Below are 123,915 nucleotides of genomic sequence, written 5' to 3' on the forward strand. Positions count from 1 at the left end.
ACCGGCCCCAACCGTCCCCCCCACCTCCCGGGGCCTGCCCCGCTAATCCCCCAGGGTACCGGGGACTGTCCGTGACCCTCCCTGCCCCTACCCCCGGTTCCGGTGCCTGCCCGTCCCGCCCCGGGGCAGCGGCCGCCCGTACCGCTGCAGGAAGAGGGAGTAGGTGAGGGAAGCGTCGGCCCGCTCCACGGTGCACCGCTCCTCCTCCGGCACCGAGCCCGCCAGCCTGCAACAGGAGGCTCCGCTCGACACCGGCACCGGGGACCGGCACCGGGGACCGGCACCGGGGACCGGCACCGGGGACCGGCACCGGGGACCGGCACCGGGGACCGGCACCGGCTCCCCCGTCCCCGTCCTTACCATCCGCCGCCCGGCGGGTCGGCGCAGGCAGCGGGCCGGGCCCAGGTCAGCGGCAGCAGCAGGGAGAGCAGCCGCCGCGCGGCCGCCATGGAGGAGCGGGACCGGCGCCGGCACCGGAGCCGCCGGCAGACTATGCTTCCCGTCAGCCACCGCGGCACGCGAGAACGTAGCGCGCTGCCATTGGCTGAGCGCAGCGCTACGGATGGCGGCGGGGGCCACGCTTAAAGGGGCTACGCCTTAGAGCGGCCGCTGGGTGGTGGGGCCCACAGCCTGCCGGGTCGCCGTGGGGTACGGACCGCTGGGCACGGAGGGGGCCAGGAGCGGGCCCCCCCCAGGGGTCCGAGGAGGCAGGTTAAGCAGGTAAAGCAACGACAAGAGGCAGGGCTCAGTTTAGCTGCTCCGTTTTGTTTTAATCCAGTACAAAAGGGCTGGGCAGGGGACTGGGGGGACACGCAGAAGCCCCCTATTTACACAAAAATAAATACAGGGAGGGAGGTGTGGGGAGGGCAGGCAGGCAGGAGGCCCTGCTCGCCCTGCCCGCCCCCACCTGGCTGCCGTCCCGGGGCTCAGGTGTACTCGCAGAGGTGGCCGCAGCCGGCGGGGCAGTGGGAGCTGGTCTCCAGCCACTTCATGATGTGCTGGAGGTGGCCACCGTGGCTACAGCCCTGGCACCAGACGAAGAGCCCCTTCACGACGTGGTGACAGACGGCACACATGCTGGCACACTGCCGACACCTGCGCGGGAGAGAAGGGGGTGAGTACGAGAGCCCTTGGAGGGGGCAACGAGGGGGGATAAGGGGGGCCACCAACCCCCCCCCGCCCTGCCCCTGCAGCCCCTCTGGGGCTCCCCTTGGTGACCAGAACGCGGTCCCCACCCCCACCTCCCTGCCCGCAGCACTGCCCTCACCGGTCGCAGATCCAGCCCCGGTTGCTCATGGGCCGCTTGCAGTTGCTGCAGTTGACGTGGAGGGTGGTGGAAGCCTGGTTGAGGCAGTTGATGGCGCGGCACGTGCTCAGCTTGATCACCTCGTTGGAGATGTTCCAGAGCTGGAAGCGCTGCAGCAGGTCGATGTAGGACGTGTACCAGTGCTCCTGGGGACGGGCACAGACAGCTGAGCCTCCATGCACCACCCCCCAAAATCCCCTCTGGGATCCTAGCCCTGCATCCCAAAGGCGAGATATCCCTGCAGCAAGGGGAATTGCTCTGCGGGGCTGGGGAAGAGGTGTCCTTCCCCAGATCAACAGGCCAGGGCCACTTCCCCACCATGGCACTGCAGACACCACCTCGGTTCCCTGCTGGGACTGGTGGTAGGGCAGCCAGCTGGGTACTGGGGGTCCTGGAGCTGCCCTACCCCCCTGCCCCGGGTTAGAGCGAGCCTGGCAGGGGCTGGAGGAGCGGAGAAGCACCCAGAGCCCAGGTGGGATCTCATCATGTTGGGACACACCACCTCTGGGTCCCACCAAGGTGTCCTCCTGCATCTTCTAGTCTCCTCTGGAGATATTCCAACCCACCTGGATTGGTTCCTGTCCAACCTGCTCGGGGTGACCCTGCTTTGGCAGGGGGTTGGACTGGATGATCTCCAAAGGTTCCTTCCAACCCCTACAATTCTGTGATTCTGTGATCTCATGGGGTTGAGCCCAGCCCCAAAGGGAGGGTTCAGTTCCTACGCAGCCAGGAAGGGGCTTCCCAGGGTCTACCTGGGTCTGCTCGTCGATCTCCTTGCGGATGCGGTCTCCCAGCACGATGAGGACAGACACAGCTGTCTGCACGTCTCCCTGCTCGGCGTAGAAGAGGAGCGTGTCCCGCACAATGGGATTGAAGAAGTCGGAGGGCAGGCGGTTCTCATAGAGCGAGTGGGAGATGGAGATGAGGGAGAAGGACTCCACAGGTGTCAGTGACACCGTCTCGGCCTCGTTGCCGCTGACATGAGGGGAGTCAGCCTTTTCTTGCAGGTGGTCCAAGGCCGATGGGTTGTCCACGATTTCGTGGCGCAGGGGGAAGGCTTCTTGGGGAAGGCTGTATTCCTGCTCCTCAGCTGTGGGGAGAGATCAGGAACGAGTCGGGAAGGCCAGGAGAAAATCCAGCTGCACGTCTGGGACAGCCAACACCTCCCAGCACCGACCGTGCACTCACCGTGCGGGTTCTCGTGATCCATCATGTACAGATCATCTTCATCTGCTTCCACGTCTCCCAGCAGATAGTCCGCAGGGACGTCGCTGCCCTCTGTCTCCTCGTTGTCTGTGTGCGCAGGGAGAGAGAAATCAGCTCATCCCCCTCAGTTGCATCCGCATCCCCCATCCCCTGCCCCCGCATGCCAGGCTGTGTCCAAGTGGCTCAGCTCCCCACTGCAGTCACATTCCTGGCACCCACAGCCACCACTGTGGGGGTCATGGGGGCAAAGTGTCCTTTTGCAACACCGTGAGGCTCAGCGTGCTTCACCAGGGGGGCTGCACCCCAATTTACAGGATAAATTTACCAGTTTATCCCATATCAGGGCCATCTACAGGTGAGGAGGGGAGAGGCACAGGACTGGGACTCTGCTGGCCCCAAAAACGTTACCCTCGTTGTTGATCAGGGTGGAGGAGGAATCCATGAGGATGTTTTCCGTGCGGCTTTCTCCTTTGCTGCGGTCCAGTCTCGACTCGCTGCCCAGCCCAGAGGGGATGTCCTTCAGGTTAAAGCTGGGAAAGAAGCCAAGTTTAATAGTCACAGAAGTTTACAGCTTCCGTTCTAGCCAGCAAACGGTCTCCAGTTGCAATTGGAACGGTGAAACACAAGCCGTGGCCATTTCCCCAAGAAAGTCAGCTGTCCCCACATTGTAACTTAAAAAAGACACGTTGCGATTGTTAACACAGTCCTTTCTCCAAGCCTGGCGTCTCTGCACACACACCGCAAAGGTCTCCCCTAAAGGATTTCAGAGCTGAGCGCGAGGCTGTTGACTCCATCCCTTAATACCTACCTTCACCTCAGAGGCAGGCAAACAGGAGCTGCCCTGCCACAAGGTGCTCTGCTGTTTGTTATGCACCACCGCTCTCAGGCTTCATCGAGACAGAGGAGGAAGGGAAGGGGGTTGAAGCAGAGCCCAGCTCTTCAGCTTGCTGCCTGCGGTTTCAGTCTGCGTCAGACAGTGACCCGCCTGGATGCGGAGCTCGGTCAAGGAGAGCGTTTTGTTTGATGTTAGTCGAGTCTTTGCCGCTCGCCCTGGGAACCTGGCCCTGCGAGGTCTGACAGCTAATTTGGAGTCCTTAGCCCTCACTTTTATATGTCATTGAAAAGAGGAAAAACAAGTTTTCCTGCTTCATCAGCTCACGATGGGGCTGTCTCTGCGGCAAGCTGCTCGCAGAGCTTCGTTGTCCTTTCCTTTTCAAAGGCAGAAGACTTCTCCACACCAGCAGCAAGACAGGGGTTCTCCATCCCCAGCCCTCTGTCACAGTTGCTAATTAAATAACCACAAAGACGGTACCAACCCTGCCACAGCTTCAAACTTCGTTTTGAAGAGGGAAGGGAGCAGCGTACAAGCCTGCGCAGCTCAAGGCCAGGCCGGCCGCTCGCTTCTCGCACCCACATGGAAAATGGCTGCGTTTAAACGATGCCAACCAGCACCCCAGCGTGGAGAGCCATCCCTGCTCCAAGCCCAGCAGAAGAGCTGTCTCCGCACTCCCGCTCACGGAGCCACCCCAGCCATCGCGTCACTGGCTGCGGCTCCGGCATCCCTTACCTGTTCATGAGTGGGAGGGTGGTGCTGCCTTTCCCCATGCTGTGGTTGAGGTTGGTGGAGGACACGGTGCCCAGGCTGGAATAGATAATCCGCAGCATCGTCCACGTTTGAGCTACCTACGCGAGAGACAGCCACGGTCAGACCTCCTCAGGCTAAAAAACCAGGCCCCGTGCAGCCACGTGCCTGACCACAGTCTCCCATCATCTAGAGACCATCTAGAATCCAGAGAGCTGTGCAGGCTCTCAGGGGGGTCAAGTTTCTGGGCAATGATCTGTACTTGTTTTAGGCAACAGTGATATGGGTTTGGTGCCAGGACAAGGTACACCTTAGGGGGACAGCTGGATGGAAAGCTGCCATCCAGCTAGGCTGACGGGCCTCGTCCTGACAGCACCTTTCAACCTCAGCACCTGTACCGAGAATCTCCAGCCTAGGTCTCACCTGGTTGCGGTCCAAGCCCTTGGCTACCTTGGCGTTGTGGTCGCAGAGCTCGGCCAGGGGCCTGCCAGCCAGTGCGTACTGCTTGGCGGTGTGCACGAACCAGTCCATGCTGCCGCTCTCCACGTCCGTCTCGAAGACGCTGAGGGCGCTGGAGGAGGAGATGTACTCAAACTGCTCTGTGGGGTCCAGCTTGCGCTTGAAGAAGATGGGGTGACGCCGGTCCCCGATGTAGGGCTTGCGGTTGGAGTCAGAGGAGATGAGGCTCTCTTTGGCAGCGAAGGCCAGGTCTCCGTAGAGGCTGTAGCACAGTCCCTCGGGGTTGGCCCGGTCGATGGGCTGGCTGGCATCCTTGAAAATGTGCTGGTACAGGGTACTGTCTTTGGAACCCGACAGGAGGAAATAAGGGTCATGGAGGTGACGCCACACGATGCCTGTGGTGACGTCCTTGTGCTCCTCGAACATGGCGGAAGGGATGAAGGGACGCCGAACGTCCCAGACGTAGATGTTGTGGTCCACCATCATGGAGCAGGTGGCGATGTGGTGCTTGCACTCCGGGCGCCACTTCACCCGGGCCACTGAGGCGATGGTCTGCACGCAGTAGATCTCCTTCGCCCGCGTGGTGTTCATGTCCCACACCTTCACCATCTTATCCCGGCCACCTGTTGCCAGCCAGCCCCTGGGAGAAGGATGGAGGAAGACGGTGAGACACCAGTTTGGGCCAGGATCCATGCCCGTTCGCCTCTCCTTTCCCACCCTGGCACAGAAACACTCACAACATGGATGTGACCACATCCATGTCAAGGGGAAGCAGCCGGGCTGTAATCACGTCCTCCCACACACTACCCTAACACCTCCACTCTCCAGTAACCGGGTCAGGCAACACCCCTCCTTCCCACTCTTGTTTAAGGCCCAGCGTCTTTACAGCCACACTCATCCGAAGGGCTCCCAGCCAGACCAGTTGCCCCACCTCCGCTTTCCGCTTGCTGGGGAGAGAGAGGAAAAATGCTGGTTTAAACATATTTCAGTGCCTCTCATGAGGAGTCAGAGCGCTGCCTGGCAGGGAGCGAGGAAGGAGTGTCGGCACAGGGACCCACACAGCACAACAACTGTTTACAGACGCACCCCAGCTGCCCCCAGGGAAAGGCAGGAGGAAAACGTGATCAAACACAAGCAGCCATGTCCCAGAGCAGCCACGCTGCACCCTCCCCGAGAAGAACACTGGAGCGAGAGGCCGCCCTGACACAGTGGGCAAGACAGCAGCTTGCTGTACCCCCCCCCATTAGCAATCCAGTGCCTCAGAAACCCTCAACTGGTCAAAAAACAAAACCAAAACACCCCAACTCACCCCCAAATCCTCAAAGCAATAATTGCTCCCATCTTCCAGCAACAGCCCAGCCCCTGACACAAGGGGCCAGGGTATCACAGACCCTGCTCTCATCCCCCAGAAGGTCCCAACCCCATTTTTAGGGCCTCCCTTGTCTCTACCAAGGCCAGGCAGCTGACAGGGTCCGGCACCACACACACCTGTCCTCCGGGTGCCAGTCACAGCAGAAGACAGGCCCGTTGTGGGCCGTGAACATCCTCTCGTAGCGGTCCGGCCGACGGATGTCCCACAGCTGCACATTCCCATTCTCAAAGGTGGCAGCGAAGGTGAAGTAGTCCCTGATGCTGAACTGGACATCACGCACGCTCTCCGACTGGCCTGAGTGGGGACAGAAGTTGAGATTTGGTAGGAGAGAACTCCAACAAAGATAAAAACCCCACTGGAAGAGCTATGGGGGCCATCAGGCCAGCAAGATGGGGAAACGGAGAGCGATGTGGCCACCTTCCACCTCCCATGCTGAGCCAGCCTGCTGCCGAGTGGCAAAAAAAAGCACCAAAACACCTCTCAGCTCCCTCCCTGCCTGCTCCAGAAATCTTGCCTTGATGAAACCCTCCTCCTGGGCACAAGGAAAGGGCAAAGCCCCCAACCTCTGCCTCTCACTGGGACAGGGGGACAAGAAACAGCCCACATTCCTACCAGAGAAGGTGCTGACAGAGTCCTTCTTGCGCAGGTCAAAGCATTTCATGTAGCCATCCTGGGAGCCACTGAGGAGCATGTAGACCTCGGTGGGGTGGAAGCAGACCTTGTTGACGGTGCGCTTGTGCTCGGTGAAGAGCTGGTCCTGCTTGTTGCGGGACGGCTTGCCCAGGTTCCAGGTGACGACCACGCCGTTGGTGGCGGCGGTGGCCAGCAGGTTCTCATCCATCTGGTGCCACACCACATCTGCGCAGCTGAAGTTCAAGGAGGGTTTGCGGCCAACGCGGAGGTTCAGCTTCTCCACAAACTGGTCCTCCTCGATGGAGTAGATCTTGAAGATGTTGCGGCCAGCCACCACCACCTGGGCGGCATCACGGCACACGCTGATGGCATTGGCGGGGGCATCCAGGTGGCAGAACATGGTCCGTCCCGTGAGGGCGTTACCCCCCAGGGCTGTGGTGACCCTGGCCATTTTCTCCATGGCCGTCCTCGGGGCGCACTCCCCTCTCCAGGAGCAGGCTCGGAGGCTCGCGTCCCCGCAGGCTGCATTCACGCTCGCACGGCCGCCCTGCTCCACCTCAGCCAGAGCTGGGAAGGGACAGGCTCGGCTCCTGCAGCTCCTGGCAGGCCCAGGTGGCTTCAACTGCAGCTTTTTGTGGCCACATCAACAGGCTGCGGGTGTGAGAGGCTACAGCCTGGTTGCTACCTGCGGTCAGAGATACAGCCCCACGCCAGGCTCCTCCTCCTGCTGCCGTCTGTAAATCCCTCTCAGGGAGTTCTTGAAAATCTTTTCTGGGTTTCTTGTTCTCTCCTCAGTTCAACCCTCTGAGATGCTCCACTGATGACAGCGATGGTGATGCTAGGGGAGGTGGACTACAGCGACGTGTACTGAGGCAAGCAGCGTCTCCAGCAAGAGATTGGGTGAAACGAGGCCACAGTCCTCTCTGCGGGGCACTCCCTGTGTCCCAAGCCCTGCAAACACCACAGGCAGGGGTTCACTCTGCTTCTTTAGTGATGGGGGGGGACAGCAGCTCCCCACGCCAGGCATTGCAGCCCATCCCTGTCCCATGCCAGGGGCTTCCAGCCACCCTGGGGCCAGCATGGCTACCTGGGGGCTGCAGGGTCTCTGAGGGCACCCATAGGCCAGCTCCCCCTGAGCCAGGCCCTCCTACTCCTACACCTTTCCCTCACCAGGAGCCCCAGCCCCACTCACACCCCACATTCCCCCCACTCCTCAGGGCCCACTCCTAACCCACAGACCCCCCAGCGCTCCCTCAGAGCCCCTCAGCCCCACAGGGCCCCCTAAGGGGTCCCTGCTGCCCCTCAGTGCCTCCCAGGGCCCCCCTCAGAGCCCCCTCCCACCCCACAGCCCCCTCAAGGCCCCCTCCCACCCTTCAGGATGCCCTCAGCTCCCCAGAGCCCCCTCCCACCCCATACGCAAAGCTCCCTCAGGGCCCTCTCAGCTTCTCATAGCCTCCTGAGATCCCCCTCCCATCCCATAGCCCCCTCGGGGGCCCCTCCTGCACCTCAAGGCCCCGTCAGAGCCCGCTCCCACCCCATAGCCCCCTCAAGGCCTCCTCCTGCCCCCCAAGGCCTCCCAAGGGCCCCTCTCAGAGCCCACTCCCAAGCCATAGCCCCCTCAGAGACCCCTCCCGCCCCTCAGGGCCTCCTCAGAGCCCCTCAGCTCCCCAGGGCACCCTCAGGACCCCCTCCCACCCCACAGCCCCCTCAGGGCCCATTCCCGCCCCTCAGCCCTCCCTGTCGCTGCCGGTCAGGCCGCCCCCCTTCCGCGGTGGTGGTGCCGGTGCCGTACCCAGTGCCACTGCAACCCCGCCGGCAGCTCGGGCCCAGCAGGCCCCGCCGGCCGTCGCCGCCACCACGGAATCGGCCGCCAACCTCCGCCCCCTTACGCCGCGCCACGCCCCCTTACGCCGCGCCACGCCCCCTTACACCGCCCCGCCGCGCACGCCCCGCCCAGGACACGCCCCCGATCTGGCCCCGCCCCCCCATGCAAAGCCCCGTCCCCGGCACGGAGCTGGGGAGGGAAACGGGGGTGTACGGTGGGGTATGGGGTGAATTGGGGGTGGAGATGACGGGGGGACGCGGGGTGCAGTGGGGGGGCGATGGGGAAATGGGGGTGTCGGGGGGGGATATGGGGTGAATTGCGGGTGGGATGCAGGGGGATGTGGGGTGCGGTGGAGGGGGTGCAAAGGGGAAAATGGGGGTGTCAGGGGGGGGATGTGGGGTGAATTGCGGGTGGGGGTGCCGGGGAAATGTGGGGTCCGGGGGGGCATGGGGGTGCAGGGGGAAAATGGGGATGTTGAAGGGAAATATGGGGTGAATTGGGGTGGAGATGACGGGGAGACGTGGGGTGCAGTGGGTGGGGTGCGATGAGGAAATAGGGGTGTCGGGGGTGATATGGGGTGAATTGCGGGTGGGGGTGCCGGGGGAACATGGGGTCCGGGGGGGATGGGGGTGCCCAGGGAACATGGGGATGTCGGGGGGGCATATGGGGTGAATTGGGGTGGGATGGAGGATGCCTGGGGGACTTGGGGTGCCAGGGGGACATGAGGTGCATGGGCGGGGTGCGATGGGGAAATGGGGGTGTCAGTGGGGGATATGGGGTGAATTGGGAGTGGGGGTGCTGGGGAAATGCGGGGTCCGGGGGGGAGGGGGTTCAGGGGGAAAATGGGGGTGTCAGGAGGGATATGGAGTCAATTGCATTTTGGGGTGCCGGGGGGACGTGGGGTGCAGTGGGGGTGTGTGATGGGGAAATGGGGGTGTCGGGGGGAGACATGGGGTGAATTGCGGGTGGGGGTGCTGGGGAAATGTGGGGTCCGGGGGGGTGTGAGATGGGGATATGGGGTGAATTGGGGTGGGGGTTCTTGGGGGACGTGGGGTGCATGGGCAGGGTGCGACGGGGAAATGGAGGTGTCAGGGGGGGACATGGGGTGCAGTAGGGGGGGTGCGGTGGGGAAAATGGGGGGGTCAGGGGGGATATGGGGTGCATTGGGAGGGGATGCCAGGGAAATGTGGGGTGCAGTATAGGGGGCATGTGATGGGGAAAATGGGGGTGTCAGGGGGATATGGGGTGCGTTGGGGGAGTAAGGATGCACTGGGGGGAAAAGGGGGTGCACTGGGGTGTAGGGATGCACCGGGGGGATATGAGGGTGCACTGAAGTGTGGGGCTGCCTGGGGGGTTTGGGGGTACCCTGGGGTTTAGGGGTACACAGAGGGGGGGGTGGCTACACAGGGCTACACTGGGGGATGGGTGTGCAGGGGGTGGGGGTGCACTGGGGGACATCGGGGGGACACTGCCATGGGACAGTGCAGAGGAGGGTATGGGCACACCCCAGCCCCGGGACTGGGGCTGTGCTGGGGCTGCCCGTGTGTCGTGGGACCGTGGGGGTGTGCAGGCCTGATGGCACCCCCCCAAATGCTGCTGTCACCTGCAGGGGTCGGGGACCCTCATGTGCCACTGCCCTGCTTGTCCCCAGCCCCTGGCACCCTCCCAAATGCTGCTGTCACCTGCAGGGGTCGGGGACCCTCATGTGCCACTGCCCTGCTTGTCCCCAGCCCCTGGCACCCGCATACCACGGGTACTGGTGCGTTTGGGGGTGCAGGCAGCCCCCCACCCTCGCTGTTGCCATGCCGGGGTGCTCCGTGCCCCAGTGGTGCCACCCTGTCCCATGGCCCCAGCGGCTCCCGGCGCATCCCAAACCCCCTTCCACGGCCAGGAGGGTCCTCGTGCCATTTTGGGGCCAGAAAGGGAGGTTTTGGACAAAGGAGGGCACGGAGGCGGCGGGTGGTGCAGCAGTTCCTTCCCGGCCGGTACAAAGGCAAAACAAACCGAAAGCGTGTCCGTGTCTGTGTCCATGTCCATGTCCGTGTCCATGTCCGTGTCCGTGTCCGTATCCGTGCCCACGCTCCTCCCGGGGACGTGCGGGCAGCCGGTGTGGCAGCGGGCGATGCCCCGGGGACGGCCACCGAGCCCCCACCCACACCAGGTCCCCACGGGCACCCCAGCCCCATGCCCAGCTCGGTTCAGCCCGGGGTGTCCCCCCCTGCTTGCCGCTGGCATCGGGACGATGGCTTTCCAGCTGGAAGAGTGGTGGCAGCGTGTCCTGACTTGCCACCTCCCGCCGTTGCTCTGTGCCCCCGGTGTCCCTGCAGCAGCTCGGACCTGGCCCCGGTCCCCCGGGATGTCCCATCCCAGCCGGATGGGTCGCTCCTCGGCGTTGGCATCCCGCGGGGAGCAGCATCGCCCTACCGAGCCCACGTAAACCAGGGTGCAGCGGGGTCCCCGGGGTCAGAGGGGATGCTTTGCCGGGAGAGCCTGGCTCCCGGGGTGGGATCCAGATGGGGTGAAGCCATATGGAGAGGCCAAGTGGGGTCTGTCACTTGTCACCGTCCCCCCCTCCCCGGGAACCCCAGGGCCTGCCGTACCACGAGACTGAAGCAAGCGAGCATGCGAGGGCGGCGGGCGGGCAGGCGGAGAAAAACATCCTATTCACCAGGAGAAAGCGCCGGGCACCCCAGGGACAGGGCTGGAGGCTCGGGGGGAGACACGCAGCACAAGGGGGATGGCTCGGTGACCCTCTCCGGGGGTGCGAGGGGACCCATCCAACCTCTGCCGCCACCCACGGGTGCCAAAAATAAGCATCCTCCTCTCGCCCATCCCTGGAAGCATCCTTTGGTCCCTTGGTGGTGGGGCCATGTGCCATCTTGGCACTGGGGTGGGGGCAGGATGCGGCCAGGGGGGGTCACGCCGGCATCGCCTTCCCACTTTGGGTTTCCATGATGTCCGTTCGTCTGTCTGGAAGGGACTGTCAGGACACTGGGAGGAGGATGGGTGATGGCGGCAGCGTGGGGGAATTTACAGGGTACCCGGAGGGGCTCCGGCGAGGGGCAACGCTGTCCCCCGTCTCCCCCTGGTGCCCCACGTCCCTTGGGGGCGTCAATGCGGGGGGTGTCTCCGGGGTCGGTCGTAATCGACGGCGTCTTTTGCATCCCCCAGCAGACAGAAAGAAATGGGGTGGGCGATGTCAGACGGGGCGGCGGCGGGGTGGGCGCGGGAGCGGGGCGGCCGGCTCGGGCGCTACTCGATGACCATGCAGCACGGGAGGTGCTGGGAGAAGTACTTGAAGAGCTCCGGGGTGGCCCCGGGGCAGTTGGTGAGCTCCAGCTCCTCCAGCTCCTGCAGCTGCACCAGCCCCGACAGCCCCGTGGTGGTCAGCAAGGGGCAACCTGCAAGGCGGGAAGGGAACACCGTCACCCCAAAACCCCAGCACGGCAAAAAGCAGCACCCCAAAACCACCAGCACCCCAAAACCACCAGCATCCCAAAACACCAGCACCCAAACCCACCAGTATCGGCCCCAAAAAAAACAGCATCCCCCCCCAAAAAGCATCCCAAAAACCAGCACTGCAAACACACCAGCACCCCAAAACACCAGCATCCTCCAAAAAGCACCCCAAAAACCCAACACCCAAGTCACCAGTACCCAAAACCACCAACACCCCAAAACGCCAGCAACCAAACACACCAGCATCCAAAAAAAAGAGCATCCCCAAAAAACCTGCACCCCAAAAACCAGCACTGCAAACACACCAGCACCCCAAAACACCAGCATCCTCCAGAAAGCACCCCAAAAACCCAGGACCCCAAAACACCAGCACCCAAACTCACCAGCATCCCAAAAAAACTGCACCCCAAAAACCAGCACTGCAAACATACCAGCACCCCAAAACCCCAGCACCCCAAACACCCCAAAAAACCCAGCGTCCCAAACACTCTAGCACCCCCAAAAAACCAGCACCCTAGACTACCAGCATCCCCAAAAAAAGCACCCCAAAACACCAGCATCCCAAAACATCAGCACCCCAAACACACCAGCACCCCTGAAATGCAGCACCCCAAACCCCAGCGCCCAAGAAACCAGCACCCCAAAACACCCATACCACAAAATACCATCAGCATTCCACAAAATAGCACCCCAAAACGCCAGCATCCCACAAAACCAGCACCCTAAACACATCAGCACCCCAAAACACCAGCATCTCCCCAAAAAAGCACCCCAAAACCCCAGCACCGCCAAAAAACCCAACACCCCAAGAGCCCAGCCGTGGACCCATCCCCGGGGAGCTGGGCTGGGTGTGGGTGCCCGGGGGGGCTCAGGGGGACGTGGGAGCTGGGGAAGGGGGATTCTGGCTGTCCCCAGGGCTGTCCCTGTCCCCACGCCCGGTCTCTCCCCAGCCCCATGGGGACCTGGCAACCCCATCCCGGGGGATGGAGGCGGGGGGCTCACCGGCCAGCGAGAGGAGGCGCAGGCTGCCCATGCTCAAGAGATGCTTCAGGCCAAAATCCTGCACCTGGAAAAGAAAATGGAGTGGGAATGGTGGAGGGGGGACAAGGAGGCGCTCCATGGCGGGGTGGCTTCTGTGGCACCGGGGGTTTGGCATCACCCGGGCAGGGTGCTGGGGTGGGAGCAGGGTGTCAGGGCTTGCAGGAGCATCCCCGTCCTTTCCCTGCTTCCCAGCACCAAGTCGTGGAAGCTCCAGCCTGTCCCCGTCCCCAGGGAGGTGCCAGCCCCCCCTGCCCTTCCCGCCATGCCAGCCAGGACGGGCACGGTGATGTTCCCCCACCTACCTGGCAGCACCAGCGCAGGTAGAGGCTCCGCAGGGATGACATGGTGGACAGGTAGCTGAGGCCAGTGTCGGTGATCCGCACGCACCTGCCGGGGACACGGGATGTCGGGGATGGCCGGGAGAGGGGCACCCATGGGTGGCCCCAGACCATGGACCCCACGCTGTGCCCACTGCCTCCAGCATGGCTCAGCATGGCTCGGCATGGTGTGGCATGGTGTGGCATGGCGTGGCACAGCATGGCATAGCATGGCATGGCTCAGCACAGCCCGGCATGGCACAGCTTGGCATCGTGCAACATGGCATGGCATGGGTTGGCACGGCATGGCATGGCTCAGCATGTTTGGCATGGCATGGCACAGCTCAACCTGGCCTGGCACAGCTTGGCATGGCTTAGCATGGCATGGCACAGCTCGGTATGGCATGGCATGGCTCAGCATGGCATAGCATGTCTTGGTTCAGCACAGCCTGGCATGGCACAGCTTGGCATCGTGCAGCATGGCATGGCATGGCATGGCTCAGCATGGTTTGGCATGGCATGGCATGGCATGGCATGGCTCAGCATGGTTTGGCATGGCATGGCACAGCTCAGCATGGCATGGCATGGATAAGCATGCTTAACATAGCGTGGCACATCTTGGCATGGTGGAGCGTGGCATGGCACAGCTCAGCATGGCTTGGCTTGGCATGGCATAGTATGGCTTGGCATGGCACAGCATACCTTGGCACTTCTCGGCATGGCTTGGTATAACACAGCATGACACAGCATGACACAGCTTGATATGGCATGGCATGGCATGGCTCAGCATGGTTCAGCATGGCCCAGCATGGCATGGCACAGCTTGGCATGGTGCAGCATGGCATGGCACTGCTCAGCATGGCATAACAAGGCTTGGCATGGTATGGCATGGCTTGGCACAGCTCAGCATGGCATGGCACAGCTTGGCATGGTGCAGCATGGCATGGCACTGCTCGGCATGGTATTGCTTGGCATGGCACAGCATACCTTGTCGCTGCTCAGCATGTGTCAGCATGGCTTGGCATGGCAAAGCATAACACAGCTTGGTATGGCATGGCATGGCATGGCATTGGCTCAGAATGGCATGGCACATCTTGGCATGGTGCAGTAGGGCATGGCACTGCTCAGCATGGCATGGCATGGCTCAGCATGGTGCAGCATGGCATGGCATAGCAATAGCATGGCTCAGCATGGCATGGCATGGCACAGCTTGACATGGTGCAGCATGGTATGGCACAGCTCAGCGTGGCATAGCATGGCATGGTATGTCTCAGCGTGGCATAGTGTGGCATGGTATGTCTCAGCATGGCTTGGCATGGAATGGCTCGGCATGGTACAGCACGCCTTGGCACTGCTTGGCATGCCTCAGCATGGCTAGGCATGGCACAGCATGACACAGCGCGGCGCGGCATGGCATGGCTCGGCATGGCATGGCTCAGCATGGCACGGTGCAGCAATGGCATGGCACTGCTCAGCATGGCATGGCATGGCTCACCATGGCTTGGCATGGCATGGCTTGGCATGGCATGGCTTGACATGGCATGGCTCAACATGGCCCAGCATGGCATGGCATAGCTTGGCATGGTGCAGCATGGCATGGCACTGCTCAGCATGGCTTGGCATGGCAAGGCATGGCTCGGCATGGCATGGCATGGCTCACCATGGCCCAGCATGGCATGGCACAGCTTGGCATGGTGCAGCATAGCATGGTATAGCTCAGCATGGCTCAGCATGGCTTGGCATGGCATGGCATGGCATGACATGGCATGGTTCAGCATGTCTTGGCATGGGTCAGCATGTCAAGGCATGGCTCGGCGTGGTTTGGCATGACATGGCATGCCTTGGCATGGCTCGGCATAGCATGGCACAGCTTGGCATGGTGCAGCCTGGCATGGCACTGCTCAGCTTGGCATAGCATGGCTTGGCATGGCTTGGCGTGGCACAGCATGGCTTGGCATGGCCCCATACCTGTCGAGCACCAGCTCCTCCAGCTTGTGCAGGTCGCAGGCGATGTACTCCAGGGCCATGTCGGTGATGCGAGGGCACCAGGAGAGGTCAAGGCTGCGCAGCTTCCGCAGGTTCTCGGCCACCAACTCCACGCCGTCATCCGTCACCTTGGAGCAGCCCGAGAGGCTGAGGATGCTCAGGTTGGGCAGGCTGTGGACCATGTTGACCACGCCGTGGTTGGTGATCTCCCAGCAGGAGTTGAGGCGGAGGGTGTGGGTGGTGTAACCTTGCTTGGCGGTGAAGTAGGCGAGCGCCGTGTCCGTCACGTGGTAGGCTTGAAGGTTGAGCTCGGTGAGGTTGGGCAGGAGCTGCGAGATGGCGGCGATGGCGTCATCGGCCACGTTGATGCAGTCGCTGACACTCAGCGCCGTGATGCGGGCGTTGAGGCTGGACCACAGCCCGGCCTCTGTGAAGTCGTTGCAGCCCGACAGCTCCAGCCGCACCACCCCCTGCATCTGCTCCAGCATCACCTGCCGAAGGCCAAGGGGTCAGGGCATGCTGGACACCGCTGCCCACCCCACACAGCCCCACAGACACATCCCAGCTCCCTCTGACCCTCCCAGGGCTTTTCCTGCTGCCCCCAGCCCTCTGTGGGTCCAGCCTTCTCCCTGAGTTCACGGTGTTGGAGCAGTGCCCTGCTCTAGGACATGCCAGCACCGCTGGGGAATGGGAGGGGACAAGCAGGGACAGGCCATGGCCTGTACCCAGTGCTGTTGGCAGGGGCAGGATCAATGCCCACTCCCAGCCTGGGCACTGCTCGGGTAGGGTGTGTTTGGCCATGGCACAGGGCAGGGGACCTCAGTGGGGACCTTGCAGGACCATGAGTTGCCCCATCTCCATCTGACCCACAGCTCCCTGCCCAGGAGACCCCTCCTTGCTGGGCAGCACCCAACCAAGCGGGGATGTCCCCATCCCCTGAGCCCTGCTCACCGCCCACCGCCACATCCACCGCCTAGGGCCATGGCCACCTCGCCTGGCTTTGCCTTCCCGGCAGGGATGGGTGAGGGCAGCATCTGCAGGCAGCAGGGATGAACCCCCCCATCGACAGCATCCTCACCCTCACCCCCCAAGGCTGCATCCCATCCCACTGTCCAGACCATGGGCAGGGGCTCCCGATGTTGCCCGCACCCATGAGATGTCCATGCTGCCTGACTGCTCCTTGCCTATAGCTGGTGAAACCTCTGGCCATGGATGTGTCCCCAGGGCCACCAGGAAGGACCCACCATTGCCATGTCTCAGCCGCCTTGCCGGGGTCACCTACCTCCAACCCCGCATCCGTGATGGTCGACCTCTTAAGGCTCATGGACTTGACCCCCTTCTTGGAGAGGGGGTAGTTGTCAATGAACTCACAAATGTCCAGGTCGGAGACCCCCACAAGGCAGAAGCCGTCGAAGCCGCGGACGGCGAAGCCCTGCAGGCTGACAAACTCCTTCTCGCCGCTGGGCAAGATGTTGTAGAGCTCTTTGGTGTGCAGGACGGGTGTCAAGCCCACCCAGAACTTGGGTTGGTAGAGCACCCGCCGCCACGCCTTGCACACCTGTGCCAGCACGCACTTCTCGCACGCTGAAAAGTACCAGAACAAGCGATTGAGGATCTTCTCGTCCACCGCCAGCTGCCTTTCTGAGGGCGAGCCGGGCAGCCGCTCCGGTGAGGGCTGCTCCGAGCCTTCGCTCGTGTTCAGTCCCACCAAGGAAGCGCCGGGAGGGGAGGAGACGCCGGCCAGAGCGGCCAAGGAGAGCGGGGAGGCCAGGCTGGGGATGGGCAGGTCGCTGCGGTGGGCTAAGGCCGGGCTGAGGATGGCAGGCACGGAGGAAGGCTGGCACAGGCGGTTCTTGACGGCGGGGGTGCCTTTGGTGATGCTGGCGGAGCCGAGGCCGTTGGGTTGCGTGGGGATCTTCACCAGTCCATTGCGGGGTAAACATGGGGGCTTGGTGTCGCCGTTTCTCGGGTTCGACATCTTCTACAGGTCTCTCTGCAACACAGGGGTGTGAGGTGAGGGGCTGCCGGGCCGGCAGGGAGGGTGGGCAGGGCTGGGGGTGTGTCATGGCACCAGTGGGGAGGGACACCCTGGGGGTCCCTGTGCAAGGAGCAGGATGGCATGGGGAACCAGGTGGTGCAGGTTGGCTGGGTACAGCTGCAGAGGGGACAGAGCAGGGTCCTCCAAGGGGCTGTGTGACCCCGGTGTCCTTCGTGATGGGGGACAGATGGGGATTTGTCCCTGGATACTCACATCCCTCTCTGAGCCTGGGATCCAGCCACTGATGGGAGCAGGATCACAGACTCATAGAATGGTTTGAGTTGGAAGGGACCTTGAAGACCACCCAGTGCCACCCCCTGCCCTGGGCAGGGACACCTCCCACCACACCAGGTTGCTCCAAGCCCCCTCCAACCTGCCCTTGAACACCTCCAGGGATGGGGCAGCCACAGCTTCTCTGGGCAACCTGGGACAGGGGCTCACCACCCTCACAGCAAAAAATTCCTGCCTGAGATCTCATCTCAATCTCCCCTCTTGCAGTGTAAAACCGTTCCCCCTCATCCCATGGCTGCCCTCCCTGATCCAGAGTCCCTCCCCAGCTTTCCTGGAGCCCCTTTAGGGACTGGAAGGGGCTCCAAGGTCTCCCTGGAGCCTTCTCTTCTCCAGGCTGAACCCCCCCAACTCTCTCAGCCTGTCCTCACAGCAGAGGTGTTCCAACCTCCGATCTTTTTTGTGGAGGGCAGTGGCAGCAGAGCAGAGCTGCCCACGCTCACTGTGCCAGCCCTGCGCTCGGCGGTGAGCCCGTGCCAGTCGGGAGCGTCGCCGACCCTTGCCGAGTCTCGCGGCAGCCGGGCGGCACCCCAGCAAACCAGGCCAATAAATATTTCAGCAGCAGCGAGGCCGGCTTTCCAACGGCCCCGCCGCACCCCGCCATCCATTATTCAATACATTTCCCTCTATAAATACGGAGGTGAATAATTAATGGGGGCTTGGACCTCTCCTTCTGCTCCAGCCCGTGCGTGGCATGGGGCCCTGCCGGTGCGTTGCCCATCCTGCCCGCTCTCTGTTTGCCTGGCCTGTGCCAAACCCTGCCTGGTCTAAGGCTGGAGGGCACTGGGCTCCTGGCAGCCCCCTAGGGACACAGCAAGGAGCTGGAGCCGGGGAAAGTGGCTTCCAGCCCAGGGATCAGGGGACAAGGACACGGTCCCTGAGCCCTGAGGGATGGCTGGCACATCCAGCTGTCAGTGTCTTATGGGACGCGAGGACCGTCTCCATTGCCAGCTCCCCCAAGATAAAAGTGAGGGAATTATTTTAGCCGCTTGATTTGGGATGGAGATGGACAGACCCTGATGGAGGGGCACCGAGGGAGCAGCATCCTGGCTGGTGATGCTCGTGGACCAACTCCGTGGGCTCTGAGGATGCTCCATGCATTCCTGGGGGAGGGCAGGCAAGTGGGGCACAGTCTAGATCCCCAGTGCCCCCAGTCCATTACTTTCACCATCACAGCACCTCCAGGCCTCATCCAGCCCTCCTGGAGCAGCTGGGGAGGGGAGCGGCCACCCAAAAGGTGCCGTGGAAGAGCCCAGGAGAGCAGGCAGCTGACAGCGGCACAACCGTCAAGCCCCATGGGGTGCATGGCATGCCACATCTCCTAAGGACGCCCTTCCCGGCACAACGGGACTGCAGGACAGGGCTGGTAGAAGCTGCTGAAGCCTCTCCCGTGGTGTAAGTGGCAGTGGCATGGAGGTGCCTGCAGACGGTCTGGCCCGGTGGCAGCATCACTGGCGAGAGTCCGGCCTCCGGGGATGAGCCCGGCCCTGTGCAGACAGTCTGGCACCGCTCCCTGCTTGGAGGCAGCCTCTGCTGCCTCCGCTCCCGCTGCCCGCCAGAGGAGCTGGGTCTCTGATGCTTGGACATGTGTTAAATTCACTTGAAAGCAGGAGAAGAGGAGGGGAAAGAAGGAAGAAACTTAAAACCAGTGGCTCAGCGCTTGGCAGCAGTTAGGGAAGCAAACAGAACATGCATCAGGGTGTCTAACAGCCATACAGCACAAATCCAAACAGATAGTTACCAGGCGGCACAGAAAGGCTCTTGCTCCAGCATGGAGCCCACAGCCAGAGTCGTTCGGCATGCTGGCTGCCCCTGGGGAGAGGGCAGGTGGTGGCAGAGGACAGCCTGGGGCCTCGGGAGCCCAAGGGGACAGTCATGGGAGGAAACAGATGCTGACAAGTCGCCGGACTGAAATGCAGCCAGCGGGAGGTGTTGGCAATGGTTACAACCAGCTCTGATCTCGGCTGGTCCCTGAGGCCAGGCTCAAGGAGGGGTGCTGAGTGGATTCAGCAGCTTGCCCAGTCCTGCCTTGGAAAGCCGAGCCAGGTCCCCCCTGCCCCAGGCGCTGAGGCTGCCTGTCTGGCTGACAGAAGTCCCAAACCATGAATGGGCTTGGAAGTCACTTCAAATAGAAAGACGGATGAGATTCAGGCCTTCTGGGCACAGGCAGGCTCCAGGCAGTGGCAGTGGGAGGCCGGGCAGGCAGGTAGGCTGTACACGGCCACATCTCTCTGGGGAAATGGGCAGGCAAAGAACTGGGGGGGTTCCTACCGCCCCTAAAGGAGCAAGACTGTGCCTGAGGGGAGGATCCCAGCCTGGAGAAGGTGGTCTGGGGGCACAGACTGGGGAGGGGAGTGAGTCCAATAGCTGCTTCCTCCCCTGCCTCTGGCACTGTGGGACAGCACTGGGATCTGCCCTCCACAGCTGCAGGAAAGGCCCTGCCTGCAGCCAAGCAGCCCCCAGGCTCCCACGGCCCAGGGCTGAGGCCACATCACTCCAGTGTACAAAGTTTAAGTACTGCATCCCAAGGAGATCAGAGCTGCTGTGTGCTGGGACACAAGGTGCACACCCTGCCCTACCCCAGGCCCTGCCTCCAACCCACCAAGACTGCGGAGGGATAGGGAGATACGAAGCCGTCTGCCTTGGAGGTGTCAGTACAGAACCCCTAGAACCCCTCAGATGTTCCAGCAGCTCCATGAACCCCTCCATATGCTTTCTGGTTACCGTAAAGTAGTAGAAGAGCAGAGATCCGGCTTTCCCTTCTCTCCTCATCATGTCACTGTTTACAGATTGCATGACTGAGCCAACAAGGCTGTCAGAAGGAGAGCTCAGTGCTTGGAACCACCATCCTCACTCTGGGATCCCACAGGAAGGGCCCAGCTTTGCAACCCCCCTCTGCTTTCACAGGCCACACCTCACGGGGGAAGCATCTGCCAGCAGTGGAGTGCCAGCTCCCAATCCACAGTGGGAGGAAATCTGACAAAAGCAAAGGGTAAAGTCTTTTAGTCTCCCAAATTCACTCCAGGGCGCACATTTCACAGGAAATGTCATTGCCGGAGAAGTCACTCCATTCATGAGGGTTTTGTCATCCACAATGAGCGATGATGCAGTGGTGGGGGGCGGATTTGACGCAGGAAGAGAGAAGAAAGAAGGGGGTCTAAGGGCCTGTCACTACAAACAGTACACAGATGATGAAGATGCTGGGAAGAATAGGACGAAAGCTGCCAGGAAGACACAGCTTGTGCAAGCCATTGCAGAGTTTACAGTCTCCATGTGGTAGTGAAGAGGGATGAGAGCCTCAAGAGATGGGCAGGGTGATCAGCCACCGTCAGTACCACTCCTGTATGTGCGTTCACCGGAAGACCCCAGGCTGTGGCAGATGAGATGTGCTGGATCAGATCGTTATCCAGTTGTGGCTCGGCTCCAGGATGAGCAATTGGAGCCTACCGAGGACACTGGGTCAGCCGGACTCGAATGCCACTGGACACCCCAGACTGGCCAGGCATGGGAGCCAGCGTGGCTCCGTCCCTGCTCGCCGAGCAGGCCCGGTCAGCACCGCGGACAGATGGCCTGTTCAGCACCGCGGACAGCGTCTCTGTTCAGCACCGCGGACAGCGTCCCGTACCCTCCTCGGGGCCGCAGCACCCGACAAGGGCACCCCGCAAAGGTGCCCCTGCCGGACCCCCCTGCCTCAGCGACCCCCGTGAGGATACACTGTTGTCCCACCAGGTCCCTTTGAGGATCCACCATTGCCCCAACAGGTCCCTGTGAGTATTTTCTATTTCTTTGCCAGCCCCCTATGAAGATCCACTATTGCCCCACCCCCACCTCCCTGTGAGGATTTGCGATTGCCCCTCTAGGTTTCTGTGAGGATCCTTGCCTGCCCCAGCAGGTCCCTGAAGGATCCAGTATTGCCCTGCCAGGTCCCTGTGAGATCCTACTATTGCTCCCCCCCAGGTCCCTGCCGTGAAGCGCTGTTATTGCCCTGCCACAATCCAAGGCTGCTGCAAAATTATTTCTGTAGAGCCACTGCTTCAGTGACAGAGCTGCTCAGCAGCAAGCAGCCATCGCTCACGGCTTCCTGCACACACACACACACACACGCACATGCACATACATCTATATGCACACCCAGACACACGCATGGACACACACACAACCACCCTGACAGAGCCCCAGGAGCTGGTGGATGCACCTTGCACGAGCCTTGGCATTCAGCTGCACATATACACGCACCCCTACACACACAAACAGAGATAAGCGCATGCACGCACACACACACAGAGGGTTGCATCAGCTGAATTCATTAGCCCATCTATTTTTACTAATGCAGCAAATCAAGTTGCTCTACAGGCGGAGAAAACACACCCGAGACACAGTGCTGTGGCAGAGCACACAGCCAAGGCTTTTGTCCAGCACTCCAGAGGGTAACGGCTCCCTGGGACTCCCTCAGCTCTACATGACATCCCCAACCAGCAGCAATGCCAGGCTGGCTCTTGTTTTGGGGGGGCTGATCTTGCTGACCGAAGCACATGGTAGCCATAAAGACATCCCACTGCACGGATCGCCTTCCCCAGCAGCACTCGGTGGCGTGTGAGCTGCCTCCTGCTCTGATCCCATCAGGTCAGACCACTGCCCATGCCGTGAGCAGTCAGAGGGGTGTTTATGACTGCTGGCTTCCAAGGCTGGGTCCCCTCGGAAGGCTTGGTTCACCCCAGCAATGCAAAGGAGCCACAGGAGGCCCTGGAAGAGCTGCTGGATTCACCAGAGATGGAGAGGCAGCGGCTGTGTTTGGGTAGAAGCTGCCTGTACATGTGCATGTGTGTGTGTGCACATCGATCTGTGCTCCCGGGCTCTGCACTCACACAAGTCAGCTGGGAGAAAGGCTCAGAGCACAGCCCCAAACTCAGCGCTACCCATTCCCCCGCTGCACAAGCCAGGAATTCAGGGTGGGGAAGGGCCTCACCCCTCCGCCTGGCCCCAGAGACCTGCTGTTTGTGTGATGGAGCTGGGAAACTCCTTCCTGAGATTACCCCAAGAGCTTCTTGGGAGGCCAGAGGGCTGAGAACAGCTCTCCTGCTTCCTTGTTGGCTCCCAACGATGCCAAAGAGCTCGTCCCACCTTACAGCGGACAAAGAGGCTCAGGAGGGGCTGGGAAAACAATTGACTTGAGTCCCATTCATGCCGGCTACTGCTCTCAGTGCCAGGCTGGCTGGTGAAACCATTGCTGGGTCTCAGGCAGCTTATGGCCGAGCAGCAGTGCCATCGTGATAGGCATCCCCCAGCACTGCTCTCCCTCAGGTCCCACAGCCTTTCCGAACAGCAGGAGCTGGATATGGGCTATGTGGGGTCATCCCCATGCCCAGGGAGCGGGGGAGATGCTGGCTGAGGTGCCAAAGCTAATCTCTGCTCAGGTCCCCACCACTTTCTGCTTAGCTGAGAGAACAGTTCGTGCCCAGGGGCACCAGGAGACAGAGCTGCTGTGCCCCCCAGCCTGGGGGGGTTGTAGGCAGGAGGCAGAGCTCCAGACCCCCAGGCCCAGCCAGGCAAAACTTCCTTGCAACGGGCAGTGGGGTCCCCTCCGTCTGCAACAGCCCCTTCCCACAGCAGCATTTATCTTCTCTGCTCAGACACAAATCTCCCAAGACATCAAGACCTCCCTACCTTTCCCAGGCAGCCCCATGTCCCCTGGGGGGGACATCCCCCCCAAGAAGAGGACAGGATGCACAGAGCAGGGCAGAGCTGGACCTCTGGGCCCACCTCCTCCAGACTTCTTCGGAGGTCCCAGCCCTCACTGCCATGGGAGGATGCTCATGCTTCAGCCAAGCTTTGCCCTGCTCCCCACCGACCGAGGCGACTGGAAGAGGGAGCAGTTCCTCTTGTGGCAGCTCCTGCCCAGCCTGGTCCCCTGCTGCAAGCCCAGCCAGAGCCCAACTGACAGCACCCAGACATTACAGCCCTTCTTTTTGCCCCCCTTGGGCCCAGGAAGGGCTGAACAAACATGCAAGATCCCACCAGGAGAGAGGAAGCAGGAGAGCATGGCCCATGGCTGCCCCCTTGCCCCCTGCCCACTGATGTTCTCCCCGGGTACCACTGGGATTTGAGCCTCTTCCTCAAACCCCTTCATCCCTCCAGACGTGGCAATGGCAATGGCAATGCAAGCAGCGATGTCCCTTTGCCCCCGGGCTTGGGGGTCCAGCTGGGAGACGGGGTTGGGGTGAGGTGGGCAAATGCCTGCCCAGCACGGGGGCCATCGGCACCAGGCTGGTGGGACGCTGGGGAGGGGATGTTCCGCCACGGGACTCTTTGCTGCAGGGCATCGTGAGTGATAAATGCCAACACAGGCTCCAAAAAGCCCTTAGATGCATCCTAGAAGCAAAGGCACTGGCCTCATCCTGCTCCCGGGGCCACCCGCTTCCCCTGGCCAGGAGCTGGGCACGCGTCACACCTCCAGCGGGGAGAAACCCCGAAGAAATGGCTTCTGCCTACCTGCCCCCTCCCCAAATGCTCTCCCCTTCAGCCCCAGTCCCCACCTCTGCGCCACTGGCCCTGGGGTACCCAGAAAACATGGCCGGTCCCCGTGGCGGGTGGGCAGAGGTTTGGTGGGGGCGGGATGCTGCTGAAGGAGCCCCGCTCGCCCGCGCGCCCCGTCCCGCTCCCTCCCACACCATCGGCACCCACTTGCCACCCAAATCCCCTTTCTCCTCTCCAGGAGCTGCTCCATCTGCACAGACCCTGTGAGGAGCAATAGGACATGACCCACAGCTGGGGGCACCTGCCCTGGCTTGTGGATGGGGAAACTGAGGCACAGGGAGGGTTGTTGCCAGACTCTAGCCAGGCAGAGCTTAAACCCACAAAGTGTGAAGGCAGGATCCAGCCCCCAAATCCAAAATGCTCCTGCTCCGGCCTCCCTTCTCCAGGCTGGAGCATGACCACATCCTCACAGGATGATCAACACGGAGGTGACCACACCGGAGAGGACAAGGGGACCCTTTCTCCCCTCCAGCCTTCCCTCATGTGCCACCAGGGCCTGAAAGAGGGTCCCTCCATCCCTGGGAGCAGGATTTGGGGAGGCAGGATGATATTCCCAGTGCCGGGGATGCTCATCCCACTGCTCCCCACCGCCATGGAGCTGCTGGCACCAGGAGGAAAGCAGGCCCGGTGGATGGCAAAGGGATCGATGTGGGGGAAGCCAGCTCGGGGAAAAATAGATATCTAGCTCATTAAAAATGGATGCTCGAGCGAGTCCTCCCCACTCCGAAGCCACCTCCCTCCCTCTTCCTGGTAGCCGGAGTGAAATCAGCACCCAGCTTTCAGAGGAAGGGAGATGCCAGCACAGCACGGAGATCGCTCTGCGCCCACTGCTCCCACCCTGCTGCATGCCGAGCCCCCCTGGGTGCTGCAAATAGGGCCCGAGCCCCCCTGTACCCATGGCAGGGGTTGGTCGTGGAGCAGGACCTCTGGCAGGAGCATCCCTGCTGCAGGGACTGTCACGCTCCAGCCTTCGCTGCCCTGGCATTGCCACGTCCCACCAGTGCTAGTGGATGCTCAAGAGCCAGAGCCGCCCCAGCACCTCATCCCAGTGCCCCATGGCACCCTCGGACCCCCACCCAGGTGAGGTCGTTGGGGTCTCTGCCTGGGTCCTGCCACAACACGTGCCTCAGTTTCCCCCAGCCAGCCCCAGCCCTTCCATGGGGCTCAGCCTGCCTGGCCAGCCCCCAGCCCCAGCTGGCCTCATACACGGACCCCTCTGTCTGTCCCTGTCCCCTGCCCCACCAAAACAACCTGCTCCCTGCCCCTCACCCCCATCTTGGGCTGCTGGGGGGTCCCTGGCCCTGTGCTGGGCCCTGTGGGACCCTGCTGTGGGGCTCAACCCCCTCGGCCCCATCCCAGCCAGGGCCTTCCCCCTCCTCCATGCCCTGGGATGGGGGGGGGGGGGTGGCTGCCCCTGTTGTCCCTTCCCCTGGCCTGTGTCACCCCACAGTGGAGGAAAGCCTCACCAAGGTATTGAGGTGTTGGGATATTGGGGTGCAGGCTTAGGGGAAGCCAACGGTCCCACGGTGCCACCAGCGAGGACAAGGGACAGTCTGGGAGCCGGCAGCGGGGGGGGTGCAGCCAGCAGCCCCACAGCTGGTTGACCCCATCCCCACGGCAACGTCCCCCTAAACCCCCATCCCAAAACATTCCCGGGTACCCACCCGACACCCCCCCCCCCCCCCGCCACCTTCCCCAGTGATGCTCAGCCATGGCGGGAGGGGGGGGGGGTGTGCTACCACCTTACCCCCCCCCAGCATCCCCAAACCTGGAGCGGGCCAGCATCACTGTGTGTGTGTGTTGAGGGGGGGGGGCGAGGTGTGTGTTCACCCTCGACCACCATCCTCGGTTGAGCTACCGGGAGAGGGATGGAGAGGGATGGGGCGGGGGGGGGTTGGGGGGGTGGGGGGTGACGGGGGGACGGACAGACGGATGGACGCCACCGGACCGGGAGCCCCGGGGCCGGGCCGGCTCCACCGCCGTTATATAACGCGGCTCCATGATGCGGGATGCGGCGAGGGGCGGTTGCGGTGCCGGTGCCGGTAAAACCGGCACCGGCGCCGGCACCGGCACCGGCACCGGCATCGGCATCGACACCGGCATCGGCACCGACACCGGCTTTGTGTTGTAAAGGCTTTTCCCGAGCGGCTCTTACCTCCCGCACCGTCTCCCGAAGCTCATGCCATTCCTTGTGCCCGTCCTCTCTTGGTTGCAGGAGAAAAAAAAAAACAAAAAACCCACCGGGAAGAAAAACCGGAAAAAATACCCCCTCCAAAAAAAAAAAAACAAAAAACACCACAAAAAATCCTCCTTGGAAAAGGGGCCGGATCCTGCCCGGCCCCCGCCCCAACCCGGCTAAACAACAGGAAAAATAAGCGGGGAGTAAGAAGGGAGAGGTGGCGGGGGGGTAAATGGGGCCGGATCCGGATCCGGGGTTGGGGGGGGTGGGATGGAAAAAGGGGGGGGGTCCCTCCTGCCAGCCAGCCCGGGGAGCCGGGAGCTGCTCGCACCCGCACACGCGCGTTTGCACACACGCACACGCGTGTCAGCGGCGGAGGCTGTTAAAGGGACACGGTCGCCGGTGGCGATAATGGCTGGCGGCGCGGGATGGCAATCGCCACCGGCGGCGGGACCGTGAGGGAGCGGCGAGGTGAGGGTGCGGGACACGGAGGCGGAGGGAGGGATATGGGGTGGGGGGGGGGGGTTGGGGGGTGTGCGGGAAGGGCTGGGCTGGCAGCTGGGTGTGCAGGCAGGGGGGGAGAGGGGTGGTGGGTGGGTGAATGCAGGGGTGGAAGGATGGGGGGATGGAGGGAGGGAGGGAGGCAGGGATGGAGGGAGGGATGAATGGGGAGATGGAGGGATGGAAGGATGGAGGGAGAGATGGGGAGGTGGAGGGATGAATGGAGAGATGGAGGGAAGGAGGGATGAATGGAGGGATGGAGGGAAGGAGGGATGGAGGGAGGGATGGGGGGATGGAGGGATGGAAGGGCGGAGGGAGAGATGGGAAGACAGAGGGATGGAAGGATGGAGGGATGAACAGAGAGATGGAGGGATGAATGGAGAGATGGAGGCGTGGACGGAGAGATGGAGGGATGGAGAGACAAAGGGATGAACGGAGAGATGGAGGGAGGGATAGAGAGAGGGATGGAGGCACGTATGGATGGAGACACGGAGGGATGAATGGAGGGATGAAGAGATGGAGGGGTGGAAGGAGGGATGAAGAGATGGGGGGTGGAAGGAGGGATGGATGGAAGGCTGGATGGACAGAAAGATGTTTGCTGTGGCTTTCTCCCCACCAGGGTGCTGGCAGGATGGAGATCCCGGTGCAGACCCCTCTCGCCCCGGTAGCCGGCTCCGGCCCTGCCGACAGCTCCCGGGGCACAGCGGGGACAGTTGCCCCAGCTTCAGCACCCCGGGGTGCTGCAGGCACCCAGGGAAGGGTGCTGCGCCCAGGTGCCGGTGGGCTTCACTTGCCCAGTCCACGGCTGGTGGTGGGACCTGCAGCCGGGGGATGCCCCATTGCTTCCCCCCCATTTCCCAGCTCCCCCAGCCCAGCGCCCACTCAGCGTCCCCAGTCCAGGACCCAGCTTCACCACTGCTCCCCAAACTGGAGGGAGCTGGTTGGGTGCCGTGTTTAATCCCATCCCCTCTGCCTTCTCCCAGCACAGCCCCCTGCGAGCAGGGGGCCCAGCTCGGCCCGCTGCCCCGGCCAGGCCCTGGGGAGGCGGATGGAGCTGCCTGGATCCGGCCGCCTGGCTCCTGCCTCCATTATTTATAAGGCAGGTCGGATTTCGCATTGGCAGTCGGGAGGGATCTGGGGGGAGGAGACTGTGCACACACACACTCACACACACACACTCACACCCTCATCCCACCCTGTCCAGCGGGTGACAACCGCAGGAAAAGGGGTCCGAGGGGCCAGTGACCACGGTGATGTGTGGGTCAGTGGCATCATTCAGGTGACACGTCATTTTCCCACTGCCTGAGGAACTGGGGGTCCTTCCCCCTGTGATCCCTTGACCCCCCAGCAATGCCCTGTCCCTCCCTGATGCCCTGTCCCCACGGGGATGTCCCAGGGGAATTGCCAGCCAGCAGCAGCCCAGGGTGGTGGTCCAGCCCTTGGGGGACACACAGTGCCCCCAGAGCCAACCCAGTGCCAGCAGGGCTGGCAGGCACAGGGAGGCAGTTTGGCCCTGCGGGGTCCCTGTTGTCCCTTTGGTCCTGGCACAGCCCCATTGTCACTAACGCCTGCCAGCTCTGGGCCCTGGAGGGGACATATTGGGGTGGCCCCATGTCCCGGCGACATTTTCATGCCAAGAAGGGTCACAACTACTGGAGGAGTCTCCGGGCAGGGGGAGTCTCCGGGCAGGGGGAGTCTCCGTGCACATGCCCCCAGGGGAGGGGACACAGCTGGGGTAGACCCCCCCCCATGCCACCAGCTCAGGGGGTACCCACACCCTGGGGTGTCCGATGTGGGGTGCCCAGCATACCCAGCTCACCCCACAGCCGTGGGCAACCCCGGCTCGCCGGGCCAGGCCCCCTGAGCCTCCTTGGAGCATGGGGACCATCCCTCCCGGGTGCCAGGAGGGTGGTGGCCGGTGTCCCCACGCTCGGGCCAGGGCAGCAGCCAACACCACTCCTCCACAACTCATCTTTATGCAAACCGCCAGCACCCCATTGGCCTCCGCTGCCCTCCCATCCCCACCGCCCGGGGGATGCTGAAGGGTCTTGCCCCACGCCCCCAGCATGTCCCCACGGCGATGGGACCCTGGCCCCAGAGCATCACCCTGGGCCCCGAGCATCACCGGTCCAGCCGGACCACCGGTGCCAAAACTGGACCGCAGTGCGCCGGGTGCCGTCGCCGCGGCAACCGCCGTCGCCTAGCGCCGGCTGTCTCCCGGTAACCCGTCGCCTAGCAATGGGGGATTTTTCACAGCTCGGGATGAAGAGTTGAAAGTTATTTTTAGCCCGGGCTGCGAATCAATAGGCAGCTCCATTCGCCGCCCCGCAGGATGCACGCGCGGGGGCTTTGCTGGGGCTGGTGTGGCGGGGGGGAGGCTGCTGAGGGGAGCAGGGTGGCCTGGCTGGCCTGGGGTCACCACCCCAGCACAGACCACCCCACACACACCCCAAGCTCAGCCCCCCTGAGACCCCCAACCCAGTCCCAGTGTTTATCCCCCACCTCCCAACAAGCTCAGCCCCCTTTGTGCTGACCCCAGGGCTTGGACCCTCTGGGCCCCCCCAGTGCCCTCCATAGGGCTCGGACCCTCTTGGCCCACCCCGAGGCTCAGACACCCCCCTGGAGATTCCCCACCCCAGGCCACATGCAGGTGAGGGTGGGCGAGGGCAGGGAGTTGCCATGGGGACCCTCAGGCTTCTGTGGGGACCCTCACATGGCCATGGGGATGGTCACACTGCTGTGGGGACCCTCACTGTGGGGACCCTCATCTCACTGTGGGGATTCTCATCCAGCTGTGAGGACCCTCATGCAGCTGCTGGGAGCCTCATCCTGCTGTGTAGACCTTCTCCCCCTATTGTGGACCCCCACATTGCCATGGGAAACCCCACTTTGCCATGAGGAACCCCACCTTGCTGTGGGGACCTCTGCCTTGCCATGGGAACCCCTGCCTTGCCATGGAGACCCCCACCTTGCCATGGTGACTTTTACCCTGCCATGGGGACCCCCACTTTGCCATTGAGACCCCTGCCTTGCTATGGGGACCTCCACATTGTCATGGGGACCCTTCCCTTGACATGGGGACCCCCACCTTGCCATGGGGACACCTGGCCTGCAGTGGGGACCCCCACCTTGTCATGGCAACCCTTTCCTGGTCATAGGGACCCTCACCCTGTGGTTCCCCTCCTGACAGCCTCCCTCAGCCCCTCCAGCCTCTCCAGGGCTCGTGCCTGCCCTCGGGGCCACCAGCGTGGGGGTCCAGATGCTCGGGGGCACCGGGAGGGGACAGAGCCCGTTTGGCACCTGGGTTCCACAGGGCTAGGGGTATCCCTTCACAGTCCCGGGGCTGGGCCAGGAGTTGAGGTGAGGACCCTCAGCCTTTTTTTAGAGATGAAGTGGGTGCCTATCACAGCTGCAACTCCTGTGGATGCTCATCTGGGTGGGAGAGCTCCCAACGCAGCCGGGGGAGAGCAGGCAGCAGGATGGAGAGAGGCTGGAGGGACCCACATCCTCTGAGCCACCCTCCGAGGTCTCAGCCCCCCCTGAGTCCCCCTTTTGCCTTTCCAGGAGGGTTTCTGCCTTCAGGCACAGCCCAGCCTGGAGCATCCCTGCCCTCACCATCACCCACCCACAGCGCAGGGCAGAGGGTGCCCATACCCCCCACCATGGGGACCCTTTTGTGGATATAGGGGACTTCCCAGGTCAGCCGAGAAGTTCAGGGACGTGCTTGGTGGCAGGGGGGACTGCCCAGGAAAGGAGAAAGCTCTGCTGAAGATGGGTGACCCAGCAGGGAGGTGCAGGGTCACCGAAAAGCACGGAGGAAGGAACCAGGGTCCCTCCTGCTGTGGGGGGACATGGACCCCCAAAGCCCTGGGTGCCCCGTAGGTGGCAGATGGGTCCAGGGCCTCTTGGTCCCCACCTGCGATGGCACAGTGTGGGACCCCCCTGGAGCACATGTCCAGCTCTGTGGTCCCAGCACAAGGCAGACCTGGAATTGTCAGAGTGGGGTGCAGAGGGGGCCATGGAAATGGTCTGGGGGCTGGAAGAACATTTCCTGTGGAGAAAGGCTGGGGGAGTTGGGGTTCTTGAGCCTGGAGAAGACATTTTTTTGTAGCCTGGCAATATATAAGGGGGCTTATAAAGAAAAACAAGAGGTTTTACATCAGGATCTGCAAAGATAGGAGAAGGGGTGACAGCTTTACACTGGAAGCGGGTGGATTTCAGTTGGGTACAAGGCAGAAATGTGTTGTGGAGCAGGTTGCCCACGTGGAGCTGTGGTTGCCCCATCGCTGGCCCGGCCGGCCGGGGCTGGAGCAGCCTGGTCCAGTGGGAAATGTCCCTTCCCAGGGCAGGGCTGGGACCGGGTAGTCTTTGACGGTCCCATTCCGTGACTCGATGCTCAGTCCCGCTGCGGGACGTGTCCCCCTCTCCCCGGAGCCCCCCGGCGTCCCCCAGCTCGGGGCAGGGGGCGGCGGGTCCCAGCCGTGCCCGCGGTCACAAGAGGGCACTGCGAGCCCGAGCATCCCGGGGCCCCGGTGGCCGGAGCGGGGCCGGGGAAGCACCGGGGACAAGCCGGGAGCACGGAGCGGCCGGGGACCCGCTGCCGGGACTGGCGGCTTCCCCTGGGCTCCTGCTCGGGCAGCTCCCGGCCCCTAGCCCCATGGGGGACAACCTCCGGGGACAAGGGGGGGCACGGCTAGGGGACACGGCCACCACCCAGAGCTTCCGGGCACGGGTGGCAGCCCGGGGACACGGCATTTGGGCCGGTGGCAACTCCGATAAAAGCCCCGGAACTCTCTGCCCCATCGGCTGGTCCAGAGGGATGAGCGAACTGGGGGGTGCTGGGGGGGGGGCCTTGCCCGGTCCCAGGTCACCCCCAGCTCCGGTGGCTGGTCCAGAGGGGCTCCTGCTCCCCCGAAAGGCACTGGCCCAGTGGCCATGTGGAGGGAAGCCAGGGCTGGCCATGGTGGCTTTGTCCAGCTGGTGCCGAGGTTTCCTTTGTAACGCCCGGTTAAGGTGGATCGGGTGCTGCACACCCGGCCGGGGCGGGGGGGACCAGGGTGCTGGGGTGGGTTAGGGTGGGCTCACCACCCTGTGCCCACGGGGACGGGGACACCAGGCTCCGGCCTGCAAACAGCCACGTCCCACCTCCCCACACCCTGGGGTGGCCCGAGGGAAAGTGCCCCGAGAGTGCTGAGCACCCCCCGGGCAGAGGATCAGTCTCGGTGGGGCGAGGTCCCTGCATGGGGACACCTGGTGGCACCTGTGCCACCCCACCTCTGGTGGCACCCCACCTCTGGTGCCACCTCTTCTCAGGTGCCACCCCACCTCTGGTGCCACCCCACCTCTCGTGCCACCCCATTTCTGGTCACACCTCTTCTCTGGTGTCACACCACCTCTAGTGCCACCTCACCTCTTGGTGCCACCTTGTCTCTGGGGACTCTCGTGGGCTCCCTGGCTGCATCCTGAGCCAAGCTCTGAGCCCAGCTGATCCCGCTTCCCTGTGGCTGTGCAGGATCGGGCTCCGGGACCGTGTCCCCCGTGCAGGGGGTCACCTACGAGCCAGGGCCTCCAACCGAGCAACCCCGCACAGCAGCTGGTGGCCACAGCAAGAGGGCCAGCAGGCACAGAGACACCCCCCCGCGCCCCGCAACACTCCGACACCCCCACCCCAACCCGCTCCACCTTAACCCGCAGCCCCTCCGGCCCCTCATTTTCCACGGATTCCAGCAGCTTGACTTCTTTCAGCATCATTTCATGGCCGGAGGGCTTCGAATCCCCTTCTCCCCCGCCTGTCCCCCCCCCACTCCCCCGCTTCTCCAGCCCCCCCTTCTCCTTCCCCCCTTCCCCTCTTTCTTTCCACCATCCAAATTTACAATCCCTCATTTCCATTCCGCTCCACCCTCTCTCCGGGGACTTTGTTCCCGGCCTGTATCATCCCATCCCAATTGTTCCGTGTTTATTTCAAACATTTTGGCGGGCTGTCACTGGATGGAAACTTAATTAATTGTGGGGTTTGTGGTGCTGGCACAATAGGGGCTGAAGGGGGGGCGGGGGGTGTGTGTGAAATCCCGAGGGGTGGGTTTGAAGGGGGGGGAAGTGGGGGTTCGGGGGTGCGTGACCCCCGCTCCAGGCCCACCGCCACGCGCCTCTGCTTCCCCGGGCTGCAAAAACACCCCCGTGGGGAGGGGGGTGCTGCTGGGGGGTGGGGGTTTAGTTTAGGTGGAGGTTGGGGTGTGTGTAACTCTTGGGGAGCACAGTTCCGAGGGAGGGGAGGTAAACCGGGGGGGAATGTGGCCTGGGGTGTGCATAGGTTGGGGGGGGGTGCGTATCTTGGGGTGTATATAGACTGGGGCGTGCATAGGTTGGGGTGCGCATAGGTTGGGGTGCGCATAGGTTGGGTGTACGTAGACTGGGGTGTGTATAGACTAGGGTGTGCATAGGTTGGGGTGTAGGGTGTGCATTGCTTGGGGGGGTATATAGCCTGGGGTGTGCATAGGTTGGGGGGTATATAGACTGGGGTGTGTATAGCCTGGGGTGTGCATAGGTTGGGGTGTGCATAGCCTGGGGTGTATACAGCCTGGGGTGTGTATAGGTTGGGGTGTGCATATCTTGGGGTGTATGCAGCCTCGGGTGTGCATAAATTGGGGTGTGTATAGCCTGGGGTGTGCATAGGTTGGGCTGTATATAGCCTGGGGTGCCTGTAGCCTGGGGTGTGTATAAGTTGGGGTGTGCATATCTTGGGGTGTATGCAGCCTCGGGTGTGCATAAATTGGGGTGTGTATAGCCTGGGGTGTGCATAGGTTGGGCTGTATATAGCCTGGGGTGCCTGTAGCCTGGGGTGTGTATAGCCTGGGGTGTGCATAGGTTGGGGTGTGCATATCTCTGAGTGTATGTAGCCTGGGGTGTGCATAGGTCAGGATGTATATAGCCTGAGGTGTGCATAGGTTGGGGTATATATAGCCTGGGGTGTGTATAGGTTGGGGTGTGCATATCTCAGGGTGTACGTAGCCTGGGGTGCCTGTAGCCTGGGGTGTGCATAAATTGGGGTGTGTATAGCCTGGGGTGTGCATAGGTTGGGGTGTGTATAGCCTGGGGTGTATATAGCCTGGGGTGTATATAGCCTGAGGTGCCTGTAGCCTGGCGTGTGTATACACTGGGGTGTGCATATCTTGGGGTGTATATAGCCTGGAGTGTGCATAGGTTGGGGTGTATGTAGCCTGGGGTGTATATAGCCTGAGGTGCCTGTAGCCTGGGGTGTGCATAGGTTGGGCTGTATATAGCCTGGGGTGTATATAGCCTGGGGTGTGCATAGCCTGGGGTGCCTGTAGCTTGGAGTGTATGTAGCCTGGGGTGTACACAACCATGGCTGTGCATGGCCTGGGGTGTACACAGCTTGGGGGTGGGTGGGTGTGTGTGTGTGTGCGCACAGTTGGGGTGTGCCCACCCCGGCGTGCCTGTAGCCCCGGGGGTGCCCAGCCATGGCTGTAGGCAATTCCGGGCACACACAACCCGTGTGTGGGTGTGGGGGTGTGTGTGTGGGGGGGTGTGTGTGTCTGTCCCCCCCCGGGGGGCACCCGCCGTCCCCCAGCCCTGATCCCCGGGCTCAGTCCCGGCCCCCCCCCGCCGCCTCCGAGTCCGAGAGGCGAACGTCCTCCCGGAGCCCCAGGGGGGTCTGGGGATGCCCGGGGCGGGCGTTACCGGTGCCGCCGGCGGGGAAGGGGGGGTGAGGGCAGGCGGGGGGGGGGGGGGGCGGTCCCGCCCCGCCGCCGCCATTGGCGGAAAGTTTGGGGCGCGGCGCGGGGTGGCGGCCCCTCTATACCACCACTACCCCCCCCCCGCCCCCGGTGCGGGCAGCGGTGCGGGCAGGGCCGGGCCGGGCCGGGCCGCCCCGGGGCCGCCGCGGAGGCGGCCATGTGGGCGCTGCGGGCGCTGTGCCTGGCCGGGCTGGGCGCGGCGCTCGGCGGAGCCTCGGCGGATCAGTGCAGCTGGAGGGGCAGGTAGGCACCGGCATCGGCACGGGGGACGGGGGGGGGAGGTCCCCGGCTCAGCATCCCCCCCCCCCACCAACCGCTGGGCAGCCCCTCGGGAAACTCCCGCCGCGCATCTTCCCCCTCCCCCACCCCCGGCATCCGTGGGGCAGGGTCATGGGTGGGATGCTGGGAACTGCCTCAGTTTCCCCACTCCTTGGTGCGGCTCCCCCCACCCCACCCCCACAAGGGATGCTGGCCCCCCGGGTGCCACCAGCCTCACCGGGAGCACTCTTCCCTGACCCCCCCCCCATCACCCGTGAAAGGCAGCTCCGAGGCCGGCGGGGCCCCCAGCCCCTCTCCGGGGGCCGAAGGGAAGGCGCCGAACTGCGGAACAAAGAGCCGGGGCCCGCCGGGAGGGGCCGGGGCGTGGGGGGGCCACGGGGGGGGCCACGAGTAGCGTGGCCGGGACAAAGCCACCCCCCCGGCTGCGTCCGTTCCCCCCCCCGCTCCCTCCAGCCCGGCTTTCCCGCGTGTGCCCCCCCAACCCCGCCCCCGCTAAAAATGCAGCGGGCAAGACGTGGCATGGAATCCCGCGAAAGCAGGGGTGGGTGGGGTGGGGGGTCGGGTACCCCCCCCCCCCAGCACCCATTGGGGATCCCCCAAGGCGGGGGGATGCAGGGGAACAGGCGACCCCGGGGGTCACGGGCACTCTGGGTCGATTTGGGAGCTGACCCCCCAAGGTTCGGGGAGGGGGGGGGAATCGTGCTGCCGCGACCCCCCGCCTGAGCGTCCCCGGGAGGGTGCATGGAAACGTGACCACCCCCCAGATGATGTGCTTGCACCCCAAATCCGAGGACACTGAGGGTGCTATTCCTCCCCGCGTCCATCCCGCACGCCTCCACGGAGGGGGTGCTCAGCAGTGCTGCCGTGCCAGGGGGACAGCGGTTGGGGGGGGGGGGTCCCCCTCACCCCGGGGCGTCCCGGCTGACAGGGGGCTGCTGTGCCTGGCAGCGGGCTGTCGCAGGAGGCAGGCAGCGTGGAACAGCTCTCCCTGCACTGCGCCGAGGGCTCGCTGGAGTGGCTGTACCCCACGGGGGCCCTTCGCCTCCGCCTGGACCCCCGTCTGCCCCCCACCACCGCCGCCATCAAGGGCCAGAGCCCCTGGCACGTCACCGCTTGCGTCAAACCTTCCGGTACCTTCCGGGGAGCTCAGCTCTACCTGGAGAGGGAGGGGGTGCTGGAGCTGCTGTTGCCAGAGGCCCCCCGGCCCCGCGTCCGTTGCTTCAGCTGGCTGCCCCGGGAGAAGGTGGCTCTGTTCCTGCAGGCCACCCCGCACCGTGACATCAGTCGCCGCATCGCCGCCTTCCGCTACGAGCTGCGGGGGGACTGGCTCGCCCGCCCGGCGCTGCCCGCCGCCAGCCTCACCGGAGAAGGTGAGCCCCAAGCATCCCGGGTCAGCCTGCCTCAGTTTCCCGGGGGATGTCACCGCATCCCTTCCCGGCGTGTCTGCGCGGAGGCGAGGGGATGGAGGGGCTGGATCTGGGGTGGGTCACCGGGAGCCCCCGAGGTGGCAGGTGGTGACAGGCTGTGCTTGGGCATTGCAGGAGCGTGCCGGCCGTGCAACGACACCGAGATCCTGATGGCCATTTGCACTAGTGACTTTGGTGAGTGCGGCACCCCCCTGGGGGCTCGGGGGGTTCTGGGGCCTCAGAGGAGGGAAGGAAAGTAAAACTGGGGGGGCAACAGCCCCTCAGACAGCCCTGGCCTCTCCTTCTTGGACCGGCCTGGCTTGGGCTGCCGCCATCAGTGTCACAGAGGCCACTGTGGGATGGGGACAGGGATGGGGATGAGAACGAGGATGGGGACACAGATAGGAACAGGGATGAGTACAGGGATGGGGACAGGAATGGGGATGGGGGTGGAAAAGGGGATGGGGAAGGGAACGTGGATGGGGATGAAGACAGGAACACAGATGGGTTTGGGGACAGGGATGGGAATGGGCACGAGGATGGAGATGAGGATGTGGATGGGAGTGTGGATGGAGACAGGTTTAGTGATGGGGATGAGGATAGGAATAGGGATGGGTTCGGGGACAGGGACAGGAACAGGGATGGAGACAAGGATGGGGATGAGGACTTGGATGGGAACACGGATGGGGAAGGGGATGGGGACAGGGATGGGGACGGGGATGGGGATGAGGACAGGAATATGGATGGGGAAGTGGATGGGAACGGGGACAGGAATGGTGATAGGGACGAGGATGGGGAAAAGGATGGGGATGAGGAGTGGGACAAGGATGGGAACGGGGATGGCGATGGGGACAGGGATGGAGACAGGGACAAGGAGGTGCACAGGGACAAGCTGACACCCTTTCCTGCCTTCCCCCTTGCAGTGATCCGCGGCAGCATCCGGAGCGTCTCCAACGATGCAGAGCTGCAGGAATCCGTCATCGGGGTGAGCGCCACTCGCATCCACCGCCAAAAGTTCCCCCTCTTCCAGGTGGGGGGGCGGGGGGGGCGGGCGGCGGGCAGCATCCGCACCCCGCTGCGCTGCGGCGTCAAGCCGGGCCCCGGCACCTTCCTCTTCACCGGGTGGCTGCATTTCGGCGAAGCTTGGCTGAGCTGCGCGCCCCGCTATAGGGACTTCCAGCGCATCTACGAGGGGGCACGGCGTACGCGCCAGAACCCCTGCGAGTTCCCCGTGGACTGAGGGGCTCGGGGTGGGGTGGGGGCGGCCCGGCCCCACAGGTGCTGGGGGGCTGGGGTCCCCTGCAAGCAGTGAGAGCATCCCCGGGGGGATGCAGGGGCGACGTGCCAGTAGGGATGATGCCCGGAGGGAGGGTGGCACTTCGGTCCTTGCCACGCAGCCGGGCTCCAGCAGCCCCCGCCACCGGGATGGGGCTGGGGGGTCCCGGGAAAATCCTGCTGGAATGGAAGGGATTTTCCCAGGGCGCGCTTGCCCGTGGTCCCCAGGGACCTGCCTGGGTGAAGGGTGCAGCTCGGTGGGGCAATGGGTTGGGGCGCCCTGGGGACCAGGGCGCGTCGGGCTCGGGGTGCTGCATGCTCAGGGGATGCTGCGGGCTCGGGGACGCTGTGGGGCACGGTGGGTGCAGCACAGTGGGGCAGCCATAACAGCCCCCCGCCTCCCCGGGAGGGCTCGGTGATGGGTGGCCGTGGTGGCAGGGCCAGGGGCACGGTGGGGTGCGGAAGGGCCAGGAGGTGGATTTGCAATGTCGGGGGTGGAAGGGGGAGCGGGATGGCGGCGAGCCTTGCCCTGGCCCTGCCTGCGATGCGGGGCACAGGCAGGAGCCGCGGGGTGGATGCCGAGGAAGAGGAGTGAGGCCGAAGGGAGCGAGGGGAATGGCGAGGTGGGAGGAAGGCTGGCGTGGCGAGCAGAGATGTCCCCGGCACGGCCGGGATGGGACCAAAGCGCCGACGCAGGAAGGTGCCGTGGGACTGGGGAGGGGTTGGGCTGTGTCACCCATCACCGCCAGCCTGGGGACGTGTCACCCGGGGACGTGTCACCGTCACCACCAGCCCGGCACCGTGGCCTCACGGTGGCTGCTGGGTCCCACCGTGCTGGCGGTGGGACACGCCGGGGGGGGGATTTTTGACTGTGGGGGTGGGGGGCATTGTATGTGCACTAAAGTTATAACGATACCAAATTTGTGACTTTTAATTGTTGGGTTTTTTTTATAAACTAAGCTGTATTTGTAGCCTCTGCATCTCCCTCTTTCATAAAAAGCCGAGCAGGACGTTCACCAAGGGTGGGTGCCGGTACCGATGCCGCTGTTGGTTGTGTGCCCCCCCCGCCAGGCACCAGCACCAACTGGGGGGCTGGGAACCACCCTGCTATTTATATATCTATCTCTATCTATAGATATATTGGCGTTTCTAAATGCTCCATCCCCAGTGCTCCCCGCGGTGGGTCACTTTGGGGTTCCTCTCCCCCAGCAGCACCGAGCAAGGGGGGGGCTGGGGCTGGGGACGGCGTGGCCCCGTGCCGGGTGGGTGACCCCGCCGGCGGAGCCGCTGTCAGGGACGATTCTCATCAGAGCCGCCGGCCACAAGGCTTCATTGTGCCGGGCTGTGCCACGCCGCCTTCCCAGCTCCCGCCCCACCGCTGCCCCCCGCCACAGGGGCTCCAGCCCCCCGGCCTCTGGCTCCCACTCCTCTGGGATGCACAGGGATCCCTGGGTGGTGGTGAGCGGGGGAGAGGACCCCAGCCAGGGGTGGGACATGGGACCCCCAAACAGGGATGGGACACAGAACACCCGAGACAGGGATGGGACATGGGACCCCAAACAAGGATGGGGCATGGGACACCCCAGACAGGGATGGGACACGGGACCCCGAAACAGGGATGGGACACAGGACACCCGAGACAGGGATGAGACATGGGACCCCAAACAAGGATGGGGCATGGGACACCCCAGACAGGGATGGGACATGGGACCCCCAAACAGGGATTGGGCACAGGACACCCGAGACAGGAATGGGACATGGGACCCCCAGCCATGGATGGGGCATGGGACACACCAGACAGGGATGGGACATGGGACCCCCAGCCATGGATGGGGCACGGGACACTCCAGACAGGGGTGGGACATGGGACCCCCAAACCAGGATGGGACATGGGACCCCCAAACAGGGATGGGGCACAGGACACCCCATCCAGGGATGGGACATGGGATCCCCAGCCATGGATGGGATACAGGACACCCAGCCAGGGACTTTTCCTCCCCATCAATGGTCCCCACAGAGTCCCAGCGCTGGAAAAGCTCAGTCCCCCTGAATCCCCTCAGGTCCCTGAGTCACCCCCCCACCCCCACCCCGAGCCAGCGTCACGGCATGCCTCACCTTGTGCGTTAATACCTTTTCAGCATTATTTCCATAACACCTTTTCCAATACCACGAGCCAGGCTGAACCGCCGGGTATTTGGTGCCTTTGCTGACCATAACGTGCTGTTTCTCGCCAAGAAACTGTTTCGGAGTTAAATTAAATATATATATATATGTATATATATATATACACACACATAAAACATGATGATCTGGTTGTGATAAGACCCTGCCTGCGAGCCTGCCCCGTGGGTTTGATGTTCAACACGTGTTTTCCCTTGAGAATAGTCTCCGACGCCTATTTTATGCTCAGTTTGGGGCTGGGCTGGGAGGATCGGGATGCTCCACGCTCGGCTCTCGAGGATTCCAGCATCCCCCCGCCTTTTGGCATCGAGCGAGGTAGGAGGAAGGGGGAAGGAGTGGGAAACCCAGCGGAGGAGGAAAAACGAGGCTGGAAAAAAGCAAGAAACGAGGTGCAAAGGGAATTTGCGCTGCCCACGGCATCCTCCGTACGCCCCGGGGATAGAGGGCGGCTGCTCCGACCCCGCTGCAATCCAACGCATTCCTCGCCGCTAAATTACGGCATTTAATGCGCCCAGCATCCGGCGCCTTTCTGGCCAGCAGCAAAACCTCTTGTTTTCCTTCAAATCTGTTTATTTGGCCAAATCAGCTCATTCCGCTGGGGCGGAAAGGGCTGTTATCCTGCTCGTTCTCCGCTGGAGAGGTTTTTTGTGCTGGTTTTGGTGCCCTCTGCCCCATGTCAGGTTGGGTCGGCCGCCCTCGCTTCCCGACGCTGCCGGCTCCCGCGGCGGCTGGGCCCCGGCCAGGGCGCAAACGCTTCCTACGGGACCATCCCACAGGGAATCCAGGCAGCCGGTGCCTCAGTTTCCCCACCGTAGCATGGGGATAACAGCCCTTCCCCGTTGCTCGGGGCTGCCGTGGCACCAGGCATCATCCCATGGCCTCAGCATCCCCATCTCCCCAGGGCCGGTCATCCGAGCATCATGCCGAAAGCAAAGTCCGGCTCTGGCCAAGCCAAATTCCTGCCCGGCTTCTTGGCACGGAGCACAGCCCCAGAGGGTAAAAACACAATGAGACAAACCCCATCCCGCTTAATATTTCCTCCGCAGGATGGAAAAATGTGGTGGGAGGCAGCGCGGCGGAGGGGGAGAGGGGGCTGGGGGCTGCTCTGGGAGCTGGGGCGGGGGGGTCTCTGGGGGGGCAGCTGGAGCCCAGCCGGGCTCAGAGAGAGCGGTGGCGATGGGGACAGGCTCTGACAGCACCCTGGGAGGCTGGGGAAGGGTCCCCCCCTGCGGGCATGGCGGTGCCCACATGGCACGGCGCTCTGCAGCATCCCCAGGGATGGTCCCGCCAGACCTGCTCCAACAGCCCCCCCCGGGAGGGTGAGTTTGGGGACACCATGGAGACCAGCGCCCCCAAACCAGCTCCCTCGGGGGAAACGTGCCCAGGAAGGTGTCCAGGGCTCCTCATCCCATGGGATCAGCCCCACTGTGGACCAGGCATCGGGGGAGGGGGGACAGACACATCCCAGCCCAGGGAACCCTCTGGGGATCGTGGAGCCCTTCAGTCACGCTGCCCATGGGTGTCCACACTGGGATGGCAAAACACAGAGCGGGGGCACTGGTGTCCCCGGGTCCCTGTCCCCGTCCCGGTCACACAAAGGCAGCCGCCGTTTCCCGCCATTCCCCCCTTCCCAGCCCTTCTCCCCCTTCTCCTGCCCCTTTCACCCTCCTCCTTCCCGGCCACCGGATAAAAGCCCGAATGCGTGAATCGCGGGGCACAAAGGGGAGGCACAAAGGCGGCTGGTCCTGCTCAGCCCTCCCTGTGGCCCCCGGCCCCGAGCAGAGACCCGGCGATGGCTGCCCTGCCTGCCCTGCCTGCACTGCCCATGGGGCCCCAGAGCTGGTGTGGGGCAGGGGGATGCCCCTGGGACCAAGGGGTCCCCAGTAGGGTCAGGATGATGCCCTCGGGGCCAAGGGATGCCCCACAGCGTCAGAATGATGTCCCTGGGGTTAGGGGATGCCCCATACAGTCAGCATGACGTCCCTGGGGTTAGGATGATGCTCCTTGGGCCAGGGGATGCTCTATAGGGTGGGGATGCTCTATAGGGTGAGGATCATGCACCTGGGGTTAGGGGATGCCTCACAGAGTCAGGATGAGGCCCCTGGGGTCTGAGGACACCCTATAGGGTTGGATGATGCCCCAGGGGCCAGGGGATGCCCCATAAGATCAGGATGAGACCTCCAGGGTTCAGGATGCCCCATAGAGTTGAATGATGCTCCTGGGACCGGGGGATGCCCCATAAGGTCAGGATGAGGCCCCTGAGGTTGAGGGATATCCCATGGGGGTGGATGGTGCCCCAGGAGATGCCCCATAGGGTCAGGATGAGGCCGCTGAAGTTCGGAGATGCCCCATGGGGTTGGATGATGCCCCCATAGGGGCCAGGGGATGCCCGGCAGCAGGTAGGGATGGGGCAGTTTGTGCATCCACATGGGGCAGCAGAGGAGGAGCCAGGGGGCACAGCCCAAGCCCCGGGCAGGACGGAGCCAGCTTTGCCCCACGGCCGTCGGCGAGGGGCAATGCAAGAGCTTGGTGTCCCCGAGGACACCGAGTTCCCCCAACCCTGCAACCCCTTGGGGAGCCCCAAAGTCTTGGGGTAAGGTGGGGGGGGGCTGCTCCGAACCCCCTTTCTTTGGCTGGGCCGAGTCCGATCCAGCATCATCCCTGTGCCGGGCAGGGACGCTGGGGGTCGGGGCAGGACCCCTGACCCACAGCGGGGGCCGCCTTGCCCCTCTCCCCGCTCCAAGGCGCCTGCGCCCGGCCGGCCGAGCTGCCGACAGCTGGCGGGAAGGAGCTTTCCCAGCACATAGCGACAAATTCCTGGGGGTCAGGGCTGCTTTGCAGCCGCCGGGGCCCCGGGAAGGGGGCGGGGGGGGGGGGGGGGGAAACCCGCCCTAGAAAGAGGCAGATTAAAAATTCTTTGGCTCCGGCGGCGCATCCCAACTGGTGTGTCGTCCCCCCCCCGCCCTCGCACGGCCACCTGCTCGGCACGGCACCCCCCGGGATGCTGCCGGACACCGCGGGGCTGGGGCAGACGGGGATGCTGCCACCGACGTCGTCGTCGTCCCCCCCCCCGCCCACCAACGCCAGCCCCGGCCAAGTCTCGGGGGGCCCAGCGAGAAGGGCTCAGCCCTGCCTGGGAATCGCTTCGTTAATTAATTTGCTCTGCGGCATCACAGGGGGCCTTGGGCTGCCCTCAAGGAGCAGCGCGTCCCCATGGCCCATCCTCCTCCTCCTTCTCCCTCTCCGTCTCCTCCTCCTCCTCCTGCTCTCCTCCTTCTTCTCCTTCTCCTTCTCCTTCTCCCTCTCCGTCTCCTTCTCCTTCTTCTCCTCCTCCTCCTCCTCTCCTCCTTCTTCTCCTTCTCCCTCTCCCTCTCCTTCTTCTTCTTCTCCTCCTCCTCCTCCTCTCCTTCTTCTCCTTCTCCTCCTTCTCCTTCTTCTTCTCCTCCTCCTTCTCCTCCTCCTCCTCTCCTTCTCCTTCTCCTTCTCCTCCTCCTCCTCCTTCTCCTTCTCCTTCTTCTTCTCCTCCTCCTCCTCCTCCTTCTCCTTCTCCTTCTTCTTCTCCTCCTCCTCCTCTCCTTCTCCTCCTTCTTCTCCTCACCCTCCTCCTCCTCCTCCTCCTCCTTCTCCTCCTCCTTCTCCTTCTCCTCCTCCACAACAGTCCCCCCCCGGGCCCCCCCTTTCTCCCCTCCCAGCTCCTATTTCCCCCGATTTTCTGCCGGCTCTCAGCGTTAACCCTCCCCACCTGCCAGCGAGCAGCAGAAAATCGGCGGAATCCCCGTGGCCGCCGCCGCGCCGCGCCGGGCGGGGAGGGGAACAGCCCCCGCCGGGACGGAGGGGCCGCGGCGGGATGCGGGGCTGCTCCTCCTCCTCCCCGGGGAGCCCCGCCGCCGCTCGGGGGGGGCGGGTGTGCCCGACGGGGTGCGGTTGTCTGCACGCCTTGGGCTGAGAGTAGAGCACGCGTGTGCGTGTGTGCGTGAGTGCATGCGTGTGTGCATGCGTGCGCATGTGTGCGCGTCTGTGCGTGCGTGTGCACCTGCGTGTGTGCATGCGTGTGTGTGTATGTGCGTGCGCATCTGCGTGTGCGTGTGCGTGCATGTCTGTGTGTGCGCGTCTGCACCTGGGTGGGCGTGCGTGCATGTGTGCGTGTCGGTGTGTGCATCAGCGTGTGTGTGCGTGCATCAGCGTGTGTGCGTGCATCTGCGTCTGTGTGTGCATGTGCATGCGCATCCACGTGTGTGTGCGTGTGCGTGCATGTCTGTGTGTGCGCATCCGCACCTGCGTGTGCATGTGTGCGTGTCTGTGCGTGCATCCGCATGTACGTGTGTGTGTGCATCAGCGTGTGTGTGCATGCATCTGCGTGTTTGTGTGCATGCGTGTGTGTGTGCATGTGCGTGCGCATCTGCGTGTGTGTGTGCATGTCTGTGTGCGCACATCTGCACCTGTGTGTGCGTGCGTGCATGTGTGCGTGTCTGTGTGTGCATCCACATGTACGTGTGTGTGTGCATCAGCGTGTGTGTGCATGCATCTGCGTGTGTGTGTGCATGTGTGTGCACATCTGCGTGTGTGTGTGCGGTGCGTGCTGCATCTGCATGTGTGCGTGTGCATGTCTGTGTGTGCATGTCTGCACCTGGGTGTGTGTGCATGTGTGCATGTCTGTGTGTGCATGTCTGTATGTGTGCATGCGTGTGTGTGCATGTGTGCATGTGTGTGTGTGCATGCATGTGCATGTGTGCATGTGCGTATCTGCGTGTGTGCATGTGTGTGCATGCATGTGTGTGCATGCATGTGTGTGCATGTATGTGTGTGCACGTCTGCACGTGTGTGTGCATCTGCGTGTCTGTGCGTGCCCATGTGTGTGCATCTGTGTGTGCATGTGTGTGTACATCTGCATGTGTGTGCATGCGTGTGTGTGTACGTCTGCATGTGTGTGCACGCATGTGCATGTGTATGTGCATCTGAATGTGTGCATATCTGCATGGGTGTGTTTGTGCATGCACCTGTGTGTGTGTGCTTGTGTGTGCATATCTGCATGTGTGTGCGTGTGTCTGTGTGTGTGCATCTGTGTCCATGTGTGTGCATGTCTGTGCATGCATTTGCATGTGTATGTATGTGCATGCGTGTGCACGCATGTACGTGTGCATGTGCATCCTCTTTCTGAGGGCGGAATACTTGTTTCCCCACAAATAAGCGCGAGATCGGAGCAGAAACACGTGCTCGCCTTTGGCAGCTCCTGACTTGGCTGCTGCCCGCTTTGGTAAAGGGGGTCTCCGGGCGGGACGGTGCTGGGGGCCGCCCCCCCAGGGCCAGGGATGTGGGACCCCCCCCACCTCCCCGCTCCCCTGCACCCGCAGCCAGTCCCAGGTGGGGGCTGCCCAGAGGGTTTCCTCCTCAGCCCATCACACAGGGGTGACGTCCCCATGGCGCGGGTGCTACTGGCCATCGCAGGGACCCCCCAGGGCTGTCCCCACGCTCTCAGGGGACCCCCGATACGGCGCTGGGGGGGGGGGGGGGGGACAGACGGACCCCACAAATATTGACCCAAGGCAGGGGACCAGGGGAGGGGGGGCGATGGCCATGAAATGCCGCGTGGCCCTTTGTGCGCCCGCTGCCCTCATTGAGCCCGGATTGTTCCCCAGGCCGGGGTTGTTTGGTGTTTCGGGGGGGGGGTGTTATTAATTGCGGGTGGGCAGGGGCTGTGGGGGCCTCTTTGCCCCCCCCTTCCGTCCCGTTCCCCCCTGCTCCCGCTTCCCACAGCCTGGAATTTTCCCACAACCTCCGCTCCCTCGCAGCAGGAAACCCCCAGCCCGAACGGCCGCGGCACGTACAGCCCCCAACAACAGCCGCACACAGCCCTGCACAGCCCCCAACAACCACACACAGCCCCCCAACAACCGCACACAGCCCTGCACAGCCCCCAACAACCGCACACAGCCCCCCAACAACCGCACACAGCCCTGCACAGCCCCCAACAACTGCACACAGCCCCCCAACAACCGCACACAGCCCTGCACAGCCCCCAACAACCGCACACAGCCCTGCACAGTCCCCAACAACTGCAAACAACCGCACCCAAGTGTGAACAACTGTGCACAGCCCTGCACAAGCGCACACAACCCTGCACAGCTGCGCACAACTGCACACCAGTGCAAACAACCGTGCACAGCCCCACACAGCTGCACACAACCACACACAGCCCCGCACAACCGCATACAACCCCCCACAACCGCATACAACCCCCCACAACCATACACAGCCGCACACAGCCCCCCAACAACCTCACACAGCCCAGCACAACCATACACAGCCCCACACAACCGCACAGCCCCACACAACCCCACACAGCCCCACGTAGCCCCACACAACCATACACAACTGCACACACAGCCTCACACAACCATACACAATCCCACACAGCCAACAACTTCACACAGCCCGGCACAACCATACACAGCCCCACACAACCGCACAGCCCCACACAACCATACACAACCACACACAGCCCCACACAACCGCACACAGCCACACACCCAGCCCCACACAACCGCACACAGCCCCACACAACCATACACCACCCCACACAGCCCCACACAACCATACACAGCCCCACACAACCGCATACAGCCACACACCCAGCCCCACACAACCGCACACAGCCCCACACAACCATACACAACTGCACACAGCCCCACACAACCACACACAGCCCCACACAACCGCACAGCCCCACACAACCACACACAGCCCCACACAACCGCACAGCCCCACACAACATATACAACCGCACACAACCACACACACAGCCCCACACAACCATACACAATCCCACACCGCCCCCAACAACCTCACACAGCCCAGCACAACCATACACAGCCCCACACAACCATACACAACCGCACACAACTGCACCCAGCCCCACACAATACACAGCCCCACATAACCATACACCACCCCACACAGCCCACACAACCACACACAGCCCCACACAACCGCACAGCCCCACACAGCCCCACACAACGGCACACAGCCCCATACAACCGCACACAGCTGCACACAACTATACACAATCCCACGCAGCCCCACACAACCATACACAACCGCACACAGCCCCACACAACCGCACAGCCCCGCACAACCACACACAGCCCCACACACAGCCCCGCACAACCACACACAGCCCCGCACAACCCCACACAGCCCCGCACAACCACACACAACCCCCCACAACCCCACACAGCCCCGCACAACCACACACAACCCCCCACACAGCCCCGCACAACCGCACACAGCCCCGCACAGCCCCGCTCACAGCCCCGCACAACCCCCAGCAGCCCGTCCCACACCCCCCGGCCCCGTACACCCAGCCCCGGGGAGGGGGGGAGCAGCCCCGACCCCCCCGTTCCCCACGGCCCCCCCGCCCCGCCGCGGTCCCCCCCGAGCCCCGCCCCCTCCGCCGTTGCCCGCAGCCCCGGGGCCGGTCCCGGCGCTGGGCGGGGCGGAGGGCGGGCGATGGGGCCACCCCTTCCGGCAGCCATGGAGCCGGAGGAAGCGGGCTGGGGGCGGCTAGGAGGGGGGCAGCTGGGTGGCCGGGGGCTGCTGGAGCTGGCGGTGGCCAGCGGGGTGGCCGCTTGGGCCACCTGGGCCGTCCTGCTGGCGCCCGGCTTCCGACGGGTCCCCCTGCGGCTCCAGGTACAGCCGCTGCCCCCAGACCCCCCAACACCGCGGGGACCTCCACCCCCTCGTTCCCTGACCGCCCCCCCCCCCCCACTGTCCCCCAGGTACCCTACCAGCCTTCCGGCCCCCAGCAAGTGGCGAACGCCCTGGCCCTGCTGCGGGGACGCGCGGGGAAGACGGTGGACCTGGGATCGGGAGATGGACGGCTTGTAAGGGCGGGCAAGGGGGGGGTGGGGTGCTGGGGGGGCTCGGGGCTGCCCCTGGGGTGCAAAGGGCAGGGAGGGGGGCTACGCTCACCAGGAGGGCAGCTGGGAGCTCCCCAGCCTGGCTTCTGGCTGTGGTTCTGGGTGGTCCTCCTGGCTCTGGTCTTGGACCATCCTAGGTGGTCCTAGGCAGCCCTAGATGGCCCTGCACAGCCCTAGATAGCCCTATAGATACCCCTAGATGGTCCTAGACAGGCCTAGGTGGCCCTATAGACAGCCCTAGGTGGTCCTATAGACGGGCCTAGATTGTTCTAGGAGGCCCTAGACGGCCCTATAGACTGTCTTAGACAGTCTTCGAGAACCCTAGATGGTCCTACAGAGCGCTAGATGTCTTTATAGACAGTCCTAGAGAGCCCTAGATGGTCCTACACAGCCCTAGATATCCCTATAGACAGCCCTAGATGGCCCTAGACAGCCCTAGATGGCCCTATAGACAACTTCAGGTGGCCCTAGGTAGCCCTAGATGGCCCTATAGACGAGCCTAGATGGTCCTAGACAGCCCTAGATGGTCTTAGAAGGCATCGCATGCAGTGAGCAGGGTGGGAACGACAACTCTAGGAGAAAAGAGCCTTTGCAGCTGGAAGGTGCCAAGGACTGGGGTTACCCTGCCCATGAGCCAGCAGGCGGGAGCGAGTGGAGCAGGGCAACAGCCCCTGCCCCCCAAGATTGCCCCCCAGACGCGATGCTGAGGTTCATTTTAGCTGCAACTCTTCTCTCTCTCTCCAGGTGGTAGAGGCTTATAAGCAAGGTCTCAGACCAGCCGTTGGCTATGAGCTCAATCCCTGGCTGCTGTGTCTCTCCAACTACCGGGCCTGGAAGGCTGGGTACCACGGGAAGGTTTCCTTCCTGAAGAAAGATCTGTGGAAGGTAACAGCATCCCAAGGGTCTGGCTGTGCTCAGTACTGGCCATAGCTAGGGCAGGACAAGGGTTTGGTCCACACCTCCGGACAGGCTTTGCCGAGGGTTGCTTGCTCCTTCCCCAAGCCACGCTGCTCCCAGGAAGCGGAAAAACCATCCTCTTTTCCAGGGGAACACCATCTTGGGCAGCCCGTGGCTGGCTGCTGGTTGTGTACGCATCAGCGCTCCTTCTTAGAGTGGCTTTGAGAAGAGGTCTGAGGTGCTGGTGACACATGGTGACCTTCAGAGACGTGCTGCTAAAGCTGGCATCAGGTACCCGCAGCCTGACTGGAGAAATACCAGCAGGGAACGTGGTTCTGGGACGATGCTGGAGGCAGATGTTTTCCAAGAGGCGCTGCGTTCACCCCCAGCTCCCCGGTCACACCAGCACATCCCCGTCCCACACGTTGTGGGGCATCTTTGCTTCTTCCGAGGTTGAGAAGATCGCCCGCAAGCCGTTGGGCCACCCGAACAGTCCCCTCTGTGCCCACCCCCCCCCGGGCCTGGTGCTTCTTTCATCCGCCTTTTCCTTCTCTTTTAAGGTGAATCTTTCCGATTGCTACAATGTGATCGTGTTCCTGGCCCCCAGCGTGGTAAGTGGGTCCCTCCTGCCCCGACTTCTTCTGAGCGAGCTCGAGGGAGGGCTTTTGTAGAAAAGACAGAGGATTTGGGACAGCGGCAAAGACTCTTTAAAAAAATAAGGCCAAGCAGACATTGCTGTGAGGTGGTGCTCAGCACCACTCAAATTTAGCAAGTCGTTTAGGTTGGAAAAGATGCTTAAAACCGAGCCCAGCCGTAAAACTAACACTGCCAAGCCCACCACTGACCCACGTCCCTCAGCGCCACGTCTGCCCATCTTTTAAACCCCTCCAGGGATGGTGACTCCACCACGTCCCTGGGCAGCCGGTTGTGATGCGTGACAACCCTTTCGGGGATGAAATTTTTTCCTAATATCCATCCTAAACCTCCCCTGGCGCAACTTGAGGCCGTTTCCTCTTGTCCTGTCGCTGGTTATTTGGCCCTAATCCTGACCACGCACAGGGCTGGTAGCAGCCCTGCGTTTCGGAAGGGTCTTGGGGACCCCCGCAGCCGTGCTGGGAAGCTGCCCCGCGGTCCCTGGTGGCACTGCCGTGCTACGTGACTTTCCTACGGCCACCTGGCCGTGGCTGCCTCTCTCTCTCTCTCCCTCCCCAGAAACCTCCCCTAGCCGCTAAGCTCCTCGCAGAACTCCCCGACGAAGCCCGGGTGGTGGCTGGACGCTTCCCTTTCCCCTCCTGGACCCCCAGCAGCACCCTCGGGCAGGGGCTGGAGCAGGTCTGGGCCTATGACATGAAGGAGGTGCGGCGAGCGGCGCAGAGCGGCGTGGGGGGAAGCCCTGTCTAACGGCAGCCTGGTTAAAGCCGGCATTAAGGGTGGGCGTTGGTAGGGCTCAGAGCCTCTCCAGCCCTTGAGAAGGCTGCGCGGCCAGGCTTTTTCCCTGGAGACTCGCAGGGTGGTGGCCCCTCCTTGTCTTCCAAAGACAAGGGGACAAGACAAGTTTTGGGGGATGCAAAGGAGGGGAAAATCAGACCTAGAAATCCTAGAATTCTCACGGGGTCGAAGGGCTCAATCGCCAGTGCCTCTTTCTGTACGTTTGCTACTTTATTTCTAGTTAATTTTTCAAAATAAACATTTGGATGGTTCTGCCCTTGAGACTTTTGCTTTGCCTTGGAGCCGCAGGGGGCTCCTGGAGCCAGAGCAGCCGCCGTTCCCGGCCTCAGGCTTTGCTCCGCCATCCCTTTGAAGGCGGCTCAGGAGGACATTTGTCCAGCTCTCCCGCTGAAGGATCCAGGTTGGCCCTGCTCACCGTATGAAACATTATAAAACACTCAAACACAGAGGAAAAAAAGGTTTTCGCACCTTAAATTGCAGCTCATCCCCTTGGACCAAAGTCTAGCTTGAGCCAGCCCTGGCCTTATCTCTTGGAAGCTGAGAGGGGAGCGAAGGCAGGAGCAGATTTCGCCCTTGGACTGCAGTCTAGGTGTGAGCCAGGAGAAGCGGTGTCGCAGGAATGATACCGGCTCCGCAGGAAAAAGCTGCCTGGGAACCTGACCCCGTGTCCCGAGGCAGGACGTGCTCGGGGACCAGCAGAATTCCTACAGCTGAGGGGTCAGAGGATAGACAAGACGCAGTTGTCTCGTCCCATTTTAGTGCTGTTAATTTGAGCCTGAGAACACCCGCGTGGTTTCCCTTGCTGCGCCTCCCGGCTCTCAGCCGGGGAAGGATTCTCATCCCGGCCAGCCCACACAACAGAAAGCTCCCTCCTTTTAAATCCTGCTCTTTCCCGTGGTTGTGCGGCGTCTCAGAGCTGTGGTGGAGAGCTACGGTTGGTGGCTGAGGGTCCTCCTGGCTCTGGGCAGCGAGGGAGTATCGGCTGCCCTGGCGCTGAGCGTGCGTGGCATCTCGCTGTCGGCGAGTTTCCTCAACTGGAGGATCTCCTGCTTGTACCTGTAAGGAAGAAACAGCACCATCGTTGCCCGCATGGGTCACAATCCCACTGAGAGCTCACACACGGTGGGCTGTGGGTGTAAAGTTACACTTTGCTTTGTGTTTGCTGCACGCGAAGGACAGGCGGTGCCAGTTCACGCAGAGCAGCCGGCCCAGGCGCTGAGCCACGCTGGGATCTGAGCCCCGGCAGATAGAAAACCGCAGACGTTTCCCAAGGAATTGCGGAATCACAGAATTGTAGGGGTTGGAAGGGACCTCTGGAGATCACCCAGTCCAACCCCATTGGCCAAAGCAGGGTCACCCAGAGCAGGTGGCACAGGAACGCGTCCAGGCAGGTTTGGAATGTCTCCAGAGACGGAGACTCCACCACCTCTCTGGGCAGCCTGTGCCAGGGCTCTGCCACCCTCACAGGAAAGAAGTTCCTCCTCATGTTTAGGTGGAACTTCCTATGCTCAAGTTTGTGCCCGTTACCCCTTGTCGTGTCACTGGGCACCACTGAGAAGAGTCTGGCCCCATCCTCCTGACACCTACCCTTTAGATATCGATCAGCATTGATAAAATCCCCTCTCAGTCTTCTCTTCTCCAGGCTAAAAGGTGTTTTGTCAGCTCTGCCAGGTAACGGTACCAGCAACAAGCCTGCAAGTCTGACCCGAGATCACAGCTGAGCTGGCTGGGGCGTTACGGCAGGCACGGAGTTGGACCCTTGCTCCGACAGACATGCCGGGCTTGTTCTCGCCCTTCCTTACCCCAGGAGTGGTTCTCCCTGCTTCGGGGCGTGATGAGCCAAGGAGAGAGGACCATAGATCAGGCCATGCTGGAAGGCTTTAGATTTTAGGCAATCCCTCAGGAAGGAGACGTGCGGCAGAGCGGGCCAGAGGCTGCCCCTCCTGCCCTGCGGAGCGAGGGACGGCGGCAGCTGCCCCGCACAGCTGGACATGCCGTGGGACATCAGCCCTGCTGGCAGAGCTGTGGGAAGGCAGCGGCGAGGTGAGGGGCTGACAGCGCGGCCGGCCTGGCGGTGTCACCGGCAATTAGCCCAGGAGATAAACAGGGAGCACAAAGCAGAGAAGACGTGAAGGGGGATGCTGCCATCTCTCACCTTGCGAGATGCTTATCTATGTATTCCTGCAGCTCCGACACCTGCTCTTCTGCCACAACCGCCCGAGTCAGCAGCTGACTCCTCTCCTGCTCCAAATCCTCCTGGAGGGGCAAGGAAACATGGAGAAAACAGGGAGCTCTGTGAGACAGGAGTGAAATTGCTCAATCCCTCTCTACCAGGTGAGACTGACAGCGTCCCCATCACTCAGCTCCGTCACCGCTTGGCGTTAGGCTACAGAAGCAACCAAGGAGGGATGCGCTTGGGGAAAGGAGCCTGGTGACACTAGGACAGCGTTCTACGGGCATGGGCAGAGCAGGCACGGGGGTCAGGGCCACCCCAGGACAGGCAGCAAGCCCGGTCTGCCAGGCCATCGTTAACTGTCACACAGGCTTCACAGACAACGGGTGGAACAGTCACTAGATTTGGCACTGGGACCCAGAGAGCTTTCACACCGGTAGTTAGTTGCAAAGGGAAATGACTTTGCCTTTTAGAAAAAAAAAACCCATCTGTTTTTTTGCACAGTGTCTCTGGAGAGTAGATCGTCATCTTACCCAAAGTGGCCCTGTGTCACCAGGAGGATCCGAAGTGTTTGACCGAGCCCACCCCTGAGATGCACAGCAGAGCCAGGAGCGGGACCTGCTCCCGGTGCCGCGCTCCAGCCTCTCAGCCATGGCATCTCCCTTCTTCTGGCTGCAGAAGATTTAGGTGTTTAGCTTTACATGACCAGAGAAAGGTGGAGCACTTGCTCAGGTCGCCGTGGACAGAGGAGGGCACAACACGGACGCGGGCTGGTAGCACATCCATAGCCTTGTCTACCACAGAAAGCTGAATTCTGCTCTGTTTGCAAAGCCCTTTTCCCCGCGGGTGCCAGTCAGCATGGCAGGGATCCCAGCGCCAACCCTTCTCCCCACTCCTGCCACCACTGGGACAGCAAAACCCACAGCCAAGCCCGCTCCCAGCGAGCATCACCACGGTTTCACGGGTGCTCCAGAGCAGCGTTGCGGATGGAGAGAGCTTTTCTCTCCACTCTGGGCCATCCCATTGCCCAGCGCAGCACAAATAGCCTTGCACTCTGGGGGGACCAGACTGGGAAGCTGATTCAGATTCAAACTAGACCTGAGGCAGGTCGAATATAGTCCCAGTTTGTAATACACACGCCTAAATGCTTGTGCTGAAACAAGAGAGGGAGCAATACGGTCCAGCGATGAGCTGGGAAGGGCTGCTCTCCTTTTACCAGGAGGGAATTACAGCCTTGATATGTCACTGGTCAGGGACCTGCTGGTGTCACTTGGTGGGTTGAGGCCAAAGCCGCCACAGCAAGGCTTCGAGGAAAGCTTCCCTGCTCCAGCCTGGAGCAGCGTGTTGGCCCCGGGGCAGCACCTACCTTGACATGCGGATGACATGTCAAGCATGTCCTTGCACATCCTCAAGCGTGTTGAGCACATCCTTGACAGGTGGGTAAGGGATAAACTTTTTTTCAGCTGGGCTGTTCCAGACCTTTACCTGGGTGGTGCGTGCAAACTCCCGGAGCTGCTTCCTAACCTCTGCCCAGCCCTCCTCATCCAGCTGCCTAGGGGAGAAAAGCAGATTTTGATCATGCCCAGACATTCAAATCCAGCCCATCCGCAGATCACAGAGCTCCGTTCAAGGGCTGGACGTAACTCGTGTCCATCAGAGCGTAAATCCCAGCGCTCTGAACCTTTCTTCTCCCGATGCTCTAGACTTCTTCAGGGCACGCAGTGCCATCCCTGTACCCAGGCACGAGAGTCACAGCCCTTCTGCCAACCTGGGATTCCCCACTGCGACGGCTGGGTTTGTTCCAAGTTCACATCGACACCCAACACAGCAGAGGACTCCGTGCAGAAAGAGCCCTTAACCTGACACTGCGGGACTGAATTTGACGGAAACAGAGAGCGATCAACGCCAAACGCTGGCGCTTTTCATGTTTGGGAGCACAAACCCACCCGTTCTGGTCGCCGAGCGCGATAGGTGAGCTGTCTGTGCAGCCCAGCCGTGGGAAAGTGCTTCCTATTCTATCCCAGTCTGAATAAGCAAAATACAGGTCACATCTGATGCTGGGGGAATTGGGGTTGTATGAAGGCAGGAATGCATTGTGCTCCAGAGCGGCTCGGCTGGGACTGCCAGAGTTCCCTCTGGTGGCTGCAACCCCCACCCCGCTCCCGCCAGCCCAGGCACACGGGAAATCACGGCTGAGATTTCATGGGAGCAGAAGCAAAGGGAACAATAAACGGCTGATAATGACGAGAAGCAGCAGTAATGATGGCTGAAGTGCTGCGGTAACGCCAGGCTTCATGTCCCCAGCTAGAGGAACGTGGGCATGGCGTGGGTAAGACCCATCGGCACAAAGAAAAAAAGTGGAAAGTGTGGAGTCTTTCGGCAGCTATAAAAACCTTAACAAGACGCATCACTAAAATGCAGGTTCTGGTACTTTTCTGTCTTGTTCATGGGATGAGTCTGCCAAAATTAATGCATCTCTTCAAGGATTGCCAATATTTTTCAGCATGGCAGAGCTCAAGCTCTTGTCGAAGATGATCCTCCAGAGCCCAGTGGCTCAGGCACTGACCTACTCCTCAGTGCTGCCATCCCATTAATGAAATACCTGACGTGTTTTCTAGACTCCCACATCTTAAAAGGCTGAAAAATCCCAGCTCAGATTCCTCCTACACTTTGTTCCACCTCTCCACAGCTCTAATTGATAGAATTTCAACAGAATAACAGAGCAAGGGGAAGAGGCCCATCAAAAATGAGCAAATAAAGGGCATTTTAGGAAGCTGGGGAGGTATCGGTACAGGGTCAGCCAAGGTGTCCAGCCCAACTTCTGCATTGGGAGGGAGGAGGAGAAACAAGACCATGCCAAACTGGTGGTGTTTCACTTGCCTTTCTCAGGTTGCAATCCACCAAAGCACTGGGGGCGTACGCTTAACATGGGCTTCTAAAGAGATCAGCGGGACTAAAAACATGATTAAATCAAACATGTGCTTAAGAGCTTTCTTGGATCAAGGCCCAAATGACCAACTCATTTCACCGCAGGAAACGCTGCGCCGAGACGACAGCTGGCTTTTCTCCTCAGCCGAGTCCCTAGCAGCTCCCTTTCTCCCTATTTATTACCAGCTCCGAGTAAAGCAGAAAAGACTCCTCAGTCCACTCAGCAAGGAGAATTCGGAATTACAAATACCCCGAGAAACAAACAGCACTTACTGCTCAGGAGACAGCGGAAAGGCAGAGGTTTCTTTCGGTGTTTTCTGAAGGCAAAGGAAGAAGAATATTCCCGTAAGCGTTACACCATCGCCGTCTCACCCCAGTCCCTGCTACTTGGAAGCTCCGTGACCCCAATCTGTGGGGCTGCTCAGCCTCCTGGGTCTAACTGTAACTCACCCCTACGCAACAGGGTTGAAGTAACAAGGGGATTGCTCGGACACCCCGTCTCTTCCCAAAATGAGGAAGCGAGCGAGCAGACACGGCAAACCCCCAGGGAATGCCTATGGAAGGGTCTGAATCTGTCGCTTGTGAGACCCTCCCCACTGCCCCCCAGTTCCACCCCCACAGAAAGCCAGCAGTCTGGCCACCACCTTCTGCAGTTCATGTAGCTGCATCTCCAGTTTGGCTTTATCCTCCCGCAGCCGGTTTAGCTCCCGGGTTGTGTTTGTCAGCAGTTCAGGGTCTGTGATGGAAAAGTGGAGCTCGGCAGGGCCACAATCCGTAGCGCTGCTGCCCAAGGACCGGATCTGCTCTCGCTGGAGCCTGTAACGTGCCAGAGGGGTTAGTCCCTGGTAGCTTTGGTTAGGTGACAACACCAAGCCCTTCTGCTGCTGATGGAGGAACCGTTCGCTTGGGATCTGCTGGCTTCTGGCCACCGAGAACCAGTCCACCTGCAAAGGATAAGTGGGAGAGCCCAGCAGCATGCACGATATTCCTGGGAGTGTTTCTGAGAGGAGCTTGTCCTAGAGCTATTTGTGGCTTTTATGCCACAAGAATTTCTGCTGCTTCCCACAGCCCAAGCTGCTGAGAGAGCTGTGGAGCAGAGCTGAGAACACCGTGGAGACGGGCTGGGAGGCAGGAGTTATTTGTGGTACCTCTGCATTTCCACACCATCCAACGGGGAATCCATCTCTTGCCCTAAGTTTTACATGGGAGAAACGTATGTGGCCGAGAAGCTCCAGGGTGTCCAGAGCACCCTGATGTGTAGCTGGAGACACCTTGCTCCTGGCTTGTCGGAGATAAACATGCCCTCCAGATCCTCTGCTCCACCTGGGAGCCCCCTTTTTCCTCCCTGTCAGCAAAGGGACTGGATGCTCTGGGGCATTTCCAGTTGGTCCTTAGCGATGAGCTGAGGAGACAGAGGTAGCCCAGCCCCTGGCTTAACCCTACCCGTAAGCAATCAGCAGGTTCTCATGCTTCTTGACCAAGTTCTTTATGCGTTTCTTGTAGCCACGTGCCGCTCCGGCTAGCTGCTCTTCCCGAGACTTGTAGGAAGCCCTGATATCCTTCAGCATGCTGTCCACAAAGCGTTTCATGTGAGCGTGATCAGCGGGGGATTTGCTAGGCCCCGCCACGTTGCTGGATTTGCTATCCATGTAGTCCTTTAAAACATACAGAGAAAGAAATGGAGGTGATCAAGTCGTTCCCTCGGGCACAATAACCCATTTCCCACAACGATCCAGGCAGGTTTGTGCTACCAGCACAGGGAATAGGGCATATCTTCTGTTTTCTAAGAGGGGGAAAGAATAATTAACTTTCATCATGGTCCTTCAAGACAGAGAAGACATCTGTACCGCATCAGTGAGCCGCCTAGGGAAAAAGGAGTTGGTGTCGGGAGTTACCATCTCTAGTCCCATATTCTTTCCACCCTGCCCCACTCTCTCTGCTGGCTAGGAGATGCTTCAACATCGCTCTGTTAGAAATTAAACTATTCTTAAAAGTGAAAATTGCTTTGCTTAGTCTCCTGATCCATCACCACACCGTGTTCTTTGGTACCAGCCTTCTCCCGGCGCAGAAGGTTTTGCCAAAACCTGCTTGCTGCTACCTAGGGGTGGGGGGAAGAGATTTCTTCCCAGCCTCACTGCTCAACACAGTCATGTATCCGTGCCTGAACCTGCCTGAAACGCCTGCCTTGTGCCGAGTCCTCACCATGCTCTGGGTCCCCGCTCTATGTCAAAGGTGCTTGATCCCAGAACAGGTCCCGGGCCCTGGTGTTACAGGGCTCTAACCGACCATGGAGGCTGGCAGAGCTCCCCGCGGGGACAGCAGCAGAGTCACCATGGAGGCGGTGACAAAGCCAGAAGTGGCATGGTCTGGCCTGCTGAGGGACGTTGTCAGGGCAATGGGGATTAGAAGCCAACTGGAAGGCAGCCATTGTAAATAAGAGGATCTTTCAATCCAAGTAATCTGACCAAGAAAAGTCCCCCAGCAGAAACTCACAGACTGTTTTGTGTGGCCATAGGGGAAATCTGGGTGAGGAGAGGGGGGGGAGTGGCATCTCCTCCCCCAGGCCAAGCCGAGGGCAGGGAGCCCCCTTCCAGCTGCGAGCATGGGGTTCCCCAAGCCCCATTGCCTTCTCTGCTCGGCAGCCCAGCGAGGAGGGGAAACAGCAGCAGCCTGCAAGATGTAGACAGCCAGCATGGAGAGACCCCCCCAGCTTGGGAGAGCCCCTGGGGCTGGGGGTACCCACCGCCACGTCCTTGATGTACTGCGCGAGCCGGGAGCGATATTCCTCATTCAGCTGCTTCAGCCGGAGCTGCAGCCGGGAGTTCTCCGCTTCCACCTCTTGGAGCTGGCTCTGGGAGGTGAGCAGCACCTGGGCACAACGAACACACACGCGGCCGCCCTCATCCTCTGGCTAAGCCAGGGGCACTAAGAAGTTCCATAAGAGATGGGAGGCTTCATTTCTAGCTTCACTAGAGCTGGGAAGGTCCTGGGCTTTCACAGGAGCCCACTGGAAATGTTTATAGTCTCTTTTCTCCTGCTGCCTTCCGTCATTTGCAATTCCCCCCGCCCGGTGATTTCACCAACTCTCTAAATATCGGGGAACAAAATTCCTCCCACCACCTGTGGCAAACAGCACCTTCCACCACGTGCATCAAACCCCTGGAGAAGGAAACTGCGCAAGGAGGAGCACACCTTGGTATGACGAACTCCCTGGAGAGGGAGACATGTCAGAGTAGCTCAGTACAAGACATCCATCCCCTGCTAGCTCCAGGAGAAGCGCATTGCACCCAGCAGGAACGGATGAGCAGGGGTGGTCCTGGGTGCTGGAAGGGAGCCTGCTCTTACCGCCGACTGCTCCACCAGCTTGCACTGGGTGTCCCCAATCGCTGCCTTTGCCTCCTGTAGTTCCTTCCCCATCGCAATCCTGGGCACACGGGAAGAAGGTGTGTTTATTTTACCCCCCCCAGGACTGCTCTGTAGGTCCAATACAGACAACTTTGAGAAGGGAATCCCTACGGGATGCTGGCCCACATCAGCTGTGCGCCAACCAGCGGCCACAGAGCTCTCGCAGCCAAAGGTGAACACGCTCCCCAGTCAGAAGGACTAGTTGTCCACCGTCCCCGCTGTGGCAGCCCTTGCCAGGACACCGACCCCATCCCAGCCTGTCAATGGAAGAACCACTGTGGGGGTAAGGGCTGGGGCTGGATTCCTCTCTGGGCTGTCACACGTTGGCCGTGTGTGTGTCACTGAAGGTGGATTTTCAGAGGTGCACAGGGCAGTCAGGTACCTAAAGACCGCTTTTAAGCTGCCAGCTAACCCTCTTAAGCACCTTGAAAACATCAAGTTTTGCTTCCAGGCCTCACTTCTTCCAAGGGTGAACCGTCATTTCCCACCCGGTGCGCCACCAAAGTCAGGCTGCCTCCTCTCCTCTGCCCAAGCATCAAATTCAGCTGCTCCATAAAATGCCCAGCCAAACAGAAGGACGTGCCCTCCAACACTCACACTCTCTCTTCCAGCTTCTGCTGCTGCAAGTCGTAGGTTTGCTTCAGTTTTTCAAGCTCCGCTTTGATGTGATCCTGGTTTCCAAGCAACTGAGGGACAGACGAAGAGGAAGATGAGACAGAGGGCTGAGGTAAGTAGAGGGACTCATAAGGAGAGCCTCCAGCTAAGCACAAGTCCAGCTGACCAGTGACATACTGGGGAAAGGACAGGCTTAAACTGGGAGTGAGCACTGCCCCATAGCGCACCAGGAGCGTGCTCTGGAGACAGGGCACATGGAAGCGCACGTGTGTTGCTCCCCCAAGGGAGACTCTTGCTCCGAGAGGCAGATTCCCAGCGGGAGCTTGGTGGTGGAGCCCAAGCTGGTGTGGCACAGGCTGCAGGTGGGAAGGAGGCAGGGAGCATCTCCGTGCCCTGGCTTTTGGGTGCTTTATCACCCCCATCTTTCTCAATTATCGGCAAGAAGAAAATAAGCACGTGTCCTCTGCACTTGTTGGCTTTTAAACTCCTGCCTCTGTTCACCCAGGGCCACCGACCGAGGGAACCAGAGCCGCCCCCTCTCAGCTTTTGCCTGCACAAGGAGCTAGAGTTATTCTAGTCTCATTTTTTCAACGGCACAGCTTAAAGACAACTTAAAATAAATCAAGGCAACAGCTCATCCACAAAATTCAAGTTAGCACCAGGAGCTGGCAGCCATACTCGGAATAAATTCCCCCCTCTCCTTCCCCGAGGATCCAGGAGCAGACCCCCACACACTCACATTTCTCTCCAGCCTTTGCTGCTCCTGTTCGGAGGCGACTACATCTTCTGGCTGGTTTTAGCAAGAGACAGAAGAAGGTGCCTGTTAGATTCTTGTTCCCCAAGGAGCAAGCGACAGGGCAGAGAGGTCCTTACCTTCAATTTCCGAGCCGAGAGACGACGCACCGTTGCTCGCGCTCTTTCCAGCTCAGCGGAGGGTTCATGGGCCATGGCAGGGACGTGGTTGCTCTCTCTGTGGGGAAGGGTGCTCCTGGCATTGGCCAGGGTGAGCAGCTCTAGGCTGAGCTCTTCATTCTTCATGACCTGCCAGATCAAGCAAGAAGGAAAGAGCTTCTGAAATTGTGCCTCTCTGGCTCCACGCGCCGTCTGTTCAGCACATACCCGCTGCTCTTGGTGTGTACACGAAGCAGGCACTCACGTCCCCTCCTGAAAGCAAGCTTTATTTTTAGTTGTCTCTCATATGTCCAAAGATATCAGTGATTTTCTAATTCTCATGGAAATGTGGGATACGGATCATCGCCAGGCATCAGGATTATTCACACATAACCTTACTCCCTCTGCCTATCTCGCTCTCGCATTCAGACAGAGATCCCGGTGCCAGCCCAGCCCTGGGCACAGCTCTGCCACCACCTCTGCGTCCTGACCCCCAGCCTCCCCCTTCTCTCTAACCCTGTACCCTCCCCACGACTTCCCACCACTTCAGGCATGTCTTTCCCCATGCAACGGCTTTGAACAGTGTGGGGCTCCATAATGTAGGGCCAAATGTCCATCCATCCCTCCATCCTTCCATCCCTCCGTCCTTCCATCCATCCCTCTGTCCTTCCATCCATCCCTCTGTCCTTCCATCCATCCCTCCATCCCTCCATCCATCCACCCATCCAGGCTGGCGCCACCCAGCTAATTCCAGTTTTGTTTGAATGCATCCCTCCAGCAGCAGCCAGCCCCCAGCACCGTGTAGGCAGCAGAGATTCAAAGCGGGCGCTGGTGTGAAGTGACACATTTCCAAAAGATAAAGAGGATCTGAATGAGAAAGGCTCTGTTACAGGTGATCTGGAAGGAACACTGGGGGAATTCATGTCTCACGGGAGGGTTTCTATGTCGGTAACAAAGCTTTGATGGGGTTTATGACTGGGGACAAGCTTGAGTAATTGTTACCATGGCAGTGAATCGGGAGGATGGGAGGCAGAGGTCATCTGAGTCATTCGTGGAGAGAATAGCTTATCAAAAGATAGCACAGGGTGGGCTGAGGGAGAGAGGAGAGGAGAAAAGAGGCTGACAAAGAGGTGAGATATACAGCTGTGAAAACTGACAGCTATGCAGAGACAGGCTGCTTGTTCTCCAACTGAAAACCATCCATCTGCAGCTGTCAGCCCTGACAATTTGATCAGAGGGGGTCACACAAGCGCAGAAGTACCAGTTTAGGGAAAGAAGGAGGCAGTCCCAGGTCGGCCGCGGGCTTCCCTGCCTCCCCTGTGCTCCCAAGCCTGGCCGGGCTCCTGGGAAAACCCCGGCGTGGAACCGGTTCACAGCCATTTGGGTTCCCTCCCGACAGCCTCACTTTGTACCGCCGCCGCAGCCGGTCCGAGCCCGCCGAACAAAAAGGGAGGAGGAAACGGAGAGTTGAGAAAAGGTCAGCGTCTTGAAAAGGAAGAATTTACAGCGAGTTAGAAAACAGGCACAAAGTGCCTGACTGGCATCTTCTGGAAGGCACTTCCCCAGGGACAGGCAAGGGCCAGCTCCGCCGCGCTCCCTCGCCTGGGACAGACATGGGGCGATGTGTGAATCGAGCCGTACAATGGGGGCCGCGACAATTCAGAGGCTCGAACCCTTCCCGTACAAGGCACCCTGAATGAGCTCGCCGAGCTGCTTCTGCGCCAAGCAGCCATGACAACATATTGGCAAGGTCACAAGTAGCACTTGTAATTGGGAATGTGTAAAAGGTTCATTGTCTCCCCAGAAGAGCGCCGGGGAAGGGGAGGGGGCAGAACCGCAGGCTGCTTTTCCCATTTCCTTTGGGAAAGTCCGCACTGGGAAAATAATGAGCAAGAGGCCCATGCCGTGACAAGTCCCAGCCTGCCAAGTTGGAGCCTCTTTTGCTTCAGGCAGGGATATTTGGTAGTCGGAGCCAAGAAACTGGGGTAAAATCCTCAGCCTACGAATCACAACCAAGGAGTTCACCTTTGGCTTCTGGACCCTGCTCCACCACTTCTTCGGGATGCTATCCAGGCACATAACTGAATCCATGTGCTTTCCTTCTGAAAGCACAGGAAACCAGGAAACCAGGAACCACGTGCAAACAGGGTGTTATTACCACCACAACCTGTTAAAGCCATCCCTTAGAGATGTCAGCCACCTAAAAAATCCCATTTTTGACTAACATATTGCACCCCCTTGGGGACAAGAAGCAACCAAGGCTGCCGAACGCCGAGATATTCCTCGGCAGCCCGGCGGTGCCGTGTCTCAGCAGCGTGCCGCCTTGCTGCCACTCAGCCACACGCGCTCTGCCTCGTGCTCCGGCAGGACGACGGGGTGGGTTCGCACCCCTGCAAGCAGCTGAGCTTGCCTCCTCCTAAGAAATTTCCATTTCTCAGCTTACGGGAGACAAACGATAGCTTCACAAGAGTCACTAACTCATTTATTTGCAACGGGATGATCCTGACCTCGTATGCTCCTCTACCGGAGCTCTGCGGAGGGATGCTCACCATAAAGAGAGACTGGACACTGCCCAAACCAGCGTGCCTGGTTCCAGCCCCACATCTCTCCATCACAGCCCTGCACGGTAAACCGAGTCATTTGGCTGCACCAGCTAAACTCCCTGCCAGGGGAGGGAGGCAGGAGGGTGTCAGTCATCCGATTCAACTCAAAAAGAAGGAGAAGTGGGAGGGGGGGGAGGGAGGGAAGAGAGGAAGGTTTATTGAAGTAGCTATTCTTGCCAAAGAAACACACAAACCTGGGTCCAAAAGGCTTTAGTTAATAATCGCTAAACTAACAGCCACCAGGAAATTCGCTATATTTGAAGGAACAATCAGAAACTTGCTTACATTCAGGGTTTTTATAAACTCGCCGACCTCAAAAACTTCCAGGCCCCTTCCCACCGCCGTACGAAATGAGAGCAACTACAATCGGTTCACGTGCAGCCTGCGCAAGCCATGCAGAAACAACAGGGAAACAAAGCGTGCTGGCAGTCAGGAGGGACCTGCGACGCACGCTCCGGCCAGCCCCGTGGTGACCTCCTCGTCACTGCTAGTGACGGGGATCCGGGGTGGCGTGAAAAGAAGAGGACTCTGACAGCGGGGTGCCCAGCGCAGCACGGCACATGGGTCAGCGTGGGCTCAGCGCTGTCCCTGCCGAGCAGAGCAGGTGCTGCAAGGCCTGCTAGAAGGCGACCACGTTACAAGAAATCCTTTGGCCCTGAAAACAAAACCGTGCCCAAGCTACGCTGTCTCACAGCTGACAAACCTCACTGGACCTCAGCCGTGACATGTATACGCAACCCAAAGCCACCCAAGCTGGCTGAAGATCAGGTAATTGCGAGACGGAGCCAAGAACATCAGGGCGAACACTGCAGCCCGTCTCACCTCCTGGTCCAGTTCTTTGCCCAGGGCCAGGTAATTGCTTTTCAAAATGATGTACTCATCCGCCAGCTCCTTTCGACTGGTCTCCAGAGCGTGCAGGCGTTCCTCTAAGGCATCCCGCTCCCCAGTGACTTTCTGACTGCAGAGCTCCAGCTCCTGCACGCGGTTCTCCAGGGCCAGGATCTGCAGAGGGGAGGCAGCGGAATTAGACTGTGGCAGAGACCAGCAGCCATCACAGGGCTTTTATTTGGCCAAAGAGGTTCTGGTACGCTATAACTCAAGAGAGGGATGAGTTTCACATGAGTTTCATGGTATCTGGGGTGTCGGGGGGGGGATTCATGGCGCTAGCTAAAGCCAGCAGAACGCAGCAAGCAAAGAAAAGATGGACATGTAACGAACTACAGTTCTGGATAAAGGTATGGGCAGAGCTCAATCAACTCTACTTCAAACTTTTGGATACCATGTTTTTCAGTTCAAAGTTCTCCGTCTCATACTGCTCCTTCATTTTGTTTGTCTCGATCTGGAGATCAACGAGCTCTTTGGAAATCTATGAGAGAGAAAGGACATTATAAAAGGCCACGGACTGATTCTGAGGCCAAGATACTGTTTCAATGGGTCACACCGGGGAATGTGAGCACAGAACATGCACCCCTGGAAAGAGGCCCCAACATTTCCCACCAGATTTCATAGAATCACAGAATGGTTTGGGTTGGAAGAGACCTTAAAGTCCACCCCATGCCACCCCCTGCCCTGGGCAGGGACACCTCCCACCACACCAGGTTGCTCCAAGCCCCGTCCAACCTGCCCTTGAACACCTCCAGGGATGGGGCAGCCACAGCTTCTCTGGGCAACCCGGGCCAGGGGCTCACCACCCTCACAGCCAAGAATTTCTTCCTAAGAAGAAATTTCCACTCCAGAACTACTGGCCCCGTACGGCTTCACAGCTCAGTTCTCTCCAGCTTCTAATGTATTTCTTTTACCTTCAATTTTTCCTCTTCGTTGAAGCCCGTTCTGGCTGACAAATCTGGTTTGGAGCCAGCCAGCTTCCCCGTCCTCTCCTGCGGGTCTCTGCACCCGTACGGCCTCTCATTCCTATCCTGCAGCCGCACCTAGAGACACACAAGAGCTCCGACAGCTGGTGCCAGCCAGCAGAGCCCTCCTCTCCCCCGTGCTGGTGGAAGAGCAGAGCATATACAGTTTTTTCAGAACTTCAATAGATTATAGATGGGATTTTCAGCTGCTGTTTTCCTCCCGCAACTAGGATTTATAGAATCATAGAATGGTTTGGGTTGGAAGGGACCTTAAAGATCACCCAGTGCCACCCTGGGCAGGGACACCTCCCACCACACCAGGTTGCTCCAAGCCCTGTCCAACCTGCCCTTGAACCCCTCCAGGGATGGGGCAGCCACAGCTTCTCTGGGCAACCTGGGACAGGGGTTAACCACCCTCACAGCCAAGAATTTCTTCCTCAGATCTCATCTCAATCTCCCCTCTTGCAGTGTAAAACCATTCCCCTTTGTCCTATCGCTCCAGTCCCTGATAATGTAATTTGTAGAGTGTTGGTTCCACGACCCCGGAGGTGGCTGCAGACCTTCATACTTACAGTTTTCCCACCAAGATGCAAAACTATGATGATACTCTGTCAGGGTACTTACATTCTCATTCTCTGCAATATCCATGTGCCCGGAGTCCAGGATCGTTGCACAGTATCAGGCAGGCAGTGGCTGATGGCAAAAGGAAGGATCTAAGGATCTCTATAGTGGCAACTTTTCCCTCTGGTTGGGCACAAGCGACGTTGCTAACAACTTTGGTTACTAGCGGGTGGGGCATCCACCTTCATCCACCATAAGGTGGAGCCAATTCTTACGGTCACCTCGGGAAATCACACTTGTCAGGAGGTTTCTGTATTCTTAAGATGGCGCACAGCAGATACCGAACCAAGAAGCTGAGCAGATACCCCCAGTGAAGCCATAGTGCAGCTAGGAGGTACCACTCCATTTATATTACAGACTGTTCCCAAAACCCAGTTGTAGGGTCTCCATCCCTACACAGGGATCGTTAGAGAATTTAAGATCTGATTAACCCCTGAATTAATCCATGAATCCAACCATCTGCTCCAAGACCATCCCAGTAGCATCTAACATCAACTTACTTCCAGGCAATTTTCTCTTGATCTCTACGGTCCTTGTACCTCCTGTGTCAAAGAGCCTTCCAAAGGGGTACCAGGATCTTTGAGCTCTGCCCAAGCTACAGCTGGTGACAGGAAAGACCTTCCCCAATTTCTCCCTTTGCAACAGAGATGCTATGTGAAAAAAGACAAGTTTTAAAGCAAAAAAAGCCTCAGATTAGCCCAGACAGTGCTAAATCTGGTCTACGCGCTGCCGCTGACTCCAGACTGCGACAATCCGGGCCTCAATGGGACAACTCCCAGGTGTGCAAAGCTAAAAGTACTTGAACAGAGTCTCCGACATAAGCGTGTGGGTAACGGAGAGCGTAAGATGTGGTGGATAAACGCTGGGAGACCTCGGTGAACAACAGCCAGGGGTTAAAACACATGCCCGTTCTTAATCTCCTCATTTCGGGCTTATTATCACTGCTATTTCTGTAGAGTGGGTGAGTTTAGGTAAGAACTTGTCTCTTAACAGAAGAAAAGCTTTGAAAAAGTCTTTTTCAAAAAGGCCACAGCTCTGAATAACTTCTTATTATCTGACAAAGCTGAGGATGAAAGAGGGAGAGAGGCCATTCTGACAGAAGCTCTGTGCCGAGCAGAGTTCACCAGCTCCTCACCTGGCCCAGGCTGTTGGAGAAGATCCCACAGTCGACGTGGATTTCATGAACGGCCATGGAAGCCAGACCCAGGGGATGAGCTCTTCTGGGGCTCGGGGGAAGGAGAAGCTAACGAAACGTGCAATTATGTCTTATTTTTCTGCAGTAGAACTTAACAGACCTGAAGTAATTTTATTAAGGTAATGAAAGCGCTGATGAGAATTCACACTCTCTTCACACCCACTGCCGAGCAGAAAGCCACATTCACACACCGCCCACAGCACCGGGGGGCTCGGAAGTCTCCGGTGGGTGCTCCGGCACCGAGCTGCAACTCCGCTCCCCGGGTGCACATCGTCTCCCACCGGCTCTCAGCCCCATACGAGTCCCCGAGGACAGGCACCCGCAGCCGCTGCTGGCCCAGGAACGGGCGCAGGCTGGCTCACACCGCTGCCCTGGACCCAGCAGCGGCATGGCCAGACCCCAAAACGCCCGATGCAGGAGGGCTAACAGCCCACCCAAGCACACCGGCAAAGCTGGGTGCTCCCCGAGCCGTAGGGGTGTCCTTTTCACCTGGTCAGACAGCAATACAAAGCTAATTAACACACACATATACAGTGCTAATTATGCTCCTGCAGTGCCTGGGAGACCCTGGCGAAGCCCCCCTTTGTGACAGGCGCTGTACCAGCAACTAGAAATGCCACCGACTGCTTTTCCGGTGGTTTGGAAATACGAAGCAAATTTTGGCCTGGATGACTCCACGAATAGCAAAGTTGGGCAGAGGAAATGAGGTTTTAGGGTGACACTGCAACCCAAAATCTCCATCACTGCCCCAGAGCAAAACCAAACAAAAAGTATATGCATTGTTAACCCCGCGAAGAGCTGAAATGCCGACTCTGTACTGAGTTTTTCTTCCCCTCTTCTTCTCCAGGACACTTTAACGCGTGGTGGTCGCCACCAAGCTCTGAGGTATGAAACTCACACCCAGGACGCAGCTCTAAGACGTGAAAACGCTCCCTAAATCCACAGCAGCTGAGGACGAAAACCGGTTGGAGATTTGGAGCCTGCAGCCTGATGCCCGCTGCTTATTTTCCCCTCTCCTCCAGCACCTGCCAGCCCTCGGCAGGGACAGACACACACCTGGCTCTGCCAGTGCCCGGCCCCTCATGGCGAGCCCCGAAGGGAGCGGAGGGAGTGGCCACCGCCTTCACGCCTTTCCCGGGAGGCTTCGGCGGGGCCCGGCACAGCGTTCGCGCAGTGACTGGCTCCATCTGGCTTCCAGCGCCGGCCAAGTGAATGCACACCCTCTCCTGGGCCCAGCAGACACCCCCTGGGCGCCCACCGGAGCACCCTGCTGCCGGGGTGGCCCAGTGTTGCCGGGGGTGGGGGGGGCCGGCGCCGCCGCAGCATTCCCCACTGGAGGCCGCAGCGGGTGCGGGGAGCTGCCGCGGGCCCAGGCCTGCACGGCCCCTCCCGGGGCGGCACCGGGCGTCGGGGGGACACTCCTGGGGCGAAGCGGGCTGGGGCAGAGCGGGGACGGCGAGGCCTCCCAGCTCCTCACACAAGCTGCGGCGGAGGCGACCGGGCCCGGTCAGGAACCGCCGCGTCCCGTTTCCAGGGCAACGGGCGCTTCCGGGGGAGGGCGGCGGGGCGGCAGCGCCCCCTGGCGGCGGGAGGGCGGGAAGCTCCAGGGATGGGGCAACCCCTCGCCGCCGGGCGACCGGCCCCGGGGAGGGGGGGAAACTGGGGGGTTCGGGGAGGGGGGACACGTCCCGCAGAGGGACTGAGCATCGAATGGGACCGTCAAAGACCACCCGGTCCCAGCCCTGTCCTGGAGCTGCTCCAACGGGCCACCAACAGCAGAAGGACACGGAGCTGTTGGAGCGGGGCCAGAGGAGGCCCCGGAGATGCTGGGAGGGCTGGAGCCCCTCTGCTGTGAGGACAGGCTGAGAGAGCTGGGGGGGTTCAGCCTGGAGAAGAGAAGGCTCCAGGGAGACCTTGGAGCCCCTTCCAGTCCCTAAAGGGGCTCCAGGAAAGCTGGGGAGGGACTCTGGATCAGGGAGGGCAGCCATGGGACGAGGGGGAATGGCTTCAAACTGGAAGAGGGGAGATTTAGATTAGGTATTTGGAAGAAATTTTTCATTCTAAGGGTGGTGAGCCCCTGTCCCAGGTTGCCCAGAGAAGCTGTGGCTGCCCCATCCCTGGAGGTGTTTAAGGGCAGGTTGGACGGGGCTTGGAGCAACCTGGTGTGGTGGGAGGTGTCCCTGCCCAGGGCAGGGGGTGGCACTGGGTGGGCTTTAAGGTCTCTTCCAACCCAAAACATTCGATGATTCTATTATCTCCCATTGGGACAGGCTGCTCCAACACTGTCCAGCTGGGCCTTGAGTGCTCCAGGGATGGGGCATCCACAGCTCTGCTAGGAAACCTCCAGACACTCACCGCAACAAATTTCTGCCTTCTACGCAACCAAAATCCACCTGCTTCCAGCTTAAAACTATCACTCCTTCTGTCTCTGCAGATCCTGGTGAAAAGCCTCTTTCCATCATTCTTATAAGGCCCCTTATATATTGACAGGCTGCGATAAAGTCTTCTCCAGGATGAAAAACCCCAACTCCCCCAGCCTTTCTCCACAGGAGAGGTTCTTCCGGCCCCCAGACCATTTCCATGGCCCCCTCTGGACCCACTCTGACAGTTCCAGGTCTGCCTTGTGCTGGGACCACAGAGCTGGACGTGTGCTCCAGCGGTGGTCTCACAGGAGTCGAGGGGGAGAATCAGCTCCCTTGACCTGCTGAACACGCTGCTTCTGATTCAGCCCAGGAGATGATGGGTTTGCTGGGCTGCAAGTGCCCATTGCCCGGTCCTGTCGCCCCCGAGCATCTCCAGGTGCTTCCCTGCAGGGCTGAAAAGGAGGGCTGGGATGGGACAGGCAGGGACGGGATAGGCAGGGACATCCTGACAGCAGGCAGCATGAGGGGTCATGGCCATGCAACCTCTGTCAGGAGCAAGGTGTGTGGCCCCTCCACCACACTCCCACCCCGTCCCACCAGCCGGGCACCCCAAGGACCAGGCCGCTCCCTCCGTCACCATCAGCTTCGGAGCAGCCACTGGGGGGGAACCCACCAGCAGGACGCCCATGTCCAGGTCTGGAGAGCTTACACGGGACACGGAAGATACCCTCACCCCCTTCCTACCCACCCTGGCACACCGGCATTGTCATCGCGATGAGTTAGGCGAGGTGGCTGCCTCCCATCTCTCTGTTCATCTCCCAAATCCAACTTTGTTCTGCATGACGGCCACCGCTGGGACAGGATGTCCTGCCATTCCCTGTCACCGTGTGCCTCTGACCCCCGCTCCTGGAGACTCCCCTTTTCCCCCAAAACTCAGAGTTTGTGAAATTTCCCGTCTGTGCCTCCAGCGATGGCCCTGGCATCCCTGAGTCATGGCTCGGGGATGTCCCCACCTTCCCCAGTGCAACCAGCCCGGCCAGGCTGGTGGAGGTGACACGGTTTCACGTGGCCACATGGGCCACCAGCGTGGTAATTAGCATCCCCAAGAGCCGCCGGCGTCTCAGCCACCTTTCCCAACTCCTTGACTCCCGGCACAAGCCTCCTGCAGCCGCGGCAGGGCATGAGCCGACACTCGGTTATTCCGATGGGGACTTTGCCAGCAGCTGCCAAAAGCTTTTGCCACTGCTGCCAGGTCCCCTCTCCAGGAACATGGGACTTTCCAAGTGAAAAACGAGGTAGCGCAATAGGTGAGGGCCAGGATGACTAGAAATGGGGGTGGCCAGTGAGCACTGGGCAAAGCCCATCTCCGACGGGATGGTGTCTCCAGGAGGGAGTTTGGTCCTTGTGGATGTCCCCAGGAGCGTGACACAAGCTCTGGGATGCCGGTGTCACCTGTCCCGGCTCTCTTAGGTGGCGGCATCAGGGCTCAAACATTTTTGGTTTGGGATGAGGAAGCAGCAGCGCCGGTTGCCCTGGCAATGTGAGAGGCTCTCCTCCAGATGGAGACAGTATTTGGCAAGATTTGCTAAAAATACTTCTGAACTCAGCTGTGACAACACCACCTGTGTCACATCCCTGCTCCCCCCAGGGCTCAGGCTGGGTCAGTGCTGGCCCTGCTGGTACCCAGAGCCGGCCCTGGGCCACTCGCCCTGGGTGGGGGGGAAGGACCAGGGAGCTCCCCATTGTCCCACCAGCCTCCCCGGCTCCGGCAGGGCCACCAGCAGGTCCCTCCATGGCTCGGCCAGCCCACATGGCTGGGGACAGAACAGAGAGCCAGGGACAGCTGGTGGCATTTCCCCACGCGAAGGGACCTGGGGGGAGCTCCCTGGGGAGGGACCTGCGGGCACGGGAGGACTGCTGGGGAAGGTAATGATTCCTGAGAGTTTAAATAGGTTTAAAAGCTTCTTTTTTTTTTTTAAATTATTTCACTGCTTTTCCTAATACTATTACAACCTTCTCCATGGCAACCAGGTGGGGCAGCTCAGACTTTGGTCCCAGCCGGGAAGATTAGCTGCCAGAGCCGAAACGATGGGGGGATCGGCTTGGGGAGGCGCCCGCGCTGGCTGAGGCCATGGAAATCCACGCTAGGGACCCAAACCGGGGTCCCTGTGGTGGCTGCGGTGCCCCGGGTGGGCAGGACGTCCCGGTGATGTGGGAGGGACCAACTGCCTGAGCATCCCCTGCCGCGGGCGGTGGGACACGGCCAGGGGATAGGACCTCAAGGAGGTTTAAAGGTGGAGATGGGTCTAGCTCTTCCCTGCACATCAGTGGGAACGGATTTGCTTATTTACCCTCCTTATTATCCCTTTGCAGCTCATTTGGTATTTTTCCTGAAAGAGGGGCTGGTGGAGGCAGGGATAAACCCCCTCCCAGCCGCAGGTAGGGCATAATTAAACTTTCCCAAGAGGTTTTGTGGGTTTTGGCTGGCTGGCTCCTGCTGGATCAGCTCTTTTTAGCTTCCAGATTGATTACACCTTGTGTCAATATGTGCTTAGCGCCTATTAGTGGGTGCGTGCCTCTCCATCTCTCATTTCTCCCTTCGGATCTATAAATTCTCAGAAGAGAGGATTAAAAATAGAGTGGGGGTGGGGCAGGGGGAGAGGAGAGGAGCACACGGGGCCAAAACAAAAAAGAAGAAAACAGTGCTTGTGGGAAAGTTGGGTTGCAAGGCTGGAGCCTGGCCATCTCGCTCCGACACCTCTTCCCACGGGCACGGTCCTGCTTTGGCCGGGGAGAAGGTTATTTAAAACCACCTGAGTTAATTGATGAAGAGCTGAGATGTTCCCCGGGGAGCTGAAGGAGATACCAGGCTCCCATGGGTGAGGCTGGAGCATGACAGGGATGCCCACGGCATGGGGCTGTTGGTGGAGAGCATCCCTGCTCCATCTCCACCTCAGGGATGAGCGTGGGGGAAACCGGGGCTGGGAAGAGCCTCAGCGCCGGTGGGAGACACCCGTTCCTGGAGCTGTGGATGTGAACGGAAGGGTTATCCATGGCTTTTCCATCCAGCAGCTGCTGGCCCACGGTGCTCCTTTCATTGGGGCAGAAGTGGCTTTTTAATATTTTTTTTTTTCCTGGAAACTGGTAAAAAATTCTGCAAAAGTTGTGTTGGACGCTGGTGGGGAAATGACCTGGGACACAGAAAGTGAGGTCACCAGCCTCCCCCGGGGTGGTTTTGATGAGCTGCCAGGTATAGAGGGAGATGTGCCAGCCCCAGAGCATCACCCACCATCATCCCACCGTACGTGGGGCTGGCGGAGGAGCCCAGAGCCAGGGGACCCTCAGGGATGTCACCTTGCCAGTGGGCCCTGGGCTCTCTGCTTCCCCTGTGGCCCAAAAGCACCAAGCCGAGCAGCACGCGATGCTCCCAGCACCATCTCCACCCGCGAGGCAGAAATACCCACAGGAGGGTATAAAAAAAAACGCCCTGAGGCTTTTAATGCCACATAGAGAGGAGCTTTTTCCCCATTTTCCATCTCATCTCCCACCATAAAACATCGGGCATTTCAGCCCATCTCCCAGTAAAGGTAACCCCCACCCCTCTAACCCCCTGGGTGACAAGGATGCCGCAAGTCCCAGCATGTGGTTTTTGGGTCCCCGATAGCGGGGCTCACCCCAAGGCACCCCCAGCAGGGCAGGCACCCAGGGAAGGGCCAGTGCTGCTGCTCGGAACCCTCCAAGGAGCCCAGGGCAAGGCCGTGGGACATCCCACGAGGCTGCCCCATCCATCCATCCATCCATCCATCCATCCCTCCCTCCCTCCCTCCCTCCCCTCCACGCTCAAACCCCATCTCCAGCCAGACCACCGTCCCCCACCATCCCCTGTCCTGCCGGGCATCTCCCCAACCTGCACTAAAGGCAGTTCCAGACCTGGGGGGGAGAAGCCAGGAGCCTGTCCCGGGTGACGCTCGCCCCAGGGGGCTGAGGCCACGTCCCGTCCCAGCAGCAGTGGGGTTAAGCCTGGCCGGGCGGGCGGCTGGCCGGGCGTCAAGGTGGTTGCTCCATCCCTGCGCAGGGGCCGGAGAGCAGAGAGGGAGCACTGCCCTGCCCGCCACCATGAGCGCAGGCAAAGGTAAGGCAGGGAGAACCTGCCCGGCCTGGGGGCAGGGTGAGGGGGGGGACAGGGGGTATGGGGGGGAGACGCTAAAACTCTTGCTGGGGCTTCACACTTAAGTCACCCTTTGCTTTTCTCCCCCCCCTCCTTCACTGTTAATAAGACATTTTGGGAGCCCCCGTGGTGGCTGGGGTGCTTGAAGGCAGCCACGAACCTGGAGGGGGGCGGCAGGGATGGGTGGGGGCCGCGGCATCGACACCCCTGTGCTCGGAGGAGAGCAAATTAATGGGGGGCAGAGGGGGAGGAAGGAGGAGAGGGGAGCATGGGCCTTGCTGCTGGCCTCTCCCCACGGGATGGGAATACAGAGGGATGAATTTTGGGGGTCCATGCACCCGAGGGGTCCGAGCTGTGGCAGGGGACGATCCCACACACAGGGCAGATCCAGCCTCCCAAACCTCCTGCAGCCGCACAGCGTGTGTGATGGGCTGGGACTGACCCCTCCAACCTCCCCCCCCCACCCCAGGGGGGGTCCCATAGGGCAGCCATCACCCCACCCCCCCACCCCCCGCTGACAGTGTCCCCTTCCCTCTGCGCCCCACAGCAGGTGTCACCCTCCTGCTCCCCCTGGCCCTGCTGTTGGCCACCGCCGCCCAGCCCCTCGGGGGGGACACCCCAAAGGAGCAGGGGGACACGGACCCCCCACACTGCCCCAGCCCTTGCGCCTGCAGCTTGGATGACTACAGCGAGGAGCTCAACGTCTTCTGCAGCGCCCGCAACCTGACGCGCCTGCCCGAGGACGTCCCCCCCAACGCCAAAGCCCTTTGGCTGGATGGCAATAACTTCACCCTGCTGCCGGCCGCTGCCTTCAGGAACCTCTCGGCCTTGGATTTTCTGGACCTACAGAGCAGCCAGCTGGCCGCCGTGGAGCAGCACGCCTTCCACGGGCTGCGGAGCCTCTACCACCTCCACCTGGAACGCAACCGCCTCAAGTACTTGGCTCCCCACACCTTCTTGCACACCCAGAACCTCGTCTCCCTCAGCCTCAACAACAACTACTTCAGTAAGGTGGAGGAAGGGCTGTTTGCTGGGCTCTCCAACCTCTGGTATCTGAATCTAGGCTGGAACTCACTTGTGGTCCTGCCCGACAAGGTCTTCCATGACTTGCCCAACTTGAGGGAGCTGATCCTGGCTGGGAACAAGCTCCCCTACCTCCAGCACCAGCTCTTCTGCAGCCTTACCGAGCTGAAGGAGCTGGACCTGAGTGGTAACGCGCTCAAGGGCATCAAGATCAACATCTTCGTCAAGCTGCAGAAGCTACAGAAGCTGTACCTGAACCACAACCAGATCAACACCATCACACCTCGCGCCTTCATGGGCATGAAGTCCCTCCGGTGGCTGGATCTCTCTCACAACCGGCTGGTCTCGCTGTTTGAGGACACCTTTCTGGGGCTCCTGAGCCTGCACGTCCTACGCTTGTCCACCAACTCCATCACCAGCCTGAGGCCCAGGACTTTCAAAGACCTCCAGTTCCTCGAGGAGCTGCAGCTGGGGCACAACAGGATCCGGAGCCTGGCAGAAAGGACCTTTGAAGGGCTGGGCCAGCTGGAGGTCCTCAGCCTCAACAACAACCAGCTACAAGACATCAGGGTTGGGGCATTCCTAGGGCTGTACAACGTGGCAGTGATGCACTTGTCTGCGAACTGCATCAAGGTCCTCCCCGACTATGTCTTCAAGGGGGTCACCAAACTGCACAGCCTCCACCTAGAGCACAGCTGCCTCGGCAGGATCCGGGCAAACACCTTCTCCAGCCTCTCCAGCCTGCGGCGGCTCTTCTTACAGCACAACGCCATCTCTGTCATCGAAGACCAAAGCTTCAGAGAACTGCACGAGCTCCTAGAGCTCGACCTGAAGCACAACAGGCTGAGCCACCTCTCGCCCCAGCTCTTCATGGGTCTGAGCAACCTGGAGTACCTTTTCCTTTCCTCCAACCAGCTCCTGGAGATCTCCCAGGATACCTTCAGCCCGCTCCAGAGACTCTTCTGGCTTGACCTCTCCCATAACCAGCTGGAGACCCTGGACAACAGCGTCATCTCCCCCCTGGCCAACCTGCGGTACCTCAGCCTGAAGAACAACTCACTGGAGACCTTCTCAGTGGGCTTCCTGTGCGCCTCCTTCGCCCTGGAGCAGCTGTGGCTGGGGGGCAACAACTGGCATTGCAACTGCTCCCTGAAGGGCCTGCGGGACTTCTCCCTGCAGCACCCTGTGGTGGTCCCCCGCTTTGTGCAGTCCGTGGCCGAGGGGGACGACGCCCACATCCCCATCTACACCTACAACAACCTCACCTGCCTCCACCCCCCGGCCGTGGCGGGCCTGGACCTCCGCGACACCACCGAGGACAGCTTTGCTCACTGCTGATGCATGCCAGCCCTTCCTGGGGGTGGTGGGGGGGTTGGGGGGGGAGATACACCAGGGATCCTTTGCCCACCTCCTCCCCAGCCCCATCCTGGGCTCCCTGGGGCAGCAGCAGGAGCTGCAGCTCCGCAGCCGCCCCAGTTTAGCCCAAGTTTCACCGCTGCCGGTCCCCGGGGCAGCAGCAAGGAGCCATGCCCGCACCATGCTGGACCGTGACCCCGGCCATCGGCAGGGGGAGATGGACACCTGCTCCCCAGCTGGGCTTTGCTGGCTTCAAACTGAAATATTTCAGTCCTTTGATATTTAAATAGCAGCCCCTGGGTTAGCGTGCGGTGCGGTCACTCCTGGCGGGGGGAACTCGAGCATCTCCAAGCCTCCAGGATGGGGGAAAGCTGCACCCCCAGCCCGGAGCCCTCCCCACGGTGAGGTACATCCCTGCCGGGGCCAGGACTCACTGGGACAGAGCAAAGCATCTTCCTGCCATGGAGCAGCCGAGAAATCCTAAAAGCACCCCCCCCGAGCTCCCCATTAGGTTTAGGGAAGTGGGGGGGTGTGTGTGTGCAGACGACCTGCTTTAATCATTCCTTGCACTAGCAGGTGTAGGCAGGGTGCAGAAAACCGCACACGTCACTTACCTGATAAATCGTAGCAGACAAATAAACCTTTGGAGCTATCGCAACCCATCTTGTAAGTATGTTTTTTCCAAAGCACGTGCCGCAGACGGACAGGAATTCTTATCAGAGCCCCTCGGGGCTTTGCAGACGGAGGGCAAGGAGCGCAGGCTCCCCAGGGTGCCAGAGGAGTTTGCAGCAAGTTAGTTTTCAGCGAGCCCCGGGTGGGTGGCACATACCCAGAGAGGGAGTGAGAGGTGACCGGCCATCCCACAGAAGCCAACAGCCCGGTCAGACTCCAGTCTCGCTCTCCAAATCCCAGCTAAGTGACCAAAGGTCAGACAAAATTTTCCAGGAAAGCCACACGTGGGGAAACCTGGTCAGGTGTGAGTCCTCGCCGCGGGCGCAGCGTGAGCGGGGCCAGATGTTCCTCCTGCTCTCCTCCAAAACAGCTGCCTGCCATAATGCAGTTTGGTTAGTGGAAATCTGAGATTTCCCCCTGCCTCCCCCAAAAAAAAAGCACTGCAGAGATGAGTCCCAAGAGCGGAAGAGGACACCCAGAGTCCAGGAGGGAGGGAGAAAAGATGCAAGGACGCCACCTGCGTTCGCTTCCCCAGCTTAACTCCAGCCTGCAGGTCCTACGGGAGCAGCTCTGGGGCCACGGGAGGAGACCCAAGGGAACAGGACTCTGAGCAACGAGGCAGCAACCATCTGGGGACACGGAGGAGCCCCACGCAGGGCAGGGGTGCAGAGAACAGCCACGGCAAAACATCCCGCAAAGGACTGCCAGGGCCAGCTCTCAGCAAGACAAGGGGCTGACTGGATCTTGAAGGTGGTATGAAAGCAGAGATTTAGCCGAACCCCAGCAAGGGAACTGTTGAAAAGCAGGAAATCCCTAGATGTACACGGAGAGCTCATAATACCAAGACTCACAGCTACAACGAGGCCTGAAGCCATGGCAAAAATGCAAGTCACAGACTTGGATTTTAAGAAAAGTGTTTACTGCCTGGAACTTTAAAAAAAAAAAAAAAAAGAAATTCCTGAGTCACAATAACTCCCAGCAGAGCAAAAAAAAGGCCTTGTTCCCAGCACGGCAGGACGCAGACCTCAGACGGGCAGCAGATCTCCTAAAAGACATTTTCTCATGCGAAGCGCATGCCGTGTCCTCAGCGGCTCATCAGGAACCAGGGAGCTGGGATGTCGGAGCGAGGCGGCCCGTCTGAGGTCCACATCGGAGCATCCAGCTCGAACTCTCCGGCCACTGAACCAAGTACCATAGGATCCATCCCGGAAGGAAAGTGTCAGGAGAAGGCAGCAGCACACGGAGCCACGCTCCCGATGATGGGTGCCGTTTGGGTTCAGTGAGGGAAGAACAACTGATGGCGTTTGCCACTGTCACCGCGCTGGGTGATGGCCAGAAGCGCCGCAGCATACCAGACGCCGTGGACACAAGCTAGAACTCCTAAAGTACCTGCACAAGGGCTGGCCGCGGAGGAAGGTGCTGCGGGCGCGGGGGTAAGGACAACTGTACCATCTGGGCAGAGCACTGCCACGTCGGGAAGGCACAGAGCAGGCTGCCGCTGCGCCTGCAGGAGCATCCGCGCAGCAGCTCTTCGCATCCAGGGGGGAATGAAGCAGCACTTCCCTTTTTGAATTGCTGTGAGCAGCACAAACGCTGTGCTCCCCTCTCCCTCCATCAGCCCCCCATTGAGACAGTTTTATAGTTAAGCAGCTTCTGCAACCCCCCCTTTCCCGCCGGCACGGGCCGCTGGTGGTGCTGCCAGGCCAGGGGCTCTGCCAGCAAGAGTCCAGCTCCGTACCCTCCTCAGGAACTCCGCTGCGATGTACCATCCAAGATCTGCTGGGCGATGTGAGCCAAGGCAGGGAAGGCAGAGCTCTTGGGAAACTCTTGGATGAAGTCTCGGCCTTCCTCCAAGCTCTGGCTGAGTTGGGGGTCCAGGGGAACACAGCCTGTGGGATAGGAGGAAGGAATGGGGAGAGTGACTGCTTGCTGTCTTTGTAGGGCAATCCTGGAGTCAGGATTAAAGAAATACCCTGCTGGAGTCATCTCCAGGAGAGACGTAGTAGGAAAGAGGGCAACCACTACCCCCGCTGAGCTCTCCAAGAGATACTTCTCACCAGCAACTGCTGCCTCTGAGTCCAAGACCCCACCCGACACCACAGTGCTTCATGAGAGACACTCTCCCACCCGATCCCGCCCCTGTCCAGAGGGCAGGGTTCAGCCCTCAGCCCCCGTTTCTCAGGAAGGCTCCAGGGCATTTCAGGATGGCTCTCGTGCAGCTTCAGCCTCGCTTACTCCATCACCGCGATGCCAGCAGTCAGAGCAGGCTGCTGAACACCACCTCCTCTGCCCCGACGGGGCCAGACGCCCAACTCCGCGCAGTTTGGATGGCAGAGAGGCAACGCAAGAACCACACCCTGCCTCTGACCAGGTACCAGGGGCCCACAGGGACCAGAGTCCAGCCCGCCTGCCCCCGTGACACTGCATCTCCCTGTTCAAACGCCACGCGGACATCGCCTCCAACCACAGGGAGCTCTGCTTCAAGAGGCCACTCACCTAAGAAGGGGACCCCGGCGTGCTTGGCCAGCTCCTCACCTCCCCCTTTGGAAAAGATGTTTGTGCACTCCTGAAGGAGGAAGAGCAAAAGAGGTGAGTCACAAACGCAAGAGCCCCGTGCAACAGGGCAGGCGCTGCCGGCACGTGAGCAGAGCCGGTTCCCCTCCGCCTTCCAGCCTCGGGGCCCTGCCTTCGCCCCTGCCCTGCCCCGGCTCTCTTTAGGAAAGCAGAGCCAGTGGCTTCTCCCAAAGCTGACAAGCAGCAGCTTCTCGTTTCCACAGCTCACAGCATCGCCCCTGCGGCATTTGCTGATTTTTCCCATCCAAGGCACCACATCCTACAATGCCCTGTCACAAACGAGACCCCGCAATAGCCCAGCAGTCCCAATAAACTCACGGAACAGTGTGGGCAGACAAAGCCGCTCATGTTCTCCACGATGCCGAGAACTCGTAAGCCCGTCTTCTTACAGAACGTCAGCTCTCGCCTCACATCTCCTACAGACACGGCCTGCGGGGGAGAGCGGCGGAGGTTAGGAGTGTCCGTCTGTCCAAATGGACCGTGGCTGAGCAGGCATGCACCAAAGGAGAAGCAGATGCGCAGAACAAGCAGCCACGGACAGGTCTGTGCAAACACCCACCCTAGGGTGCACATTTGCCTCCAAACCATGCCCGAAGGCAGGAGCCTGCCCAAGAACGCCAGTCCAGCCCCAGCTGGCTGCCCTACCTGAGGCGTTGTGACCAGGATTGCTCCAAGGGGCTTGTAGGGCCGCAAGGCCTCCACCGTGGAGATGTGCTCGTCAGATGTGCCCGGTGGCGTGTCCACGATGAGAAAGTCCAGGTCCCCCCAGGCCACGTCAGCAACAAACTGTTTGATCAAAGCTAGGGAAATAAAAGGGGCAGAAAAAAACCCGAACAGGTTTCAGCAGGTGCCCTGAGAGCCATGGGCCAGGGGTTGGGAGGCACCGTAGGTGACAAGGGCCCGCAGAGAGATGGCAGGGCTAGCTGTCAGCACAACAGGGACTGCACTCTCCCCATCCAAGTGATCTGAACCCACTCCCACAGCACAGGAGCCTTGCCTTGCTCCAAGGAACAACCTGCCCAGAAAAGCCTGGCCCCCAGCAGGAGCAAACACAACCTCCAGGAGGGTTTGCAGAAGGCTCCTAGCACTGGAAGGTGGCTACCAACAGCAAAACAGTTGGACTTGATGATCTTATGGTTAGACTCAATGATCTTAAAGGTCTTAATGGCTTTAAGCTGAAAGAGGGGAGATTTAGATGAGATATCGGGAAGAAATTCTTGGCTGTGAGGGTGCTGAGCCCCTGGCCCAGGTTGCCCAGGGAAGCTGTGGCTGCCCCATCCCTGGAGGTGTTCAAGGGCAGGTTGGAGGGGGCTTGGAGCAACCTGGTGCGGTGGGAGGTGTCCCTGCCCAGGGCAGGGAGGTGGAATTGGGTGATCTTTAAGGTCCCTTCCAACCCAAACTGTTCTGTGATTCTTTTCCAACCTAAATGATTCTATGATTCTAAAACCCCACTGTACCATTTTTCTTGGGTCCTCTCCACACCACAGCATCATCCGGCTTCTCCAGCAGGAAGCCGATGGACATGAGTGAGATGCTTTTGTCTTGATCCACGAAGACGGGGACCCAGCCACTGTCACACTGGTGCACATCATTGTCTTGCACCCTGAACATGCGGGGAATGCTGGGGCCGCACAGGTCCACGTCCAGGATCCCCACCTGCGGGTGACGAGGCAGAGACCTTCAGACAGGGCTGAGCACAGCAGCAGCAACTGGCCACGCTCCTTCCCTGGGCGGGGGGAAGCAGCATCCAAATTTAGGCTGCTCACAGCATTTTACAGAACAGACTCTAAGCTCAGCAGCCAGATTTGAAACACAAAGACCTGCTCTAAAGTTTGACTGGTCTCCTTCTCCCTGAGGAGCATCTCCTGGGTATTTTCAGGCACTCTGGGGAGATCTTTATGCCAGACGCCTGTCAGGACCCAGGCGGCATTGGCTCCACAGAGCCTTTAAAAAAAATACTCAAGGAATTCAGCCTCTCGTGCCCACACCATTCCTCTTTGTCCCCATCATAATGCCGTCCTTCAGGTCACTCACTTCACTCCACAAAGGGAGCGTGTCACTCCACAAACCAGGAAAGTCACTTCTCAGTGCCTTGCCTTCGAAAACAACAACGAATCTCAGATAATTTTAGTCTCTTGGCTGAAGGGGAAGCGAACCACGGTTACCTGTGCTAGACCAAGCAAGCACAGAAAAAAGAAACACTTGAGCTTTTATCACAAGCAGCAATTTTGCACAGAGGATCTACACGTTACGCGCACGGGACATGCGTATGTAAAGGAATAGCAAAACCCAGCGCAGTTGGAGGTCGGGAAGGAGAAGACTGAGCTCAGCGTCCCACAGACTCTCCCTCACCTTCTTCCCGGAGTGCCGCAGTGACAGAGCCAGCTCGGTGGAGATGGTGCTCTTCCCCACGCCTCCCTTCCCAGAGAGCACCAGCAGGATGTGCCGCACCCCGGCCAGGTTGCTTCTCTCTGGGAGGAACGATAACAAGGCATCAGAGTCTCTAATAAGAGCAGTAATGAGGCATCAGAGTCTCTCCTGATGCAAGACAGTGGCACTCAACCGGCCAGAGCAGACATGGGCCTCCGCTGAGGGTGATGACGGCTGTCTACTCCAATAAATCCGATTTAAGTGTGAGGGAAAGGGAAAGAAGAGGTGGATGTGCCACATCCCTTTCGCATCAGAAAAGGGACAATAAGAACAACAGCAGTAAACAGCCTGTGGGGAGTAAAGACTTTGTCCAGATGACCTAAGCTGCAATTAGGCAGCAAAGCAATAAACACCCACAGTGCTTTGTCACACTGCGCGTATGCCAGGTTGAGCCCGAGCCCTCCCAGGGAATGGCTCGGAGGCTGTCGGTGAGGTCAGGTCCTTGGCGTTTCCTTCCTCCACGCCACACCGGTTGCCTCCCTGCGGCCCCACGCTCCTCTCCAGCCGCCCCGCCGTTTCTGGCTGGGCTGTCGGTGCCGCTCGGGCCCCGCTTCGGGCTCAGACGCCACATTCCACCAACGCGGAGCCGAGAGCAGGGAAGGCTCTGGGGACGGTTCCCCGGCCCGGGGCTCCGCGGACGGCGGAGGGTCAGAGCGGGCGCTTCGGCCGCAGCCGAGCTAACGCCACCCACCGGGGCCCGCGTTCCCGGGCGGCCCGTCACCGCCGGACACTGACTCACCGCACCAGGCCCGACCCTGCCCCGCGCCGCTCCGGCGGCACACCAGCACCGGCGGCATGGAGCCCACACGCACCATGGCGGACCTCATCCGCACCTCCACCGACGGTAACGGCGCCCGGCACCGATAACGGGGAGGGGGGGAAGAAGAGGGAGCTGGGAGGAGGGAGACGAAGACCGGCCCGGTGACACCGGCAGCCCCGCGCCAGACCCGGTTACTGGGCGCTTCCCGCAGCAGGAGTCAGGCCCAGGCCCCCGGCAAGGCCCAGCGCCAACCCTCCGGTAACCGGGCCCCGACGCGGTCCGAGCGCCGCGGAGCTCCCCTCGCCAGGAGCCGGGCCCCACCACCACCGTCCAGCCCGGAGCTCTCCCCACAGGAGCTGGGCCCAGTCAACCCGGGGTCCCGCCGCCCCACGAGAGGCCGGTTCGGGCCCACCGCCGCTCACCCCCTGCCGCCTCCTCCATGCTGCTGCCAGGAGCCTCCCACTTCCGCCTTCCGCCGGGTTAAAGCCCCGCCCCCGCGGACTGGCAGGCACTGACCCCAATCGCCAGCCGAGCACTCACCGGGATCCCGCCCTCCCAGGCCTCGCAGCCAATCCAGCTCTTTGACTCCCGCGCCGCCAGCCAATGGGCTTGGTGCTTTCCCTCCGCGCCTCTCCCCTGCCCTCCGTAGTATCAGCCCAATGGCGCGGCTCCCCGGGGATTGACGCACGGCGCAGCCAGTGGCGAAGGGCGTCCCTCAGGCACCCCCTCTTCGTCTGTGAGCGACGGGGCGCTCAGCCAATGGTAGAGGGGTCCGGAGCGGATGTAGCCAATGGGCGTTGGGGAGGGGCGGCGCCGAGAGAGGATTGTTTATGTCCCGGGAGGGGAAAGTAGGTCAGAGCGCGGCGGCGGGGCCGGACCGTGGGGTCGCGCCAGGCCGGGCCGGGCAGGTGTGACGGGGACCGACCGGGAACCGACCGAGGGGCGGGTTGATGGGTGGGTGGGGAGGAGGGAGGGAGGGAGCTGAGGACCGAGGCCTGGGCCCGGGCCCGGCCGGGCCGTGCGGCCCGAGCGCGGCGGTCTGGCCTGGCCCGGCCCGGCCGCGCCTCAGCCTCTGGGCCTGGCTGAGGCCGGGGTGTGTGTATGTGTGTGTGGGCTACGTCTAGGGCCCGGCCCGCCGGCTCCCAGCCCCGTCACGGCCCTGCGGCAGCGCCCTTCGGGCCGATGGGCGGAGGAGCGGGTGGGAGCCGGCTGGCGGGGGGCTGCGGCCGCGGCGAAGGGTGCTGAGCCGCTGTGGGTGCTTGTCCGGGCCGGGAAGGGGGAGCTGCGGCCTGGGTTTAGAGTGCCGGAATCCCCGGTTGGAAGGGAACTCGGGGATCATCTGGTCCAGCCTTTCTTGGATGAAGTGCGCTCAAGCCGAGGTGGCCCAGCACCCTCTCCAGCTATATCTTAACGATGTCCAATGGTAGGGAATCCGTTGCCTCCCTGGGGAGATTATTCCAGTGGCTGATTGATCTCACTGTGAAATGTTTTCTTCTTGTTTGCAACTGGAATCTCCACAGGAGCAACTTGTACCCATTACCCCTCATCTTTTCCACCTTACTCTTGTAAAAAGGGAGTCTCCATCTTTGTAGCTACCCTTTAAATACTGGAATGTGGTGGTAAGGTCTCCCCTAAACTGCCTTTTCTCAAGGCTGAACAAACCTTGAGGTGCTTTCCCAACATGGCAGAGGTGAGACCTCCTGGTCTTGGTGGGTGGGATGCCCAGAGATCTTCAGAGCATCCGTGGTCACCTGCACAACCGGCGGTGGCTCGGCCTGTTCTGCTTTTCCAGGAGCTGCCAGCCCCTCAGGGACTGAGGCGCAGGAGGAGCGGGGACGGGTGCCTTACGGCTTACGGTGGGCACTAGGATGGGGCTGAGCCCCCGCATGTTTTGCAGGATTTGTGTGTGTCAGGGAAGCACCGGAGCGGGTGTGCAGAGCATCTGCCTGCAGCGGGGAGGCTGAGCAGGGGGAGCGGGTTCAAGGGAGGGGAGGGGGGATTACGGCCCTGCAGGTTCCTCTTGGTGGGGAGATGTTTTTTCTGCAAAGATAAGCTTTGGGAGAAATGAGACTGTGGGTGTCGAGGTTCACCTGTCGCATGTAATGCTCCTGCGTGGTGGCTGGGAGCTGGCAGGGTCTGTCAGGCTGTACGAAGAAGCCTACGGAAGTCTGTCTCTGAATAACATCCCTGCCCGAGTCGGGAGACAGAAGCAGCTGCTTTGCTTCTCTCTTGAGGCAAGTCGGGACAGGTCCGTGAAAAGGACGGTTTCCCTTCAGCGAGCAGGGAAGTGGTCTCTCCCCCACTCCAAACGCTGAGAGCAAAGTCTTCTCTCAGCGGCAGTTGCTCGGAGGTGAGCAAACAGCCTTCCCCGCACACACAGGCAGCTCAGCCACACAGGGCCGTGGAGGTGGCCAGGACGGTGCAGGTGGCCGAGCAGCGCGGCCAGAGCCCAGGCAGCTGCTGGAGGGTGACCAGGCGCCGGGGGTGCCGTGTTTTGGTGGCTGACAATCCTGACACTCCCCAGGCCAGAGGTCAGAGGCAGATGCTGGATCTGTGCACTGTGGAGGGGGCAGCTGCTGCTGCCGTTGTGTCTTGGGAGTGTTTTTTGGGGCCAGTTTGGCACCTGGGCTTGGAGAGAAGTTGACCCTGCTTGGAGAAAGAAAGACAATTCTGAAGTTTGCAGAAGCTTGCAATGCAAGAGGAACTTATTTTGTATCATTTTATCCACGTGCAGAACATGGTTCATGCTCATCTGTTCCTTGGGGGGCTGTGGAGACTTGGGGTAGGTTGCTTCAGAGGACAGAGCTCAGTGAGCGGTGGGTGGAAGCGGGACATGGCTGCTGTGTGTAACCTCCTCTCCCTTGCCTCCCCTACAGCTTATCTCTCTCAGAACAGCATGGCGCGACGCACGCGGAGCAGCAGGGCCTGGCACTTCGTCCTGAGTGGGGTGCGGCGCGAGGCAGACACCCGGGCGGTCGCCTTGGCCACTGGTGCGCGTGGCTGGGGCTACGACTCCGATGGGCAGGTAGGGCTGGCTGGCACTCGGGTGGCTCTGAAGCGACACGAGAGGAAAGCTGTCCTCTCCCCTGACAGCGGGCACTTTCTTAAGGTCTGTGAGACTGAGCAGCTAGTACTTCAGCACGCACAACTGGCCAGCATTTAATAAAATACACAGGCCACGTTAATGAGCTTTGTGCAAGGTCTAACGTGGGGCTCCTGGCACATCTTCCCACGGGAGGGAATGCTAAGCTGCTCATGGTCTGCTCCCTAGTTGTGCACGGCAGCTCTGTCATTAGCTGAGCCGGGGAGCTGATCGATACTGAGCTAACTACTTTTTTAAGCATAGGGTGTGTGTGTGTCCTATCTAAAGTACATACAATATTTTTTAAATATTCTTTTTCAACTAGTGATCTAAATACGTGTTTAAACCGGATCAGTTCTCCGGTCTGGCTCGCTGTGCCAGCTTCTGGTCTTTGCGCGCCTGGTAGATGGTGTTGGAAGGAGTGGAGCTGCTTCAGTCTGTGAAGTTACAGCCTCAGATATCTTCCAACTCAAATTCTCTCCTCCGTTTCCTGCACGTCGCTTCTGAACCCGGCCTGGGCATGCGGGTGTGCTGGAAGACGGGAACGCAGCAGGAAGAGCAGTCAGTAAAACAGTGCAAGGAGTGACTTAGATTCACCTCCACCATCCTTCAGCTCTTTTCTCCAGTTCTTAAGTGTGTGAGTTCAGTTCCCTGTGCAGCAGCAGGGGACACCAGGAAGGGCTCCTGGAGGTTCAGAGCTAGGGTAAAAGCCTTACGAGGCCGCTGCCAGAGCACGGTGTCCAAACCCAGGCTGCTGTGCTGCCAGAAAATGAGCCTTTTCTCTGCAGCTAGGGTAACTTTGTGTTTCTGCAGTGATGGGAATGGCTGGATTTCTAGATAGCAGGAGTTACGAAGGGCCAATGAAAGCCAGAAATCAAACTGTTTAATATGCAGGCTGGAGAAGGAGGGGTGGGCAGTGAGTAAGCCCGAGCCATTTCAAATCCCGCTGTCTTACACAGCTACAAGAACATGAATTTAAGGGTTTTCGTCTTTAAATACTGTTTACAAAGTCTGCCGTGGGGGTGAATAACGAGCAGGTACACCTGACCAGTGTGTAAACCCAGAGTAACTCGCTGCGACCCGTGGTAAGAGGCTCCATTAGGTGACACCAAACCTCCCATAACACAGGGATCGAGACGGGGCTTTGACTTAACAGCGTCCAGCACAGGGACACTTTGGTCTCTTGGCACTGGGGGATCGTAAATCAAGTTTTTGTCTTCCTGCATGAAAGTAAACAAAAGCCTTTTAATCCTTCCGTAGGTTCCCTGTGGGCCTGTCTGCAGCGCTGGCGTGAGGAGCTGCAGCCGTACTGCTTAACTGGTTCCCCTTTGTTCTGCCCTCTCCCCTGCCTGGCCTCCTCCTCTCCCTTTTCCTCCTCGGCTTATTTCCCTCCCTCGCTCCTCCGTCAGCTCCCAGCCTCTCCAGACCAGTGGTTTGCTGCAGCGTGCCCTGGTTTTGTGATGCCTTGGCTGGGGTCTCCAGTTGGCTGTAACCTGCCCGTTGAAAACTGTAGCTTTAGCCCAGAGTTTGCTTAAAAATACGTGTGTTAAAGACTTAGACTGTCACGCTGCTTGTCTGCTGTGACAGCTCCTCGCCCCTGGAAGGCACAAAGAACGTACCCACGTCATACAGTGCCCCGTGCTGAGAGGTCTCTGCAGCTCAGAGAGATGCTAGCCAGGTCCCAAAACAAGGTAGTTCGACTGGCACAGCCCCTTGCCTCTCTGCGTGGCAATTTAGGCCAGGGTACGATGCAGCCTTGCTGCCACCGGCTCTGTCACAAGCCTGGGGACCTCCCCGCGCAGCTCTGTGGCACGCCAGACCTCGGTGACCTCTGCCGGCCCAGCTCCCTCAGCCTCGGGGCATTCAGTAGTGACCATTCCTCTGCTTTTCCCCGACAGCACAGCGACTCGGATTCGGAGCCGGAGTTTTCCTCCCTCTCGCCTTCCATCCCGAGTGCCATCCCTGTGACCGGAGAGTCCTACTGCAACTGCGAGAACCAGAGCGAAGCGCCCTACTGCTCCAGCCTGCACGCCCTCCACCGCGTCAAGGACTGCCAGTGCGGCGAGGAGGACGAGTGTAAGGAAGGGGGTCCCCAGGGGCCCGCCGTAGTCCTTTGGGGTTTGAAGGGGTGCAGTCCCAGCCTGGTGGCACAGACTGTGCCCCTGCACAGGTCCTTTGCTTTGCGTGGGGGCCCTTATCTCCGCGCGGCGCTCCTTTGTTTACATCTCAAAGCCACGTAGGCTGTAGGAAGATTACAAGCACGTGGCCCCTGTGATGTTTGAAGGGCTGAGTGCTGAACTTGTTAACGCATCAGAGTTCACCTCTGGGGACCCGCTCTCAAATCCGGCTGAGGCCACCAGTGAAACCGGCCCTTGTGGTTACAGCCTCTTGCCGTTGATCCCTGGTAGGGCTGGCAGGCCACCCGGCTGCAGGGTGTGCTCAGAACAGAGCGGGGAGGTAGGCAGAGGGTGGGCTCGGGCTGGCCGAGAAAGCCTGTGGCATAGCGGGGCTCCCCCTTGAGCCTAGGAGAAGGGTAGGAAGAAAGGAGGCTCTTCCTGGTAGCCTTGGGTTAGCCAAAATGGGAACTGGTTAATGCTGACAGCTTCGAGTTGAGAGCACTGAACCATCCCCAGTGGGACACAGCAGAATAGGTCAGGCCTCAAACAACTCTCTGAGGAGCCCAGCCCTCTTAAACTAACAACAAAAAAAAAAAGAAAAAGAAAACTCCGACAGGCCTTCAGAATAAATGTCTGCCTGTCCTTTGGCTTGGGGATGGCTCCCTGAGGGCCTTTGCCCATCCTTGTCCCCTCTCTGCTTCCCAAACAGATTTCGACTGGGTGTGGGACGACCTGAATAAGTCGACGGCCACCCTGCTGACCTGTGACAACCGCAAGGTGAACTTCCACATGGAGTACAGCTGCGGCACCGCCGCCATCCGGGGGAACAAAGAGCTGGCGGACGGGCAGCACTTCTGGGAGATCAAGATGACCTCCCCGGTCTACGGCACAGACATGGTACGTGGGGCAGAGTCGCTTACAGGCAGGCAGAAATGTCCAGTGCTCTTTGAACAGGGACGGGGAGAATGCAGTACAGCCCACTGTAGAAGGTCAGGTTTGAGGCCATCTAAGGAACCCAAAGGTGCATGAGTCCATGGGATGTGGGTCTGACACCCATGCATCCGTGGGTCTGAGGGAACTGGCAGATGAAGTTGCTAAGCCACTATGCATCATATTTGAAAAATTGTGGCAGACTGGTGAAGTTCCCACTGACTGGAAAAGGGGAAACATAACCCCCATTTTTAAACAGGAGAAAAAGGAATACCCGTGGAACTGCAGGCCAGTCAGGCTTACCTCTGTGCCTGGCAAGATCACGGAGCAGATCCTCCTGGAAACTCTGCTAAGACACATGGAAAATAAGGAGGTGATTGGTGACAGCCAGCATGACTTCACTAAGGGCAAATCGTGCCTGACAAATTTGGTGGCCTGCTACAATGGGGTTGCAGCGTTGGTAGATAAGGGAAGAGCAACTGACATCATCTACCTGGACTTGCGCAGACTGTCCCTCATGACATCCTTGTCTCTAAATTGGAGACACAAAAATTTGGCAGATGGACCACTCGGCAGATAAGGAATTGGCTGGATGGCCGCGCTCAAATTGTTGCAGTCAACAGCCTGATGTCTGGTTGGTGACCAATGACAAGTGGCGTTCCTCAGGGGTCTGCATTGGAACCAGTATTTAGGTCTTTGCTGGGGACATGGACAGTGGGATTGAGTGCACCCTTGGCAAGTTTGCAGATGACACCAAGCTGAGTTGACACTCTAGAGGGACAGGATGTCATCCAGAGGGACCTGGATAGGATGGAGAGGTGTGCCCATACAAACTTCATGAGGTTCAGCAAGGACAAGTGCAGAGTCCTGCAGGTGGGTCGAGGCAGCCCCTGGTCCCAGCACAGGCTGGAGATGGAGAGCGGCCCTGAAGAGAAGGGCTTGGGAGTATTGGCAGATGAGAAGCTCAACGTTCACCGGCAACGTGAGCCGACAGCCCAGAAACCCCCCCACAGCCTGAGCTGCATCCCCAGCAGCGTGGGCAGCAGGGCGAGGGCGGGATTCTGCCCCCCTGCTCCGCTCTGTGACACCCCCCTGCAGTGCTGCCTCCAGCTCTGGGGCACCAACAGCAGAAGGACACGGGGGGGGGGCGTTGGAGTGGGGCCAGAGGAGGCCCCGGAGATGCTGGGAGGGCTGGAGCCCCTCTGCTGTGAGGACAGGCTGAGAGAGCTGGGGGGGTTCAGCCTGGAGAAGAGAAGGCTCCGGGGAGACCTTAGAGCCCCTTCCAGTCCCTAAAGGGGCTCCAGGAAAGCTGGGGAGGGACTCTGGACCAGGGAGGGGGAGCCATAGGACGAGGGGGAATGGTTTTAAAGTGGAAGAGGGGAGATTTAGATTAGGTATTTGGAAGAAATTTTTCATTCTGAGGGTGGTGAGCCCCTGTCCCAGGTTGCCCAGAGAAGCTGTGGCTGCCCCATCCCTGGAGGTGTTCAAGGGCAGGTTGGAGGGGGCTTGGAGCAACCTGGTGTGGTGGGAGGTGTCCCTGCCCAGGGCAGGGGGTGGCACTGGGTGATCTTTAAGGTCCCTTGCAACCCAAACCATTCTGTGATCAAGACAGAAACCTTCTCCAGCAGTTCATCTGGGCCTCCTTACTTTAGGAAGGGAAATTGGAGCCGAGAGCCTTCAACTCCGGCCTGAAACCTTTGACTTTGCTTCACCAAAACCTCTGGGTGTTTTGGACTGTGCCAAGAAAAGGAGGGGAGTCTCAGTTGTGTTTGCTAAGCTTGTGTTCTTTTTCCTCCTCGCCTTGCCTCCCAGATGGTGGGAATTGGGACGTCAGATGTGAATCTGGACAAGTACCGCCACACCTTCTGCAGCCTGTTGGGCAAGGACGAAGACAGCTGGGGACTGTCCTACACAGGTAACACAGGCAGGGCAGTGGCAGGATGGCTGGAAGGGCAGCAGCGAGCATAAGCGTTGTCCTAAGGTGTTGAGAATTAAACAGTCTGAAGGGGATGGAGGCCAAAAAGGCCATCAGAGCTGTGAGTCCCTTTGTTAATGACAGCCGGAGCGGCTGCCTGCAGCGCGCAGCTCTCGGAGCAGCTCCCCTTGCCTGCCTTTCACAGACCCCTTAGAACCGGTGTGTGACCCTCCAGGGTACCCGGCTGCTGGTTGCACATCATTGACTGGGGGTTTCCATGCCACTACCTGCGCTCTGGCATTGCAAAACCTCAGCTTTTCCCTTTTCTTTGCCCACTCTGGGGTGGGAGGGCCGGGATCAGGCACCAGAGGGATTTTTTAGGCACCGAGCAGGGCTGTACCAGTGGGAACTCGCAGTGCGGGAGGTGGGATGAATTCATGGAACGCAGGCTTTCCACTCAATGCTGTTTGTTGTGGTTTAAGGACTACTGCATCACAAGGGAGACAAAACAAACTTCTCTTCGAGGTTTGGCCAAGGCTCCATCATCGGGGTGCATTTGGACACATGGCACGGGACGCTCACGTTCTTCAAGAACCGCAAGTGCATAGGTAAGAGCAAGGGCAGCCACAGGCAGAGGGACTGGGAGAGAGGAGAAAACACTGGCAAAGGAGAAGACCAAGGTGTGAAGCGGGTGGGAGGAAGGTTACATTTGTTGTTTAATAGATTGGGATTTCAAGAGGCTGTTTTCCAACAGCTCTGTAGTTAATAGGTTCAGGGTAGCTGGGAGGAGTGAGATCACCTCCTCTAAACTAATGTGAACCCCCTCGATGCTGTCCCCCGGCAGGTGTTGCAGCTACGAAGCTGCAGAACAAGAAGTTCTACCCCATGGTGTGCTCGACGGCGGCCAAGAGCAGCATGAAGGTGATCCGCTCCTGCGCCAGCTGCACATCCCTCCAGTATCTCTGCTGTTACCGCCTGCGCCAGCTCCTGCCCGACTACGTGGACACGCTGGAGGTGCTGCCACTGCCACCAGGACTCAAGCAGGTGCTGCACAACAAACTGGGGTGGGTCTTGAGCATGAACTATAGCACGTCGAAGCCTTCCTCCTCCTCCTCCTCGGGAAGCGACTCAGATAGCTCCTGTGGCTCAGACGCAGAGGCCTGCCAAAGGAAGAGGTGCAGGAGGACATAATGTCTCTGCAGATGAACTGCGGTGAGGGAGTCGGGTGGGGTTTTGTTCCGCCGTCTGCGAGGGCTGGCCAGGCCTGATGCACCTCTCTCTTCACGGGGACTTCCATTTCTACTCGTTTGCAAAGATTTCCCTTAGGCTGTTGGAAATCTTTAGCCTAAACATCCGTCACATGCATTGAAAAGACCTGTCGACTCCAAGAGGTCCCAGCTCTGTGAAACAGGTAAACTGCAGCCACGCATGGGAGCTTCATCTCCTAACTTGCTCCCAAAGCCATCGCCTCATCCTCAAGGACCCCTCTTCTCTGCAGCCTGTCAGCAGAGACAAGATTTAAGGTGGCCTCCGTGGGTTCAAAGCGTACCAGACTCCAGTCACATAATGGACTTGACTCATCGAAAGACAAAATCAAAGAGCAGTCCCCAACTCCTGACTGTTGTGTGTTGGTTTGGTGTCTGCCATGGACTCCCCGCGCCGTGGGGCACGATCGAGCAGCAGCACGTAGGGAGACAGGGTTCCTGGAGATGCATCTGCGTCGCTGCTGTGAAAGAGCAGTTATTTGCACCAGTTGAGCTGCTGGTGATGTTTCTCGAGCCCCCGATGACTTTAGTTGCTTTGCATGTTGGCTCCTGCTGCTTCTCCTGTATCAAAGACTGTATTAAACTGTAATGATGAAAGTAGAAACTGTCTTTCATTCCTTTTACAGCCCCTGAAGGCAGGATTCTGAAGGCGCTTGTCAAAAATGGCCACGCTGGCACAGCTCCCAGCCTGGAGGGGCGTTTTAAAGGCAACATTTGTGTGTCGGATCTGGAGGAGGTAAAGGCGGTAGGGATCACCTCCGCCTCTGCCCTGGGGAGGGTTCTTGTGCTTCCCGCTGAAACACCAGTCTGGCTGGGATGGGTCAGCAGCAGAGCCAGACCTACACCCGCGGCTGCGCCTGGGAAGGGAGGCTGCAGGGGTTTATAACGCGTGTCCTTGGGCAGGTTACACAGGGACAAACAGCCCCAGAGCCCATCCCAGTGCCTGAGAATCAGCGCAGCCTCTGTGCCCGGAGCAGCCCCTCGCTCGGACTTCGCAGTCGGGCAGAGGGAAATGCTGGATGAGAGCCCGGGTGAGCGACTAATCCAGCAGGCAGCAGGGCCCCCCTGCTCTTCTGCGTTGGAGCTACCCTCGGATTTTAGACAGGCAAGAGGAGGGGAAAGCGCTTGTTACGGTTTGAGAAACCCAGAACAATTTATTGTCCTTTAGATGATTATTCTCTCACCTGATTGACCCCTCCCCACCAGGAAGGGGAATCGGGGGAAAAAACAAGGAAATCCGAGGGTTGAAATATAAACAGATTTAATAGAATAAGACTAAATAATTAAAAACACTAAAGAGCCAATATAAAATACACAAGGATTACCCTCAGCCCATTCCATCACAGGAAGCTGCGCACTCCCCGCAGGGGACAGCAAATGTGGGACACTGCAAGCGTTGCGGCTTCAGGAGGAAGGGAAGGGCTCAGGGCTCCAGCACTGGGGCAAGGAGTGCTCAGGATGGCAGCCAGCAAGGAAGAGAGAGAGAACTCCTCAGCAAACTTTCTGATTTATATTGACTGTGCCGTTCATGGTATGAAATAGTCCTGTTGGCAGCTCGGGTCGAGAGCCTGGGTCTCGCTCCTCCTCATCCCTGCACCTGGCGAGGCTTGAAAACAGAGACCTTGAAACCCGCACCCCAGAGCTGCCTATAAAGTAAATATTTTCACAAATTCAGATACTAGGGTTTTATAAAAATGCAGTTTTCCCATGCATTAGAACTCAGTCCCGCGTCGCTCAACCCAGGACAGCGCTTTAGCTGCTCCCCGTAGATGAGGACAAGCTGCCTTTTCCCCTGCTCCTCTTACAGACCTGCAAAGGCTCCGGTAGAGCTTTTTGCACCACATGCATTTATTCCCTGCTGAGCCCCACAACTCCCTGCCTTTCCTTCCCCCACGACGGATCTTTCAGCGAAGATGGCTCTCGCTTCTCTGGTGACAGGCTTTGAATGAGAACCTTGATCAACCAGGATGGGCTCGCTCTCGATCCATCCGTATTGGTGCTGCAGCCAGAAAAACCAGCCTTTGCTGGATTGCTCCTCCCCAGGAATTAACTGAAGCATCAGCAGCTGGAGGCAGAAGAGCCCCTGGCAAAGGAGGAACTTTGTTCGGAGGGTGAGCTCCCACTTCCACAGCACCGGGGGGGTGTTGCTTGGAGCCAGCGAGCTGCGGTTGACGGGAGGAAGTTCGGGGGTTTCTGTGTCACTGTGGAAGGCCCCAGTTAGCAATACCAAACCCGCAGGCACTGGGAAGTCCCTGACCCCTGCGGTCCTTCCTGCGGCTATTCCTGAGTAAAAGACCACAATGTTTGCTTTGGGAAAAGAGAAGCCCATCCTAACCCGCCATTTCACATGGAGTTTTCTGGAGCTCATCTGGGGTTTCCTCCTGTTGGGAGTTCAGCCAACGAACGCACCCCTCCCCTGCCCTGAGCTCCGGGTTACCCCAGGGATGTGGTTCCTCCCTGGCCACCAGCTGGTTCCGACGGCTGGTCAGTGTTTTCTGAAGTAACTCCAGCAGGAGCCAGCTGCCTGAGAAAGCCACCAGCAGGACCTAGAGTAAGAGGTCCAGTCTCACCAAAGAGCCAGTGGGGAGCAGAACGTTAAAAGTCAGGACATGCTGCAGAAAATACATGGCTCACTTGACAACTCACCTGAAAGGCAGCGCAGGCCAGACTTACAGAGGAGCTGATCCTGCGCTGCTCGGGGACAGCTCACTAACACTGTCACATCCAGCCCCTCTTCCAGCCATTCCCCAGCTCTCTTAGGAGACAGCCAGCTTTCCAGCCAGGGGGATAGAAAGCTGGGGCAGCTGAAAAAGGAAAGGGAAGCCAAGAGGCCGAAGAAAGCATCTGTAACAAGACATTTATTGATGTGCAGGTTTCTGTTCTGCAACGGAATCAGCTGCTTCCCCTGGCCGGGCTCCCAGCAGCGCTGGACATGCCAGCAGCAGCTCCCATTGCCCGGTCTTGGCAGATAAAAGGAGGCGGCTGACGGGCACGGCCCACGGTCCCTCTGTGTGCCCAGGTCCAGGACAAGGTCAGGGGCAGTGGATACCATGAAGAGGTAGATGCAGCGGGATAAGTCTGGCCCAACTTTCCTGCTGACGTCTGATTTCACTGGGATGTCACTGATCAGGAGACATTTTTCATCTTCTGTGCTGCAGTTTTCGTAGGCCTTTGAGCACGCAAGAGAAGGAAGCACGCAGTTAGCACAGATGCTCTAAGAGGAGACTCCAGTCTCCCCTGCAAGGCTCAATCCCGTCGTTACAGTGAGGATCCGTGACTGAGCCTTCATCCAAACGTACCAGGATCAGGGGATAAAACCCAGAAGAAACAAGATCTACCACTTGCAAACCAGACCTCACACACACTCAGAATTGTGCATTGCCCCTCCAGTGTACAAGGAGAGAACAGTAAAGCCACTTCTTCTGAAGCATCTGTGCCAGGGACAGAGATCAAAGCTCCAGAGAGGAGAGTACTGATTACATGACACTCTTTCTAAAAAGTTCTGTCACAGTTCCTGATCTAATGGAAAGAGTTTATGTGATTCACGCTCACAAAAACAAGCACTTGCTGATAAAAAAGTGTCTTCATGAATTGGGTAAGCTGCTGTCAGAGGGTTAGACAGCATATTCGTCTAATCCGGCTCCCCCGCCACCTCGCTGAGCCAGTTTAGCTCACGAACCAGCAGAAAGCTAAGGGGAGCAGGGAGAGGGAGCGGTTAGTGAGCTGAATCGGCTCCCTGAAGGGGCAGACAACAGAAGAGCAAGGAAAGAGCGGGGTATGCCGCTGGTGTCAGCAAGCGGTAAGAGAGCTGAGGAAATCCCTCACAGGCTGTAGGGATGACACGGATTTTCTGCTCGAGGGTGATGTAGAGCTGCCGGCCGGTAGCAGCAGCCACCTGCGACATCACCCATTTCCAATAAAAACAAGCAAAGCTGACAGACGGACCACGTTGGACACTGGCAATGGGATGCCTCCAACAAACCCTCAGCTGTGCTGGCTGGGGTGGGCAACCAAACATATGGCCAAGCAAAAATGCAAAGACACTTTGAGGGGGTGCTGTGAGGTGAGACCAAGGCCAGGAGAGGTCTGGAAGGGCCAACAGGAGGGGTAAGAAGCTACTGCTCAAACAAAGCTACGGTTCAAGTCACACACCCATCTGGAGACAAGCCTTGCCTTTCTGGAGAGCTGATTTCACACTCGGGGCTTGTTTGCTGCATCAACAAAGATCTTTATGCAAGGAAGCACGTGGCACCCCTCCCTGCCTTCATCCTCCAGGCTTTTCACAGGACATGGAGGGGTTTGAGCGCTTACCTGTAACAGGAGGCTTGGGGAGGGATATGCTTCTGCTACAGCCGCTGCTGTCACAGGGCTGACTCTGTTGAACCGCTGGAGTTGTCTCTTCCACACCTGCCGGAGTCCTGTGCTGTCCTTCTCCACTCACACCCCGCTGGCCCAGGCCCCGGCAGTGCAAAAAGGCACCTCCTGCGACCCCAGCTGCCTCCTGCAGAAAGACAGACTGCTGAGAGCCAGACCTGGGGCCGGTGCGTGCACTGAGCACAGGCCTGCAGACCCCAGATGCTGCAGCCTTCCCAAAGCATTCCTTCTAAAACCTTTTTCTGCCCAGGCCTAATATTTTTTCCCCCCCTCATAATTTTCTTTCCTTCCCTGGAAAGCTCTGGAACATCTTGGTGAAAAGATTTTCCTAAGGCTATCATTTTTGCTTCTTTCCTAGTGCGGAATGAGTACTACATTCACCATGAGAACAGAGGATTTTCGTCAGCACAGGGACTGAAAATGATCTTGAGACATATCTAGTCCAGGCTCTTACACTGATGGCATCACGGACAGGCTGGTAGCCACAGACAGATAGAATCACAGAATGGTTTGGGCTGAAAGAGACCTTAAGGCCATCCAGTGCCACCCCCTGCCCTGGGCAGGGACACCTCCCACCACACCAGGTTGCTCCAAGCCCCCTCCAACCTGCCCTTGAACACCTCCAGGGATGGGGCAGCCACAGCTTCTCTGGGCAACCTGGGCCAGGGGCTCACCACCCTCACAGCCAACAATTTCTTCCCAATATCTCATCTCAATCTCCCCTCTTCCAGTTTAAAACCATTCCCCCTCGTCCCATGGCTCCCCTCCCTGCTCCAGAGTCCCTCCCCAGCTTTCCTGGAGCCCCTTTAGGGACTGGAAGGGGCTCCAAGGTCTCCCCGGAGCCTTCTCTTCTCCAGGCTGAACCCCCCCAGCTCTCTCAGCCTGTCCTCACAGCAGAGGGGCTCCAGCCCTCCCAGCATCTCTGGGGCCTCCTCTGGCCCCGCTCCAACAGCTCCGTGTCCTTCTGCTGTTGGTGCCCCAGGGCTGGAGGCAGCACTGCAGGGGGGTCTCCCCAGAGCGGAGCAGAGGGGCAGAATCCCCCCCTCGCCCTGCTGCCCACGCTGCTGGGGATGCAGCCCAGAATCCTGTTCCCAGCACGTTCCTGTAAGTTCCACTGAGGTTTCCCAAAGCTCTGGGCTTGGGAGGTGACCAAGTCCAGTGACACAACTCACTTGTACAGGTGTTTTGCTATTGCCTTCCTCAGTGCAGAGACATACTGGACGAATTCCTGCCACGTGTCTAGGAACAGTACTTCGATTTTAGCCCACCAGCACCACCAGCGCCTGGAGGAGAAGCGACAGAGGTGAAACATGCAACTCGCCGACCAATGGGACAAAGACAGGCTCGGGTGGGCCAGCCGTGAGCCTGAGGCCCTCACCCTCCTCAACCCTCAGCCAGGAGCGCTGGTGTCAGCCCTGGCCACCAAAGGCACCCAGTGAGAGGAGCAAGGAAAGCATATGGGTAGGACACTTCCCTTGGCAGGATGAAGCTGGGCTGGGGGTGGAAGGGGAGGGAGGCTGGGCTGCATTAGCTCTGTTTACATGGGGCCACAGTAAAGCCTGCTCATCCTTCTTAGCTCCCAGTAAGCCAGCGAGTCATAACCCCCTTTGGGGCATACTCAGGCAGGGCAGGAATTTAGTTCAAGGGATATCAAGCAAGGGTTTAAACGGTATTTGACCTAGTTTGTGACTACTGTGGCACCAAAAGGAACATTGCTGCTCTGCTGTGGGACACAGGCTCTGCAAGGCAGAGACCCGAGAGAGAATCAAATGCTCCTTTCACAGCTAAATGGGCAGTTCTTGGTGGGGCTGGGGAGGGGAGGCTGGATCAGATCTTAAGCCTTGAAGCAAGGTCTTAAGAACAAGAGGGTCCAAACCATGCCTTGAAGTCTGCAGTCCCTCTTCAATTCCGTTGCCAGCCATGGAGAAGGAGGAGGCATGAGGATGCAGCCTGATCCGAGCCAGCCACCGCCTCCCCTGGCAAAGCATTCCTTACACACAAGAGCTCACCAGTGGGAGGCTTTTCCGCACAGCTCAACCCTAAGGAATATAAAACTTGAAAGAGAGTAAGAAGTTTTACCTCCAGTAATCTCCTCCTGAGTCACAGCCAGCTCTGGGCCAGGCTGGGAGCTGGGACGTTGCCTTCCAGGGCTCAGTGCCTGCTGCCTGCCTGCTCGCCTGGCAGAGTGACTCTGTTGTAGAGCACTTGGCATAGGTCTTGCTCTGAGGCCTGTATCACCTGCATTAGGGAAAGGAGGCGCTTAAGAAAATCTTCTGGCTCTACCAACACCTCTTTCTCCTCTTCAGTCTTCACCTTGGGGCCATCCTAAAGAAGATGAAATCATTCCCAACAGAAGCAGGGGTCCAGCATGAAAGCAGACAGCAAGTCTCCACCTGTGCAGGGCCCACACTGTAAGAGGCACTAACACTCGCAAGGCTACGTCAATACTACACTGGTGAAAGACGACGGCTGAACTGAAAGGTAAAAATCCTCCCCCAAAAAGCAGATCACTGAAGGTGCAAAAGGTACGGAAGGCAGTGACAACTGCAGAAGTTGCTAACTATGATGAAAGGACACAAAATGGCTTTGCATTGCACACTGTTAGACGACCACGTTATCTGCACCTACGTTATCTGTAGTCTATTATATGACCACAGTATCTGCAATGTTTTGTCCAGCAACAGCAGAAACAGAGTTCTGCCTCCGCCTGAAATTCCTGTAGTGGGGCTGAGTGGGGGTGAGCACGAGAACAGCCTTCACTGCCACGCGGATATCGTTTTACACAGAAGCTGCCGAAACCAAACTGAAATGGGAACTGTGTTTGGTGCCAGAAGGTACATGCCCTTTCAGGTTCCCAGTAAGGGGGCTCAAGAAGCGACCACTGAGCTTCCCACACGAGGGGCCCTGCAGCAAATTTGCCCAGCCTCTCCCAGACGCGCAGCTGTTGCCTGTGGCAGCACGCCATGCACAGCTGGGCTGGAAATGCTGCTACGTACCCAAGAAAAACCTCTGCATCAGTGACTTGTGGTCTCATTCTGGCTTACTGCAGGCTCCTTGGGCTCACCCTAGATGCACACCTGCCTAAAACAATGAGATGTAGATGTTTAAAAGACATTGGATTTGGAATAATCTGGGTGAGAGCTAACTGGTCACCAGTAATCAGCGTTTCTGAGGCTGATGCCCAGCCTGGAGAGGCAGGTCAAAGCTTTCTCCCCACAGCACAGCAGTTGCTGGTTACCACGTACAGAGAAGATGAGAAGGACTCACTGGAGTGGACGGAGCGTTTGGCATGTTTCTCCTCCAGGTTATGCTGCAGGGAATTGCCTGAGGCTCAAAAGAGTATTTACAGTCCAAGGAACTTAAAACATTCACCCAAGCGTCTGAGCCAGGATCTTTGAGGAGGCCTGTGGAGAAGGACAGAAAAATCCTGACATAAAAAAAAGAGGTATTTTATCAGCATTAATAAACAACAACAAAAATGCAAGTGGAAAATGAGGAATTCTGCAAGCGTGGGAAGTCTGGTTGCCTACAGCGTATGCACTTGCTGGCTGGATTGCTGAGTTATTGACTTCATCGTTGACCACCTCTGCAGGCACCTCTAAAATTGTCCTTTGTCACTCCAGCCAAGTACCTGGACAGTGATGGGCGGTTTCCCACAATGACTGTAAAAACCAGCTCACACATTCTAGGTCACTAAGGGAAACTTTCAAAGCCTTCTCTTCTGTTCCCTCAAGATCTAATTTTACAAAATTTGTAGAGACTTAATTATTTTTGAAATCTATCTCTCTCTGTGAAAGAAGACTGTGCACGCTACTACTCCAGCAGCCAGGCTGGCCACCCCCTGGACATCACCGGGGAGCCCACGGAGAACAGGCTCTTTATCACTGGTTCTGCAAGCGCTGTCAATTGTAGCTACCGTGAGTTGACACCATCCGTCAGGCACCTTCCTCACCTCCTCAAACCAGGCGTTTGGACGGTTTTCTTTGACAGATACCCGCTCTAGACTGAATTTATTTGAGATGTTTCAACAAAATAGCACAACTATTTCTAAGAATGCAAAGGGAGGGCTTAAGAACATGCTGCTTGTCCACGTTAAAAATACCAACACCTTGTTTTACGAGGGAGCTTTGCCAGTTGGACTGCCCAGCCCAGCCCCAAGCTGCTCCCCGGGTCAGGAGGGACCTCAGGGTGCAGGGCAGGGTGCTGCAGGCATGGAGCAGGCAGAGTGCTCCTCCGTGCTGCCTGCGCTCCCTCTGCCGGCACCCGGGAAGAGGAGGGGAAAAGCTGGTGCAGTGAGGGATGGAGAAGAGGGTTGGGAAGGCAGAAGAGGGGTTGGGACCTCTGCAGGAATGAGGGTAGAATAAAGAGATGAGCAAGAACTAAACCAATTATCACTGAGGCAGAGGGGAATGTGAAACCCAGGGACAGAGAGAAACTCTGAGGACTCGGCGGGTGCTGATATAATCGCCACAGTGGAGTTTTTAAAGTGCAAATCACGCGCATTTTCCCTGGTGGGCTGTGCATGACACCTGGCCAGCCTGCTTCCCCAGGCTGACCCCGCTCAAATGGGATCGCTCACCTGGAGAAAGGCTGTGAAAATACACTTCTGGGACCTCCACCACCTCCCAAGCACCAGCTGTACCCACGACTTCACACCAAATTCCACAACACAACAGATGACAATATTTATCCCCCACAGTTTTTTTCTACTGGAGGAGAGTGAGCAGACCAAGTCTCTAAACAGAACATTTAAAGATACAAACCACATGTGTCCTTAAAAAACATGTTTAGTTAAACAAATCTTGCTGCTAGCAATTGGCAGTGGAGCAAATGCTTACCATAAAGATAATGTAATCAGCAAAAAGTAGTGCATGACAGATGCTAACGAATAGAGTAATTCAAGATATAACGCTTACGGCTCTAATTACACGTGTGCGGTGATGAGCTTGGATTCAAGTTGTTGGGGACCGGGACACAGCATCACACTTACCACACCGGCCACTCTGTCCCTGACAAAATAAGCCACCTCATTTTCTGCCAGCGAAGCTCTGCACCGTAACCTGTGGGGTCCTGATGCCCTGAACATCCTCCCCAATGAGGCAGAGCAGTTCTGGAAGCAGACCCAGCCCTCTGTGAGGCACCTGCAGAACCTATTTCAGGCGCTGGTATTTCCAGAGGCTTATTTTGGAGCTGAACCAAGAGGCGAGTTCCAGACGGCAGGTAACATCGCCCAGCCCAAGCAAGCGGTGGAGATTGGGACTACAGGTCTTCTTATCTCTTCATATCGACCCTGGAGGACGTGAGCAAATTAACAGCTGGGAGCTCGCTGACCCAGAACTAGATCAGAAACATGGGCTTTATAAGGACATGCTCCCAGAGCCCTCTGGGGCTGAAGGGCTGCCCTTTTGCTTTGGCAACAAGGCCCGGAGAAGTTAAGAGCCCATGTTCAAGAGGTGACAACCTGGGTCAGTCAGCCCCGGAGCTGGAGGGGTTGGTCCTTCTGGGAAAGTAACAGAAGATTGGGAGAAGGACTGTAAATACGCTCCCGTGACTTGCACCTGGGGTGTTGGAAAACACATATATCACACTAATCGTTGTTTAGTCTTATGTGCTTGACAAGCAGAACATCCACACTTAGATAACGCAGGCCTGTGATGGACTCAGGAGCGCCTTATCGAACATGCCTGAGATTCCTGCCCTGCTGTCCGAGAAGATCAAAGCACAATATGCCTGCTTCAACCCCTGAAATACAGGCAAGAACAGCAGGTTCAAACTCTCTCGCTAGCAAGGGCTCTCGCCAGCAAGGACTGAGCCCCGCGGTGCCTGCATTCCCGCTTGCTGCTTCAGATATCCCCCAGTTCACAAGGTATCGAGATTAAATTTACTCTTTGCATTTCATCTGTGTTTTTGTGGTTGTTCCTGCGTCCTGCCCGTCTCGGCTCACACAGTCCTCTCTCCATGATGCTCAGGAACGAGGTGGGGACCACAGCAGCTGCCCACGCAGTTTAACTGCTGCGGTCACAACGGAGATACGGAACCAAAAGAGCCTAATAAACACCCAGGGGCTGCGTGGGCCCCAGGCCCCGGGTGTCCCACCCCGCACAGGCCTCCCCGGAGGCCCCCCGGGCCGCCCCAGCGGGCTCGGCCTCCCCGGCTCCGCCCCGAAACCCCCATGCCCGGGTGGGCGCACACCTCCGTCAGCCGCCGGCACCGCTCCGGCCGCTGCTGCCGCTTCTCCAGCGCCTCCTGCTCCTCCCGGCTGCAGCCTCCCCGGGGGCCCTCCGCCGCCTCGGCCGGCCGGGCCCGGGCCGGCTCTCGGGCTCCGACTCGGAGTCCGGCCAGGCGCCGGCCGTTACCGAGAGCCGGCGGGAGGCGCCAGGCCCAGCCCGTTGCCATGGGAACGGGGACAGCACCACCCTCTAACGGGCCCCGCCGGCTCCTGGGCCCCGGCACGATCGTTCCGCGGGGGGCGGGTGTCGGGGCGGGGGCTCGGCCCCTTTAAGAGCGGCGCCGCCATGATCTGCCTGGTGCTGGGGCTCTTCGCCGGCCTCTTCCAGAGCGGTGCGGGATGGGACTGGATCTCGATCTCCCCTCTATCGCTGGGTCCCTTCTACCGCCGGGACTAGCCCCCCTCCCCGCCCCGTGCCGGCGCGGGCCCTCCGCCCCCCTTCTACCCCCGGGGCTGGGTCCCCCCGTCCCCGGCACCAGGCCGGCTTCTCCCCACCTCTGTGCCCCCCACTCCGGGACTGGGCCGGTTCCCCCACACCGTTCCCGACCGGGCCGGGACCCGGTTCCCCCTTGTGTCCCACCCCCGGGGCCGGGCCGGACCCCCCACCCTGCATTCCCCCCGGCGGGACCGGGCTGGGACCCCCCCTATGCCCCCGGGGTTGGGACCCCGCTCTCCCTCTGTGCCCACCCCGGGGCCGGGCCCCCCTCTGTGTCCCTACCCGGGGCCGGGCCGGGCCCCCGCTTCTCCTCTGCCCCCAGGCCGGGTCCCCCCTGTGCCCCCGCGGCTGAGGGGCCCGGGCTGGTCTCCTTCCCCCCCGCCCCCTCACACCTCCGCCCTCTCCCTTCAGCCTTCGGCGGGGCCAGCGAGCGCACCTTCGTGGCCATCAAACCGGACGGGGTCCAGCGGCACCTGGTCGGGGAGATCATCCGGCGGTTCGAGAGGAAGGGGCTGCAGCTGGTGGGGATGAAGCTCCTGCAGGTGGGTGAATGGCCCGGCCTGGCAGGGGGCGTCCCTGGTGCCGAGGGGCCCAGGCCGGAGCAAGGCCTTGGCTCCGCCGTGAATCCTGGGCAGTTCCTGCTGGGGAACAGCCTGCTGTTGTCCTTTGGGCAGCACATCCTCGCAGGTTGCAGAGAGGGTGGCTCCCAGGTGCCGAAACTGCTGCTGGAGGGGTGATGGCTGCTATGGGGAGTGTGGTAGCCCTTTGCTCTGTCCGTGCTCTCGTACGTGGCTGTTGTAAATGGGCCGGTGTTGCTCCTCTGACCTAGAAGCTTCCCCCCTCCATGGGGGCTTCTATAAAGAGATGCCCCCAGAGCCCTCTGGGGCTGAAGCGCTGCCCTTCTGCTTTGGCAACAAGGCCTGGAGAAGTTTGGAGCCCGTTTTCCCGAGATGCCAGCCTGGGCCTGTCAACCCCGGAGCTGGAGGAGTTGGTCCATGATGCTCAGGCTTCAGCAAAGTAAAACCATTTTACCCCTGGAAGCGAGCGTCCGTGCGGGAGCTTAGTTACAACACACACTGTGCAGCTTCAGCTCCACCTCTGAGTTGCAGACCTTGCCCGTTTCCCCCCTGTTCGCAGCAGACTAAGCTTTGTGCTCTTTGTGCTCAGGCCTCGGAGGAGCTGCTGAAGGAGCACTACATCGCCCTCCGCGACCGTCCCTTCTACAGCCGGCTGGTGAAGTACATGAGCTCCGGGCCCGTGGTGGCCATGGTGAGTGCTGGCCGGGTTCTCCTGAACCAAGGAACAGAAAGTAAGCGCAAAGTATAAGCAGCAGTGGCGTGTGGTACGATGGAAACAAGGCAGCCTCTCTCTTCAGAGGGCCTCTCGAAGCTGTACTGAACTGCAGGGGCATTTTGTGTGGTAAATCAAATCCACAGACAATTCTGATTATTTTCCAAAATGAACTTTTGAAGACTGTTTACAGAGAGACCCTTTCTTGTCTCTCTCCCAGGTGGATCAGGTGGGGAATTTAGAGGACAGCCAAGATGAGCTGTGGAAGGTGATTCTTGTTTTGCTGCCCTGTAGGTCTGGCAGGGCCTGGATGTGGTCAAGACAGTTCGCACAATGATTGGGGAGACTAACCCAGCCGAATCCAGGCCTGGCACCATCCGAGGAGACTTCTGCGTTGAAGTCAGCAAGTGAGAGCTTTGGCTTTTTGTTCCCTCAGTATTTCTGTGCATCCTGTGCCAGCATCCCTGTGAAAGGCCTGTCTAAGCCATGGGAATCTGCGTCTGCAGAGCAGAGCTGCTCCCTTCTGTGCTCCGATCAGAGCTGTTTCCCTCCAACAGCTTGCAGAGCAGCCCAGGCAGGAGGTGCCGACCTCTGCCTCCTGGGGCTGGCTTTGCCAGAAGGGAAGAGCCCAGCTTTGTGCCTTTCCTGCCTCCTAAGGGCTTCTCTGTTGAAAGGAGGTGGGGTTTGCTTGTCTTTTGCTCTGGGGAATCAAGACTCAGGCTGGGAAGAGGAAGAGAGAAGCCCTCTCAGCCCTTTCCGTGGGGAGCAGGGCACCTGGAGAGCTGCTGTAGCTCCACCAGGCATCTGAGTCTGTAACGAAGGCCAAGCAGGAGCTCTCCACGTGTTAGGGCTCTTCACCAGTGAAGATCCACCAGCTGTGACCTCAGGTGGCTACAGCCTGGCTTGTGTCAGACACAGCTTTTATTGGACCCTCCTGGATAAGGTTTCTGTTCTGTGGGGTCTGATACCAAACCTGCTTCAATGGACCCATTTTGACAGAAGGAAGGGGGGAAATCTGGAGGCAAAACTTGAATTATTAACGTAAAAACAAGGTGCCCTGGTTTGAGGCAAAACAGAACCAACTTTCTGTTCAGTAATTTTATTTCTTAGCTAGGCCTCTTCTAACTCTCTGAAATTACCAGTATGTTGTGTCTGGAGGGGTTTGCTCAGAGTGGTAAGACAGTTTGTGCCAAGGAATGGTACGCAGAGAGGCTCTTGCTTCTACTTATTGCTATAACAACCAAGGTCAGCTAATTTCGTTATTTGCCCCGTTAGAGGGTTGGAAGCGGAAAAACGTAGAGGGGTCCCACCTGCGGGGAGGAGTGGACAGGACAGGGGACCAAAAACTGACCAGCAGGGGTATTCCATCCCATCTGCCCCATGCTCAGTATAAAAGCTGAGGGGTCAAAGGGTCAGCTCTCTTCCTTCAATGGCTGATGTCCGAGGAGGACCCTGTCTGTTCATCTGCCTTTGATCCCGATCTGTGTGTTCCTGACTCCAACTCTGGAACCCAGTTCCCACCTGTGGCTGAGTCCAGCCTGGGACTTCCCCAGTACCTGTGGGTTACGTCAGCCTGGGAGCTTAATAACGGGTTTGTATATACTGTACCTATTTCATTATTTTACTTTTTATCTTATTCTTAATATCTTATTAAAGTAGTTTAGTTTCTTCTAAACTCGTAAATCTCTCTTTATCTCTCCCTGTCCACGAGAGGCTGGGGGGGAGCATCTGTTGCCAGCCATTGGACAATTTGGCCAAAACCATGACACAAGGCAAGCCCCAGGTAAACAGCCACTTGGAGCTCCTCTGGTACCAAACAAATGTTCCTCATCGTAGGAGGGAGTGCTGGGAACTGGCAGCTCCTGCATGTCCATGACCTAAGCCATGATCAGTGTAACCACGCATGAGCTGGAAGGAGCAGGGCTGCGGGGCAGGAAAGAATGTTGTAGGAAGTCACTGGCTCAATTGGTTTAATTAAATTGGTCAAGGTGAAACTTTCCAAACTGCAGCATCCCTTTCCAACCTTTCCCTACTTAGTGCCGGCTGATCCTTTTTGTTTTCTGCACAGGAATGTGATCCACGGCAGCGACTCGGTTGAGAGTGCCCGTCAGGAGATCTCCCTCTGGTTCCGCCCGGAGGAGCTGACTTGCTGGGAGGACACGGCCGAACACTGGATCTACGCGTGAGAAGAGCAGCCCAAGGGGAAGTACACCTTCCTGACCAGGCACGGGACGTTTTTGGACAAACTGATTCATACCGGATTAGTGGCTAGAAGGGTAGTCAAACGTTTAACCAAGGCTAATGACATCGAGCAATTTCACCAAAAAAGGAAAGAAATAAACAAGTCAGATAAGCCCTCTAGGTGGAGCATAAAGAGAATTAAACAGACGCAGGACATCCAAGAAGGATTTTAGGCGGTCCGGATAAGCTGTGAACCCTGGAGTACCTAATCAACGGGAAACAGGGGAGGGAAAATTCGACTGGGATTAGGAAATAAAAAGGTGTGCTTCAAGAACCAAAACTGGGCCTACTTGCTAGGTCACACGCTCTTGCAAGAACTTGAATAAAAATGTGCTTCACAGAGGATTCTGCCTTCTCTTCTCCCAGCTGAACCCCCCCAACTCTCTCAGCCTGTCCTCACAGCAGAGGGGCTCCAGCATCTCCGGGGCCTCCTCTGACCCCGCTCCAACAGCTCCATGTCCTTCTGCTGTTGGTGCCCCAGAGCTGGAGGCAGCACTGCAGTGGGGTCTCCCCAGAGCAGAGGGGCAGAATCCCCCCCCCTTGCCCTGCTGCCCACGCTGCTGGGGATGCAGCCCAGGCTGCGGGGGGGTTCTGGGCTGTTGGCTCACATTGCTGGTGAATGTTGAGCTTCTCATCAACCACCAGCATCAGATCTTGGTGGCATCACCACTGGTCTGACGCACACACCACCGTGTTTGGGAAGCCTGCTCCCGGTGCACGCCAGGGTCCCACGTACGGCTGCAGTCCTGCTCAGGCATCCTGCAGAGCCTCTGGATGCGCACAGCAGCGGTCTCCGATTGTCGGGACGCCCACACGCAGCCCCTCTGCCATCCACACCCCACAGCTCAACGCCAGTTGGCATCTCCAGGTTTTGCCATTTCAAGGGTCACACGGCAACACAGGCGGCCAGCAACGATGCAGCCATCTCTAGACTGACACTGTACACCCAAAAAGAAGGGTACAGCATTTCAGCTGGGCATAGAGGGGCAAAGCACCATGTGCCTGCCAAGCACAGGACTTACAGAGCTCCCAGAGCTGTGATGGAGAGACCACTCACGATGCATTTCATTGCCACCTGAATCTGGTCTTGCTGCACCACGTGCCCCATGCCGGAAAGGGACCGTCCACGCTGGAAGCATCAGGATGGCCACGAACACTGGTTTTACCTTTCGGTGTGCCGTTTCCAGCAATAACAACGAATCTCCAGGGACCTGACCTACAACACATTGCTGTGTGCACTGAGCAGTCTCTCCTGGCCCGTGAAGGACCTGCCAGCAGAGCAGGCACCCCTCTACCCACCCGTACAAAGCCTGTCGCCTCGCAGTGGCTACGCAGCAGCTCTCAACAGCCCAAAATCATATTTTCAAACCTTCCGTTCTCAGCCCACGTTGGAACCTCCCAAGTCCTCTCCTCCTCCTCATCTACAGCTGTTGCAGGACAAAGATCTCTCCCCAGCTACTCTGGCAGCAACTCCGAAGCACAACTTTTGCTGCTACCAGGAGAAAGCCAGCATTTTGCCTTTTTAAAATAGAAGAAAAGCCTTGAATTTTAACATTGTAAGACAGATGACACCTACAAAAACATGAGCGCGCCTCAACCTGAGGCATTTCACAGCACTGTGTCCCGTATGGATTTTACCATCAAGTTTCTTAAGCAGTTTGGCAATGTAAGAAAAATAACAGCTCTTGGGACAAGAGATGATTTCAGGTTAAGTAAACAGGACAGGCAAATAGTGGACTTTTTTGGTTTTGTTTCTTTGGGTTTTGTTTCATTGTTTCATTGGTTTTTGTTTTGTTTTGGTTTTTTTTAATCTAGTTAGGTCTCCTGTCCACTTGGCCCCCAGCCTGCTGCTGTTAAAACTGGTACAGAAGGAAACAGAAGACGGGGTGATTTCTGGGTACATGACCGGGAGGGTGTGCACGGAGCAATCATTTGCAAGGACAGGAAAGTGGTACGACAAAACCCCCAAACGGGCCTGGGAACTCAGAAGCTGGGCTGTAAAATAAGATAAAAGGCACCTCTAAAAAGAAATTTAAAAAAAAGAATGCATTTTCTTTAGAAGGAGATTATTCCAGAGATGCACAGCACCCTTATTAAACTGCCAGTTAGGTACAGCCTTTCACTGTCCCCTTCTGCATGTCTCCTCCTTAACCACTGACTGTTTAATTAGCAAATATTTTGAATCGCATGAGGAGTTTTGTCCCAATTCAGCGCCTGATATTGAAATGGCTGCAGCACTGCACAGCACATACAGGCCACTAATCACTTCAGGGTTACATTTATAGGAGAGCAGGTGTCAAAGTTTTAAAATGATATAATATTGTCTGGTTTCCCAATGGGGTGATGGAAATGAGATACAGAGGAGGTAGAAAAGAGGAAGAAAATCTAAAAAGCTATGGCTACGTAAAAAAGCTCTCAGCAAACAGAAGCCCTGTAGGAACAAACAATCTCTGAGCTGATGTTGCAACCGTACTACTACTACAACTTTTGCAGAAACAACCAGAGAGCTCTTCAATGGGGGGCCCTGAGCCACGATTGTCTCCGCCCCAGGGAAATTTCCCTTTCAGGTGAGTCCCAAGTCACAGCAAAGTGTTTAGCAAAACAGAGCCGAACGTTTTCACATCGGAGCTTCCTTCCTCCTCCTCTGCCTGCAATCAAATAGAAACCGGTGTGACATAATGCTGTTGTATCACCGCTCCTTTCGGCTGAGCCTGGGCTGCCAGAGGAAGGCGAGGGGTAAAGGGGAAGAAAATGTGATTTTAGAAAGCAAGGTTATAAAACCTCAGCTCCGAAAGCTAAGCTCGCAGCGTAGCTATTTTCAAGTGTGAGGGAAAAATGCTCTGCTATTCCGAGAGAGGGAGGCTGCCGGAGGAAAACATGCCAGGGAACAGCTGGAAAGCAGACATTTTCCATGGGCTTTCCTATGCAGGTTATGTACTGAAACAACCAAACAAAAACACCCTGCACACCAACAGAAGTGGACATCACGGGATCTGGAGAGTGCAAAAAATACAGAGAAACTTTTAATCCCAGTTATTAGAAGAACATTCCACCCTTTTCAGATTTACACTGCTCAGTTCGCATCACCTTTGTGCACTTGAAGGCTCAGAAACGTATTCACAGCCGTGTAAAAGCAAAGCTTTTATTTATCTAGGGGATTACAGGCGGCGAGAACTCCCCAGCTTTAGAAAAACACAACAAAACCACAGTCCTCCTGAAACAACCCTCCTACGGTGCTGTGCATCCTTAACCCTGAAAGACGGCTGAAGATCATCAAAACCTGCCAGGCAGTGATGGAGGAAAGGGCATTCCAGGGAAAGACAGGATTTTCGGTTCCTGGGTGAGGTCCTCCAGGCGTTAGGAGTAGTGATGGGGGTCTGAGAATGGCACCCTGCCTCCACCAGTGCAGATCTGGGGAGTGGGGTGGGTGAAAGCTGGGAAGGAGGACAACACGGAAAGCCCAGAAGAACGAACCATAATGTTCTCCCCAAAGCCCAGTTTTTCACCCAAATACTAGTAAGATGGCTTAATTTAGGACCTTTTGCAGCTGGCCAAGAGAAAGCAAAATGTAAGTCCAACTCAGTTACAAACCCTCCTGGTGTGGGAGGTGACAATATCCAGCCACAGGACATAAACAAACCCGTTCATTGCACAGGGAGTGCTTCGCCTGATGTTCCTGGAGACTGATACACTCCGGAACTTCAGCATGAACCTACTAAGAAACACACAGGTGACAACTGGACCTCATATTCCCCCTCAAAATGCCATTTGTATGTCACCAGAAGTTCTGTATCCGGGGCTCTTGCAGCTGGGGTGCAGCAATGGTCAGGGGCACCACTCATGACTCTTACTGCAAAGGCCAACAGCATCCAGGGAATAACGAAGTAACAGCCACCCGATTAATTTCTAATGGCGATTTAAATAAAGGACGTTGCTAAGGTCTTGCTACACACAATAGGAACCACGGTGTCTAATTTTAAGACGTGCCTGATGCAGTATGAGGTGCCAAGTTATAAGGCTGTGTCGAGAAGTGATGCTTCTGGTCAGGGACCCTGAACGAGGATGGGAAGAAACAACTATGACGCTTTAAGACAGACACAGCTCATGCTGCACCCAGAGCTGACAGACACTGGACGCAAGCAAACAGAGGCCGCCTGCGGCTTACAGCTCACAATAGCGATGCTGATAGAAAGAGGGCTTGCTCGTCTCTTGGTTGCCCGCTGTGCCAACGGAGAAGAGAGGGATCCCTCAAACCCTTTTCTAGAGGTCGGGCATATGGCAGAAGAGCAGCAGCAAAGATAGAGAGCTTCGCTTTTAAAGGTATGCCTTCCCAGAGCTGAAAGGACAACCCGTTTCACAGCACGTTTCAAAAAATCCGTGTCAGAACAGTTGTAATTGGCCAACACAGTAAAAGCAGCAGATCCAAGCGAGACAGAGAAGGCACAACGGCTTTACTAACGGCTTTACCCCTTTCCACCAGAGGTTAGGGATCTGAGCTGGAGATGAGATGTCCCACTCACAAGATCAACCTAAAGCATACTCCGTTTCAGCCTGATAAGAGGCAAGTTCTGTTTTCTGGGCAGCTCAAACAAGCAGTAGATGATACAACACTAGTTTCAAATTGGGATGTGGGGTCTGGGAGGGGAGGATGAGGAGAAGGCCAACACACTTAGAAATAAAAGATTTACAAAAAGGGCCTCCAGATAACACTCCACCCTTGCAGTTTCAGGACAGCACCAGGCACGTGTCCCAGAGGAGGCCAGGCAGTAGCTGTTCACAAAATCTATGTGCCCTCATGGCAGGGACAGTCTCCGTCAGGGCAGAGCGAAAGCCGCTGGCGAAGAAACGAGCCCTGTCAGTACACACATCCCACCCATGCCAGAGACAGAGTGAGTTTGATGGCCAAGGCCGTCAGGAACATCAGCAGTATCAACTTCACTCACATTTCAAAGTTACTCCAACTGATCATCCAAAAGACGCGTAGCTTCACAGAAGCAACAGAGGCAAAGACTATCAGAGCATACATTACGGTGAAAAAGGAGTGTGTGACCTAACTCTGTAATTAGGAATGAGTTCGATTACCCACAGAAGATGAGGAAAGGTTCTGAAAATATTAGTTCACTGAGATTTCTTTTTCCAGAAAAAAAACGGTGGTATTTTTTTGTTCTAGAATAGCAGGTACAGAGACAAAGCTTTTATGGTGACAGCCAAAGTCACCATTCTTTGTAATTTATGTATGTATCAATGACCTCACCACACACTCACTTTGCAATCATTACTTCAATACGGCGCTCAAAACCATTTCTATCAGAAGACAATTCCAACTTCAACGCCTCACTTAAAACAACAACCCTGTTAACAGCCCTCATCCCTTTCTGCTCACTAAACGCTAACCCCAAGGAGCAGCTCTGCAGCTCCCAGGGGAGCCAGGTTCTTTGCAGACACAAACTCTCTTCAGGGAGGCTTAAAGGCGCCAAGCACCTCCTTGAGGGCAAACCGCACCAGCTCAGACAGACACCCAAGGAGATGAATGATAGCACAACCTTCTAGTTCCAGAATTTGCTGCTTTCATTTCACAAGCAGCCTGACTTCAGAGTCACCACCTCCCCGTAAATCTCTGCCGAGCAGGTGCCCGCTTGCATCAGCCCCTACCAAACTGGTAGTAGCTCCGAGGAGCAAGGACACAGTCAGGAACTGAGCCACGCCGCTCTTTTACGCTATAAACTCAGCCAGCATCAACACGGAGCACCAAGAAGCACCCAGACTCCTGCTTACAGGTGAAACCGAGCACCACCTGGCTCCAGCCCTGGCTGCAGTGATGATGCAGGGGCTGAACTGGATGGCTTCTGCCAAGCCCTTGGGGATGTTATTTTGCATGGAGGCTGGGGGGAAAAGAACGACAGGTTGAAAACCACCCCTGGACCTGCAGCCCGCCAGGCCATGTTAGGCTTTAACTGCAGTGAGGGGACGCAGGGAATACCACCGCACTGCTCCTTGGCTCTTAATTACAGTCTCGTGATGCTGTAGTTAATGGTCTGTCACGGGCTACATTAGAAACCTTAACGTTTGCAGGAGGCAGACCAACCACGGTAGCCAGCTACCGAGCAAGAGCAGCTCTAGCCTGGAAACTGGGCTCCTGTTCTGTTGTGACGGCCCCCGCTTCCTCTGGGCCACGGGAAACAGTTACCAAAGACAGGCCTCTGCTTTGTTTCTAAAATAGTTGTTTCTTACTAACCTTCTTACTGTGTGAGAAAATAGCTAATTACTGACTTTCTTACTGTGTAAAAATAGTTGGTCCCTGAGCTGACGTTACAGGTAGTGATAATGAGGAGACAACCAGAAGTAGTTAATCACTTCAAGGTTCTTCTATACGTCAAGTATGTACTCCTATACCAATTAGGATGGAGTTATGGCTACTTCAAAGCACATCCTTATCATCTTCAAGAAGTTGGCAAACTTACAGCAAACTTTTACTGTCCCGAGATGACTCAATACCTTAAAAGGGTGATGTAAGGAAGGGTCTCCTTACCCAAATGACCACCAAGACACTCACGCTTGTGCAGAAGTGTTTTGCCGACGTAGCAAAATTTGATACGCGTAGGCAAAAAGACTATTCGGTCACCCTAATGAATGTGGAAACCTAGGTGGAGTTATGTATTAGGTAGGCAGAATAATGAGAATATTTTGTGTATAAATAATGGGTGAATATCCCCCAGTAAGAGGTGCTAGATTTGCGGGTTTTTCCCCTTAGCACCCGAATAAAGCAATATCTCCTCTCTAAACTACTGTTGGTTTGGAGGGCTTTTATTTCAGGTAACAAAACCAGCTCGGCTCCGGGAGCGGGGCGCCGGGGCAGCGCTCCGCTCGGGAAGGTCCAGCGGGGCCGGGGGACACGGGGCATCCGGGGACAGTGACAGCGAGCACCGACCCCAAACCCTCCCTCAGACCCCGGCGGTTTTCAGGAACAACCACGGCCTTTCTGCCGAGAAACAGCGCTATTCTTCCAGTTAATGAAAAAAAGAAAGAAAAAAAAAACCCCAAACAAAAAAAGGGCAGAACAAGCCCTGCCTGCCCAAGGCTGGCCCCCACGGGCAGTGACAAACCACCCCCCCCCCCCGGCACGGGGATCGGGAGGCCTTGGGCCGGGCCTTCCCCCGCCCCAGCCCCCCTTACCGTTGCCGAGGCCTCGTCCCGCAGGTTCTCCCGGATCTCCCCTTTGCCCACCTCGTTGTCCCCCACCGGCAGGAACTTGAGGAGGTAACCGGAGCTCTTCCCCGGGCTGCCCTGGGTGCTCATCTTCCCTCTCATCGGCGAGGGGGGTCCGACCCGCAGCCTCCTCCGCCGGCCTGAGGGGGACGGGGCCTGAGGAGGACACCCCCTGCTGGGCTCACAGCCGGCCCGCCGCCTCGCCTCGCCTCTGCCGCCCAGGGACGCGCGGGAGAGGGAGGAGGAGAAGGAGGAGGCGGCGGAGGAAGAGCGGCCCGACCCGGCCCCGCCGGCTCCTCAGCGCCCCCCGCCGCTGACAGAGGTCCCGGTCCCGCACCCGCCCGCTCAACGCGCCGCCGCCTCACGGCCGGGCCTCGACCCGCCCCGGGACTCACCCACCTCACGGCCGTGGCCGAACCTCTGCCTGGCGCCTCCGCGCAACGCCCGAGCGGGCCCGGGGAAAGGCGGCGCCGGGGTTCTGGGGACGAGGGACCCCCCCCCCGCGCTCCGGCGAGCAGCATCTCTGCCCCTTGGGGGAAAGCAGACGGGGGAGCCCTTCCCTCCGTGCTCCCAGGACCAAGAGCCGCTCGCTGCAAACTCCTCTGGGAGGCTTTGTATCCCTATGGTGGTGGGGGGGATACAAAACACAGCCCCCACCATCCCCCTGCCTCCCCAACGGCCCTGCTCGTCCCGCCTCTGCAACAGCAGAATGAAACGGCAGCTAAAAGTGAAATGAGATAGCAGCTAAAACTACAATGAAACAGCAGGTGACAGCAAAATGAAATAGCAGGTGTCCTGCTGGCTCCCCCTGGAGCTGCCAGCCCCGGCCACTGCCGACGGCTCGGGGGGTAAAGCCTGCGGAGAAACTCTCGCCCCAGGAGAGAGCCCGGGATGGCGGAGTGGGGGGAAAAGTCCAGGGGGAGAAAAAAGCCATTCCTCTCATTTTTGTCCACCAGTCCGCGGGATCCAAAGGCGGGAGGAGGAGGATGGGCGGGAATCTCCTTGATTTTGTTTCTCTGTTCTTAGCCTCTGGTTCTTGTTATAGATTGTGGCCCAATAATTGACAGGAACCAGTCCAATTAATCAAATTAGTTTATTAAGCAAGCGGCAGCAAGCAAAACAGCGCTGGGCGGCCGGGGAGTCTTTGCTCCGCCAACGGCGCACACCCACTTCCCGAAAGTAGCTGATTATATACTCTTCTGGTTCCCGTATATGTGTCAATCCTGGTATATTCTGTGTCTGAGCGACGTGTTGCTAGGGGGTCGGTCTTGTCCCGCCTCCTGATGGTCGTGGGGCTGAAGGCTCCTCATCTTTATCGGTGTCCTTTGGGTGACTCTTTTCAGCTTATCGCACAACTTAGCTCTTCCCTTTGAAGTGTTAAAGCACACCAGATGCCTGTGATTTAGGTATTGAGGTGTCAAAGCGCCCCAGACAGCACACCGGATGCCTGTGATTTAAGTATGTGAAGAGTCGAAACATTGTAATTTTTCACCAGCCTTTAAGAAAGCCTGATTTGATTAATAAACATGATTTTATTTATTACAATCCCCCCCATTTTTTTTTTTGTTTACTATTTTGTTCATCAAATCTTTGGAGTTCAGCGTGACTTAAAGCTAATGTTTCTTCTATTGCTGGTTCCTTATCTAATGGCTCGTATTTAGCCCTGATAAGCATTAAATGGGCAGCTTCCAGTCTGCCCTTTACAATTTCAATTACTTTGTTCAATATACAAGGGCCAAATGTTAATCCCAAAATTAATAGTATCATAGGTCCCGCGATGGTAGACAATAGCGTAGGCGTCCATGGGGAATAACTGAACCAAGATTCATACCAATTTTGCTGTGCTTCTCTTTCTTTCTTTCTTTTTTCTAATCCTTCTCGTAGTTTTGTCATGGTGTCTCTAACTACTCCAGCGTGATCTGCATATACGCAGCATTCCTCATCCAGAACAACACACAACCCCCCTTGCTGTGCAAACAATAAGACACCTACAAGATTTAGTAAAATTAGAATTAGAGTGTGGCGAGAAGGGTGGAAACCCGGCCGGTTAATAAGTTTAGTTTGAACACTCACTCCAATTACCCAGTCCTTTTCAATGCTATTACTCCTCCCGGGGCATTTCGTGCGATTCCCTTGGTTAACACTGAGGCAGTCCTCCCAGTGGCTTTGTACAGTCCCACTCTTTGGGTTCTGTTCTCCACAGCTTTTTACTCCTCTGCCTCGCTCGTCGACTCGGTTGCTTCGAGCCACGAGGGGTATCATCTTCTCGGCAGCAGGGGTAGTCTTCAGGAGAATAAATGCAATTTTTAGTCGCTTGCTTCTGTGCATTTCAGGTGAATCGCACTGAACCCCTTTAAGTGTCTTGCGACAACACACTTTAATAATGTCAATTACAAATGGAGCAGGTTCGCGAGGGTGATAGCAATAGTACTCGGGTTTAATACCCCGTGCAAATATCTCCCGCCATTCACTAGATTGCTCCTGGATTTCACCATTAAATATTTTTATGTCTAGAGCCAATTTGGTGAGCTCACGCTCTTTGTCCCCACAAGGTTGGCAAACCCCTCGAGGGGGTATCCCGTAACGGCAATGGGTCCCCCTCCGTTCTCGACATCCTTTACAAATAAAACAAATAAAAAGGAAAACAGTTACAGCTCAGAATGTCACACTTGATTCTTATGTCCCCTGTATCACCGTAACCGTACCCCACCGATATGCTGTAGTCGCTCACTTGTACCACAGTTATATGTGTGTCCATTTACAACCTCCTGAAGGCAATCTTCAGAACTCCAGGCGGGCTTGTCACTTCCCAAGAATAGTCTTTTAATGGTCCTTTTACGCGGCTCGCATGAGTCCAGCCTCTCTCTGCTGTCCGGATGGCTGTTTCTGTGGTGAGTAAAACGAGATAGGGCCCTTCCCAAAGGGGGGTTAATGGGGACTCTTTCCATGATTTGATTAGCACTTTGTCTCCTGGCTTTATGTTATGCATGGCTACATCCAAGGGGAGGGTCTCTGTACTACTAAGCCCTTATTCCGCAGCTTTACTCTCCTAGCCATGAGTTGAATTATATAAGGTCTAATTTGTGAATTTTCAAGTTGGGGATGGTCCTGCGGAATTTCTAAATCGTATGTATGGCATCCCATATAACATTTCAAAGGGGGAAATTCCTACATCAGTTCGGGGCTGTGTTCTTATATTCAATAGTGATAAGGGGAGGCACTTTACCCATGACATCTTAGTTTCTAACATCAATTTTGTGAGCTGTTTCTTTATTTCCCCATTTACTCTTTCTACCTTTCCCAAGCTTTGTGGATGCCAGGGAGTATGATATTCCCATTTTGTCCCCAAAGAGGAGAGAGCTTCCCTTGCTATTTTTGAAACAAAATGGGAGCCCCTATCAGAGTCTATTACCTCAATGGATCCACACCTAGGGATTATATTTTCCAGCAAAGTCTTCACTAGGGTTTGAGCGGTGGCTCTAGCTGTCGGGAATGCTTCCACAAAATGGGTTAGGTGGTCTATGACTACTAATAAGTATTTATATCGTCCCACCTTTGGAAGTTCAGTGAAGTCTAGCTGGATTTTAGCAAATGGTCTGTGAGCCAGTTCTCTTCCCCCCAGGGCTTTTTCCCGTAACTGATGTTTATTGACCCTTTTGCATGTCATACATTCGCTAACTATTCTCTTTGCTATATTGTATACACCAATGCACATATACTTTGTGGCAAACTGATCCACTAACGCCTGAGTTCCCCAATGGGTGTTCTCATGGAATTTTTGCATGATTTTCAAAGCCAGAGGTTTTGGGAGAACTTCCTGGCCATCCAGGAGTTTCCACTTTCCTTTTTCTGTCTCCCCGATTCCCATCTGAGTCAGCTTATCTTTTTCCTGCACTGTAAAACTCAGGATTGAGTGAATTTTTCCATGTAGATGGCAATGGCTATACTTGGGGTTGTCACATTCATCATAAATTAGACATCTGCAAGGGACTGCATCGATTCCAAAATCCTTCCAACACTCATAACATGGGAATTCGTCTGATTCCTTTCCACAAGTTATACAGTCCTCCCGAGTTCTTTTAGTCTGGATCACCATTAATGCCGCTCTTTTTGCTTCTTGATCAGCAAGATTGTTTCCTCTGACTAATGGGCTTAATCCTTTTTGGTGTCCTTTTAAATGTACTACGGCTATTCCCGCTGGTCCTCGTAATGCTTGTAAAACCTGGATTATTAATTCCTGGTGTATTAATCCTTTTCCTTGAGAATTTATTAAACCCCTTTCTTCCCAAATTTTTCCAAAAGTATGCACTACGCCAAAGGCATATTTTGAATCCGTATATATGGTTCCAATTTTACCGTTTAAAAGTTGCAAGGCTCTTAATACAGCATATAGTTCACAAGCCTGTGCAGACCAACTAGGACTCAGAGGTCCTGATTCTATTACACTAAATGTTTTTCCATCAATGATTGCAAATCCTGATTTTCTCTTTCCTTCAACTGCCCGGGATGATCCATCTACAAATAGCTTTTCTCCTTCTCCAAGTTCTTCCTCATCTAAATCTGGTCTGATTTTCGTTTGCTCCTCAATGTTGTAAAGACAATCATGATTTATTTTGTCACTTGGCTCCCCATACAAAAACTGTGCTGGATTCTGCACGCTTGTTACCTCGAGTTCCAGTTTGGGAGAGGAGATTAGGATGCCTCCATATTTTAGGAGCCGGGTGTCTGTTATCCATTTGTCAGCTTTTTGTTGCAAAATTCCCCTGATGTTGTGAGGTGATAATACCCTCAATTCTCCTCCAAAGGTAATTTTATGGGCTTCCTCTACCAAAAGGGCTGCGGCTACTGTTGCTTGAAGGCAGGTAGGCCAACCCCTACTTACAGGTCCCACAGGTTTCTTTCTTCCTGCCCATTCTTGTGCTAATACCCCAAATGCGGTCCCTTCGTCAACATTGATAAATAGATAAAATGGTTTCTTTACATCTGGCAGGCTCAAAACTGGGGCATTTACTAAATCAGTTTTTAGTGTTTCTAATTGTTTATCATCATCCTCCGACCATTTCAATAATCCATCCTTAGTTAATTTGGTATAGAGGAACTTCACCTTTTTGCTATAGTTCTCAATCCATTGCCTGCAATAGCCAAAGAGACCTAATAATTGCCTAACCTGTCTTTTAGTTCTAGGAGCCGGTAATGACAATATGCCATTCACCCTTTCGGGGTCTAATTTCTTAGTTCCCTTGCTTAATCTGTGTCCCAGATATTTTACTTCTTTCTCAACAAATTGTAGTTTTGATTTTGATACCTTCAATCCTTGTAAACTCAAAAAATTTAGTAACTTAATACTCTCCTGCCTCACTTTTTCTTCGCGATCACCAGCTAGGAGCAAATCATCCACATATTGGACCAGTGCGACTCCTTCACTTAACTCATACCCCTTCAGGATTTGTTCTAAGGCTTGTCCGAACAAGTTCGGAGATTCGGTAAACCCTTGGGGCAATACCGTCCACCGTAATTGTTGTTTCCGATGGTTATCTGGGTCTTCCCATTCAAAAGCAAAGTAATCTCGGCAATCTTCTTTGAAAGGGCATGCCCAGAATGCATCCTTCAGATCTATTACACTATACCATTGATTATCGGGCCCTATTTGACTCAGGAGGGTGTGTGGATTCGCCACCACCGGGAATCTAGCTATTGTTCTCTGGTTAATTTCTCATAAGTCATGTACTAACCTATATTTTCCATCCGGCTTTTTTACAGGCAGGATGGGAGTATTAAAAGGAGACATACAGGGTTCTAGCAACCCCTTTTCAAGTAATCTTTGGATCTCAGGTTTCAAACCTAGCCTCCCTTCTCTAGGAAGGGGGTATTGTTTTATCCTGACTGGTATTTCTGGGTTCCTTATTGTTACTGAAAAGGGTTCAATATCTAACTTACCTACTGTTTCCGGGGTGTACCAGACTTCAGGATTTATTTTCTCTTCATCTATTACTCATAAGGGACACAGTTTAATTTTTAGTGTTTCATTTTTTTACTTCCAAGCCAATTCCTAATTCAATCATCAAATCTCGGCCCAATAAATTATAGTCTGCTTCAGGCATGAGTAGCAGGGACCCCATCCCTACCTTAGAATGGGTTTCAAAAAACACATCCTTTATTACGGGTACTCCAAAAGGTTCTCCTTTTGCTCCAGTAACCTGTATAGTCGCCGAGGATATTTTACATCCTTGGGGCAATTTTTGAACGGCAGATCTTTCTGCTCCCGAGTCCACTAGGAACTCAATTTCTTGTTGCTGGGGACCCACTTTTAGTTTTATCAAGGGCTCTGTTTTTTCTCGGGTTCCCAGCAAATAGAGCCCCTGACACCCCTAGTCTTCTTTGAACATTTTCTCATCCATCATTCTCTTTCTGCAGTCCTTTTTAACATGCCCTTTTCCTCCACAATAAAAACAAACCACAGTTCCCCATTCTCTCCCTCTTAAAGGTTTTCGGGTCTCCTGTCTTATCTGGCGAGCTTCAAACCCTTTTCCAGGGGTTGACATCCTTTGCCCTTCTCTGACTGCAGCTACCAACATTCTGGCTTGTTTCTTATGTATTTCCTCCTCCCTGCGGACATACACTTTCTGGGCTTCCCTTAACAATTCATCCAAACCCCTATCCTGCCAATCCTCCATTTTCTCCAGCTTCTTTCTAATGTCCGTCCATGATTTAGCTACAAATTGGGTTTTTAACAAGGCTTGCCCTACCGGTGTACTAGGGTCCAGCCCTGAATACAATTGGAGGTTCTTTCTCAATCTCTCTAACCATTCTGTAGGGGTTTCATCTTTCTTTTGATGTTCACTAAAGCCTTTGTTTATATTCTGTCCCCTTATCCCCTGGACAATTATGGTCCTCAGATCTTGCATATGGCCTCTGTCTATTTCGTTTTGGTTATTCCAATTAGGTCTCTGAAGAGGCCATTTAATATCTGCCGCAGGACCCTGCTGGTGTTGTTGGTCCCAAATCCTCATCCCAGCTCTCCTGATCATTTCCCTTTCTTCTGCAGTGAACAATATGCCCAATATGGCCTGCAGTTCATCCCAGGTATAAATGTTGGGTCCTAGGAACTGGTCTACCCGTTCTGAAACTCCTAGGGGATCCTCTAACAAGTTTCCCATTTCTTTCTTAAATTCCCTAACGTCCCTGGAGTTCAGAGGGACAGAAACATATCCCATGCCAGGTTGCGCTCCCCCCATAGCAACTTCTCTAAGCGGATATAAGTTACTTTTATCCTCCCCCATCCTAGTTTGACTTCGAGTTACTCGTCTAGTTTCAGAAGAACCAGAGGGAGAATCTGTATTGAAAAAGTCTGGCGCTGTTGGGGGCGGTGAAGGCTGTGGCGGTGGTGCTGGTGGTACATAAGGGGGGGGTGAGGTAGGGATTTCATCCGCATCCCGGGGTTTTTTCCTACCCCCCTGTTTCTTCTCTCTCAAGTGATATAGATTTACTCTAGTCTCTGACCTTATCCACAAGTGTGCATATTCACTCTCCTCCAGGCTAAAGGGTTCCTTAGAGTTAACATAAATATGTAAAGCCTGGCATATCCAATCTTCAAAGGACCCAAAAACGGGCCAATACAGGTGGTCACTTCTAATTTGTTTCCCACCCCAAACTTCCATACAATAATGTATCATTTTTGCTTTATCCTTACCCTGCCTAGAAGGGTAATCATCCCAATATTTAATCATTAATCCTAATGGACTATCTGGCGGTATCTGGGGTAACCTAACCTTAGGCACCGACCCACCCGTGGGATCAGAAGGCTTGCTTTCCTTCTGTCCCATCTTCCGGAGTGCCTTCACACACACACACACACAATCTTTTCCCCCTGTTCGTGGCCCAGTCCCTCGCGGGAGATGGGAACCGCACTACTAAGGGGTCCGCACTTGCTTCGTCCTCAAGTGGACGTCTCACACAGGCACACTCCGGGATACCCAACCCCAACCGAACGGATCACCGGCCTATACTTACTCACTCCTGAGTCTTCGTTCGGGTCTTCGTGCACAAAGTTTACGGGGTTGCCGGCTTTTATTCACTTGCTGCCGAATTTCGAGTTCGTCGGTAGAGGTTTTGGGTGTAAAAACCCCCAACAGGGGCCGCTTACTCAGCGGGGCACCCCCCCCGTGAGGTTTACAGCCAAATTGCCTCTATCTGAGTCACGGCACCAAATTTGTTATAGATTGTGGCCCAATAATTGACAGGAACCAGTCCAATTAATCAAATTAATTTATTAAGCAAGCGGCAGCAAGCAAAACAGCGCTGGGCGGCCGGGGAGTCTTTGCTCCGCCAACGGCGCACGCCCACTTCCCGAAAGTAGCTGATTATATACTCTTCTGGTTCCCGTATATGTGTCAATCCTGGTATATTCTGTGTCTGAGCGACGTGTTGCTAGGGGGTCGGTCTTGTCCCGCCTCCTGGTGGTCGTAAGGCTGAAGGCTCCTCATCTTTATCGGTGTCCTTTGGGTGACTCTTTTCAGCTTATCTCACAACTTAGCTCTTCCCTTTGAAGTGTTAAAGCACACCAGATGCCTGTGATTTAGGCCGTGAGGTGTCAGGATGCCTATGATTTAGGTATTGAGGTGTCAAAGCGCACCAGATAGCACACTGGATGCCTGCGATTTAAGTATGTGAAGGGTCAAAACATTGTAATTTTTCACCAGCCTTTAAGAAAGTCTGATTTGATTAACAAACATGATTTTATTTATTACAGTTCTCAGTCCTGCCACTCCCTCAGCGCCAGTCCCGGATCCCTGGTTTATGGCTTGTTCTAGTGATTTCTCACCTCCTCGGTGGGATGGTGGGAACCCAGGAGAGCCCGGAGCGTTGGGAGTCATCAGGAGACAGGAGCCGCGTGGGGAAGGCGGTGGGGTTGTTCCAGGGCTGAGGGCAGCAGCCTCGGTGGGGGCAGAGGGTGATCCCGGCAGAGGGGTGATTCCGGCAGAGGGGCGATCCCAGCAGAGGGGTGATACTGATGCAGAGGGGTGATCCTGGCAGAGAGTGATCCCGATGCAGAGGGGTGATCCCAGCAGAGAGGTGATCCCGATGCAGAGGGGTGATCCTGGCAGAGGCTCGCCGCGGCGTGGGGACATTGTCACGGCCCTGCATCCAGCTGGACACCCAGCCGGCCAGGAGCATCGGCTGCTTCACCATCCCGCAGCACGGCACAAGGAGCCATGAAGGATCCCAGGGCCAGGCTCGAGCATCCCAGAGAGCTGCTACTTCTCCATCCTCCAAGAACCAGCCCTCCAGCACTCTGCCGGTGCCAGCGCTGCGGTCACGGTCACACACTGGCTCTGCGCGGCCTCAGACAACCACCGTCACCCAGTGGTGGCCGGGGCTGGCTTGGGCGATGGGTGGCACGCTCAGAGGGCAGGGGCTGGGGTGCTGCTGGCTGGGCCAAGGCTGCTGGTGTGAACTGCTGAGGGAGGGGAAGACGAAGGAAAAGGAGGAGGAGGAGGTGGAAAATGGAGAAAAAAAAAAGGGGGGGAAAGGGGGAAGGGAAGGGAAGGGAAGGGAAGGGAAGGGAAGGGAAGGGAAGGGAAGGGAAGAGAAAAAGAAAAGAAAAGAGATGGAGAAAAGGGAAGGGGAAGGAGGAAAAGGAAGAAAAGGGAAAAGGCAAAGGGGAAAAGGGAAAAGACAAGAGAAAAAGGGAAGTGGAAAAGGGAAGGGGAAAGGGAAAGGAGGAAAAAGGAAAGAAAAGCACGTGGCTGCTACGGGAGCACTTTGCTCCCGCTAACACTTGGTGGCTTATGCCAACGCAAAGAGAAAACGTAGCAGTGCTTTTCAATCAGCACGACAAACTTCCTCATCAATCTTCACACGCAAACACACACCCGCACACACACGCTTCTAATTAAATGGGAAATGTTTCAGCACTCTTTTTTAATACTTTATTTAAAAACGGGAACATTTTTAAGTAGAAGGATTGGCTACAATAGTTGTGAAGGTCTGATGAACTTCCCCAGTGACAGATGCTTAAATAACACTATGGAGGGGAGTGGCTCCTCCACCTGCTCCTGGGCCTCGTCACCCCTCTGGAAACGAAGGGATTACACTTTGTCACCTGCAGCATCCCTAATCCCATGCACCCTCCTTACATTCAGCATTCTGAGACAATAAATGGGGAATGTGACTGGAAGTGAGCTGGGAAGCAGACAGGCTCTTGCAAGTAGATGTTCCTCTCCCAGTGCAAAGTGGTGAGCCAGACGCAGAGGTGATGGGCACGCTCTTCTCACCCCAGGCAGGCAGGTCAGCTGCCCACACAGGGTTTGGATCGCTCTGAACGTGATTATCCCCCACAGCGGAATACGACCCCAAAGCTCCTGAACCGGTTGGTGTGGAATTTGGATCATGAGGTGAAGTCTCTGTGCTCAAAGAACGATTAAGAGTGGCTTCGCTCTCCCTTGCGCAGCCCAGGGGAGTGAAGGCTTGCCTGGCCATCGCAGGGTACATAAATAACGGGGTAGTCTTGGGGAGCCAGGACAGCCCTCCTTTTTGTCAGCAGAGACAGTAAAATCAAGACAACAGAGACTTTGTGTAGCTCTTTGTTTCCTTGAGAGGTTGCCATGCCCGGTAATTGACCTTTGCCTCGCTACCTGTGAAACGCATATTCAAGTTGACCCCCCTGCGTATGCTAATGAAGATTTTAGAGATCATGCTAAACACGTATGACTACGGCACTCGTCTCTCCACCCATATCCTACTACACGTCACCTAGGGGAGGGAAAACCTTGTAATTTTGGGGATAAAAGGATGGAGAAAATGACTGTTAAACTGGGAGAGAAGAAACTTGGTACCTGACGGAGGAGTCGAGGGGCCGCGTTCTCTTCCTGCAGCCCAGACAGGGACACCGTGCTGGGTAACGCTGCGCCTTCACCCTCTGGGGAACGTTACCCCGGGTTGTTGTACTATCATTATTTTTGCTAGCAATATTGACCTTAATTAATTAGCGCTATTGTCCTTAGCGAATTTATCAACGGCAATCTCGAATCTGTGACTGTCGCTCTCAATAAAATAACTGATTTCGATTATTCGTGAATCTGATTCAGTGAAAGTCCTTTGGCGGGACTCTGACAGACAAGTATCGGAGCGGTTGTTATTTTTGCTCGACTAATTTCAATCACTTGTGAATCTGACTCAGGGAAAGTCCTTTGCTGGCACTCTGATAGTAAGTCAAGGAAAGTCCTGGGACTCCGACGGACAAATATCGAAACTACAGTCCTTTTAACGCGACAGCTGCTAAGCGCTGTGGCCTCACGTGGTGTGGATGGACCAGCTGAGA

At 58.0% G+C, this 123,915-nt stretch overlaps 11 protein-coding genes and 1 long non-coding RNA gene across 14 annotated transcripts in view; 5 read left to right on the plus strand and 7 right to left on the minus strand.

Moving 5' to 3' along the window:
• Window positions 1-519, minus strand: part of JMJD8 (jumonji domain containing 8) — a 2,107-nt gene extending 1,588 nt beyond the window's left edge. Inside the window, exons 1-2 of the mRNA XM_054211104.1 lie at window positions 361-519; window positions 143-226 (exon numbers count right to left, since the gene is read on the minus strand). Coding sequence (XP_054067079.1) covers window positions 143-226; window positions 361-449 — 173 coding nt within the window. The 5' untranslated portion in view covers window positions 450-519. The remainder of the gene's footprint in view (window positions 1-142; window positions 227-360) is intronic.
• A 230-nt stretch (window positions 520-749) lies between these two features.
• WDR24 (WD repeat domain 24) lies at window positions 750-8,473 on the minus strand. Its single transcript, XM_054211053.1, has 10 exons — window positions 8,351-8,473; window positions 6,538-7,509; window positions 6,042-6,219; window positions 4,518-5,193; window positions 4,080-4,195; window positions 2,921-3,042; window positions 2,495-2,599; window positions 2,059-2,396; window positions 1,268-1,452; window positions 750-1,095 (listed from the first exon to the last, which is right to left on the minus strand). Exons 2-10 carry the CDS (start codon window positions 7,016-7,018, stop codon window positions 927-929), a joined length of 2,370 nt encoding a protein of 789 aa, XP_054067028.1. The 5' UTR covers window positions 7,019-7,509; window positions 8,351-8,473; the 3' UTR covers window positions 750-926.
• A 3,162-nt stretch (window positions 8,474-11,635) lies between these two features.
• FBXL16 (F-box and leucine rich repeat protein 16) lies at window positions 11,636-17,179 on the minus strand. The gene is made up of 5 exons (XM_054211093.1): window positions 16,469-17,179; window positions 15,169-15,677; window positions 13,186-13,270; window positions 12,845-12,908; window positions 11,636-11,784 (listed from the first exon to the last, which is right to left on the minus strand). Exons 1-5 carry the CDS (start codon window positions 17,162-17,164, stop codon window positions 11,636-11,638), a joined length of 1,503 nt encoding a protein of 500 aa, XP_054067068.1. The 5' UTR covers window positions 17,165-17,179.
• A 17,438-nt stretch (window positions 17,180-34,617) lies between these two features.
• On the plus strand, window positions 34,618-37,405 carry METRN (meteorin, glial cell differentiation regulator). The gene is made up of 4 exons (XM_054211100.1): window positions 34,618-34,723; window positions 35,708-36,129; window positions 36,301-36,360; window positions 37,089-37,405. The coding sequence occupies exons 1-4, from the start codon at window positions 34,638-34,640 to the stop codon at window positions 37,403-37,405; spliced, it is 885 nt and encodes a 294-aa protein (XP_054067075.1). The 5' UTR covers window positions 34,618-34,637.
• Window positions 37,406-47,127: 9,722 nt separating this feature from the next.
• On the plus strand, window positions 47,128-50,144 carry ANTKMT (adenine nucleotide translocase lysine methyltransferase). Its single transcript, XM_054211780.1, has 5 exons — window positions 47,128-47,307; window positions 47,397-47,501; window positions 48,282-48,422; window positions 48,995-49,045; window positions 49,647-50,144. Exons 1-5 carry the CDS (start codon window positions 47,128-47,130, stop codon window positions 49,833-49,835), a joined length of 666 nt encoding a protein of 221 aa, XP_054067755.1. The 3' UTR covers window positions 49,836-50,144.
• A 209-nt stretch (window positions 50,145-50,353) lies between these two features.
• CCDC78 (coiled-coil domain containing 78) lies at window positions 50,354-66,161 on the minus strand. Its single transcript, XM_054211781.1, has 16 exons — window positions 66,105-66,161; window positions 64,973-65,023; window positions 64,298-64,426; window positions 63,778-63,864; window positions 63,321-63,500; window positions 59,878-60,045; window positions 59,744-59,794; window positions 58,987-59,075; window positions 58,330-58,408; window positions 57,728-57,853; window positions 56,428-56,639; window positions 55,629-55,800; window positions 55,258-55,301; window positions 53,542-53,608; window positions 52,039-52,139; window positions 50,354-50,939 (listed from the first exon to the last, which is right to left on the minus strand). The coding sequence occupies exons 1-16, from the start codon at window positions 66,159-66,161 to the stop codon at window positions 50,813-50,815; spliced, it is 1,740 nt and encodes a 579-aa protein (XP_054067756.1). The 3' UTR covers window positions 50,354-50,812.
• Window positions 66,162-72,617: 6,456 nt separating this feature from the next.
• Window positions 72,618-75,807, plus strand: IGFALS (insulin like growth factor binding protein acid labile subunit). The gene is made up of 2 exons (XM_054211074.1): window positions 72,618-72,659; window positions 73,243-75,807. Exons 1-2 carry the CDS (start codon window positions 72,644-72,646, stop codon window positions 75,054-75,056), a joined length of 1,830 nt encoding a protein of 609 aa, XP_054067049.1. The 5' UTR covers window positions 72,618-72,643; the 3' UTR covers window positions 75,057-75,807.
• A 684-nt stretch (window positions 75,808-76,491) lies between these two features.
• Window positions 76,492-81,998, minus strand: NUBP2 (NUBP iron-sulfur cluster assembly factor 2, cytosolic). The gene is made up of 7 exons (XM_054211102.1): window positions 81,933-81,998; window positions 80,673-80,791; window positions 79,778-79,976; window positions 78,966-79,120; window positions 78,639-78,749; window positions 78,243-78,312; window positions 76,492-77,635 (listed from the first exon to the last, which is right to left on the minus strand). The coding sequence occupies exons 1-7, from the start codon at window positions 81,949-81,951 to the stop codon at window positions 77,490-77,492; spliced, it is 819 nt and encodes a 272-aa protein (XP_054067077.1). The 5' UTR covers window positions 81,952-81,998; the 3' UTR covers window positions 76,492-77,489.
• A 168-nt stretch (window positions 81,999-82,166) lies between these two features.
• On the plus strand, window positions 82,167-91,423 carry SPSB3 (splA/ryanodine receptor domain and SOCS box containing 3). Of its 3 annotated transcripts, none has more exons than XM_054211090.1 (7): window positions 82,167-82,272; window positions 84,387-84,535; window positions 86,491-86,668; window positions 87,419-87,606; window positions 89,452-89,554; window positions 90,037-90,162; window positions 90,399-91,423. In XM_054211090.1, the coding sequence occupies exons 2-7, from the start codon at window positions 84,407-84,409 to the stop codon at window positions 90,743-90,745; spliced, it is 1,071 nt and encodes a 356-aa protein (XP_054067065.1). In that variant the 5' UTR covers window positions 82,167-82,272; window positions 84,387-84,406; the 3' UTR covers window positions 90,746-91,423. The 3 variants fall into 3 exon arrangements, with proteins under 3 accessions (XP_054067065.1, XP_054067064.1, XP_054067067.1); XM_054211089.1 differs by lacking the exon at window positions 82,167-82,272 and adding an exon at window positions 82,294-82,418; XM_054211092.1 differs by lacking the exon at window positions 82,167-82,272 and adding an exon at window positions 82,339-82,358.
• A 640-nt stretch (window positions 91,424-92,063) lies between these two features.
• On the minus strand, window positions 92,064-101,612 carry EME2 (essential meiotic structure-specific endonuclease subunit 2). The gene is given in 8 exon segments (XM_054211782.1): window positions 92,064-93,365; window positions 93,466-93,988; window positions 95,131-95,320; window positions 96,366-96,461; window positions 97,254-97,356; window positions 97,359-97,431; window positions 98,431-98,597; window positions 101,370-101,612. Coding segments are annotated over 8 exon segments (1,485 nt in total). The 5' UTR covers window positions 101,590-101,612; the 3' UTR covers window positions 92,064-93,252.
• Window positions 101,594-105,825, plus strand: LOC128913476 (nucleoside diphosphate kinase 3-like). The gene is made up of 5 exons (XM_054211107.1): window positions 101,594-101,754; window positions 102,270-102,400; window positions 103,026-103,127; window positions 103,443-103,555; window positions 105,217-105,825. The coding sequence occupies exons 1-5, from the start codon at window positions 101,709-101,711 to the stop codon at window positions 105,332-105,334; spliced, it is 510 nt and encodes a 169-aa protein (XP_054067082.1). The 5' UTR covers window positions 101,594-101,708; the 3' UTR covers window positions 105,335-105,825.
• Window positions 105,826-113,674: 7,849 nt separating this feature from the next.
• On the minus strand, window positions 113,675-120,883 carry LOC128914337 (uncharacterized). The gene is made up of 3 exons (XR_008468241.1): window positions 120,606-120,883; window positions 115,333-115,508; window positions 113,675-114,878 (listed from the first exon to the last, which is right to left on the minus strand). It is a non-coding gene; the product is annotated as an uncharacterized LOC128914337 (long non-coding RNA).
• Window positions 120,884-123,915: the final 3,032 nt, after the last annotated feature.

This window comes from Rissa tridactyla, chromosome 8 (assembly GCF_028500815.1).
Source record: "Rissa tridactyla isolate bRisTri1 chromosome 8, bRisTri1.patW.cur.20221130, whole genome shotgun sequence".
In the NCBI taxonomy this organism is placed as follows: Eukaryota; Metazoa; Chordata; class Aves; order Charadriiformes; family Laridae; genus Rissa; species Rissa tridactyla.

Excerpts from the sequence above, each read along its gene's own strand:
- WDR24 (XM_054211053.1), bottom strand. The coding sequence starts at position 7,018 with ATGGAGAAAATGGCCAGGGTCACCACAGCCCTGGGGGGTAACGCCCTC. Across the intron at positions 4,196-4,517 it reads AGGGCTTGGACCGCAACCAG|GTAGCTCAAACGTGGACGAT; the intron begins GTGAGACCTAGG and ends TCTCTCGCGTAG. Across the intron at positions 3,043-4,079 it reads ACCCTCCCACTCATGAACAG|CTTTAACCTGAAGGACATCC; the intron begins GTAAGGGATGCC and ends CTTCTTTCCCAG.
- FBXL16 (XM_054211093.1), bottom strand. The coding sequence starts at position 17,164 with ATGTCGAACCCGAGAAACGGCGACACCAAGCCCCCATGTTTACCCCGC. Across the intron at positions 15,678-16,468 it reads TCACGGATGCGGGGTTGGAG|GTGATGCTGGAGCAGATGCA; the intron begins GTAGGTGACCCC and ends GGCCTTCGGCAG. Across the intron at positions 11,785-12,844 it reads GCGCCTCCTCTCGCTGGCCG|GTTGCCCCTTGCTGACCACC; the intron begins GTGAGCCCCCCG and ends CCCGCCTTGCAG.
- METRN (XM_054211100.1), top strand. The coding sequence starts at position 34,638 with ATGTGGGCGCTGCGGGCGCTGTGCCTGGCCGGGCTGGGCGCGGCGCTC. Across the intron at positions 34,724-35,707 it reads CAGTGCAGCTGGAGGGGCAG|CGGGCTGTCGCAGGAGGCAG; the intron begins GTAGGCACCGGC and ends TGTGCCTGGCAG. Across the intron at positions 36,361-37,088 it reads CATTTGCACTAGTGACTTTG|TGATCCGCGGCAGCATCCGG; the intron begins GTGAGTGCGGCA and ends TCCCCCTTGCAG.
- ANTKMT (XM_054211780.1), top strand. The coding sequence starts at position 47,128 with ATGGGGCCACCCCTTCCGGCAGCCATGGAGCCGGAGGAAGCGGGCTGG. Across the intron at positions 47,502-48,281 it reads GATCGGGAGATGGACGGCTT|GTGGTAGAGGCTTATAAGCA; the intron begins GTAAGGGCGGGC and ends CTCTCTCTCCAG. Across the intron at positions 49,046-49,646 it reads TGTTCCTGGCCCCCAGCGTG|AAACCTCCCCTAGCCGCTAA; the intron begins GTAAGTGGGTCC and ends CTCCCTCCCCAG.
- CCDC78 (XM_054211781.1), bottom strand. The coding sequence starts at position 66,161 with ATGGCCGTTCATGAAATCCACGTCGACTGTGGGATCTTCTCCAACAGC. Across the intron at positions 63,865-64,297 it reads ACGAAGAGGAAAAATTGAAG|ATTTCCAAAGAGCTCGTTGA; the intron begins GTAAAAGAAATA and ends TCTCTCTCATAG. Across the intron at positions 50,940-52,038 it reads ATAGATAAGCATCTCGCAAG|GTACAAGCAGGAGATCCTCC; the intron begins GTGAGAGATGGC and ends TCTTCCTTACAG.
- NUBP2 (XM_054211102.1), bottom strand. Across the intron at positions 79,977-80,672 it reads TGCGGCACTCCGGGAAGAAG|GTGGGGATCCTGGACGTGGA; the intron begins GTGAGGGAGAGT and ends CGTCACCCGCAG. Across the intron at positions 77,636-78,242 it reads CGCCGGGGTCCCCTTCTTAG|GCTGTGTTCCCCTGGACCCC; the intron begins GTGAGTGGCCTC and ends CCTATCCCACAG.
- SPSB3 (XM_054211089.1), top strand. The coding sequence starts at position 82,301 with ATGGGCGTTGGGGAGGGGCGGCGCCGAGAGAGGATTGTTTATGTCCCG. Across the intron at positions 82,419-84,386 it reads CGCCAGGCCGGGCCGGGCAG|CTTATCTCTCTCAGAACAGC; the intron begins GTGTGACGGGGA and ends CCTCCCCTACAG. Across the intron at positions 86,669-87,418 it reads GTGCGGCGAGGAGGACGAGT|ATTTCGACTGGGTGTGGGAC; the intron begins GTAAGGAAGGGG and ends CTTCCCAAACAG.
- LOC128913476 (XM_054211107.1), top strand. The coding sequence starts at position 101,709 with ATGATCTGCCTGGTGCTGGGGCTCTTCGCCGGCCTCTTCCAGAGCG. Across the intron at positions 101,755-102,269 it reads CGCCGGCCTCTTCCAGAGCG|CCTTCGGCGGGGCCAGCGAG; the intron begins GTGCGGGATGGG and ends CTCTCCCTTCAG. Across the intron at positions 102,401-103,025 it reads TGGGGATGAAGCTCCTGCAG|GCCTCGGAGGAGCTGCTGAA; the intron begins GTGGGTGAATGG and ends CTTTGTGCTCAG.